This window comes from Gigantopelta aegis, chromosome 6, assembly GCF_016097555.1.
Source record: "Gigantopelta aegis isolate Gae_Host chromosome 6, Gae_host_genome, whole genome shotgun sequence".
In the NCBI taxonomy this organism is placed as follows: Eukaryota; Metazoa; Mollusca; class Gastropoda; order Neomphalida; family Peltospiridae; genus Gigantopelta; species Gigantopelta aegis.
In genome coordinates this window covers 2614347-2734468 of record NC_054704.1, presented here as the reverse complement: position 1 = coordinate 2734468, position 120122 = coordinate 2614347, and the positions used below count along the sequence as shown (strand labels likewise).

Sequence of the window (120122 nt, the reverse complement as noted above, 5' to 3'; positions counted from 1 at the left end):
TCTGATGATGTATTGGCCGGCCGAGTGTTTATAACTGGTGATGTATTGGCCGGCCGAGTGTTTATAACTGGTGATGTATTGGCCGGCCGAGTGTTTATAACTGGTGATGTATTGGTCGAACGAGTGTTTATAAATGGTGATATATTGGTCGGCCGAGTGTTTATAACTGGTGATGTATTGGCCGGCCGAGTGTTTATAACTGGTGGTGTATTGGCCGGCCGAGTGTTTATAACTGGTGGTGTATTGGTCGGCCGAGTGTTTATAACTGGTGATGTACTGGCCGGACGAGTGTTTATAACTGATGATGTACTGGTCGGACGAGTGTTTATAACTGGTGATGTACTGGTGATGTACTGGTCGGACGAGTGTTTATAACTGGTGATGTATTGGTCGGACGAGTGTTTATAACTGGTGATGTATATATACTAGTTTTAGTGTGTATTAGACACCAACAATTTTATTTATTGTTCCATATTTACAAAAAACCACAAATAAACGTCACTGTATACAAGAAAGTCACATGTCATGCTGTCAAAGTTGAAGGTTGTCAAATATGGATTTTACACATTAGAACATTCGTTTAATAGTGTGTGAATCCACCCGTGGCGCGAATACACTCGACACATCGTTGCGTCATGCTGTTAATCAGACGTCTGAAGAACTCTTGGGGAATGGCCTGCCACTCTGCCATAAGAAGTTGACCCAGATCATGAAGGTTGGCCGGAGGGGCATGGTTATCCCGAACTCTTCTGCCTAATTCGTCCCAGGCGTCTCTGTTGGGTCCAAGTCAGGCGAATATGCTGGCCAATCCATCCTGGCGATACCTTGTTGTCTGAGAAAGTCCGTTACCAACCTGGCGCGGTGGGGTCTGGCATTGTCATCCTGCAGAACTGCCCCGCCGCCAATCTGCTGAAGGCCTGGGAGAACCAACGGCCGGATAATCTCATTCAGATATCGGATTCCATTCAGATTGCCATCCACCACATAGAGGGGGGTCCTGTGGTGGATAGAGATGCCGCCCCACACCATGACGCTGCCACCACCGAAACGGTGACTTTGTCTAACGTTAACGTCAGGGAAGCGCTCCCCAGGATGTCTGTAGACACGTACCCGACCGTCGTTGAACTGGAGACTAAACCTGGACTCATCAGTGAACATCACTCGACCCCACTGAACACGTTGCCACCGTAGATGAAGCGTGCACCAGTGATGTCTGGCCGTTCTGTGACGTGGTAGGAGTGGTGGTCGAAAAGCCTGGCGGCGGCAGCGTAAATTATTAGCTCTCAGACGATTGCGTATGGTTTGATCAGACACTCGAGTTCCAGTCGCAGTCCGCAGATTGTCACGTAATCGGCGTGCAGTGGTTGTGCGTTGACGTAGAGCCATATTGGTGATGTAGCGGTCCTCTCTATTTGTAGTGCTTCGGGGTCTTCCCGAACGTGGACGATTTCGAAGAGAATTCGTTGCTTGGTACCGTTGCCACAGTCGGCCAACGACACTCTGACTGACACCAAGTCTCAGAGCAACATTTCTTTGCGTATTGCCATCCTGAAGCCAAGCAATAGCCCTTCCTCGATCTTCGATAGTCAGTTGAAGTCGTACCATTGTCGAATTTGGAGTGTGCACCATACACGAACGCAAGCTCCAATTATACGGAAATTCAGCATTGGGAACATGGAATACACATGCAAAGCGTGCAAATGAAGCGCTTTCTGAAAAAGCAAGTTATGGGCACTTAGCAGACCTTTCGCTTTCGCCCTAATTTACGTGCAAATGTAAGCATGTTTTCGCCATTAGAGCTAGTCGACAGTGTCAATGACAGTGGATTTTAATTCATTTATGGGTTGCTTAGACCCACTTTCGTCAAAATGGAACAATACCATGCGTGACATTATGGTCTAGCTAATATAATTGACATTCAGAAAATAATGTCGAAAATATCGTCTGACCCTTAAATTCGTTTGAGTAGTATATATATACTGTGTTACAGTTAACATTCTATGGTAAAAAGTTCAGGTTTTTTAAAAACGTTTTGTAAATGCCGTGTTTCAGAGAAACGTGGGAAGAGTGCGCTATACGTGAGACACAGGAAGAGACCGGATTGTTGCTGAAGAACGTGCATGTTGTGCACATCTTCCACGAGCACGGAAAGAACGAAGTCTCCATGCAGGGAGAAGTCGATGTTAACTACCGCGAAGAGCCACAAACTCTCGAGCCCCACAAATGTGAAGGTTATTACATATATGACGGTTACCTCTACAGTTTTCTCTCTCTCTCTCTCTCTCTCTGTCTGTCTGTCTGTCTGTCTGTCTGTCTGTGTGTGTGTGTGTGTGTGTGTGTGTGTGATTGTTTATTGTTGTTGGCTTTTGTGTTTGCTTGTTGTTTATTCGCACAGGAATTGTTTATAATTATACATCAACAAAGGGTGCCAGCTGGTGCCTAACACTGAACCTGGTGTATTCTGTCTCGCGGATTCACCAGTGAAGAGGGTCTGGGGTCACCGGTGAAGAGGGTCGTGGGGTCACCGGCGAAGAGGGTCGTGGGTTCACCGGTGAAGAGGGTAGTGGGTTCACCTGTGAAGAAGGTCACGCCGCGTGTTCACCAATGAAGAGTCGTGGGGTCACCAATGAAGAGGGTCGTGGGGTCACCGGTGAAGAGGGTAGTGGGTTTACCTGTGAAGAGGGTCGTGGGTTCACCAGTGAAGAGGGTCGTGGGTTCACCAGTGAAGAGGGTATTGGGTTCACCTGTGAAGAAGGTCACGCCGCGTGTTCACCAATGAAGAGGGTCGTGGTGTCACCGGTGAAGAGGGTCGTGGGTTCACCAGTGAAGAGGGTCTTGGGGTCACCAATGAAGAGGGTCGTGGGGTCACCGGTGAAGAGGGTCGTGGGTTCACCGGTGAAGGGTCGCGTGTTCACCAATATATATAAATAGAACGTGTTTTGTTTATATGTTATTTTAAAGAACATTCTAATATATGTTACATGCAATTATAAAATTTACTTCGTTTTTAGGATGGGTATGGCGGGATTGGAATGATTTTCCTCCGCACGAACAACTATTTTACCCTCTTAGGCTGTTACGAGAAGAAAACTTTGATCCATTTGAAGAAAACAACACCAAATTGGAGGCTTGAGTGTCTGTATAAAACAGATCAGTGTGAAGTCTGGTGCCACGCCCTTCAGTACTGGAATACTGATTGAGTGTTCACGTTCTGTATGTGAGACAATGAAATATGTAGCAACAACAATAGATGGACACATTTCGTTGGACTGACGTCTAGAAACACAGTACAGTTAGCAGTGGATACCCATTTTGTATGTAGAGAGCAGGTAGAAATCCAGCGATGTGTGTGGATATTAAGAATATTTCAGATCATAAACTCAACAACAGTGAATGTATTAATAAAACTGGTTTCCAAGCAATGTGATATTTTTGTTTTTTCTTTACAAAATATACGCAATTCATTGCATGACCTCTGTATGTGTTTGACTGGGCTTGTGATCTAATTTAGATACTGGCATGTGCTGAGGAGCTTTCGACCTAACGTGATTGCACCTTCATAGGATATACTACTAACACGAACGTCTATAACTGACTGAAAGAAATGTTTTATTTAACGACGCACTCAGCACATTTTATTTACGGTTATATGGCGTCAGACATAGTTAAGGACCACACAGATTTTGAGAGGAAACCCGCTGTCGCCACTACATGGGCTACTCTTTCCGATTAGCAGCAAGGGATCTTTTATTTGCGCTTCCCACAGGATAGCACAAACCATGGCCTTTGTTGAACCAGCTATGGATCACTGGTCGGTGTAAGTGGTTTACACCTACCCATTGAGCCTTGTGGAACACTCGCTCAGGGTTTGGAGTCTGTATCTGGATTAAAAATCCCATGCCTCGACTGGGATCCGAACCCAGTACCTACCAGCCTGTAGACCGATGGCCTAACCACCGAGGCCGGTATTTAACTGACTGATAGCTTCATGAAGAGAAATAAAAGTTTTTGTTTAACGACGCCACTAGAGCACATTGGTTAATCATCGGCTATTGGATGCCAAACCTAATTTTGATACACAGCCACCAGAGAATACCCGTTGCATTTTTCTAATACAGCAAGGGATCTTTTATGCACTTTCCCCATAGACAGGGAAACACATACCACGGCCATTGACCATTGGTTGTGACGAGAAAAAACAAGAATCGGTTTAATGGATCCACCGATGTGTTTCGATCCTGCGACGCAAACACTTCAAGCGAGCACTCAACCGATTGAGCTACATCCCAGGCCCGTACGCAGAAATCTATATGGGGGGGGGGGGGGGGGGGGGATCTAGAATGCAGGAGATGCATTTTCCTGCACTCTGGGAAGTAAATTTGTCACATCGTCGGAATATTGTTTTTTTACACATCCACGGACGGACCTCGGCAGACTATGGGGGTACGTACGCACCCCCCCCCCCCCCCCCCCCCCCCCTGCGTACGGGCCTGCATACAGAAATAAGCGCAAACAATTAAATTAAATATAACGGTATTTAACCGTTGTAAGGTGTTTAACTATAACTGGTTATCGTGATTTGTAGTCTGCGTGAGTGCGAATAATATTTACATGCTCATATACCGCTAGAGTTTCGAGTATGTCCGTTCCGGGGCCTGTCTCTGGGTAGCCAGGGGCTTGTCCCAGGACAGAAAAAAAAGAGTTGAAAATGGGCAGAATTTTGAAAATAGCAATTAGTAAAAAAGTTAATAGAATTTTAAAAAAAAGAAAAAAAGTTACAAGCCAAAAATAAAAAGAAGACTGCTCGGTCGAATATTTATATAATTTGGAGCATTTTAGAAGGACAGTCCAAAAATAAATAAGACAAAGAAGAGAGTATCGGACTATTTAATAAAAAAATAAAATAAAAAAAAAGTAATTTCGACATAAACTTTTGAAAGAAGGTCTAAAAGTTTAAAGTCCGATCTATATGTCCACGTGAGTGGCCTCGTTAAGACCGTTAGGGTGCACAGCTTGTAGGGACGAGATGGGTTGCATCCCGTCAAGAAAACCCCTAGAATGACAGTCGATAGACATTGAAGGTGTAGTGCTGCGCTGAAATGCAGATCTTGAGAAGCCGGATCGGTCTGAACGAGAGAGAGAATCAGACTAGGGTATAGTCCAGTCGTCATGGGTTGGTATAGTGGTGCGGACGGGCCCGACTTCGGAGGATACAAGATGGCATCACAATAAAACAAAGTAAAGTCCAGAAAAGAGTAGTAGGGGCCGACCCCGCTTCCTATTTCTTCTTAGAGTGGGGCGGTCAATCTTCCACTGCTGCTAGGACAGGCTCGGACATGTAGAGACTAAACGCGAACAACCGTGGCGTTCTGCAGAATGGCCGTCATACGAGTCACCAAAAAAGCAAGTCGGCATAGTCAGACGGAGAAATGACGTGGAGGCAAGGAATCTCGCTAAAAAAGAATCCAACCTGGTGGTGCAGACTGTCGAAACGAGAAGCGTTCCATCAGTTCCAATGGCCGCATACATCCCAGTAGAAAACTTCATTTCGCTGACAAAAACAACGAAATGAAGGATCCCCAAGTCGAGCCGCGAAAGCATGTGCAGTGTGCACAAGCGAAACAAACACGTCTTGCCGCATGGAGCTCCAGACTGGGAATGTATTTGATGAGCCAGGCTTTTGAAAATCAGTCATTGTGAAAACAGACCATACCTGTCAGGTTCCTCCAGGTAACAATAAAACAAGGTAGTTGCGGTAAATAGAGAAACACAATTATTGGTTACAAGCTAAGTTTAACCATAACAATTAACGTTCTTAGCGCGTGCCTACTCGTACAGTTTGTAATAATTTATTAGTTGGTGAATACCAAGAACTTTAATTATGTTTACGTATACTAAATCTAACGAATGACAAAAGCTCTCCCCCTAGTTTTATATGTGTAGTGTTCTAAAAAATGTTTTATCGATGTTTAATTTATGAGTCACGTTTGAGTAAGCTCCTAGATATATATTTCAAACACAAAAAGAGGATCTCTTTATTCTTTAACGATCTGTTTGAACAAGCAGCTTGACTAGCACACACGAGACAGATTATCTATCTATCTATCTATCTATATATATATATATTCCATTATTTTTATTTCTAATATATGATATTGATGATACCGAAACATATGATGGTAATAATCTCTTTATCATATAATCTCAAGCTTAATACGTGGTTTTGTAAGCAGTACACGCAACGTTAATTGCAATTTTAATTTAATGTGTGTGTGTGTGAGAGAGAGAGAGAGAGAGAGAGAGAGAGAGAGAGAGAGAGAGAGAGAGACGGAGAGAGAGAGAGAGAGAGAGAATGTGTGTGTGTGTGTCTGTGTATGTATGTCTCTCTGTGTGTATTCGTATGTGTGAGTATGCATCAGTGTATACGTGTATCTGTAGGTGTGTCTGTATGAATGTGTGCGCCTCTCTCTGTGTATGTGTATGCGAGTGTGTGCACGTGTGTCTGGGTGCTGTATGAGTGTGAGTGTGTTGTGTGCATGTATGTCTGTGTTTCTCTCTGTGTTTGTGTGTCTCTGTGCGTGTGTGTTCCTATGTGTGTGTATATCTTTCTGTGAGCTTGTGTCTGTGTGCGTGTCTTAGTAGGTATGTGTGTTTCTTTCTCTCTCCGTGTGTGCATGTGTGTCTCTGTGTGTATGTAAAACGATTTTTTATTTAACGACGCCACTAGATTTTATCTTATCATCGACTATTGGACGTCAAACATATGGTCATTCTGACACTGTTTTTTTTAGAGGAAACCCGCTGTCGCCACATATGCTACTCTTTTACAACAGGCAGCAAGGGATCTTTTATTTACGCTTCCCAGAGGCAAGATAGCACAAACCATGGCCTTTGTTGAACCAGTTATGAATCACTGGTGGGTGCAAGTGGTTTACACCTACCCATTGAGCCTTGCGGAGCACTCACTCAGGGTTTGGAGTAGGTATCTGGATTAAAAGTACCATGCCTCGACTGGGATCCGAACCCAGTACCTACCAGCCTGTAGACTGATGACCTAACCACGACGCCACCGAGGCCGGTCTGTGTTGTGTGCGTGCGCGTACGTGTCTGTATATTAAAGAAAACTGTATTAAAGAAAACTGTTTAAATTTGAGTTTGTTTTCACGCGTATGTAAAGAACACAAGTATTAAAGAAAACTGTTAAAGTTTGAGTTTGTTTTAAAGCGTATGTAAATAACACAATTATTAAAGGAAACTGTTGGAAGTTCGAGTTTGTTTTAAAGCGTATGTAAATAACACAATTATTAAAGGAAATTGTGTTTGAGATTGTTTTAATGCGTATGTAAATAACAATTATTAAAGTAAACTGTAGAAGTTCGAGTTTGTTTTAATGCGTATGTAAATAACACAATTATTAAAGGAAATTGTGTTTGAGTTTGTTTTCAATGCGTATGTAAATAACACAAGTATTAATAGAAGCCCAACTTGGAGTTTACCTCCCAATAATTTCGTAATTACGAAAAATATATAATAATACGAATGAATGAATGAATGCATGTTTAACGACACCCCGGTACAAAAATACACATCGGTTATTGGGTGTCACAAAAGGTAAGTATAGGAAAGTATATTATAAGACACGAACAATAATTGCTATACAAATTAGCACACGACTGCAAAATCATTGGATATACAGACACTGATATTCTAAACAACAAGATATGTGCTATATGCAATTTTAATCTTAAAAAGAACTCTTGTCGTTTGTAAATATCTTACAATGGCTGCAAACTCCTTTAAATAGGAGTTCAATAGGAAGTAAATCTAACATAAGAAAACAAACGCTGGCTGTAGAGAACCGAACAGCTCCTGTGTGTGATTAGCCAGGCTTTTTGTTTGAAAATCAGCCAATACCTGAACAGAACACACCTGACTGGTTCCCCGTCCAACTTTAGAACAGGGAAGTTCACTCCAGGGTCCCCGTAAACGGAATAAAACAATGCCGTGCTTCTAGGCAATGGGAAACGACAATCTGTAACGTATATACTTATAGGATTAACGTCTACGGTTTAGTGACTCCATGTGTGGACTTTACGTGTACAGACACTTGTTGGTGAGTACAGATACATTATAACTGGCTATATCAAAAGTAAACGCTGTGGTCTTGCTAGGTAGATACGGATTCGTGCGACAATAGGCATATGCGTAAAGGAAATGAATGTTTGTTTAACCATACATGGCACATTTTAGACTGTCAAAACTAAAATTGTTGTATTTAGGAAAAGAGGTGGTATAATGAAAAACGAACACTGGGCTATGGTGAAATTATAGAAATTGTCGACTCCTTTAACTATTTAGGACTCATTTTTTTATTACAATGGAAAGTTTGCTAATACACACAGACATATAGCAAGCCAAGGTCGTCCAAAAATGTAAATGTAAATTTCGAAACAATAATTTACTTATTTGATGCATATATACTACCTATACTTAATTACGGCTGTGAGTCACGAGGCTTTGCTAAGTCTCCAGATATTGAAAAAGTTCATCTTTCATTGTGTAAACAAATACTTGGTGTGAATCGTAAAACCACAACACATATGGTGTATGTCACGGGGATCCTATAATACCCGTAAGTGAATAAAACACGATTATCCAAATATCTCTCCTAACTGTATATCTATTAGATTTCTCTGTAACGGGCAGTTATACCCGCGTGGCTCGTCTAGGTATGATCGGAGATAAGATCTTATATAAAGTATATATTATTATAGCACGTTTAGTTCACTAGAAAACACAACAAACACACAATACACTTTGGAATCTGTATTAACCTACGCTGACAAATGTACTGCCGCAGTAGTTAATTAACAACAACAAATAATAACAACCCAGAACTGATCACTCAATTAGTTAATCTCTAGGTGTCTAGTTTACACAATATGCTAATCACTTCACCGTGACACAACACCCACACGTGTGATAATTGAGAAACGCTTCCAGGGGAACTTAATTAATAAAGGAATTACAACTCTATTCCTAACTGGTTAATTTTTAATTAACCCTTACTACTCGTTCAGTAACCTTGTAACACAGAATTAATACTGGTACCTATCACAATAAAGACAATAACCTACAGTTTACCTAGGTCCTCTAGGATGACTGGCTAAGCCTTAATAATTATTTAGAACAGTGAGCCTACAGTTTACTGCGTCAGATGACCGGCAGCACCGTCTAAATAATATTGGTATAATACAGTATTAAAATATTTAAAGTCACATCAATCACATCAAGGTTATACAACAGAGCAGAAATAATATATAATTACCACGTCCGGGCTGAATTTATATATTTCGTTCAGTGGTCGACGTCCGTTTACCCTGCAGCCTTCCTATGTTTTTCCCTGATATCTCTAAAACCCTAGCTATTTATTACAAAACCGAATATCGCCTGGGGGCACAACGCGGCACCTCACGTATCATGAGATATTGCAACAACTCCCAGAGACGTATTTTTCTCTTAGAAGACCAGACTGGTCGTCGCCTAGTTCGTTGGCAATACCCCGATCGTACCGAACTAGCGGAGGTATTACGTAACTACTGGCCACATGGCCTCCACACCTGGACTGGGTGTGTAATAGAGAGCGCTCGACGACCGTCGCGCAGAGGTATTACGTAACAAAGTGCCCACCTGGACTTAAGTGCATATTGGAACTGCACACGGCCCTCTAAAACAATTAATATCGCCACAGGCGAAAACAAAATTAAGAGCATGTTCCGTCACTGTGTACAATGAATTAGGTTGTTATCCCTTTCAGATATGTAGATATATAGCAGTATTAAAATATTGGTTGAAACGTATACAAAATGTTAACTATATTAAAACAATTTTTATTAACATGTTTAAATTTAGTGAATCTCGTATTAATTGGGCTACACGTGTGAAACAACTACTGGACAGTGTTGATATGTCGTATGATTGGTGGCGTCAGAATGTTACTAGTGGAGGTATGTTTATTGCTGATATATCTGCACGCCTTAAAGAGATATATATATATATATATATATATATATATATATATATATATATATATATATATATATATATATATGCATGCAACAGTTTCAGCTTCCTCTAAATGTTTTTAATTGATAACCATTGTCTACAGTATTATTTGTCAAGAAATTTATCTTACAGAATTAGAAGTTTCATATGTAAATATACATGTTAAACACATTTACATTTTATAGAATACAACGTGACCATCCATCCATCCATGCATGCATCGATCCATACATCCATCCATCCATCCATCCTTGCATCCATCCATCCATACATACATCCATCCATCCATCCATGTATCCATGCATCCATATATACATACTTTCTAAGAATGACACCATAGCCGAGCGTTTCGTGGAAATTGGGCAAGATGCGAGCGATTCGTTGCCACAGGTTTGAGTGGCGGTAACGACATGAGACAATTTAAAACAATTTAATTATCCCTACGCCAGTGCGTTAATACCTATGTAATAGTGAAACATATACATACAATATATAGATATCCATACATCAACACAATCACTGGCTTACAAACACACTTACTTACACACGCACGCACACACATACGTAATTTAAATACTAATTTTACTTTATTTTGTTATATAACGTGCAAAAATCAATGAAATCTATGTGTATAAGGTTCATACTAAAGATGGTGAATTTTAATTTCAAAATATACGAATTTAATTGACAAAAGAACTAAACTATAACGCCATTTTGGTGGTGTATTTAATTCCACAACAAAACTCAACATACTAGCTGCCTATTTGTTTTGTATTCCGTAATGAAAGTGAAAATAAATCACGGAATACAGAAAATCGCCTGCAACTATTCCGTGATGAATGTGAAAATAAAGCACGGATACAGAAAATCGCCTGCGACTATTCCGTGATGAAAGTGAAAATAAAGCACAGAATACAGAAATTCGCCTGTGACTATTCCGTAATGAAAGTGAAAATAAAGCACGGATACAGAAAATCGCCTGCGACTATTCCGTGATGAAAGTGAAAATAAAGCACGGAATACAGAAAATCGCCTGCGACTATTCCGTGATGAAAGTGAAAATAAAGCACGGATACAGAAAATCGCCTGCGACTATTCCGTGATGAAAGTGAAAATAAAGCACGGATACAGAAAATCGCCTGCGACTATTCCGTGATGAAAGTGAAAATAAAGCACGGAATACAGAAATTCGCCTGTGACTATTCCGTGATGAAAGTGAAAATAAAGCACGGATACAGAAAATCGCCTGCGACTATTCCGTGATGAAAGTGAAAATAAAGCACGGAATACAGAAAATCGCCTGCGACTATTCCGTGATGAAAGTGAAAATAAAGCACGATACAGAAAATCGCCTGCGACTATTCCGTGATGAAAGTGAAATAAAGCACGGATACCGAAAATCGCCTGCGACTATTCCGTGATGAAAGTGAAAATAAAGCACGGATACAGAAATTTGCCTGCGACTATTCCGTGATGAAAGTGAAAATAAAGCACGGAATACAGAAACTCGCCTGCGACTATTCCGTGATGAAAGTGAAAATAAAGCACGGATACAGAAACTCGCCTGCGACTATTCCGTGATGAAAGTGAAAATAAAGCACGGAATACAGAAACTCGCCTGCGACTATTCCGTGATGAAAGTGAAAATAAAGCACGGAATACAGAAACTCGCCTGCGACTATTCCGTGATGAAAGTGAAAATAAAGCACGGAATACAGAAACTCGCCTGCGACTATTCCGCTTACACTTTTGTTACTAAGACCTTTCTCATGCACTTACCGGTACAAAATAAACGTCTTTTTGATCGAGACTAATGTTTGGAGTGAGTTCGTTTGTAATTCCTGCTAGTACGCAGTAATATATAGACTCGTATATAAACAATTGTTCGTTACGCAATGTTGGCCTCAGATTACAGTTATCTTCCCATTTGGTTGTCCAAAATCCGGAAATTTGACCGCGCAAGTAGTCTGCTGTTTGACTGTGATTATTTCATGGCAGACAGCTATGAAGTGGCAACTATTTGACTGAAGTGACAGGGGAGATCATGTAGTTTGTAAACATGTGTAACTTGTTGACATTAAAGACTTGTTTGTGGTAATTCCGGACCATGCAAAAGTAGTGCTTTTTGTGTAAAATGGGAGTACTCCGGCCTGGTTTAGAGGGTGTGTTTGTTTAAACCAATAAGCTGGGAGAAAGAGCTGGACAACAGGGGTTGTCCTTTTCAGGGTATGTGTCCCCCAGGCAGGCAAAGGTACATACAAAAATCCACGGGCCTGCTGATATTAATAAAAATGTTATAGGCACTAAGGCTATATAGAAACATATAGCGAAATTAATTGTGGTCTGAGGCCTGTTGTACAGGGCGACGTAGCACAGTCTGGAAAGGGTGACCCGAACTCCCCACGTCACGTACGCTTATGACAACGGCACGTAGTTGTGAAATGCAAGATAACGAACGTCGTTATCACAGCTTAACAGTAAACACTATTAAGTCCCGTGTGGCAATATACTTGCCTTACGACCTGCAGGCCAGTGGTGGCCTTCCCAGTTAAAGGTGCAACGTCGTGATTTAGTATCTCTGAATTTGGTTATTTTGCAAACACAATAAATAAATATATAATAATAATAAACAATATAGAGGGCTAGGAACTTTGCGTGTTGACGGCGCGTTTCATGATGACAGTCATCGGTTTCAAATCTCAGCAGCGGCGTAGTATTAAACGTAAAGCCTGGCAGTTAAAGACAATATCATTAGTATACATCTAATCTGCACAAAGTCTAACCATGTTTGTTCGGTCAGATGTAATCAGGGTGACCCGAAAATTCTATTTAGCGTTTCAAATCTGAATTCAATGCGTTATTGGGGTACAACGAACGGGTTTTATTGAAATATTGCTTTTGTTTCTTCCTCGATAGTAAACTTTAAAAAAACCAACATGCTTTTTGACATCTTAAACAATAAACACCCTCCGATAAAATTCACTTTACATATGAGTGACAACTCTGTGCCATTTCTGGATGTTAAAGGCACATCAGCTGATTCCTTGTTTGCGGCAGACCTTCATCATAAAGAAACAGCTTCTAACACACACGTAATCTGAAGGACAAAATCGTATTGCCACATCAAAAGCGTATCTATGCACAAGGCAGAGTTGAAAAGAAGCTAGGCAAAGTCGTGATTGCTTCCATGACCCACTGTTAGGTGCTCGTCCTTAGGATGACCGCCACTCCCTAGTAGATCCATATAGCAGGATGGTTCATCCCTTCTGCGTTCCCAAGATTAGCTTAGATACCCTAGAGTGGAGCTCTCCGGATCCTAAAACTCTGCAGTGGATTTGAGTGGACAGACCAACACCTAGAACAGTTCTGTATCTTGCTCCGCTAATGTGGCTACAACAAAAGTAGGCTTACAAACATGTTTAATATTTATAAGCGATACAACACGCAAGCTTCAACTGGCTGCAGACATTAACATCGTCACCACTAGCAACAGAAAGTCTCAGGTGCTAGACGAGACCAGGAAAACGCAATGCTTCCATTGGAAACATCTTGAGGTGATTGCGGGAAAACGCAATGCTTCCATTGGAAGGAAACATCTTGAGGTGACTGCGGGAAAACGCAATGCTTCCATTGGAAACATATTGATGTCTAATAAAGTCAAACTTTCCACTTCAGATACAAGCATTTGGGGTTGTCGCCCCTGCCACAGACCCAGATATAAAGCCTTTGAACAAATGTACAACCACCCAACATATTACTAGCAAAAACGACATAGTGTAACAAATTAAAGGCAGTCTAGACTAACGCTACTTTTGAAGTATACTTGTTTTGCTTGTCCAAATGGCAAAATGCAATATGTGGAACGAACTACTCAACAATGTAGCATCCGCTTCATTAATCACAGATATAAAATTATGTACAAGCTCCCCGTGTAGCCCCTCATTTGTACAAAGCAGGTCACAAGTAGAACTGCACTGTACTATAAAGAAGTGTAAATATTGCTAGAATTAAACCGAATATTGCAAAATCACTATGAATACATTGCTTAAACACAAAGGGTCGAATTTACAAAGCCTGTTTGTATCTTACAATGCACATAGACATGCGTTTGAGAAAAAAAAACAGGCTTCGTAAATTCGGCGCACTGTGTCCTGAAGGACTTGGTGAGTGTGATCCAAACAGTAATTAACTTTCCTTTCTTAGTTCCCCATTCGACTTAGAATATTTTCGATAATTCCTTTAACTCTTATCTAGAAGTTTATCTGAAATGTTTTTATAACTTTTATTTTGTTATCCCCCTCCCCCAGTTAGCTTATCTTTTGATGTGAATATTCTTTTAACTAGTGAGGTTTTGTATTTAAACTGTTTTTATATCCCTAGGTTTAAATGCTGCTCACCTATTTTTGGTTTAGTTTTCTTCTGAGAATGTCAACGTTATGAATAATTGCATGGAATGTTGTGTCTAGGGATAACATTAATCTTGCTTTCCGTTTCCTGCCATTTAATATCTTTAGACATCAATAATATCCTGCAGTCTTAAATGGGCGTGGTCCTTATAGTCACAAGATGTAGAATTGTGGGATTCTCATCATTGTCCTGTCATAAATCCGGTCCTAAAATTGCGTGCGCATGCGCGTTTGTATATATCTGTGTGTGCATGCAGCTGTTACCTATTTACCTCCAAATGAACAGTCAGCCAAATACACTAGAACCTAAAATCAAATTATATTTAATTTTACAACTGCCTTGCAATTTTGTGTGCAATGGCAAATTTAGGTTCTTATTGACGGACATAATTTTTAGACAACGTTTCTAAATTACATTAATTGTCTGTATTTTATTTTGGGCGAACCATCTAAATTTGTGTCCAAAGTTTAAACTAAAGTAGTGTCGGAAATAGAATAAAACTGATTTTCGTCGATTATTTCTTTCATATTAAACTCACAAGTCAATATTTTGTAAATATATATTTAATGAAACTCTACCTAATTTAGCATTTACTTGTTTGAGCTCTCACTGATGTACAAGGTGATGCTTACTCTTGAAATTAAAAGAAAGATGTCAGTAAACAGGTGATATGTGCATTTTGTTGGAACAGACGATAACACATTTTTATCGATGTGTCAGTTTCATTTACCCTTAAACAAACGTTTAATTTAAAACTGCAAATTAACTGAGTATTTTGAATTGCAGCATAAATTATTAATTATTATCAGCAGTGAATATAAATTAAATATAAGTACATTAGAAATTTACACAATCTGTTTGTGATAAAGATTCTCCAATAAAATGTATTTTTTACTAGTAGATAAACTTATTTTGTTAGAATCATTTATGGGCATATAGGTGAAAGTGTAGTCTTTAAATTTTAAAGAAAAATTTAGTTAAAATTTTTATTTACAATAGCTGTCATTATGCAACTTAAGATATTTCTTTTAATACATAGCACCTGTAATACCGGTATAATAGACCACACACTCAGAGTGGTTTTTTAATTGGGATGGTGATACGAAAGCGTCTTTTTATCTATTGCCAATAAAGATGTTGTATTTTGTTGGGTGCCCAGCCATGTTGGTATCAGAGGTAATGAAAAGGCAGATTCTACTGCCAAGTCTGCTTTGTATTTGCCTCATGCCAGGGTTGGTGTACCTTATACTGATCTTAAATATAGTATCAACCAATTTATCTTTTCGACTTGGCAACATGATTGGAACGGTGCGATTGCGAACAAGCTTCATTCTATCAAGCCAGTCTTGGGAGAGTGGCAGTCTTCCTATATACAGTGCAGGAAGGATGAAATAGTCTTATGTCGTGCTCGCATCGGTCATACTTACTTGACCAATTCATTTATTTTGAAGAAGGATCCTCCACCTCAGTGTGAGCGCTGTCAGTGTACTCTGACGGTACGCCACATTTTGGTGGAGTGTCCTCATCTCAAAGAAACTAGAAAAGATATTTTTCAGTTCCTACGTGATACTGCGTTTTATTGTAAATTTTAAATATTATCTAACTGTGATATTTGTACTTTTGCACAGTTCTTTACACTGTGTTTTAATTTAACTGTTGAATTTTTATATTGATGTTGATCATCACATTGTGTTTACATTTACCATAGTTTGACACGCAATAGCCGATGTATTTTTAGTGTTGGGGTGTCGTTAAACATTCATTCATTCAATCAGAATGGTTTTTGACAGTTTTGCTCAAAGGTTACTTTGAAATGTCTACAAATATTTAGTTTTTGGATACGGATAGGGGTAAACCGTCATCAGAGACGGCCCCTCACATATTGCAACAGAAATGGAATTGACAAATGTCGATCAAAATGTTTTATAGTCTGTTCCAACAAAGTGCACAAATCACCTGTTTATGCTGCATCTTTCTTTTACTTTTCAAGAGTAAACACCACCTTCTACATCAGTGAAAGCCCAAACAAGTCAATGCTAAATTAGGTAAAGTATCATTAAAGAGATATTTACAAAATATTTACCTGTCAGTTTAATATGAAAGACATAACTGACGAAAATCAGGTTTATTCTAGTTCCGATAGTACACATTTGTTTGTCTGAATTCAGCGTTATTATTAGACTAAATATATTGCACAGTTCTGCTCATCGCAGTCCCCCTTCCCCTCCCCATCTAACTATGGGAACAATCCCTGGCTGTGTTTGTGCCCTTGGGGTATAAGCACGTTAATACCTACGAAACAAACAAAACCTTGTGGTTTTAAACAGAGACTTATTTTCATTATATTTCCTTTAGAAGAAGAGAAGACAAGCTTTTTGACAAGTAGACGACAAGTAGATGCTGACAGTGTGTAAACAGAGGTCTGAAAATGTCAGCTAAGACTGAGGTACGTCAGCTGGAGCATGCGCATCAGTCATTATCTCGCCTTCATGTAAAATTCTTTAATCTCATTGGTTGTTTGCCGTTGGACAAATCCCTTATACCCCTGTGGGCGGAGCCAAATTCTCTTATACCCCGACTGTAATTTCCAACAGTTTCCAGCCACCCCAGTTAATGCTAAAGCAATAATTAGATTATAAATAACATTGGTAATCAATCAAGTATACATAATTAATTTTATTTTTACTATAAAATCACTATTTCAATACTTTTAAAAGCTGCAATGTTGAACTCGGCCACCTAATTACGGTCGTAGTGTTATTGTATTAATGCGCGATTAGCAAAAACAAATTTATATATATTTTTTTAATATTTTTATTTTTTGACTACATACATTTCTGATAAAAAAAAGTTTTTATTTTTTTATTTTTTTTTATTAATATCTGTTTCAGACAATTTCGTATTACAAACATTTGAAGTTAAAAACTCGTTTATCGATGGAACTATTTTTCGTCACTGGCAAGTGGTTTCGTTCGCGTCCGCTTGGTACGGCTCCGTTAATAAATTGTTAACAATTATTGTCTGGCGTTATTTTGATGTCGGGAAGATAAATTCGTTGTAGAAGCATCTCTCGGGGTATATGGCTTTTTATGTACCCTCTGTGTGCTCTTTTAAAAGAACACACAGAGGGTACATAAAAAGCCATATACCCCTCGTGATGTTTCTACAACTTATATTAACAGTCATTATAATAATTAGCGGTACTGCAATAGTAAACAACTACTGTAAAAATTACACCAGCAGTCAACAACTGCAGTCAGTCACTACTTTAATATTTAAACCGACAGTCAATAACTACTTTAATATTTACACCGACAGTCAGTAACTACTTTAATATTTACACCGACAGTCAGTAACTACTTTAATATTCGCACCGACCGTCAGTAACTACTTTAATATTCGCACCGACAGTCAGTAACTACTTTAATACTTACACCGACAGTCAGTAATTACTTTAATACTTACACCGACAATCAGTAACTACTTTAATATTTACACCGACAGTCAATAACTACTTTAATATTTACACCGACAGTCAGTAACTACTTTAATATTTACACCGACAGTCAATAACTACTTTAATATTTACACCGACAGTCAGTAACTATACTGACACGCAATGAAAACGCAAAACAGAGTCCACCCTTGAACCATGCCCAAAGCTTGCTCCCTTTGTTCTTCTCCGAGTCGTGGCATTATTAATGTGACGAAGAATATGACACCGTTACGTGACTTTTATGTGTCCACATACTGGCATTTCACGTGCATTGCATGCAGCATGATTGAGCATGTAGTGAACGCATTTCACACCATTGTGTGTGTTTCTGCTATTGTATGTGTAACGAGAACAAAACCAGGATTAAACCCAGACAAAAGTACCAATCAATGGCTTCCTCACATAAATTGTTACTTTAAGTCCAATAAATATATTTTTCATTAATCACAACAAAATACTGAAAAATATCTGTTTTGTGTTTTCATTGTGTGTCAGTATACTTTAATATTCGCACCGACGGTCAGTAACTACTTTAATATTTACACCGACAGTCAGTAACTACTTTAATATTTACACCGACAGTCAATAACTACAGTAATATTCGCACCGACAGTCAATAACTACTTTAATATTTACACCGACAGTCAGTAACTACTTTAATATTCGCACCGACAGTCAGTAACTACTTTAATATTCGCACCGACAGTCAGTAACTACTTTAATATTTACACCGACAGTCAATAATTACTTTAATATTCGCACCGACCGTCAGTAACTACTTTAATATTCGCACCGACCGCCAGTAACTACTTTAATATTTACACCGACAGTCAGTAACTACTTTAATATTCGCACCGACAGTCAGTAACTACTTTAATATTCACACCGACAGTCAATAACTACTTTAATATTTACACCGACAGTCAGAAATTACTTTAATATTCGCACCGACCGTCAGTAACTACTTTAATATTCACACCGACCGTCAGTAACTACTTTAATATTTACACCGACAGTCAATAACTACTTTAATATTTACACCGACAGTCAGTAATTACTTTAATATTTACACCGACAGTCAGTAATTACATTAATATTTACACCGACAGTCAATAAGAATATAATATTATTATAGAATAGAATAGAACAGAATAAAATAGAACAGAATAGATGTTTAACGACACCCCAGGACAAAAAAAATACATCAGCTATTGGGGTGCCAAGCTATAAAAATTCTACAGTTAAATAAAAAATACAATGTAAAGAAGTGTGCAAAGATACAAATATCACAGATAGATAAAATTAAAATTTTGAATAAAAGTCAGTATCACGTAAAAATTGTAATAAAAGTTCTGGATGGAATCGAAAGGATTCCATCATATTTCTTTGACCAGATATATATTTTCTAGTTTCTTTGAGATGGCTATACTCAACCAAAATGTGGCGTACCGTCAAAATACACTGACAGTGCTCACGCTGAGGTGGAGGATCCTTCTTCAAGATAAATTAATGGGTCAAGTAGGTATGACCGATGCGAGTACGGCACAAAACTATTTCATCCTTCTTGTACTACCTATAGGAGGACTGCCACTCTCCCAAGGCTAGCTTGATAGCATGAAGCTTGTTCGCAACCGCACCGTTCCAATCATTTTGCCAAGTCAAAAAGATAAATTGGTTGATACTATGTTTAAAACCAGTATAAGGCACACTAATCCTGGCATGAGGCAAATCCAAAGCAGACTTGGCAGCTGAATCTGCCTGTTCATTACCCTTGATGCCAACATGGCTGGGCACCCAACACAATACAATATCTTTATTGGCAATGGATAAAAACACGCACTTTCGTATCAACATCCCAATTATGGAATGCCGACAGACAATAACTACTTTAATAATTACACAAAGAGTCAATACTTACTTTAATAATTACATCATAAACCAACACTACTTACATCAACAGTCGGTAATATAACAACTTTAATATAAACAGTCAACACTTACTTTAATATTTACACCAACAGTCCATAACTACTTTAATATTTACACCAACTGTCCATAACTACTTTAATATTTACACCAACAGTCCATAACTACTTTAATATTTACACCGTGAGTCAATAATTAATTTCATAATTACATAAACAGTCAACAAATATTTTAATATTTACACAAAACGTCAACGACTATTTTAATAGTAAATCAACTGTCAATAACTACTTTAATAATTACATCAACAGTTAAAACTCAGTTACTGCGTTCAGTAGCATAACACAATTATGCATTAATATTGATATAATTCTTCGTCTTTTTTTTTCAAATATACTAAGAATGAATATTTAAATATCTTGCTAATCGAAGCATTTCTACATCCACGCGCTCTCTTTTTGCTGGTGTTAAATAATTCAATAAATAATGCTATATATTAATTTCATTTTCAGAAATATATTGATGTGAAACCATTTCTACCCAGCTACCCGAAACCCGAGCCGCCAAAAAGAGAAAGAAAAGAAATCTTCGGAGAAGATAATGACACACAAGCAGTCGCATGTGATGCCATGAAAGTACGCAAATTTGTTAGTGAAGTAATTACTTAGTAAAAGTTTAACATTAGTTCACTTTCAGTTATTACATTTAGAGATTCTTCTTCTTTCTTCGTCGTACGCTCAGACGCCCAGTGGTTCGAACAAAAGCTGCTGTATTTCGTAGGTTCTCTAAGGGTCTAAAGAGTTTCTCCTTCAGGGGTTCATCTGAAGGCCAGACTGCTTTTCTCTGGTTCTAGTAGGTGGGACAATGTTGCAGGAAATGTTCCAGTCATGGATGCTGTACCACACTAGAGTTTCCACTGTTTCCCACTCGGAATTTGGTATACTTGTGGTAGTTGAGTCTAAAGTGGCCTGTTCTCAGTCGCATCACTATCTCCTGGTCTTCTCTTGAAAGTTGGTAGTAACTGTCTCTGCTGTTATGATCTGGATGTTAAGGAGCCACCGTCGCTTTACAATGGCCTTCATCTCCTCATTGGTTATTTGTAGCTCTTCTTGGACCATTTTCCCTCCTTCTTTTGCCAACCTGTCTGCTTCTTCATTTCCGGGAATGTTGCAGTGTGATGGTATCCATTGTATTGTTGGTTGTTCAATGGTGCAGCTCAGCGCAGAAAGAGTAGAAGCAAGTTCATTCAGATCTTTGCTTTGGGGGTCTTTGAGAGCTTGGAGTACAGAGAGAGCATCTGTGAAGATGACAACTTTCCTGTGTGTGAGCTCCATTTTGTTGATCAGCTCTGTTGCAGCAATCCTCGGGGCTTCTGATTCTGCCTTATAAATGGAGGAGTATTTTCCTGTTGTAATGGATATCTGAATTTTTTCCCCATCTTTAAGTTCAATTTGAATTCCCCCACCGCCATTTCTGGTTGCTTCCTCTGCTGATCCATCAGTATATGCATGTGGCCACTGGTCTTGGAGGTAGGCCTGGTACATAAACTCTAGGGCAAGGCTTCTTCTTTCTATTTCTGTCTGGGTTTCTTTCTTGAGAATCCCTGGTACTGTCTATATGATGTCAGGAAACTTGTATCTTTTCCATGCTGGGAGCAAACAGTGTGTTGGGATTTTCGTTATCTTATGGTTCATGAGCTCTGTACCTGTTTTCTTTATCATCCGTACCTGGTGGATGAAACTTTTCCACTTGATTCGGCTCTTTCTTGGCTTTACCATTCTCTCGTGTATTGGATGTTCCTCCAAACTTCTGAATATGGAAGCCTGTATGAGAGTTTTGATGTCTCGCCTGTCTTCAACGGGCTAGAGTCCAGTTATTGTGTTTAGAGCTTGTATGGGTGTTGAATTTATATTTCTAGTGATAATGCGTGGTACTTGGATTTTGGACTTTTGTTTTGCAGTTTTGTTGAAGTTTGTTTTTGCCGCTGTTCCCCAGGATGTGACTCCATACTGGTCTGATATAGCTTACATAGAGTTTCTTTGGATGCTATAGTCTGCACCCCAGGATGTTCCTGAAAATGTCTTCATTAGTGGCATGCGTATCTTTGCTCTGCTTGTGCATGTGTCAATCTGTTCTTTCCAAGTCATCCTGCGGTCAAACGGAACCCCTAAGTATGTTGGTTCTTCCTCAACAGGCACTTTATTCTCGTCTATCTGGAGGTTGACTTTCAGTTCTTTGTTGGCCAGACTGAAGATTGTGTAAGTAATTTTCTTCGGGTTTAATTTGACCAGCCATTTATTTGTCTCAATTTTCGTCAAAGCTTCTTGCATTCTCACATTTGCTGTAGTGATGTAGTCATCTGAATACGAAATCACCTGGCCATCTGCATATATTGCACCATGAATCCATCTTGGGATCTCCTTTAATATATCATTTATGTAAATGATAAATAGAGTTGGTGAGAGGACTCCTCCTTGTGGTACACCTTGCTTCAGTGTTTTCTTTCTACTTTTGTGTCTTTGGTTCTGGACTCTTGCCTTCTGGTTGTGAGTTATTGGCAGATCCACCTATACATGTGTCCCGGTATTCCACACTCGTGTCCCTGTAGCTTCAGTCCCTATATCCAGACTTTGCCAAAGGCTTTCTCTAGGTCAATCCATACAGCGTGTGTGTTACTTCTCTTGGAATGCATCCATAATGTCTTGTGATATGTAGGTGACCTGGCTCTATTCTGTCTGAATCCAGCTTATGTTGGAGAGATTAGCTGCTTCTTTTCCAGGTACCATGTTAACCTGGTGCTGATAATCCTTTACATCAACTTTACAACACAGCTGGTTAAACTTGTTTGCATTTGTCTTTTCCCTTTTTGTGAATTGAGATCATTGTGACTTCTCTCCAGGATTGTGGTACAGAGCTGTTGACCCAAATTGCAGTGAAGATCTTTAAAAGCATGTGTTTTTGTCGATTTTCCCCAAGTGCTGTAGCATTTCATTGGTGATTCCATCTGGGCCTGGCGATTTTCTTTCTTAAGGTATTTGATTGCTTTTTCAAGTTCTTTTTCTGTGAGGCTTTCAGTCATAACATCATCATCTGGGATTATGTTTCTGTGTGGTTTCTGTGCTTTAGGGACTTCTCTCTTTCTTTCTGTGGGGATGTTTAGGTCACTGACTCTTTCAAAGCTGTCTATGAATTGATTTGCTGCCTTGGTGCCTGTAAGTAGTTCTATTCAAGGACAATTGGTGCAGACGTACAGCTTTCCTTACTCATTGCTCGGGCAAGTTTCCAAATCTTCATTCCTTCCCTGATTTGATTGATCAGTCTTTCTCTTCCAGTTTGTTCGCGCTGTTTGAGCAAATGACCTTTCGTGTTCTGCAGTTACAGCGTTCAGCCTTATGTTGTTTTCAACATTTGAATCTTGTTCCACCATTTCTCTAGATTCGTTCACTTGATCTTCTAGAAGTTGTAACTCTTCTGTCCAGTGTGGTGTATAGTTTTTCTTGCTCCTCTTGGGATGGTTTTATTTGCAGCCTTGAGGGTGGTAGTGTTGAATTCTTTGACCATTTTGTTTATATCTTTCTTTTCCGTGTTAATATTATCTGTCAAGTTGGAGTAAAGGTCCCAATTTGCCTTTTTGTTGTTCTATCTTGGCAACATCTTACAGTCCTCTGGTTTTAGGGCGAGATCAAGGTCACGTTTAGTAGGCTTATGGTCACTGCCATCTAGCTGGTTGAGTACCGTTCTACATGTTTTGGCCATCAGATTACTTGTAACAAACGCTAGATCTGGAGTGGTTGTTGTGATCTATCGTCGGGAAAAGAATGTAGGAGGGTCTTCAGGGTCATTTACTAGTTGGGAGTTGGTGTTCTATATGCCAGTCAGAAGATTATCGATTACAAATATAGTATTAACTGTTAGCAAAAGCAGAAGTGTGTCTTAAAATGCCATATTACTACTACTACTTCTACTACTATTATTATTATTACTACTACTACGATTACTACTACTATTAATATTACTACTTCTACTACAACAACTACTACTATTACTACTACCACCACCACCACATTATTTATTATTAGTAGTATTATATATTATCATAATTTTTTTTTTTTTTATTGTGATAACAATACCATACTATTATTGTGATTATAACAATACAATATTATTATTGTGTAATTTTTACGGTGACGATACCATATTATTATTGTGATTTATTATAATTACCATACTATTTTTGTGATGTATTGCAATTATAACAATACCATATTATTATTGTGATTTATTATAATTACCATACTATTTTTGTGATGTATTGCAATTATAACAATACCATATTATTATTGTGATTTATTATAATTACCATACTATTTTTGTGATGTATTGCAATTATAACAATACAATATTATTATTGTGCATTTATTATGGTGACGGTACCATATTATTATTGTTATTTATTATAACAATACCTTTAATTATTGTCATGTTTTATGATGACAATACCAAATCATTATTGTGATCTATTATAACTACCATATTGTTATTGTGATCACAGTATTATATTATTATTGTGACTTATTTGTATTGTGATATTAATACTACATTAATACTATATTATTCTTGTGACTTACTAGTATTGTGATCACAATACATTAATACTATATTATTCTTGTGATTTACTAGTATTGTGATCTCAATACTACATTATTATAGTGATATATTGTGATGAAAATTTCAATAACAGTACTGATGTTATTTTCTATTGTTAGTCCTCCCATTTAGCTTATCATGTGATATGATTATCCTGGTAACTACGTTTTAGGTCAGGTCAGGTCACAAGGTTTTACGTGCAAATTCAGAGCAGGCTGTTGTAGCACACGCCTGTCACGGCACAGGTGCCGGCCTTGGCTCCTCTGTCCAGGATAGGAAAAGGGTTGGGTGGGTTGGAGAGGCGACCGGCAGGTGCAAGGGAGGACCGGGGTTGGTAGCGGGTGGGGACTCTAGTTTTTGTATTTTAACTGTTGTTTACCCCCTAGATATCATATTATATAATAGGTAGTATAAAACAACCAAATAGTAGTTCAAATCCGGCCTGTAGAAAAGATGTTTGAAGGGAGGCAGGTAAGATCTTTCTGGTGCACGGGGGTATGATTCTGAAGTGTGGTAGGCGTGTCCCCATCCCTACATAGTCCAGAAAAAATCGGGGTAAATTAGTAAAGAGGTGAAACTTGTGTGGATGCATTCCTCTAACCATCCCTAATCGTCCTTGAGCTGGTATCAACACTGCTTTTAAAGTGATTCGTCAGTGCATGCCATCGCAGTTGTATATATTCCATTGACCTCTATCCTGTGCAAATTGGGGTTTTCTAAGCGTGTCTTGGGCGTAGCAGTCCTCCTGCGCCGCAAGTATGGATCTCCTAGGGGAATGGCGGTTTTTCTAAGAACGAGCATCTGATAGTGGAGCTTGGAAGCAATCACGTCTTTGCCTAACTTCCTTTCGACTCTACACTGTGCAGAGATACGATGTTGGTGTGAGAATACGGTTTTGTTCTTCATAGTTAATATATTATTAAAGGTGGTTAGAGGAATGCATCGACCAAGTTTTATCTCTTTACTATTTGTTCCGAACTTTGAGGGAAAATGTTCTAGTTTTACTGGACTAACAGTCCCGCATTTCAAATAAATCATTACGCTTACTATTACAGGTGTTGGCTGACAGCGATACGACCTTCACCGTGTTAATAAAACGTTTGACTGGTCATCTTAGACGGGAAGCCATGAAAGCATGGGCGCTGTTCTGTTGGGTTGGAGCTCAGGTGAAAAGGGAGAGAAGTAACACAAATACGTCAGCTGTAGAAGGGACACCACTGTGGTACTCTACGAGATTAAAGCGTGCTGACGCCAGGTCATTTGCAAAATTAATGGCAATAATGCTGAGGTGTGTGTCATATATCAGTAGTTGTTTTATCAAAATTCAGGTTTTAAGTTTTACACGAAAGTAGATACTGTTGTTAAATGGACCACCACAGGCCCGTAGCTAGCATGTTTAGCGACGGGGGGTGAGGATCGAAATTTCATGTAGACGGAACTCATCAAACACGAGCGCCGAAGGCGTAAAGCCGTATATATACAGTGGACTCTGTCTAAACCGGATTCTGTGTTATCCGGATCTCTGCGTAAACCGGTCCATTCCTAAAGCCCCGTCCAGCTACCGTTTATGTCTTAGGTATAAATCTCTGCCTAATCCGTATTCTGTCTAATCCGGACTCCGGGTCAAAAATCAAGAACGAAAGAACCGTGCATTAAAGGGACATTCCTGAGTTTGCTGCAAATTTTAAGATGTTATCGACTAACAAAGACTTTTTGATGATTGTTATTACATATCAAATACATTTTTCTGCATAAAATATTAGTGGCTGTATATTAAACGTGTTTCTTATCGTTATAATATTTGTACAAGGCTAAATTTCATTTTTTTCCTAAAATATATTTTGGACTGCTTACAACTATTAAGACAACCAGAAACACATTGAATATACAGACACTGATATTCTAAACCAGAAAATATATTTAATATGTAAGTTTAATAATAGAAATATTTTATTAGTGGGAAACATCTTACAATGCAGCAAACTCGGGAATGTCCCTTTAATTACCTCTGTCTTCACGGGATTGAGATTTGACTGAACGACGGGCTGCTTAATTAGTTGAACAATGATCGTCAATTGTCAAGTAATCAGGACGCCGGCGCAAGATCAAATACAAAATGTGTTCGCATTCGTGTGAAGTTTACTCTTATTGCGGTGGGCCGTTAGATCAATCGGATTAATATTAGTTTGTGTGTGTGTGTGTGTGTGTGTGTGTGTGTGTTGACACCTAACTGATTTCACTCTTATGAATTCGGCGAATTATACTTGTCAACTTGTTTCCCAACCATCCATGGGTTCAAATGTCATTGTTGATCGCGAGTTGTCGATCATTCAAGAACCATAACTCTACATGAACTCTGTCTGAACCGGTCCTCAAAGTAAACCGGACTATTTCGTCGGTACGAAGGGAGTCCGGTTTAGACAGAGTCCACTGTGTATATATATATATATATATATATATATATATATATATATATATATATATATAACCCCTTGCCAAATAATGTGATGACGCCGGTTACACTCGAGAATAATACTAACTTTTGTTGCGAAATATACGTTAGCAAGTTGCATCAAGTTATGCTATGCATGTACAATAGCCTCAGACAGACGTTCTTGCTATGTCCCGCCCCCTAACTTGCATAACATGATATCATTTCATTGTATTAATATAGAATCGAGTTTCCTCGGGTGCTGTTGAGTGAATAATGTTGCAACCTCGTTCATATCTATATGTTGGTCATAATGAATCGTTAGGCGCTCCTGTCCCATAGAAGCACGCATGTATGTATGTAGTCGCCGGATGGTGTTGAAGCTTCGCTCACACTCGCACGAAGTAATCGGTAATGTGTACGAGATCTTTAGCAGAACGAAGATATTAGGAAACATCGTTGTATCACAAGCTTTTAGGGCCTGTGCGAGGGAGCTCAGTTAGGCTGTCCTAAATGTATGCCACCATCGATCTACTTCCGTTGTCACAAGATAAGGCGTTGGCAAATCATCAACATACATCTCTACAGCTTCGGGGATGTCGATATGTTCATCCAGTAGAGTTGGAACCAGACCCAGTAATATACTGGCTGTCGTCTGCATTCCGGGAAACTAGGAATCAATCCTTAACCTCTTGTGAACTTTGAAAATGTCCAATACTGACTTTTTATAATTTGTCTGTGGTGTCTTCCAGATGAGCGAGGGGGTAATATACAACGTAAAATGTTATAATAAATCCAAATGACGTCATAGCTGTGAGGACTGAAACAGCGTCTTGTTTGGACTTAACACTCCAGGTTGTTCTAAATTCCTCATCCAATAAATGTTCATGTAACCCATGTGCAATGACTTCAAATGCCGTCACCAAGTGCAGATACAGATAGTTTATATGCACCATGACGCTCTGCCCATCAGGTCTCGCATAAGTTCAGTAATGGTTTACGTTTACGTTTACCGCCCGGCGCATTGTTGGTGATGATATGTTCCAACAATCCATGTCGCTTTGGGTTATACTGGAACTATAGACACACAGCGTTAAGTTTGTCAAGCATGTTGCGTACTTCCGTATTGGAAGAGGCATGGCCGATAACTAAATTCAGACAATGCCCATTGCAATGCATATAGACTGCTGTTGGGTGCTTCGTCACGAATAATGTTTTGCACACCAATGCGTTCACTGGACATCGCAGCTGCACCGTCATATTCCTGGCCGCGCATGTTGGTTATGTCAATTCCTAGCTCAACAAGGACAGATTCGATTTCCTGCGCTATATGGTTACCTTCAACCCCGAGAATTTAACAAACTCTTCCCTAATATCTTTTGTTTCATCCACGTACCGGATGCACAGCGACAATTGTTCTTTATTGTGAGAGGTCGTCTCATGCGCTAATACACTATAAAAAGAAACAGCCGAATTTATCTCACTAACGATCCGAGCAAGAATAATTTCCTCACCCATTATATTTATCACTTCATTTTGAATTGTTAGTGACAAATACCTTGCTGTCTTTAAAATCGGTGAATCCATGTGTGCTTTCAATACTGGGTCATGATTTGCCATAAGTTTGATCAGGGAGAGGAAATTGCCGGGATTACCGTCGTTGCATATATTTTCTTTGTCACCACGTAAACTGATACACTGTCTACTGCACCACAGCACAGCTTCGATAATACATTTTACAATGTGACGATTTCGCACGATATTTTCTGCAACGCGCCTATCGTTGAGTGCCGGAATGGTGGATTCTGGATTTTCGATGCTGTGAATGAAATCGTCAGCAGCTTGCATGGCATTAATAGGGTAGCCACATTCTGAATGTGGATTGATCATGTCTTTTTATTATTATTCCATTTGCGGAATGGCTTCCATACAAGAAGACCAAGTTGTTCCCTTTTATCGCTCACAAACAAGACAGATGGAAGACAGAAGTCACCGCTGTTTCTGTTTTTGTTTTGTGCAGTAAACAATCCACTGGAAGTCATTAATCCATGTATTGCTGAATCGTCTGTTACAACCGCCGTGGTACCGCGATGGAAATTGGTAATCAACAGCCATACGCGTGTGGTATTTTTGTTCTCAACTGAGATTACGGACATTTTTAAGAAATGTATGTACATTTTCACTTGGAATGCTATCCCAGTTTTCGCATGCGGGGTATATTTGGCCAATGCTAGTTATCAATGCTCCTGTCGGTTTCAGGGAGGTGGGAAGTGTTGGGTCGGAATCACTCATGTTTATATTAGGACTTTTGGTGCTTTGGTCCGCATTATCGGCATGGTCGAACTGTATCGTCTAACCTACATCTTTATTTAGATTCATTTTTGTTTGATGAATCCATCAAGAGTCGAACGATTATTTTCCGCTTCACGTTTGCGATCGCGTCTCCTCTGCACCGGGCACTGCATTCTGAAATGTAATGCAGATTAATTTGGGCACAGGTAAAACGCCATGTGCTAAAATGATTTTACTTTATATTGAAAGTTTTGTGGAAAAATTCTGAGAAGGAACCTAATACAGATTCTTTGCTTTCCGTCTCGATATTAGAATATTTGAACAAAGAAATAGCATTTTGTTTAACTAAGCTTCTCAAAAAGAGAGAGAGAGAGAAACTATCGTAAATATATTACAAATTAAATATGGGGTGGGTGGGGCAGATCAGACCATTAATCTGCTTTTGATTATAACTTTGTATTGTGTATCAAAGTATCGTATTGTGTATGTATATATTTACGTATGTATTTATGTTATCAAGGGCCATGGTCCTAATGCAAATAAAGTATTTATCTATCTATTAAAAATATTTCTCAAAATCCAGACCAGTGTATCATTGATTTTCATAAATCAATAACGAGGCATGTGAACGGCAATGCTCTTACATGAATAAAATCCCAAACCAGTTGTTCCCCTTGGATTGTAAAATCAATAAACCCTATATTATGATACATATTTAGACAGCGACTCTATTCAGGCTACTTAGTGTGTTATTTGTTTTATTTAATTAAAGGGACATTCCTGAGTTTGCTGCATTTTTTAAGATGTTATCGACTAACAGACATTTTAACGATTGTAATTACATATCAAATATATTTTTCTGCATAATACATTAGTGGCTGTATATTAAACCTGTTTCTGATCGTTCTAATATTTACTTACTTACTAACTTAATCCCCTTCGTGCTAAGAAGCACATAAGGTTGTAACCAGAGATCGCCATTGCTGCCTGTCTTTTGCCAGCTTATCCAGCAGCCCCAGCTCAGACTGCCCTCTCGGATTTCCTTTTCTACTGTCCTCCATGTTTCTTTCGGTCTCCCTCGTTTCCTTTTTCCAGGAGGGGTCCATCGGAGTGCCACTCTTGGTAGGGCTGTTTGGGGCATTCTGATAACATGGCCAATCCAGCGCCATCTTCGGCGCTTGATCTCCGATACCAAGGACTGTGTGGAGGTTTGTTTATGGAGTTCTTCGTTGGGCCAGAAGATATTCAGATTCCTGCGAAGGCACCGATTTTGAAAGACCTCCAACTTCTGACCGATGGTCTTGGTAATTTTCCAGCATTCTGCTCCATACAGTAGAGTGCTTAAGACAGTGCTTTCAAAAAGGCGTATCTTTGTCTTCAAACTAATCTTGCTTGCTTTCCAGATGTTTCGGAGTGATGCAAAGGTCTGGCTTGCCTTCTAATATTTGTACTAGGTTAAACTTCATTTTATTTCCTAAAATATATTTTTTTCGTACTTACGAAATTATTTGAAGACAAAATCCAGTTTGCGCTTCTTACAAATATTAAGACGACAAGAAACACATTGAATATACAGACACTTATATTCTAAACCAGAAAATATATGTAATATGTAAGTTTAATCGTAGACATTTTTTATTAGTCGGAAACATCTTACAATGTAGCAAACTCAGGAATGTCCCTTTAACTCCACGAAATAATAAGAAATATAAAATAACATATCGATATTAAAAGAACAAAAGATAACTCTTACCTTATAATTCAGTTTCCGTGAAAGCCCCTGCGCGTGCTGTAACCTCCCCTTGTTTTCTTCGAGATATAATTGAAATTTTGAGTAAAAGTCAGTATCTATCTGTGATATTTGTATTTTTGCACAGTTCTTTACACTGTTTTTATTTAACTCTTGAATTTTTGTGTTGATGTTGATCATCACTTTATTTGTTTGCATTACCATAGTTTGACACCCAATAGCCGATGTATTTTTCGTGTTGGGGTGTCGTTAAACATTCATTCATTCATTCATTCATTCATTCTTCCAGTGCCTACAGCTAGACTGAATCGTTTCGCGCTCTACAAAATTTAAATCAAGTGCGCGCAAAACTGTCTTCGTCACGTCATGTGACATTCGCTGAATTAAATTGTTTATATACGCACAGTTTGAATCTTTAAACGATATTTACATGTATGTGTCCGCCCAAAAAACAAGAACAAATAACTGCAGTTAATCTATGCTTCCACTCTAATCTGTAAACTCACTAATATTGCTTTGTGATATGTTGTCAGTTTAGACGTTTATGTATCTATTATCTTGTAATAAAATGCACTTTTAATCTAACGATGCGTTTCTTTTGAACCGTATATAATACATTGTTATTATTAAACATACCGCTATAATCAATTTGGTGATTGAGGAGTCGGGTAACAAACCCGGCTACTTTGGTCTTATTAGTGGGTTACTATCATTTTAAGGTGATTCCAAATTATATACAAGCATAACATAAAAAATAGATTGCAAACATCATTTATTGGAATTATTTACATAACACAATGGAATCCATTGAATATGTATGATCAGTGAGCTCTGAAATAGAATTAAGAACTAATGTCAATATGAATTTATGAATACTGAATATTAGTCGAATTATATGAAAACGTGTCTTTTGTTGACTGTTTGGAAAAGTATTTGACATTTATAATAACGATGTTGCGTATAAAATTATATCGAAATAGTGATAATACGATTACGACATTCATGTTTGGTTTGGATTGGATTGGATTGGATAACATATTAACGTACCTATATCCAATTAAGGTTCAAGCACGTCTCTTCCTGGCTTAATATCTGACTTCGCGAAGTGGGACGGGGGGGGGGGGGGGGGGGGGGGTAGAATTGAAAATGAGCAAAATGTTGAAAATTGCAATTAGTAAAAAAGGTAATAGAATTTAGAAGAATAAAATGAAAAGTTACAAGCCAAAAATAAAAAGAATTGACTGCTCGGCCGAATATTTATATAATTTGGAGCATTTTAGGACAGTCCAAAAATAAATAAGACAACGAAGAGAGGATCGGACTATTTAATAGTATTAAAAAAAGAAAGTAATTTCGACATAAAATTTTGAACGAAGATCTAAAAGTTTAAAGTCCGATATATATGTATGAGTAGCCTCGTTAAAGGGACATACCCGAGTTTTTAAACACTAAGGCATATTTTTTTACTATTGGAGCCGTTTTTGACAACTAAAATCATACTTTACTTGAATTTTATTGTTTATATTATCCATTTCCGTACATTTGAAGTGTTTTTTGTCATCCTGGTGTTTTTAATATCATAAAATGCATTTCTTATATTTTTTAAAACGCACGTGCGTCTCAGAAGAAACAGTTGTGGAGTCGAGTTTTAGTCTATTTTTAGAGGGTAAATACCCTCTGAAAAGTCACAAACTCATGTTTCACTCAATTGTAACTTTATCCAAATGTGTTACAGGTTTGTAGATTAACTAAACTTAGTGTGGATTTCCATGAGCTGAAACTAGGGTGTGTCCCTTTAAGGCCGTTAGGGTGCACAGCTTGTAGGGACGAGATGGATTGCATCCCGTCAAGAAAACCCCTAGATTGACAGTTATTAGACGTTGAAGGGTGTAGTGCTATGCTGAAATACAGATCTTGAGCAGCCAGATCCGTCTGAACGAGAGAGTATAAGACTAGGGTATAGTTCAGTCGTCATGTGTTGGTATAGGGGTGCGGACGGGTCCGACTGTGGAGGATACGATATGATATTAATATAAAACAAAGAAAAGTCTAGAAAAGAGTAGTAGGGGCCGGCCCCGCTTCCTATTTCTTCTTAGAGTGGGACGGTCAATCTTCCAGTGCTGCTAGGACATGCTCAGACATGTAGAGACTAAGGTCTCACTACACAGATCACTTCCGGGTGAGAGTTCATTCATCACGGTCCACTATAGTTCCTAAGTGTGGCACATGTTATGGTTCACATATTCACTTCTAGGAAATGGTGAAGAATTAAAACAATATGTATGTTTAATGGTAAGCCTTCTGGCTGTATTTTGCCCAGATTATTTTGTAATATTGTGCATCGACCTTTTGGGACATGGGTATATAGTGCAAGTGACAGCCGGAGTGAATCGGTTAATGAACCACCTGTTCGGACCGGTACTACAGCCAGATGCGGTCATATAGCAAAAAACTGAGACGGAAATGTTCACAATTTTGGAATGAATATAAATGCTTATATAATGTATGTTCGCAATGGTGTATGTTGTTAGTGCCAACGAGAACCCGTGCTATGGGCAATCTTCGCTTGAAGTTGGGCAGTTTAACATGGGTTTCAATGGCGGATGACATCTGTGTAGTGAGACCTAAACGCGAACAACCGTGGCGTTCTGCAGAATGGCCGTCATACGAGTCACGGAAAAACAGGTCGACATAAGCCGTAGAAATGACGTTAAGGCAAGGAATCTCGCTAAAAAAGACTCCATCCTGGTGGTGCAGACTGTCAAAACGAGAAGCGTTCCAACGTTCAATCAGTTCAAATGGCCGCATACATCCCAGTAGAAAACTCCATTTCGCAGACAAAAACAAAACAAAATGGAGGATTCCTAAGTCGAACACACGAAAGCACGTGCAGTATGCACAAACAGAACAGAATACATCTTTATTTACACTCAGATCACATAACAAGTGATATATGAGCACATAGCTACAGTATGTGCAATATAATGAATATAATAATACAAGATTAACGTGGGGGCATAAATGTTCTCATAATGGGTTCTAAAAATTTACAAGTATTATTTAATAAAGTAATATTCATGCTACAGAATAGATCATGATATTTAATAGCATTTGGTCTTGTATAGTAATATTTTGGTATGTACTTTTCGGGGAAAATAGCATTCAAATAGAAAGTGATATTCATCACCAACAACACCATCGGGACATAAACACCATTTTCGTTCACACCTGGGATTATTTCCCAAACTACCAACTTCTACTGGGAGCGAAACAAACGCGTCTTACCGCGTTGAGCTCCAGACTGGGAATGGTCACTTTGATGGAGCGGTTGGGATGACTGTGAATGGGTATCTTTAACTAAACAATAATATACCCGTGTCGAGTAAAAAGAGTAATCAACGTTCTGGGATGGGCATTAAAAGTAAATGCGGTAATGCTTCGCTTAATAAGTTACATAATTTGTATAGTTAGTGTGTTTCTTTACAAATGTGTTTAAATTAATACAGCTATTATCCACTAATAATGTACATGGATTATGTAATCTAGGAAAATACCTATACAAAATGTTTAAAAGACGAGATTCAATAGTTACATAGTTTTTAGACAGAGTTTTATTAACATTTTATATTCTCCGTATTTGTATTTTAAAGTGATACCTTATGTTATGCCATTAGCATGCAGTTACATGTATACTTTCTGTCTGAAACAGATGAGCTGTAAAAGCTTAATTTCAATAAAGAATTGAAATTACCACGTCACTGTAATCGGAACCAAAATTACCATACGTTAACCAGTTAATGAAACTGAAGGTAAACATGTATATAATTACACTCAAAATCCTTTAAATCGTAATACATTATTTTACGTCTTTAGTGTTAATTTATGAATGTTTAAATTTTTTTTTACATCTGATTATACACGTTTATAAAAACTGAAATGCACTAAATATTTATATTTATATATTGCAATATAAAAAATTGTAAACTACACAGTTGTAACTGAAATATTATATTTTACAATATATCTCTAATCTGTTACATCATGGAATTTATCTATATTGTCAATACAGATATTTTTATAATGTAACATTACGTATCTATATTGCTAATACACATATCTGTACAATGTAATGTTTTGTATTTGCATATATATATATGCACCAAGCAATGTAATCCTATTATTTGTATCCTCCTGTAAACAATCTTGTCAAAATCAGAATAGGTATGTTCCTCTTACGCCGTTGCATAACGGCCTGAGTGTAATAAACGTTCTGTCTGCAGGATTGTGGGTCACCTGACTGACTACAGTACCGCTATCCTTTTTTATTTAGACATGTTTCAAAGATTAAACTAACGTGAGTACTCTTTGTTCAACTTATTTGCTAACAATCATAAAGAAACCATTAGATGCGTGACTTTTTAACACTTGTGTAAAATGACAAATGCATTAATACCGGATTAGTTTTGCCTATAAAATAATAAGGAAATATTCCAGCCTTTAAAAAAGTGGTCTTATATCTATCTATGTATCTATCTATCTATATCTATCTATCTATCTATCTATCTATCTATCTATCTATCTATCTATCTATCTATCTATCTATCTATCTATCTATATATATATATATATATATATATATATATATATATATATATATATATCTATCTATATCTATATCTAAAAATATGTGTGCATCTCTCTCTCTCTCTCATTTCAATATTGCATACAAACTTATGCTTCCAAACAATCAAAAACAACGTTTAGACAACAATGACATAAAGGTGTTGGGAGTGGCGTCGTGGCAGGCCATCGGTCTACAGGCTGGTAGGTACTGGGTTCGGATCCCAGTCGAGGCATGGGATTTTTAATCCAGATACCGACTCCAAACCCTGAGTGAGTGCTCCGCAAGGCTCAATGGGTAGGTGTAAACCACTTGCACCGACCAGTGATCCATAACTGGTTCAACAAAGGCCATGGTTTGTGCTATCCTGCCTGTGGGAAGCGCAAATAAAAGATCCCTTGCTGCCTGTCGTAAAAAGAGTAGCCTATGTGGCGACAGCGGGTTTCCTCTAAAAATAGTGTCAGAAGGACCATATGTTTGACGTCCAATAGCCGATGATAAGATACAAAATCAATGTGCTCTAGTGGCGTCGTTAAATAAAACAAACTTTACTTTTTTTAAAGGTGTTGGGATGCTTGAAAATAGAGCAACTCAAGGTCCTGTGGTAGCTCAACGTAACGTATCCCAAAGCATGATATCCAGGTTATGGAATCGGTACCTAACGACTGGCAGAGTAAACCGACGTCATGGTGGAGGTTGATCAAGGGTGACAACGCCCCTTGATGATCGCCATGTTGTTGTAGAGGCGCGTCGTCGACCCACTTTGAAGGAAGGAAATGTTTTATTTAACGACGCACTCAACACAATTTATTTACGGTTATATGGCGTCTGACATATGGTTAAGGGCCACACAAATATGGAGATAGGAAACCCCCTGTCGCTACTTCATGGGCTGTTCTTTCCCATAGACAGGATAGTACATATCACGGCCTTTGTTACACCAGTTGTGGAGCACTGGCTGGAACGAGAAATAGCCCAATGGGCCCACAGACGGGAAACGATCCTAGATTGACCGCGCATCAGGCAAACGCTGTACCACTGAACTACGTCCCGCCCATTCGACCCACTTTGAATTCAAGTCGTTTGCAAAACGACATCCAACATGTAAGTGGACTTTGTGCTTCCACACAAACTATCAGTGGACGGCTTCATGAAGCAGGTCTGTATTCTAGACAACCAGCTATTAGAGTCCCACTCACACGGCATCATGTTGAGAAGCGTTTGAACTGGGCAAGAGTTCATGTTAGATAAACTCGTCAAGATTGGGCCCTGGTGGTCTTTACCGATGAATCGCGTTTTTGTTTGGATTACACTGATAGATGGTTTAGAGTATGGAGACGGCCTGGTGTGAGGTTTTCACCACATCTTGTAGCGAAACATGACATATGGAGGTGGATCTATAATAGTATGGGGAGGCATTAACAGGATAGGACGTACTGACCTCTACATAATCCAAAATGGAACTGTCAATGCTCGGAGATATAGAGATGACATCCTCCGCCCGATTGTTCGTCCATTTGGTGGTGCAGTTGGTCCTGGCGTTCTTTGTATGGGCGATAATGCACGTCCACATCGTGCTCGTATCGTTAATGAATACCTGGATATGGAATCAATTGATCGTATCGATTGGCCTGCACGTTCCCCAGACTTCAATCGGATACAGTATGTTTGGGACATGCTTCAGCGTGACATTTCCGAATGACCAATGCAACCTCAGACTCTGGATGAGCTGCAGCAGGTGCTCCAGGAAGAATGGGGTCGTATTCCACATCAACGCATTACCCACCTGATCGGTAGTATGCGCAGAAAGTGTCTCAACGTGTTGTCTCGTGGACATCATACACGATACTGATATGTCCAGATTAACCCATTGGATATACGCAGTATGTTTGTTTTGGCAATGGACATGTCTGTTTCATATTGTTACATTATTTGTTTTTATACTTTCTGCATTGTTTTCCATGATACCCTTCTCTATTGCTCATTTTACATATCTTTAATATTAAAATATGTCATATGGATATCAAAGATTCCTTTTTTTTTGCAATATGTTTTTTCCCCAGGAATATCCTTAGCAAAAGTTAAGTAGTATATATATTTAGTTATACATGTTTGCATTGGTCCAATAATATTAATAAACTTACAAGACGACGTTGATAACTGCATGAATGTGTAAATTATTGTGCATTACTTTAGGCAATACTTGGAAAACAGATTGGTTTTATTAGTAACCGAATAACTGCTTATACGTTAGTTGTGTTAATGTTATATATGTCTACTACCCAACATTGTATGTTTAGATTTGTCTAACCAGGCTAGTGTTAGTGTCCCTTCAGACACAGGTAAGATGCATATCCCTGCTTCAAACTGCCTTCTGCTGACATACGATTTGGAAAGAGGTAACTGTTTTCTCATTCTTTACAGAGAAGCTGAGATCCCGTGTGTGATAATTTCTGGAATAGCCAAGGGCTCTAACTACAGTGTGGGTGACCAGGAGCTAAAAGGAGAAACCTTCTGGAATGCTGTGTATGTGGAAGGCGGTTGGCATCTGTGTCATCCGCACTGGGCATGCCAATCAATCGCGGGCTACCAAGCTAAACAATGGATCAAAGTGGAGGAAGACGGGCGACAGGTGGACCAACAAGCGCAGCCATCACTCGGAAAGTTGATATCTTATCAAGATTCATTTTACTTTCTAACAGAACCCAATCACTTCAAATATTTCTGCAGACCGCACGAGGACCAGACAGCGTGGCAGCTGTTACCAGAACCTGCCTCTCTGGAAAAATTTATTAACTTTCCACTAATTACATCAGCTTTTCTGACGTCCTCAGCTAGGTTCATGTTTCGATGTGGACAGATTAATACCATCAAGGCAGACTGTGGTGAAAGTGAAGTGGTGATCATTGCTGAGAACAGTAAATGGGAAGGACAGTTGGCGTACATGCTGTACTACAGGGCAGATTCAGAAAACCAGTTTTCGTCAGAAGCATCTTCTGAACAACATGTCGTTTTATGTAACTTGAATTCTGAAAATGAAATCAAGTTCCTCATACGATTCCCCACTGCAGGAATCTATCGACTTACGGTTATAGACAAGATGAAATCGAAGTGGCTCTGCGACTTCAAGCTTGTCTGTGATGAGCCGCTACCTCACTGCAACCCCTTGCCTCTGAATCCAGATATAGGCTGGGGTCCTGGTGAAGCCTCAAAACGAAATGGAATCAGCAATTTGTCTCACACAGACGGAATAATTAAAGCTAATAAAGATGAAAAACTGGAGGTCGCCTTTAACACGAAAGAGAACACGGACATAGAAGCTCGACTGAAGCATTTCAAGAAGTCTGACGAAGAACTTGAGAAGTTCGTCAATAAGATACAGAATCAGTCAGCCGTGTCGATCAAGCTGAATCTCCCCGACAATGACGAGTACGCTCTCACTATAGACACCAGGTTACCCACGGGGATGTTTGAGAACGTCCTCAACTACCTCATTAGGTCAACGAATAAGAAGCACCATGATGCGGTAAGTCTTTTTAATAAATGGATATATAGTATACCCTATTCGAGAATTAAAAAAAAGAGAAAATTTAATTGTAAGCTTCGTAGAGCAGACGACATTCCTCACTATGGGTAAGTAAGTAAGTAAGTAAGTAAGTAAGTAAGTAAGTAAGTAAGTATGTAAATAAGTAAATAAGTATGTAAATAAGTAAGTACGTAAAATACCTCAATATAGAAGAAAACATTTTTCCTTTATTATTATTTTTTCGTTAAACCAAACTGAAATTACTGACTGAAAGTGGATAAGTATCTGTCTATTTGTGTACTCAGAAATAAAAAGAAAGAAGAGAATCATGGATAATTTGGAGTACTAAAGGACACGCATCTCTCTCTTCCTCTCTCTCTCTCTCTCTCTCTCTCTCTCTCTCTCTCTCTCTCTCTCTCTCTCTCTCTCTCTCTCTCTCTCTCTCTCTCTATATATATATATATATATACTAACACAATGAAAACGCAAAACAGATATTTTTCAATATTTTGTTGTGATAAATGAAAAATATATTTATTGGACTTAAAATAACAATTTATGAGAGGAAGCCATTGATTGGTACTTTTGTCTGGGTTTTAATCCTGGTTTTGTTCTCGTTACACATACAATAGCAGAAACACACAAAATGGTGTGAAATGCGTTCACTACATGCTGCATGCAATGCACGTGAAATGCCAGTATGTGGACACATAAATGTCACGTAACGGTGTCATATTCCTCGTGACATTAAGAATGCCACGACTCGGAGAAGAACAAAGGGATCGAGCGTTGGGCATGGTTCAAGTGGGGACTTCGCAAAGCCAAGTTGCTACGACCTTCAGAGTCCATCCATCAACTATTGGACGACTTATTGAACGTCATCAACAGACCTCGACTTGGTCAACATCCCGTTACGACCCCACGCCAAGATCGGCAGATTCGACGACACCACTTCCGTGACCGGTTCAGAACTGCGACCATGACAGCAAGCAACACAATAGGACGTCATGGGAGGCATATCCATCCGATGACGGTCATCCGTCGACTTAGAACGGCTGGACTCAGATGCAGATGCCCGTACAACGGTAACATCATGACACCGCGACATCATGCTGCGAGACTACAGTTTGCTCTCCAGAATGGTAAGCATCCACCAGCCTTTTACCGGAGCATTGTTTTCTCAGATGAGTCCCGTTTCTCTGTCTCCTTTGCCGATGGAAGAGCACGTGTGTACAGGAGACTCCATGAACGGTACTCTGACGGATGTGTGAGGGAACGTGATCGGTTTGGCGGCGGTTGTCTGATGGTATGGGGGGGGGGGGGGGGGGCAATCAACTGTGATTTCAGGAGTGATCCCATCATTGTCCGCAATGTCCTTACAGCCCAGCGTTATGTTGACGTTATTCTAAGACCAGTTCTCCAGCCACTTTTGCGCCGTCACCGAAGACCAGGAGGTCCCCTTCTGTTTCAACAATACAATGCCCGTCCACATACTGCAAGAATTACCCAGGCATTCCTGCAACAAGCCGGTATCACCGTTATGAACTGGCCCGCCGTTTCACCGGATTTGAACTCATCCCGCATGTGTTCAAATCCGGTGAAACGGCGGGCCAGTTCATAACGGTGATACCGGCTTGTTGCAGGAATGCCTGGGTAATTCTTGCAGTATGTGGACGGGCATTGTATTGTTGAAACAGAAGTTAGGACGTGTACATCATCGCCAGCCACCACCGCGTAACGTCGCTGAGCTTGCACAGGTGTTGCCGGAGGAGTTGAAGAACATTCCTGTGGCTTATTTGAGATGTTTGTGCCAATCCTTTCCCCGTTGTCTTCACGTATGCTCACGGGTCAATGGTGGACACACCAGATACTGACCTTGATATGGGGGTGTGTGTGTGTGTGTGTGTGTGTGTGTGTGTGTGTGTGTGTGTGTGTTGAACTTTTCGATTACGAATGCAACTCGATGAGTGATGATAACTGGCCATGTTTCCATGTGAATGTATACCAGTCATTAATGTCATGGTACATTATCCACCAATTCATTAATAGTTTGTCGTTATTTGCAATGAAAAGTTGTTTTTGCGTTTTCATTGTTTGTCAGTATATATATATATATATATGCCTATTTATTTATGTACTCAGAAATCAAAAGAAAAGCGAATCACGGAGAACCTGGAGTTTGCGATACAGGACCAAAATCGAGGCCGGTTGGTAACAGCAATAGAGAAGTTCAAGCAGCTCGGACTAGAAGACTCCGGTATTCTGACGAGAGCCAACGATCGACTGGACGCTCTCCGGATCAAAGACGGTAAGAGATGAAATAACTAGCTTTACTCTCCGGTGAGAGATGAAATAACTAGCTTTACTCTCCGGATGAAAGACGGTGGGAGATGAAATAACTAGCTTTACTCTCCGGATCAAAGACGGTGAGAGATGAAATAACTAGATTTACTCTCAAAATATATTTTGCTGGTAGAGTGATTATTGCAAACATTGATTATAGGTAAAATATTATTGGAGCCGTTGATTTTAGGTTAAATGATTATTGCAAACATTGATTATTGATAAAATAAGTAAAATGATTATTGAAAAATTAATTAAAAGTAAAATTATGATTGAAAGCATTGATTATATATTAATAAAAATAGTATTGCAAACATTGATTATTGGATAGATGGATTATTTGTAAAATAAAAATAATAATAAAAAAAAAAAAAAAATCATTTTGGACATTACTTACTGGTGGCATGGTTTGTCGCGTTCGTTCAGTGTCTGGCTTCCCATAGATTATGTCATTCCAATGCTTTCTGTTTCTTTACTTTTTAAGTTTTCAGTTAAATGTGACATATGAAATGTATTATTATTAAAGAACATATGTAAAGCAGAATATGATCTCCTTTTAAAAAAACTATTTATTCTTATGTAATCTGAACGACAAAGCCGTATTTCCTGATCAAAAGCGTATCTCTACGCAAAGCAGTTTGACAAAGTTGTAATTGCTTACCTGATCCCCTATCAGGTAGTTGTCCTTAGGAGGACCGCCACTCCCCTAGCAGACCAGTAACATGATTTTCACCACTTCTGCACGACCTATAGAACGAATGAATAAATGTTTAACGACACCCCAGCAAAAAAAATACACGTCGACTAGTTAGTGTCACAAGTGGTAAGTATATGAAAATATTAGTTATATAATTATGCAAAACCACAGTGTAAGGAGCGGTGGGAGAAAGTATAATACAATACATAAATCAAGGTAAGTATATGCTAAAACCTTATACTTACTAAAAAGTGTTTTAAAACCTTTTAAATTAATTCTGGGTGGAATTTTAAAATGTGGCGCACAGTATTCACATTGCCGCTCCCAAGAGGTAGAAAACAAACTAGCACAGAATAGAGCTTAATGAAATTACGCGTGTGCAGAGATACAATTTTAAATATAATCTGATTGACGTTAAGAATTTCGATCATAAATGCATATAGTGTGGAAAAAGTATTCCGTAGCTTCACTTATTTGTTTTCCAGATCTTCACCACGCCATTCTCGCAGGTCGAATCGACAAGCTGGACAAAGCGATCAAGAATGCCAATAGATCGAAACATGTCAACGAGCTAGGTGGAATTATTGAGAAGGCCAAGAAAACATTGTATGACGTCAAACAGAGTGGACGATATGGCCAGTCATAGAAGTACTGTGTCCATTTATTTCATCCCGCGATGACCACCACCAGTAGTGTAGGATGTCAACTGAGTAGTGAATACACGACAGTAGTAACATATGTCACTATAGCGGACCACCAGTAGTGTAGGATGTCAAGTGAGTGGTGAATACACGACAGCAGTAACATATGTCACTATAGCGGACAACCAGTAGTGTAGGATGTCAAGTGAGTGGTGATTACACGAAAGCAGTAACATATGTCACTATAGCTGACCACCAGTAGTGTAGGATGTCAAATGAGAGGTGAACACACGACAGTAGTAACATATGTCACTATAGCTTACTACCAGTAGTGTAGGCTGTCAAATGAGTGGTGAATACACGACAGTAGTAGCATATGTCACTATAGCGGACCACCACCAGTAGTGTAGGATGTCAAATGAGAGGTGAACACACGACAGTAGTAACATATGTCACTATAGCTTACTACCAGTAGTGTAGGCTGTCAAATGAGGGGTGTATACACGACAGTAGTAACATGTCACTATAGCTTACTACCAGTAGTGTAGGCTGTCAAGTGAGTCGTGAATACACGACAGTAGTAACATGTCACTATAGCTTACTACCAGTAGTGTAGGCTGTCAAGTGAGTGGTGAATACACGACAGTAGTAACATGCCACTATAGCTGACCACCAGTAGTGTAGGATGTCAAATGAGAGGTGAATACACGACAGTAGTAACATGTCACTATAGCTTACTACCACCAGTAGTGTAGGATGTCACATTAGTGGTGAATACACGGCAGTAGTAACATATGCCACTATAGCGGACCACCACCAGTAGTGTAGGATGTCAAATGAGTGGTGAATACACGACAGTAGTAACATATGTCACTATAGCGGACCACCACCAGTCGTGTAGGATGTCAAGTGAGTGGTGAATACACGACAGTAGTAACATATGCCACTATAGCGGACCACCACCAGTAGTGTAGGATGTCAAATGAGTGGTGAATACACGACAGTAGTAGCATACGTCACTATAGCGGACCACCACCAGTAGTGTAGGATGTCAAATGAGTGGTGAATACACGACAGTAGTAACATATGTCACTATAGCGGACCACCACCAGTCGTGTAGGATGTCAAGTGAGTGGTGAATACACGACAGTAGTAACATATGCCACTATAGCGGACCACCACCAGTAGTGTAGGCTGTCAAGTGAGTGGTGAATACACGACAGTAGTAACATGTCACTATAGCTTACTACCAGTAGTGTAGGCTGTCAAGTGAGTGGTGAATACACGACAGTAGTAACATGTCACTATAGCTTACTACCAGTAGTGTAGGCTGTCAAGTGAGTGGTGAATACACGACAGTAGTAACATGTCACTATAGCTGACCACCAGTAGTGTAGAATGTCAAATGAGTGGTGAATACACGACAGTAGTAACATGTCACTATAACTTACTACCACCAGTAGTGTAGGATGTCACATTAGTGGTGAATACACGGCAGTAGTAACATATGCCACTATAGCGTACCACCACCAGTAGTGTAGGATGTCAAATGAGTGGTGAATACACGACAGTAGTAACATATGTCACTATAGCGGACCACCACCAGTCGTGTAGGATGTCAAGTGAGTGGTGAATACACGACAGTAGTAACATACATCACTATAGCGGACCACCACCAGTAGTGTAGGATGTCAAATGAGTGGTGAATACACGACAGTAGTAGCATACGTCACTATAGCGGACCACCACCAGTCGTGTAGGATGTCAAATGAGTGGTGAATACACGACAGTAGTAACATGTGTCACTATAGCGGACCACCACCAGTAGTGTAGGCTGTCAAGTGAGTGGTGAATACACGACAGTAGTAACATGTCACTATAGCTTACTACCAGTAGTGTAGGCTGTCAAGTGAGTGGTGAATACACGACAGTAGTAACATGTCACTATAGCTGACCACCAGTAGTGTAGAATGTCAAATGAGAGGTGAATACACGACAGTAGTAACATGTCACTATAGCTTACTACCACCAGTAGTGTAGGGTGTCACATTAGTGGTGAATACACGGCAGTAGTAACATATGCCACTATAGCGGACCACCACCAGTAGTGTAGGATGTCAAATGAGTGGTGAATACACGACAGTAGTAACATATGTCACTATAGCGGACCACCACCAGTCGTGTAGGATGTCAAGTGAGTGGTGAATACACGACAGTAGTAACATATGCCACTATAGCGGACCACCACCAGTAGTGTAGGATGTCAAATGAGTGGTGAATACACGACAGTAGTAGCATAAGTCACTATAGCGGACCACCACCAGTAGTGTAGGATGTCAAATGAGTGGTGAATACACGACAGTAGTAGCATATGTCACTATAGCGGACCACCACCAGTAGTGTAGGATGTCAAATGAGAGGTGAATACACGACAGTAGTAAACATATGTCACTATAGCTTACTACCAGTAGTGTAGGCTGTCAAATGAGGGGTGTATACACGACAGTAGTAACATGTCACTATAGCTTACTACCAGTAGTGTAGGCTGTCAAGTGAGTGGTGAATACACGACAGTAGTAACATGTCACTATAGCTTACTACCAGTAGTGTAGGCTGTCAAGTGAGTGGTGAATACACGACAGTAGTAACATGCCACTATAGCTGACCACCAGTAGTGTAGGATGTCAAATGAGTGGTGAATACACGACAGTAGTAACATGTCACTATAGCTGACCACCAGTAGTGTAGGATGTCAAATGAGAGGTGAATACACGACAGTAGTAACATGTCACTATAGCTTACTACCACCAGTAGTGTAGGATGTCACATTAGTGGTGAATACACGGCAGTAGTAACATATGCCACTATAGCGGACCACCACCAGTAGTGTAGGATGTCAAATGAGTGGTGAATACACGACAGTAGTAACATATGTCACTATAGCGGACCACCACCAGTCGTGTAGGATGTCAAGTGAGTGGTGAATACACGACAGTAGTAACATATGTCACTATAGCGGACCACCACCAGTCGTGTAGGATGTCAAGTGAGTGGTGAATACACGACAGTAGTAACATATGCCACTATATCGGACCACCACCAGTAGTGTAGGATGTCAAATGAGTGGTGAATACACGACAGTAGTAGCATACGTCACTATAGCGGACCACCACCAGTAGTGTAGGATGTCAAATGAGTGGTGAATACACGACAGTAGTAGCATATGCCACTATAGCGGACCACCACGAGTAGTGTAGGATGTCAAATGAGTGGTGAATACACGACAGTAGTAACATGTCACTATAGCGGACCACCAGTAGTGTAGGATGTCAAATGAGGGATGAATACACGACAGTAGTAACATATGCCACTATAGCGGACCACCAGTAGTCTAGGATGTCAAATGAGGGATGAATACACGACAGTAGTAACATATGCCACTATAGCGGACCACCACCAGTCGTGTAGGATGTCAAATGAGTGGTGAATACACGACAGTAGTAACATATGTCACTATAGCGGACCAGCACCAGTAGTGTAGGATGTCAAATGAGGGGTGAATACACGGCAGTAGTAACATGTGTCACTATAGCGGACCACCACCAGTAGTGTAGGATGTCAAGTGAGTGGTGAATACACGACAGTAGTAACATATGCCACTATAGCGGACCACCACCAGTAGTGTAGGATGTCAAGTGAGTGGTGAATACACGACAGTAGTAACATATGTCACTATAACTAACCTGCAACAGTGTAGGATGTCAGGTGAAAGGTGGATACACGACAGTAGTAACATATGTCACTATAGCTGACTATCATCAGTAGTGCAGGATATCAGGTGAGAGGCGAATACACGACAGTAGTAACATGTCACTATAGCTGACCACCAGTAGTGTAGGATGTCAAATGTGAGGTGAATACACGACAGTAGTAACATATGTCACTATAACTAACCTCGAATAGTGTAGGATGTCAGGTGAGAGGTGAATACACGACAGTAGTATCACTGTCACTATAGCTGACTATCAACAGTAGTGCAGGATGTCAGGTGAGAGGTGAATACACGACAGTAGTAACATATCTCACTTTAGTTAACCACCAATAGTGTAGGATGTCAGGTGAGTGGTGAATACACGACGGTAGTAACATATGTCACTATAGCTGACTACCAACAGTAGTGCTGGATGTGAGGTGAGAGGTGAATACACGACAGTAGTAACATATGTCACTATAGCTGACAACCAACAGTAGTGCTGGATGTCAGGTGAATGGTGAATACACGACAGTAGTAACATATGTCACTATAGCTGACAACCAACAGTAGTGCTGGATGTCAGGTGAGTGGTGAATACACGACAGTAGTAACATATGTCACTATAGCTGACAACCAACAGTAGTGCTGGATGTGAGGTGAGAGGTGAATACACGACAGTAGTAACATATCTCACTATAGTTAACCACCAATAGTGTAGGATGGCAGGTGAGTGGTGAATACACGACAGTAGTAACGTATGTCACTATAGCTGACTACCAACAGTAGTGCTGGATGTGAGGTGAGAGTTGAATACACGACAGTAAAAACGTATGTCACTATAGCTGAAAACCAACAGTAGTGCAGGATGTCAGGTGAGTGGTGAATACACGACAATAATAACATCTGTCACTATAGCTGACTGCCAACAGTAGTGCAGGATGTCAGGTGATAGGTGAAAACACGACAGTAGTAACATGTGTCACTATAGCTGACTACCAACAGTAGTGCTGGATGTGAGGTGAGAGGTGAATACACGACAGTAGTAACATATCTCACAATAGTTAACCACCAATAGTGTAGGATGGCAGGTGAGTGATGAATACACGACAGTAGTAACATATGTCACTATAGCTGACTACCAACAGTAGTGCAGGATATCAAATGAGAGGTGAATACACGACAGTAATAACATATGTCACTATAGCTGACAATCAACAGTAGTGCTGGATGTCAGGTGAGTGGTGAATACACGACAGTCGTAATATATATGACTATAACAGCTAGATGCAACTTTTCAATCAGTATAGATATAAGTACTACAACGATTCGCTCTTACATCTATTGAAAGGCGATGGATAGTACTAGTTTCCTAGATAACAGAAAATGTTCTGGACTGTCCCAGTTTTACACAAAATTCTCATGCTAATGTTATTAACATCCCGCACATGTTTCAAGGTCAACTGATAAAATAATAAATAACTGTATAGTGTGTCCTGACACATATCACAAAGAAGCAGGCTTTACAGTATTTAATACTCTACCAAACGGGGGGGGGGGGGGGGGGGGGGGGGGGGCCTTCGATGTTCATATGCTGCAGTGATATTACTTTTGGAATAGTATTAACTATACAATAAAGTGTTAAGTAATGTGATTTATAGCAATACGCTGTACAAATATATATATCTAAATGCTTCAAAAGCTGTTTTAATATATTATATTGTTTTTAATAGTAATGTACAGTATGTATATACAAAGTGTAATATAAATGGAAGTTATGTCGCACGTGCATTTGAATACTTCCAAATCATTTTGTGTTTTGTGTAAAACATTTTCATATCCAATATGATGTTCGAGATACACCTAGCCATATAAGTAATACGTTTGTCTTTTGCAAATAAATTATAAAACATTTTAAAGGGACATTCCTGAGTTTGCTGCAGTTTTTAACATGTTATCGACTAACAGATACTTTTTAATGATTGTAATTACATATCAAATATATTTTTTTGCATAAAATATTAGTGGCTGTATACTAAACGTGTTTCTGATCGTTCTAATATTTGTACTAGGGTAAATATCATCTTATTGCGTAAAATATAGTTTGTTTCGTACGTACGAAATTATTTGAAGACAAAATCCAGTTTGGGGTACTTACAGATATTAAGACGACCAGAAACACATTGAATGTACAGACACTGATACTCTAAACAAGAAAATATATTTAATATGTAAGTTTAATCGTAGAAATATTTTATTAGTCGGAAACATCTTACAATGCAGCAAACTCAGGAATGTTCCTTTAAAACCTTTTTTGGTGTGTATAATTTGTCATGGTGAATTTAATAACGTATTCTTATTTGACTCGGTCACTGAACTAGAACGCAACGGAACAGGATACAGACTAGTTGTTGACTTCCTATATATTATCTAAGACAATCAAAGTCGTAATAACAATAGATGAATTTGTTTGATTTTAATTGAGCGAGTAAAGTTCATACGAGATTACTCGTGTAAATTGTTGCAATGAACGTGCGATACATCCGACTCGTATGGTTGATATGCAAGTTACTCGTTTGATGCATTTCACCTGGCTTTAGTTCTGGGTACACAATATGATGGACTGCTGTCTTCCAGGAAACTGAGACTGAGGCTGAACATTATACATGTCAGACATGGAAAACACGTGAGATAAAGCAATAGAATAGAATAGAATAGAATAGAACATAATAGATGTTTAACGACACCGCAGCACCAAACATACATCGGCTATTGGGTGTCAAACAATGGTAAATGCACAAATAATGTGATAATCAACATCAGTATAAACATTCAAGAGTTAAACAAAAACACCGTGTAAATAAGTGTGCAAAAAATACAAATATCACAGAGAGGTAATATTAAAAATTATAATAAAATTCGGTATCACGAAGAAATTTCAATACCAGTTCTGGATGGAATCGAAATGATGTGACGTACACCAGACTGAAGCGCTCGTGTCATGGATGTGACGTACACCAGAATGAAGCGGCTCGTATACAGATGTATGGGGGGCAGGGTCCCCTCAGTTACTCAGTTTTCTGATAGCACCTTATATATATATATATATATATATATATATATATATATATATATATATATATATAGCATATATATATATCTGTCGTTCCAAAATACTACACATGCCATGTGTATTTATGTCAGTGTGTGGCATATGGATGCAGATATGTGTATTACACCTTTGTTGTTATCGTTGTTATAAATAGTTCATATGTTTGTTTGTAATGGGAAAATGCCCTATTCACCGGTTTATACATAAAAATGTTGCAGTAAAGATTGTGGTGATTAGAGCTCGACATAATATAACGTGCCTCCACATTTGTAGGATATAAGCACACAAATACGAATTATATATTGGAATGTTGCACTGACTGCATTGATATCATTATGAAGAGAAATACAAAAAAGTGCAAATTAAATACAACGGTATTTATCCATGGTAACATAAGCGTACGAGACAGGGAGCAAGGGGTGTTGGTGTGTGGGGTGTGTGTGTGTGGTGGGGGGGGGGGTGGATGTGGCGCAACTGCCTCTCTAGTGCTGGAGAAAAAAAACTGAAATTCGGACTAAATTTGCTAACCTGAGACCCTTTTACTAAATATTTCCATCATTCTACCTCAAAATCCATGTGGAAATGTGTAGTGGTCTGTTTGCAACCCTATATACCTTTGGAAGTAATGCTAATATGAATAAATGTTGTTATGCAGATTCTGGCATTTTCCTTTAATTCAGGCAAAAGCCAGCCTGCAACCGCCCCCCCCCCCCCCCCCCCCCCACACACACACACACAGAAATGGGAGCCCGTACGCCTATGATTGGTACGGGGTAACTATAACTGTGGTAATCGTGACTGTTGGTCTGTATTATGTGTGTTTAGTGAGCCAGGCTTTTGAAAATCAATCATTGTGAAAACAGACCATACCTGTCAGGTTCCTCCTGTAAGTTTAGAACAGGGACGTTCCGGTAAATAGAGAATAACAATTACAGGTTGCAAGCCAAGTTCAAATATAACAATTAATGTTCTTAGCGCATGTTCAGGCGTAGGCCTATTGCTTCTAATATCTATCATTTAGTTGCTGGTAAGTAGCAAGAGAAATACGTTAAGTTTAGTTATAGTAAATCTAGTATAGTAAATAACAAATACCCCTACCCCCTTTATTTTTATATGTGTAAGTTTCTTTTGTTTTCTCTCGATCTTTAGTTTATGAATTTTGAGTCACGCTTCAATAATCTCTATATTAATTTCAAACACAAAACAGGATGTCTTTATTCTTTAACGATCTACTTGGATACACATAAAATAAGCTATCTCTGTATCGGGGGGTGGGGTGGGGGTAGAGAGGCTTAGCTCAATCGGTACAGCCTGAGGTATCTGGGACGTAGGATCGAACCACCTCGACGGATTTATTGGGCGTTTTTCCGTCACAACCTGTGCTTCACGACTGGCATATTAAAGGTCGTGGTATGCGCTGTCCTGTCTATGGGAAAATGCGTATAAAAGATCCATTTAGTGGGGTAGATAAGTGCAAATTTCAGAAGAATCGTTAACTTGTTGACACAAGCAACAAAATTGAAAAGTTATTTCGGACTACCGTTAGCCACTTAAAAATTCAAGATTTTTCAATATGGTCGCCATTGCCAACACAGATAATAGTGTTTTCACAATGCAATTTGTCAGAGTAATCCATTTTGATTATCCTACCATCAAACCATATATTTTTGAACATGGCTGGCTACCTTCTATCACTTTTACACATTTTCCTAAACATAAGGCTGCTTATTAATACATTTTACATGCCGCATGGGTGGATGCTATCAGAAGTCAGACACATTCTCTTGATGGACTCCTGTCACTGGTCATAACTTCTTACCCAAGTCTGACCTATGGCTCCAAGTAGTTGCTAGTGCACAGTAACGTCCACACCACGATTAACTGAAAGAAAGAAATGTTTTATTTAACGACGCATATGGCGTCAGACATATGGTTGAGGTCCACACAGATTTTGAGAGGAAACCCGCTGTCGCCACTACATGGGCTACTCTTTCCGATTAGCAGCAAAGGATCTTTTATTTGCGCTTCCCACAGGCAGGATAGCACAAACCATGGCCTTTGTTGAACCAGTTATGGATCACTGGTCGGTGCAAGTGGTTTACACCTACCCACTGAGCCTTGCGGAGCACTCACTCAAGGTTTGGAGTCGGTATCTGGATAAAAAATCCCATACCTCGACTGGGATCCGAACCCTGTACCTACCAGCCTGTAGACCGATGGCCTAACCACGACGCCACCGAGGCCGGTCCACGGTTAACCGCGTTGCTTCGCAGATAAAACTAGGTGAGGGTAGAACGCAGTGTGACAAAGACACATTGCCAGTAAACTGGCGACGGTTCCTGCTACACAGTGACAATAAGACAGAGCTGTTCCTAGCAGATACGATTGAAGAGATCCACACACCCAACGTAATAAATATGTCGTAACCAATGGTGATCGGGCTCTTGGCAACCAAACAATCAGCCCGGTTGTGGGGACCCGTGTGTTCATTAGGAAGCAGGCACGCGGATATTTTTGCATGTCAAGAATGCAGCAGAAGAAGGTAGCCGAGTTTTCATGATCAAAGCCAGAAATACAGATGTTCTGGTCATAGCAGCCAGTGGTCTGCCATCCCTACATGAGATAGACATAGCAGCCAGTGGTCTGCCATCGCTACAGGAGACAGATATAGCAGCCAGTGGTCTGCCATCCCTACAGGAGACAGATATAGCAGCCAGTGGTCTGCCATCGCTACAGGAGACAGATATAGCAGCCAGTGGTCTGCCATCCCTACAGGAGACAGATATAGCAGCCAGTGGTCTGCCATCCCTACAGGAGACAGATATAGCAGCCAGTGGTCTGCCATCCCTACAGGAGACAGATATAGCAGCCAGTGGTCTGCCATCGCTACAGGAGACAGATATAGCAGCCAGTGGTCTGCCATCCCTACAGGAGACAGATATAGCAGCCAGTGGTCTGCCATCCCTACAGGAGACAGATATAGCAGCCAGTGGTCTGCCATCCCTACAGGAGACAGATATAGCAGCCAGTGGTCTGCCATCCCTACAGGAGACAGATATAGCAGCCAGTGGTCTGCCATCCCTACAGGAGACAGATATAGCAGCCAGTGGTCTGCCATCGCTACAGGAGACAGATATAGCAGCCAGTGGTCTGCCATCGCTACAGGAGACAGATATAGCAGCCAGTGGTCTGCCATCCCTACAGGAGACAGATATAGCAGCCAGTGGTCTGCCATCCCTACAGGAGACAGATATAGCAGCCAGTGGTCTGCCATCCCTACAGGAGACAGATATAGCAGCCAGTGGTCTGCCATCCCTACAGGAGACAGATATAGCAGCCAGTGGTCTGCCATCCCTACAGGAGACAGATATAGCAGCCAGTGGTCTGCCATCCCTACAGGAGACAGATATAGCAGCCAGTGGTCTGCCATCCCTACAGGAGACAGATATAGCAGCCAGTGGTCTGCCATCCCTACAGGAGACAGATATAGCAGCCAGTGGTCTGCCATCCCTACAGGAGACAGATATAGCAGCCAGTGGTCTGCCATCCCTACAGGAGACAGATACAGCCAGTGGTCTGCCATCCCTACAGAGACAGATATAGCAGCCAGTGGTCTGCCATCCCTACAGGAGACAGATATAGCAGCCAGTGGTCTGCCATCCCTACAGGAGACAGATATAGCAGCCAGTGGTCTGCCATCCCTACAGGAGACAGATATAGCAGCCAGTGGTCTGCCATCCCTACAGGAGACAGATATAGCAGCCAGTGGTCTGCCATCCCTACAGGAGACAGATATAGCAGCCAGTGGTCTGCCATCCCTACAGGAGACAGATATAGCAGCCAGTGGTCTGCCATCCCTACAGGAGACAGATATAGCAGCCAGTGGTCTGCCATCCCTACAGGAGACAGATATAGCAGCCAGTGGTCTGCCATCCCTACAGGAGACAGATATAGCAGCCAGTGGTCTGCCATCCCTACAGGAGACAGATATAGCAGCCAGTGGTCTGCCATCCCTACAGGAGACAGATATAGCAGCCAGTGGTCTGCCATCCCTACAGGAGACAGATATAGCAGCCAGTGGTCTGCCATCCCTACAGGAGACAGATATAGCAGCCAGTGGTCTGCCATCCCTACAGGAGACAGATATAGCAGCCAGTGGTCTGCCATCCCTACAGATATAGCAGCCAGTGGTCTGCCATCCCTACAGGAGACAGATATAGCAGCCAGTGGTCTGCCATATAGCAGCCAGTGGTCTGCCATCCCTACAGGAGACAGATATAGCAGCCAGTGGTCTGCCATCCCTACAGGAGACAGATATAGCAGCCAGTGGTCTGCCATCCCTACAGGAGACAGATATAGCAGCCAGTGGTCTGCCATCCCTACAGGAGACAGATATAGCAGCCAGTGGTCTGCCATCCCTACAGGAGACAGATATAGCAGCCAGTGGTCTGCCATCCCTACAGGAGACAGATATAGCAGCCAGTGGTCTGCCATCCCTACAGGAGACAGATATAGCAGCCAGTGGTCTGCCATCCCTACAGGAGACAGATATAGCAGCCAGTGGTCTGCCATCCCTACAGGAGACAGATATAGCAGCCAGTGGTCTGCCATCCCTACAGGAGACAGATATAGCAGCCAGTGGTCTGCCATCCCTACAGGAGACAGATATAGCAGCCAGTGGTCTGCCATCCCTACAGGAGACAGATATAGCAGCCAGTGGTCTGCCATCCCTACAGGAGACAGATATAGCAGCCAGTGGTCTGCCATCCCTACAGGAGACAGATATAGCAGCCAGTGGTCTGCCATCCCTACAGGAGACAGATATAGCAGCCAGTGGTCTGCCATCCCTACAGGAGACAGATATAGCAGCCAGTGGTCTGCCATCCCTACAGGAGACAGATATAGCAGCCAGTGGTCTGCCATCCCTACAGGAGACAGATATAGCAGCCAGTGGTCTGCCATCCCTACAGGAGACAGATATAGCAGCCAGTGGTCTGCCATCCCTACAGGAGACAGATATAGCAGCCAGTGGTCTGCCATCCCTACAGGAGACAGATATAGCAGCCAGTGGTCTGCCATCCCTACAGGAGACAGATATAGCAGCCAGTGGTCTGCCATCCCTACAGGAGACAGATATAGCAGCCAGTGGTCTGCCATCCCTACAGGAGACAGATATAGCAGCCAGTGGTCTGCCATCCCTACAGGAGACAGATATAGCAGCCAGTGGTCTGCCATCCCTACAGGAGACAGATATAGCAGCCAGTGGTCTGCCATCCCTACAGGAGACAGATATAGCAGCCAGTGGTCTGCCATCCCTACAGGAGACAGATATAGCAGCCAGTGGTCTGCCATCCCTACAGGAGACAGATATAGCAGCCAGTGGTCTGCCATCCCTACAGGAGACAGATATAGCAGCCAGTGGTCTGCCATCCCTACAGGAGACAGATATAGCAGCCAGTGGTCTGCCATCCCTACAGGAGACAGATATAGCAGCCAGTGGTCTGCCATCCCTACAGGAGACAGATATAGCAGCCAGTGGTCTGCCATCCCTACAGGAGACAGATATAGCAGCCAGTGGTCTGCCATCCCTACAGGAGACAGATATAGCAGCCAGTGGTCTGCCATCCCTACAGGAGACAGATATAGCAGCCAGTGGTCTGCCATCCCTACAGGAGACAGATATAGCAGCCAGTGGTCTGCCATCCCTACAGGAGACAGATATAGCAGCCAGTGGTCTGCCATCCCTACAGGAGACAGATATAGCAGCCAGTGGTCTGCCATCCCTACAGGAGACAGATATAGCAGCCAGTGGTCTGCCATCCCTACAGGAGACAGATATAGCAGCCAGTGGTCTGCCATCCCTACAGGAGACAGATATAGCAGCCAGTGGTCTGCCATCCCTACAGGAGACAGATATAGCAGCCAGTGGTCTGCCATCCCTACAGGAGACAGATATAGCAGCCAGTGGTCTGCCATCCCTACAGGAGACAGATATAGCAGCCAGTGGTCTGCCATCCCTACAGGAGACAGATATAGCAGCCAGTGGTCTGCCATCCCTACAGGAGACAGATATAGCAGCCAGTGGTCTGCCATCCCTACAGGAGACAGATATAGCAGCCAGTGGTCTGCCATCCCTACAGGAGACAGATATAGCAGCCAGTGGTCTGCCATCCCTACAGGAGACAGATATAGCAGCCAGTGGTCTGCCATCCCTACAGGAGACAGATATAGCAGCCAGTGGTCTGCCATCCCTACAGGAGACAGATATAGCAGCCAGTGGTCTGCCATCCCTACAGGAGACAGATATAGCAGCCAGTGGTCTGCCATCCCTACAGGAGACAGATATAGCAGCCAGTGGTCTGCCATCCCTACAGGAGACAGATATAGCAGCCAGTGGTCTGCCATCCCTACAGGAGACAGATATAGCAGCCAGTGGTCTGCCATCCCTACAGGAGACAGATATAGCAGCCAGTGGTCTGCCATCCCTACAGGAGACAGATATAGCAGCCAGTGGTCTGCCATCCCTACAGAGAGGAGACAGATATAGCAGCCAGTGGTCTGCCATCCCTACAGGAGACAGATATAGCAGCCAGTGGTCTGCCATCCCTACAGGAGACAGATATAGCAGCCAGTGGTCTGCCATCCCTACAGGAGACAGATATAGCAGCCAGTGGTCTGCCATCCCTACAGGAGACAGATATAGCAGCCAGTGGTCTGCCATCCCTACAGGAGACAGATATAGCAGCCAGTGGTCTGCCATCCCTACAGGAGACAGATATAGCAGCCAGTGGTCTGCCATCCCTACAGGAGACAGATATAGCAGCCAGTGGTCTGCCATCCCTACAGGAGACAGATATAGCAGCCAGTGGTCTGCCATCCCTACAGGAGACAGATATAGCAGCCAGTGGTCTGCCATCCCTACAGGAGACAGATATAGCAGCCAGTGGTCTGCCATCCCTACAGGAGACAGATATAGCAGCCAGTGGTCTGCCATCCCTACAGGAGACAGATATAGCAGCCAGTGGTCTGCCATCCCTACAGGAGACAGATATAGCAGCCAGTGGTCTGCCATCCCTACAGGAGACAGATATAGCAGCCAGTGGTCTGCCATCCCTACAGGAGACAGATATAGCAGCCAGTGGTCTGCCATCCCTACAGGAGACAGATATAGCAGCCAGTGGTCTGCCATCCCTACAGGAGACAGATATAGCAGCCAGTGGTCTGCCATCCCTACAGGAGACAGATATAGCAGCCAGTGGTCTGCCATCCCTACAGGAGACAGATATAGCAGCCAGTGGTCTGCCATCCCTACAGGAGACAGATATAGCAGCCAGTGGTCTGCCATCCCTACAGGAGACAGATATAGCAGCCAGTGGTCTGCCATCCCTACAGGAGACAGATATAGCAGCCAGTGGTCTGCCATCCCTACAGGAGACAGATATAGCAGCCAGTGGTCTGCCATCCCTACAGGAGACAGATATAGCAGCCAGTGGTCTGCCATCCCTACAGGAGACAGATATAGCAGCCAGTGGTCTGCCATCCCTACAGGAGACAGATATAGCAGCCAGTGGTCTGCCATCCCTACAGGAGACAGATATAGCAGCCAGTGGTCTGCCATCCCTACAGGAGACAGATATAGCAGCCAGTGGTCTGCCATCCCTACAGGAGACAGATATAGCAGCCAGTGGTCTGCCATCCCTACAGGAGACAGATATAGCAGCCAGTGGTCTGCCATCCCTACAGGAGACAGATATAGCAGCCAGTGGTCTGCCATCCCTACAGGAGACAGATATAGCAGCCAGTGGTCTGCCATCCCTACAGGAGACAGATATAGCAGCCAGTGGTCTGCCATCCCTACAGGAGACAGATATAGCAGCCAGTGGTCTGCCATCCCTACAGGAGACAGATATAGCAGCCAGTGGTCTGCCATCCCTACAGGAGACAGATATAGCAGCCAGTGGTCTGCCATCCCTACAGGAGACAGATATAGCAGCCAGTGGTCTGCCATCCCTACAGGAGACAGATATAGCAGCCAGTGGTCTGCCATCCCTACAGGAGACAGATATAGCAGCCAGTGGTCTGCCATCCCTACAGGAGACAGATATAGCAGCCAGTGGTCTGCCATCCCTACAGGAGACAGATATAGCAGCCAGTGGTCTGCCATCCCTACAGGAGACAGATATAGCAGCCAGTGGTCTGCCATCCCTACAGGAGACAGATATAGCAGCCAGTGGTCTGCCATCCCTACAGGAGACAGATATAGCAGCCAGTGGTCTGCCATCCCTACAGGAGACAGATATAGCAGCCAGTGGTCTGCCATCCCTACAGGAGACAGATATAGCAGCCAGTGGTCTGCCATCCCTACAGGAGACAGATATAGCAGCCAGTGGTCTGCCATCCCTACAGGAGACAGATATAGCAGCCAGTGGTCTGCCATCCCTACAGGAGACAGATATAGCAGCCAGTGGTCTGCCATCCCTACAGGAGACAGATATAGCAGCCAGTGGTCTGCCATCCCTACAGGAGACAGATATAGCAGCCAGTGGTCTGCCATCCCTACAGGAGACAGATATAGCAGCCAGTGGTCTGCCATCCCTACAGGAGAGACAGATATAGCAGCCAGTGGTCTGCCATCCCTACAGGAGACAGATATAGCAGCCAGTGGTCTGCCATCCCTACAGGAGACAGATATAGCAGCCAGTGGTCTGCCATCCCTACAGGAGACAGATATAGCAGCCAGTGGTCTGCCATCCCTACAGGAGACAGATATAGCAGCCAGTGGTCTGCCATCCCTACAGGAGACAGATATAGCAGCCAGTGGTCTGCCATCCCTACAGGAGACAGATATAGCAGCCAGTGGTCTGCCATCCCTACAGGAGACAGATATAGCAGCCAGTGGTCTGCCATCCCTACAGGAGACAGATATAGCAGCCAGTGGTCTGCCATCCCTACAGGAGACAGATATAGCAGCCAGTGGTCTGCCATCCCTACAGGAGACAGATATAGCAGCCAGTGGTCTGCCATCCCTACAGGAGACAGATATAGCAGCCAGTGGTCTGCCATCCCTACAGGAGACAGATATAGCAGCCAGTGGTCTGCCATCCCTACAGGAGACAGATATAGCAGCCAGTGGTCTGCCATCCCTACAGGAGACAGATATAGCAGCCAGTGGTCTGCCATCCCTACAGGAGACAGATATAGCAGCCAGTGGTCTGCCATCCCTACAGGAGACAGATATAGCAGCCAGTGGTCTGCCATCCCTACAGGAGACAGATATAGCAGCCAGTGGTCTGCCATCCCTACAGGAGACAGATATAGCAGCCAGTGGTCTGCCATCCCTACAGGAGACAGATATAGCAGCCAGTGGTCTGCCATCCCTACAGGAGACAGATATAGCAGCCAGTGGTCTGCCATCCCTACAGGAGACAGATATAGCAGCCAGTGGTCTGCCATCCCTACAGGAGACAGATATAGCAGCCAGTGGTCTGCCATCCCTACAGGAGACAGATATAGCAGCCAGTGGTCTGCCATCCCTACAGGAGACAGATATAGCAGCCAGTGGTCTGCCATCCCTACAGGAGACAGATATAGCAGCCAGTGGTCTGCCATCCCTACAGGAGACAGATATAGCAGCCAGTGGTCTGCCATCCCTACAGGAGACAGATATAGCAGCCAGTGGTCTGCCATCCCTACAGGAGACAGATATAGCAGCCAGTGGTCTGCCATCCCTACAGGAGACAGATATAGCAGCCAGTGGTCTGCCATCCCTACAGGAGACAGATATAGCAGCCAGTGGTCTGCCATCCCTACAGGAGACAGATATAGCAGCCAGTGGTCTGCCATCCCTACAGGAGACAGATATAGCAGCCAGTGGTCTGCCATCCCTACAGGAGACAGATATAGCAGCCAGTGGTCTGCCATCCCTACAGGAGACAGATATAGCAGCCAGTGGTCTGCCATCCCTACAGGAGACAGATATAGCAGCCAGTGGTCTGCCATCCCTACAGGAGACAGATATAGCAGCCAGTGGTCTGCCATCCCTACAGGAGACAGATATAGCAGCCAGTGGTCTGCCATCCCTACAGGAGACAGATATAGCAGCCAGTGGTCTGCCATCCCTACAGGAGACAGATATAGCAGCCAGTGGTCTGCCATCCCTACAGGAGACAGATATAGCAGCCAGTGGTCTGCCATCCCTACAGGAGACAGATATAGCAGCCAGTGGTCTGCCATCCCTACAGGAGACAGATATAGCAGCCAGTGGTCTGCCATCCCTACAGGAGACAGATATAGCAGCCAGTGGTCTGCCATCCCTACAGGAGACAGATATAGCAGCCAGTGGTCTGCCATCCCTACAGGAGACAGATATAGCAGCCAGTGGTCTGCCATCCCTACAGGAGACAGATATAGCAGCCAGTGGTCTGCCATCCCTACAGGAGACAGATATAGCAGCCAGTGGTCTGCCATCCCTACAGGAGACAGATATAGCAGCCAGTGGTCTGCCATCCCTACAGGAGACAGATATAGCAGCCAGTGGTCTGCCATCCCTACAGGAGACAGATATAGCAGCCAGTGGTCTGCCATCCCTACAGGAGACAGATATAGCAGCCAGTGGTCTGCCATTAGATATAGCAGCCAGTGGTCTACAGGAGACAGATATAGCAGCCAGTGGTCTGCCATCCCTACAGGAGACAGATATAGCAGCCAGTGGTCTGCCATCCCTACAGGAGACAGATATAGCAGCCAGTGGTCTGCCATCCCTACAGGAGACAGATATAGCAGCCAGTGGTCTGCCATCCCTACAGGAGACAGATATAGCAGCCAGTGGTCTGCCATCCCTACAGGAGACAGATATAGCAGCCAGTGGTCTGCCATCCCTACAGGAGACAGATATAGCAGGTGGTCTGCCATCCCTACAGGAGACAGATATAGCAGCCAGTGGTCTGCCATCCCTACAGGAGACAGATATAGCAGCCAGTGGTCTGCCATCCCTACAGGAGACAGATATAGCAGCCAGTGGTCTGCCATCCCTACAGGAGACAGATATAGCAGCCAGTGGTCTGCCATCCCTACAGGAGACAGATATAGCAGCCAGTGGTCTGCCATCCCTACAGGAGACAGATATAGCAGCCAGTGGTCTGCCATCCCTACAGGAGACAGATATAGCAGCCAGTGGTCTGCCATCCCTACAGGAGACAGATATAGCAGCCAGTGGTCTGCCATCCCTACAGGAGACAGATATAGCAGCCAGTGGTCTGCCATCCCTACAGGAGACAGATATAGCAGCCAGTGGTCTGCCATCCCTACAGGAGACAGATATAGCAGCCAGTGGTCTGCCATCCCTACAGGAGACAGATATAGCAGCCAGTGGTCTGCCATCCCTACAGGAGACAGATATAGCAGCCAGTGGTCTGCCATCCCTACAGGAGACAGATATAGCAGCCAGTGGTCTGCCATCCCTACAGGAGACAGATATAGCAGCCAGTGGTCTGCCATCCCTACAGGAGACAGATATAGCAGCCAGTGGTCTGCCATCCCTACAGGAGACAGATATAGCAGCCAGTGGTCTGCCATCCCTACAGGAGACAGATATAGCAGCCAGTGGTCTGCCATCCCTACAGGAGACAGATATAGCAGCCAGTGGTCTGCCATCCCTACAGGAGACAGATATAGCAGCCAGTGGTCTGCCATCCCTACAGGAGACAGATATAGCAGCCAGTGGTCTGCCATCCCTACAGGAGACAGATATAGCAGCCAGTGGTCTGCCATCCCTACAGGAGACAGATATAGCAGCCAGTGGTCTGCCATCCCTACAGGAGACAGATATAGCAGCCAGTGGTCTGCCATCCCTACAGGAGACAGATATAGCAGCCAGTGGTCTGCCATCCCTACAGGAGACAGATATAGCAGCCAGTGGTCTGCCATCCCTACAGGAGACAGATATAGCAGCCAGTGGTCTGCCATCCCTACAGGAGACAGATATAGCAGCCAGTGGTCTGCCATCCCTACAGGAGACAGATATAGCAGCCAGTGGTCTGCCATCCCTACAGGAGACAGATATAGCAGCCAGTGGTCTGCCATCCCTACAGGAGACAGATATAGCAGCCAGTGGTCTGCCATCCCTACAGGAGACAGATATAGCAGCCAGTGGTCTGCCATCCCTACAGGAGACAGATATAGCAGCCAGTGGTCTGCCATCCCTACAGGAGACAGATATAGCAGCCAGTGGTCTGCCATCCCTACAGGAGACAGATATAGCAGCCAGTGGTCTGCCATCCCTACAGGAGACAGATATAGCAGCCAGTGGTCTGCCATCCCTACAGGAGACAGATATAGCAGCCAGTGGTCTGCCATCCCTACAGGAGACAGATATAGCAGCCAGTGGTCTGCCATCCCTACAGGAGACAGATATAGCAGCCAGTGGTCTGCCATCCCTACAGGAGACAGATATAGCAGCCAGTGGTCTGCCATCCCTACAGGAGACAGATATAGCAGCCAGTGGTCTGCCATCCCTACAGGAGACAGATATAGCAGCCAGTGGTCTGCCATCCCTACAGGAGACAGATATAGCAGCCAGTGGTCTGCCATCCCTACAGGAGACAGATATAGCAGCCAGTGGTCTGCCATCCCTACAGGAGACAGATATAGCAGCCAGTGGTCTGCCATCCCTACAGGAGACAGATATAGCAGCCAGTGGTCTGCCATCCCTACAGGAGACAGATATAGCAGCCAGTGGTCTGCCATCCCTACAGGAGACAGATATAGCAGCCAGTGGTCTGCCATCCCTACAGGAGACAGATATAGCAGCCAGTGGTCTGCCATCCCTACAGGAGACAGATATAGCAGCCAGTGGTCTGCCATCCCTACAGGAGACAGATATAGCAGCCAGTGGTCTGCCATCCCTACAGGAGACAGATATAGCAGCCAGTGGTCTGCCATCCCTACAGGAGACAGATATAGCAGCCAGTGGTCTGCCATCCCTACAGGAGACAGATATAGCAGCCAGTGGTCTGCCATCCCTACAGGAGACAGATATAGCAGCCAGTGGTCTGCCATCCCTACAGGAGACAGATATAGCAGCCAGTGGTCTGCCATCCCTACAGGAGACAGATATAGCAGCCAGTGGTCTGCCATCCCTACAGGAGACAGATATAGCAGCCAGTGGTCTGCCATCCCTACAGGAGACAGATATAGCAGCCAGTGGTCTGCCATCCCTACAGGAGACAGATATAGCAGCCAGTGGTCTGCCATCCCTACAGGAGACAGATATAGCAGCCAGTGGTCTGCCATCCCTACAGGAGACAGATATAGCAGCCAGTGGTCTGCCATCCCTACAGGAGACAGATATAGCAGCCAGTGGTCTGCCATCCCTACAGGAGACAGATATAGCAGCCAGTGGTCTGCCATCCCTACAGGAGACAGATATAGCAGCCAGTGGTCTGCCATCCCTACAGGAGACAGATATAGCAGCCAGTGGTCTGCCATCCCTACAGGAGACAGATATAGCAGCCAGTGGTCTGCCATCCCTACAGGAGACAGATATAGCAGCCAGTGGTCTGCCATCCCTACAGGAGACAGATATAGCAGCCAGTGGTCTGCCATCCCTACAGGAGACAGATATAGCAGCCAGTGGTCTGCCATCCCTACAGGAGACAGATATAGCAGCCAGTGGTCTGCCATCCCTACAGGAGACAGATATAGCAGCCAGTGGTCTGCCATCCCTACAGGAGACAGATATAGCAGCCAGTGGTCTGCCATCCCTACAGGAGACAGATATAGCAGCCAGTGGTCTGCCATCCCTACAGGAGACAGATATAGCAGCCAGTGGTCTGCCATCCCTACAGGAGACAGATATAGCAGCCAGTGGTCTGCCATCCCTACAGGAGACAGATATAGCAGCCAGTGGTCTGCCATCCCTACAGGAGACAGATATAGCAGCCAGTGGTCTGCCATCCCTACAGGAGACAGATATAGCAGCCAGTGGTCTGCCATCCCTACAGGAGACAGATATAGCAGCCAGTGGTCTGCCATCCCTACAGGAGACAGATATAGCCAGTGGTCTGCCATCCCTACAGGAGACAGATATAGCAGCCAGTGGTCTGCCATCCCTACAGCAGCCAGTGGTCTGCCATCCCTACAGGAGACAGATATAGCAGCCAGTGGTCTGCCATCCCTACAGGAGACAGATATAGCAGCCAGTGGTCTGCCATCCCTACAGGAGACAGATATAGCAGCCAGTGGTCTGCCATCCCTACAGGAGACAGATATAGCAGCCAGTGGTCTGCCATCCCTACAGGAGACAGATATAGCAGCCAGTGGTCTGCCATCCCTACAGGAGACAGATATAGCAGCCAGTGGTCTGCCATCCCTACAGGAGACAGATATAGCAGCCAGTGGTCTGCCATCCCTACAGGAGACAGATATAGCAGCCAGTGGTCTGCCATCCCTACAGGAGACAGATATAGCAGCCAGTGGTCTGCCATCCCTACAGGAGACAGATATAGCAGCCAGTGGTCTGCCATCCCTACAGGAGACAGATATAGCAGCCAGTGGTCTGCCATCCCTACAGGAGACAGATATAGCAGCCAGTGGTCTGCCATCCCTACAGGAGACAGATATAGCAGCCAGTGGTCTGCCATCCCTACAGGAGACAGATATAGCAGCCAGTGGTCTGCCATCCCTACAGGAGACAGATATAGCAGCCAGTGGTCTGCCATCCCTACAGGAGACAGATATAGCAGCCAGTGGTCTGCCATCCCTACAGGAGACAGATATAGCAGCCAGTGGTCTGCCATCCCTACAGGAGACAGATATAGCAGCCAGTGGTCTGCCATCCCTACAGGAGACAGATATAGCAGCCAGTGGTCTGCCATCCCTACAGGAGACAGATATAGCAGCCAGTGGTCTGCCATCCCTACAGGAGACAGATATAGCAGCCAGTGGTCTGCCATCCCTACAGGAGACAGATATAGCAGCCAGTGGTCTGCCATCCCTACAGGAGACAGATATAGCAGCCAGTGGTCTGCCATCCCTACAGGAGACAGATATAGCAGCCAGTGGTCTGCCATCCCTACAGGAGACAGATATAGCAGCCAGTGGTCTGCCATCCCTACAGGAGACAGATATAGCAGCCAGTGGTCTGCCATCCCTACAGGAGACAGATATAGCACAGCCAGTGGTCTGCCATCCCTACAGGAGACAGATATAGCAGCCAGTGGTCTGCCATCCCTACAGGAGACAGATATAGCAGCCAGTGGTCTGCCATCCCTACAGGAGACAGATATAGCAGCCAGTGGTCTGCCATCCCTACAGGAGACAGATATAGCAGCCAGTGGTCTGCCATCCCTACAGGAGACAGATATAGCAGCCAGTGGTCTGCCATCCCTACAGGAGACAGATATAGCAGCCAGTGGTCTGCCATCCCTACAGGAGACAGATATAGCAGCCAGTGGTCTGCCATCCCTACAGGAGACAGATATAGCAGCCAGTGGTCTGCCATCCCTACAGGAGACAGATATAGCAGCCAGTGGTCTGCCATCCCTACAGGAGACAGATATAGCAGCCAGTGGTCTGCCATCCCTACAGGAGACAGATATAGCAGCCAGTGGTCTGCCATCCCTACAGGAGACAGATATAGCAGCCAGTGGTCTGCCATCCCTACAGGAGACAGATATAGCAGCCAGTGGTCTGCCATCCCTACAGGAGACAGATATAGCAGCCAGTGGTCTGCCATCCCTACAGGAGACAGATATAGCAGCCAGTGGTCTGCCATCCCTACAGGAGACAGATATAGCAGCCAGTGGTCTGCCATCGCTACAGGAGACAGATATAGCAGCCAGTGGTCTGCCATCCCTACAGGAGACAGATATAGCAGCCAGTGGTCTGCCATCCCTACAGGAGACAGATATAGCAGCCAGTGGTCTGCCATCCCTACAGGAGACAGATATAGCAGCCAGTGGTCTGCCATCCCTACAGGAGACAGATATAGCAGCCAGTGGTCTGCCATCCCTACAGGAGACAGATATAGCAGCCAGTGGTCTGCCATCCCTACAGGAGACAGATATAGCAGCCAGTGGTCTGCCATCCCTACAGGAGACAGATATAGCAGCCAGTGGTCTGCCATCCCTACAGGAGACAGATATAGCAGCCAGTGGTCTGCCATCCCTACAGGAGACAGATATAGCAGCCAGTGGTCTGCCATCCCTACAGGAGACAGATATAGCAGCCAGTGGTCTGCCATCCCTACAGGATATAGATATAGCAGCCAGTGGTCTGCCATCCCTACAGGAGACAGATATAGCAGCCAGTGGTCTGCCATCCCTACAGGAGACAGATATAGCAGCCAGTGGTCTGCCATCCCTACAGGAGACAGATATAGCAGCCAGTGGTCTGCCATCCCTACAGGAGACAGATATAGCAGCCAGTGGTCTGCCATCCCTACAGGAGACAGATATAGCAGCCAGTGGTCTGCCATCCCTACAGGAGACAGATATAGCAGCCAGTGGTCTGCCATCCCTACAGGAGACAGATATAGCAGCCAGTGGTCTGCCATCCCCACAGGAGACAGATATAGCAGCCAGTGGTCTGCCATCCCCCTACAGGAGACAGATATAGCAGCCAGTGGTCTGCCATCCCTACAGGAGACAGATATAGCAGCCAGTGGTCTGCCATCCCCACAGGAGATAGATATAGCAGCCAGTGGTCTGCCATCCCTACAGGAGACAGATATAGCAGCCAGTGGTCTGCCATCCCTACAGGATATAGATATAGCAGCCAGTGGTCTGCCATCGCTACAGGAGACAGATATAGCAGCCAGTGGTCTGCCATCGCTACAGGAGACAGATATAGCAGCCAGTGGTCTGCCATCGCTACAGGAGATTGGCCTGCGGTAGCTGTGAACATTATTTGGCCACGGGGGCATCTTGAGGTTGATTTATGTGCATGCCTTTAATTATCCTCGGTAGGTCTAGAAAAAACAAGAAGTCGTTTCTTCCATGCCATCACTGGTTGTGACGTCGTCTCTGTCTTTCTTTTGTAGGAATGAGAAGTACCCATCCGACAGAGGAGGACTGTGACCTAAAGATCATCGAGACATTCGTGTTAACTATGTATCACAAGTCCTACACTATGAATGTTTGCTCGAAAACATTCTGCCAACTCAAGCTACTCTCCTATATGCCAAGCGCGCAACCTATCAGGCTTGTTGCATCTGGAGTCGACAGTGAGTCAGTCAGAAGCCCACATTCCGGCAGACTGGGGATGGACAAAGCATGGTGACCTGTGGCAGATCTTCTGGACAATGCTCCCACCCATTGTCCAGAGCTACCAAGATCTCACAAAGTGTGCTTGGAAGACACAATTTTGTGGCAGGTACAAGTGCTAATGTTGTGGCCTGCAATGCACAGCGCTCTATAAGTGCCGATGTGACGATACGTGGACATGTGTAATTATCTCAGACTCTAGGCTTGCAGGAAAATGATGCCTATACTATATTTATAGACAGGACGATTATGATGCCCTGAGTTTTATTACAGTTCACGGTGTTATCCAACTGTAAGTTAATCTGTGGTTAAAACAATTTTGTTGAAAAGAGGCGATCTCGTTTTTCTTTTCTTTTTAAACTTTTTCTTATAATCCACAAGAAACAAGCAAAAAAGCTTCTGAGATAGTTTAAAGTTACACATTTGATTTCAGCATGTTAAATAAATATGGTTTGGTTTGATGCAAAGATCATCAAAATCGGTCTATAGGATCAACTTTTATGCTGGTTATGGGATTTCTCTGTTGGGAATGGACGCTATATTGAAACATGGCGGCCATTTTGAAGTTTTGAGTGGCCAACGGGGTTTCGTTAATATGTGGTCCAAAACGGTTACTCATGCCAAATGAACGATTTGTTTTCACTTATCTTCCCCACGAACTGATGCCAATGGATAAATGAAGTGAGTATTCTCTGTAGACTACCTGCTAGAATTACCAAATGTCTGACTTGCAAAAGTCGATTATTAATTAATTAATGTGCCCTAGTTGTGTTGGTAAACAAAACAAACTTTACTCTATATCTCTGTTGTGTTCGTATATTACTCAACATTATTTTAAATTTTAAATAATTAAAGTTCGTGGCTGTTTGATGATGAATTATATTTGAAGTTTCTGGTTTGTATGCGTCTCAACAAATGCTGACGACTGGTATATCAAATGCCGAGGTATGTCTATGAAAAATGCATATAAAACATGTCTTGCTGCTTTCTCAATAGGAGTAGCATATGTGGCAGCAGCGAGATTCACGAACGTTAATCTCCTTTCATTGAAACATATCTTAGAAACGTGATTACGCATTTCAATTAACTCGTGTCTTTATCTGACCAGAACGCACGTGACTGATTCCTCCGTGCAACATTAGAACAGGGAAGTTCTTTCCAGGGTCCCGGTAAAAGAACAAAAGAATGCTGTGCTTGCAGGTAATTCACCATGTGGCAGATGTATCGTCATTGGTTTAGTGGCTGAACACGTACATTCGTACCTATACGGATCACTCGCTGGTGAGTACAAACAGATATATACTTCACCACAAACAATTGACAACATAATTATTAGTAATATCTTTTTGCCTGCAGTATACGGTGGTTGTGTATTTATAAAAATGAATGGATGAATGAATGAATGTTTAACGAAAAATACATCGTATGTTGGGTGTCAAACTATGGTAATTATAACAAAGACTACCTGATACGCCCGTCAGGAGTTGGAATGAAGATCATAGATATTAATAAATATGTTACGGGTATGATTAAATTCTAATTATATAAAATGTTTGCAATGGGATGGTTGAACAGTTTGTTTTGGACCAACTACTGATGATACTGTATCCATTGGAGAAGATTCTGTCTGAATAATGAAGTTATTGTTCTTTGTTAGAAAGGGAAATTTTTTTTAGCATTTTCTTCAAATGCTGAGGAAGATTTTTCTATGATGTTCAGAATATAGAAAAATTATATGATTTATTTGTATCACAGTGACCTAGTATTTGTATGCGATTTGTAATAGTGACCTAGAAATAGTACGCGACACACCGCCATCCCAAGTTCTTCCTACATGTCAGGTTTGATGGTCCTGTATGCAAGATATGAGTCCGGACAAGAAAAAGTTAACAAGCGGACGGACCTTCCCTACGGACGGACAGAAGGACGGACAACGCCATACCATAATACGACCCATTATAGACGGGCGTATAAAAATGATTCATATTAAAAACAGTTTCGTGTTCCACTACGTCTTGTGACTACATCTTGTGACTGGTCTTGTGACTACGTCTTGTGACTACGTCTTGTGACTGGTCTTGTGACTACGTCTTGTGACTGGTCTTGCCACTACGTCTTGTGACTGGTCTTGTCACTACGTCTTTTGACTGTTTTTTCGCTACGTCTTGTGACTGGTCTTTTCACAAAGTCTTGCGACTGGTCTTGTGACTACGTCTTGTGACTACGTCTTGTGACTACGTCTTGTGACTGGTCTTTTCACAACGTCTTGTGACTGGTCTTTTCGCTACATGTTTGTGAGATACTGGTTGTGCTGATATAAGTGGGTACGCTTTCATGAAGAAATGCAACATTCGACATACACGCACGCACACACACGCACACACACACACACACACACACACACACACACTGCCCTACATCTATATAGAACTGTGAAATTTGATATCTGAATAAAACAACTCGTTGTCTGACACCCAATAACCGATCCCTATTTTGTGCTGGAGTGTTGTTAACATTCATTCATTCAAAACCACTCTAGCGATATGATTTGATTTAAAAAAGATATATGAACACCTGAAAAGCGTCTTGGATCGCGTCGCCGGCTCGACTGAAACCTGCTGTCAGCAGGAGACCAGGGCTATTGTATCAGATCTACCTACGAGACCAGGTCTATTGTATCAGATCTACCTACGAGACCAGGTCAGCCGCAATTAGATGAGGTCGGCCGCGATTATATTATCGGGGGGGGGGGGGGGGTCCTCCTTTTTTTCTTTCTGACATATAGACTCAAACAGGAAACCCGAGACATTATTCCATTGGTAACAAGGGATTTTTTTATATGCACTGTGACAGACATGATAGCACATACTACAGCCTTTGATATACCAGTGGTGTTGCACTGTCTAGAACGAGAAATGGCCAAATGAGCACACCGATGGGTATCGATTCTAGACCGACCGCGCCCAAGCGAGTGATTTACCACTGCGTTACGTCCCGCTCCCTGGTAGTTGTATTGTATACATTAATTTGTTATATTTTATGAAAAATAATCATGAATGAATTGAAATATGTTATGTAACTACATTCTAAGCCAGATAAATCCTATATTTTGGGCCAAAATGGCGATCGTTTTTAATATCTTTGACATAAACACATAGCATACACAGGAAGTAAGGGGACTTTTAATATTACTGACATAAACACATAGCATACACAGGAAGTAAGGGGACTTTTAATATTACTGACATAAACACATAGCATACACAGGAAGTAAGGGGACTTTTAATATTACTGACATAAACACATAGCATACGCAGAAAGTAAGGGGACTTAATATTATTGACATAAACACATGGCATACACAGAAAGTAAGGGGACTTAATATTATTGACATAAACACATGGCATACACAGGAAGTAAGGGGACTTTTAATATTATTGACATAAACACATGGCATACACAGGAAGTAAGGGGACTTAATATTATTGACATAAACACATAGCATACACAGGAAGTAAGGGGACTTAATATTATTGACATAAACACATGGCATACACAGAAAGTAAGGGGACTTAATATTATTGACATAAACACATGGCATACACAGAAAGTAAGGGGACTTTTAATATTATTAACATAAACACATAGCATACACAGGAAGTATAAAATAGTAGTCACCAACAAGGCTCTGTTATCGCAAACATCTTACAATGACTGCAAACTCAAGACTGTCCCTTTAGGAGCACAGCTACCTTATGCATTTACGGTGATCTCAGCGCGAGGGTCGCTTTGTAAAACGACGCCCTGGGCTATAAAGGATTAGAACAATATATGAAGACCTCGCCATTTTGCGAGACTTCCAAAGCCACCGATCTGTATCTGAAGTATTAAAACTATCATACCAACTTGAACCATTTTACACATTCAGGTCAGCTGATTTTCTTCTTTTCATCTTATACAGCAGTTCTGCAAATGTCTCAAGGTCAAATCATTCCTCCACCAAAACCACACGCCTAGCTGTTTCGAGTTAGAGGATAAAATTACGGGCTTTTTTCTTGAACTGCTTTTGAGACGGCTTGCAATGATGTTTGTTAAAACCAGAAGCAGAGAATATAATATTATAGAGAATACTACGTGGGTGGCCGTTAGATACCATATATCTTACGACGAGTTGGATACGCTTTCAGTCGCATGTGTTTAAACTTTTATCACACATATGTGTTTTAACAATATGTGTTATCAACCCCTTCGCCCACCCCCACCCGAACAAAACAATAAAAACAAACCATAAAACACCAACAAAACAAAACCCTCTAACAAACAACCCCCAACCTTACGGTCAGTACCTTGTGACAGTCTCAACTGTTTGTGCAGGTACTATAATACGATATGTCATCCTACCCCTTTCCAAAGTGTGTTAGTCTACTGGAGACATTCTGCAGAAGGTCGGTATCTCTAATGTGTATCTAGGTTGATCTGTTGTAAGTACAGGTCAGGTACGTACGTCATTTATAAAATCGATTGACACGTAACACGGGGATATCTGTCAGTATGTTTACACGACTTAAAAGAAGGAAGTAACCTACTCACCTCCACTACCACCACCCATACACACCTCTTGGGAATAAGATATTAACCAAACTAACACGTACCACGTTTAATATCAACAGTTGGTAAGTATATTGTAACTTTAGTCTTGTAAAGAATTTAATTTAGAATGACATACTACACACTGTATGCATAAACGCACGTGCTCGCAAAAACACTCACATATACGTACACTCGTCCATACACTAGTTCTACATTGTTTTTCATAATTATTTTACAGTGACAAATGTTCACAAAGCTAGTAACTATCGTGTAAACTACTAACGATTTGAACAGGCTATATCTTGACTTCTAATGGAGAATGAATGAATGAATGAATTTGTAACAACAACTGAGCACAAAAATACACATCGGCTATTGGGTGTCACAAATGGTAAGTAAATGAAACTATTATTTATATAATTATGTAAACCAACAGTGTAAGGAGCTGTGGGGAAAAGTGCAATGCAATACGTCTAGACCTGAACCCACAATGCACGTTAGTAAGCAATTTGTGGGACTCAGTATACCAGACAAGTCTACGGTTGATCATTCTTTCCATGGTTTTACAAATGCAACTTGTCAAAGCAATAGGGCGATAACTGGTAGGATTTGGTGGATCCTTACCAGGCTTAGGAATAGGAATCACAATGGCTTTTCTCCAATCAGAAGGAAAGTCACCACAAATCCTGATATTGTTAAAAGAATGCTCGGGCAAGGCGTTTGGACTGGTATGCATATTCAACAATATATAATTCACATTAATGCACAAGTATAATATTATAGTTAATTATTAAAACGGTTAAGTGTGACGGCTATTATATATAACGGGCGCAGCCATTTTGTACCATCCCAGTGAATACGCCCTTTGGCGAGCCGGTGTTTACGTAATACTTAACGTGTCACGTCAGGAATTAGTCTGAGAACTGAAGAAACAAAACATATCTGATGTTTGCGGATGCATCGCAATGTTCTGTAATAATATCCATCCCAGTAAGCCAGCAATAAGTATATATTATTTTTTCAATACAAAATAAACCACCATTGTCAAGTATCGAAATAACTGTATTGTGTTTTATCCATACATTAACCCACGTACTTAAATGATAATCGGAGTGTTTTGTTAGTTAATTGGTCTATTTTTAGTATATATTTGGACGGTCACTAGTCAAGGTGTTTAGACAACAAAACATATAGGTGTGTTTTATTAAGATCACAGGGTATCGTGGGATAACCGACCACCCCTAATATGGTAACGGACATTATCGGTCGTCCTGCTTTATTACACTAAGTAATTCTGTAAAACCGTTTATTAAGTAGACTTTCCCATCTAAAATTACAAAACTGACCAATTACGTAGTCCCAAAGAAATGAAACTTGGGCATCGTGAGTGGTCGTTTTTGTTCCAACGTACCCTACTAATAGGCCTGATAATATGCATTTTTTCTTCTGATTTTTTTACGAGAGAAAAATACTATAACTCTATTTCGTTCTATTGGTGTAAATCGAAATATATTTAGTTAACTATTTTATTATATTATCAAGTCATTTATGTTGTTTTACAAGTTGATAAAAGCGAAGCGCCTTGTCGTAAATGTCTGCGTTTGTTTACACTGTGCATACAGGAGCTGACGTCACTTAACCCCAAGCTAGAATTCCGGACGCACCGAAAACAAAATAATATGGCTGTCCCCAGTTAGCAGGAATAATCACGGTTTTTATTAACTCTAAAATTATGCGAATATATTTGAATTCCGGTTTAACTGCTATGCAGACTAATGTTTGAATGCTGGTCTGTGTAAAAACAGTAGTGGTGAGATTTGTTGTCAGACATGAACAGTAAACCCCTGCGCGTGCTGTAACCTCACCGTGAGAATGGCCAATACAGCACAAATTGAAATTTTGAATAAAAGTCAGTATCTATTTGTGGTATTTGTATTTTTGCACAGTTCTTTACACTGTTTTTATTTAAATCTTGAATTTTTGTATTGATGTTGATCATCACCTTATTTGTTTGCATTACCATAGTTTGACACCCAATAGCCGATGTATGTTTCGTGCTGGGGTGTCGTGAAACATTCATTCATTTATTCATTCATTCATTGAACAGTAAACGACAATAAGACAAACATATCTTACACAGTAGACTAGGGGCGGGACGTAGCCCAGTGGTAAAGTGCTCACCTTATGCCCTGTCTGTTTGAGATCGCTCCACGTCGGTGAGCTAACTGGGCTATTTCTCGTTCCAGCCAGTGCAACACGACTGGTATACCAAAGGTACTGTCTATGGGATGGCGCATATGAAAACGATCCCTTTTCACAAATGGGGAAAATGTAGCGACTATGAATTACCAAAAGTCTGACACCCAATAGCCGATGCTCAAGTGTTGTTGTTAAACAAACGTTTAACTTTATCTGACACAGCAGGCCATGGAAGATCTGTCAGTCGTGATTTATCCTGTCTCGATTTCGTTATCTTTCAAATACAGACGTTTAAAGGGAAACATGTCACGATTGTGTGTAGCTCAGCGCCGGCGTAGTATAAAACACATATATCCCGGAATATACACACATATCATTTGCATACATCCACATTTCACTCTACCCAGGTCTCTTCGTTTTGATGTATATCAAGAGCTACATGAACATTATATGTTCATTATATTAGCTTCAATGCGTTAGTGTGGTACAGTCAACGAATTTTATTAAAATATTGCTTGTTTTTTCTCCTTCAGGGCTTCATGTCAACTTGATGCTGAGAAAGTGTAAACGAAAATTTTAAAATGTCATCTAACAGAGAGGTACGACAGCTGGAGCATGCGAATCGACAAGTATATTAGCAATTAATCAAGTGAACAACTACTGCAATATTTATATCAACAATCACTAACTACTTCAGTAATTACACACTCAACAACTACTTTAATATTTACACCAACAATCAATAAGTACTTTTATAATTACATAAACAGTCAACAAGTACTTTAATAATTACACAAACAGTCAAGACCTATTTTAATGATTACACAAACAGTCAAGACCTATTTTAATGATTACACAAACAGTCAAGACCTATTTTAATGATTACACGAACAGTCAAGACCTATTTTAATGATTACATGAACAGTCAAGACCTATTTTAATAATTACACAAACAGTCAGTACCTATTTTAATAATTACACAAACAGTCAAAATAAACTTTAATAAATTGTGTCAACATTCAACAACAACTTCAATAATAACATAAATAATCAACATCTACTTTAATAATTACACAATGAGTCAACAACAACTTCAATAATAACATAAATAATCAAAATCTACTTTAATAATTACATGAAAGGTCAACATCTACTTTAATAATTACACGAAGAGTTAACAACAACTTCAATACTAACATAAATAATCAACATCTACTTTAATAATTACACGAAGAGTCAACATCTACTTTAATAATTACACGAAAAGTCAACATCTACTTTAATAATTACACGAAGAGTCAACATCTACTTTAATAATTACACGAAGAGTCAACATCTACTTTAATAATTACACGAAGAGTCAACAACAACTTCAATAATAACATAAATAATCAACATCTACTTTAATAATTACACGAAAAGTCAACATCTACTTTAATAATTACACGAAGAGTCAAGACCTATTTTAATAATTACACAAACAGTCAAAATAAACTTTAATAAATTGTGTCAACATTCAACAACTTCAAAAATAACATAAATAATCAACATCTACTTTAATAATTACACGAAGAGTCAACAATTTCAATAATAACATAAATAATCAACATCTACTTTAATAACTACACGAAGAGTCAACATCTACTTTAATAATTACACGAAGAGTCAACATCTACTTTAATAATTACACGAAGAATCAACAACAACTTCAATACTAACATAAATAATCAACATCTACTTTAATAACTACACGAAGAGTCAACATCTACTTTAATAATTACACAAAGAGTCAACAACTTCAATAATAACATAAATAATCAACATCTACTTTAATAATTACAAGAAGAGTCAACAACTTCAATAATTACATAAATAATCGACATCTACTTTAATAATTACACGAAGAGTCAACATCTACTTTAATAATTACACGAAGAGTCAACATTTACTTTAATAATTACACGAAGAGTCAACAACAACTTCAATAATAACATAAATAATCAACATCTACTTTAATAATTACACGAAGAGTCAACATCTACTTTAATAATTACAAGAAGAGTCAACATCTACTTTAATAATTACACGAAGAGTCAACAACAACTTCAATAATAACATAAATAATCAACATCTACTTTAATAATTACACGAAAAGTCAACATCTAATTTAATAATTACACGAAGAGTCAACAACATCTTCAATAATTACATAAATAATCAACATCTACTTTAATAATTACAAGAAGAGTCAACAACAACTTCAATAATTACATAAATAATCAACATCTACTTTAAAGGGACATTCCTAATTTTGCTGCAATGTTTAAGATGTTATCGACTAAGAGAGACTTTTTAACGGTTGTAATTACAACTTTAATAATTACACGAAGAGTCAACAACAACTTTAATAATTACACGAAGAGTCAACAACTTTAATAATGAATGAACTAATGAATGTTTAACGACACCCCAGCACTAAAACACACTATATTCAAATATTATTTTTATATATTTATGTAAAACCACAGTGCAAGGAGCTGTGGGTGAAAAGTATAATACAATACATAAAATCAAGGTAAGTATATTTTAATAACATAAATAATCTACTTTAATAATTTGTATCAACAGTTTTATACCACTTAAATAATAAAATAAACAGTCAACAACAATTTTAATAAGTATATAAACATTCAACATCTACTTTAATAAAATGTATTAACAGTCAATAGCTACTTTAATAATTACATAAACAGTCAACAGCAAGTTTAATAAATTATGGTCACCAGTCAAGAACTAGGCGTACAGTAATAATTACATAAGAGTCCACACTACTTTAATAATTACATCAACAGTTAACAGTTGTTACATGTACACAAATTATGCAATTAGCATTAATAGAGTTCTTCTTTTTTTGTAATTACACAAAGAATCACTATTTGAAATTCTTGCGAATCGATGTATTTCTACATACACGCCCTCGTTTTGCTGGTGTTAACAAATTCAATAAGTAATGCTATCTTGTTTTCAATTTCAGAAATATGTTGATGTGAAACAATTTCTACCCAGCTACCCGAAACCCGAGCCGCCAAACACAAAAAGAAAAGAAATCTTCAGAGAAGATAATGACACACAAGCGGTCGCATATGATGCCATGAAAGTACGCAAATTTGTCAGTAAAATAATTACAAATTTAGTTAAAGGTGAACTATTATTCACTTTCAGTTATTACATTACAGATTGTTATTTACAAGTATAGAGGTAGCTAAATCAGTCGCGCGTCAACAAATGTCATATTCTTCTTATTATTATGTATTTTGAAAACAATACCATAATTATTATTTATTTATTGTGACAACAATACCATATTATTGTTGTGAAAATAACAATAACATATTATTATTGTGGATTCTGTTACGATAACAACACCATGTTATTATTGTGATCTATTATAAAATACCATATTATTATCATATCAATACCATATTATTATTGAGATATATTGTGAATCGCAACCACAAAACTGTATTCCTTGTTTAAAATCGTATCTCTACGTCACAAGGCAGAGTCGAAAGGATGTTAGGCAAAGTCGTGATTGCTTCCATGATCCACTACCAGACGCTCGTCCTTAGGAGGACCGTCAGTAACCTAGGAGATCCGTAACAGGGTGGTCTTGGCCCTCCTGTACCGCCTGTAGGACAGCCACTCTCAGGACTAGCTTAGAAAACAAACTTGCACAAGATAAGAGCCCAATGAAATATATACAGCTGAGATCATAATATCATCGTATTATTTTTTATTGTGACTGATAACAGGCAGTATAAATCAAACAAATACTAATTCAAATCCAGCTATTAGAAAATATGTTTGAAGGGAGATGAACAAATTATTTCTATTGCAGCAATGTCTTATGGTTTCAAGTGTGTGTGTGTGGGGGGGGGGGGGGGGGGGGGGGGGGGGGGGAGGGGGGGGAGAGACATATCCCCGTTCCTACAGGTTCGCAACTCAATTACATATGTAATCACGAATACTATTGCAGGTGTTGGCCGACAGCCATACGACCTTCATCTTGTTGATAAAACGTTTGACTGGTCATCTTAGACGGGAAGCCATGAAAGCATGGGCGCTGTTTTGTTGGGTTGGAGCTCAGGTAACAAGGGAGGAAAATAACACAAACAAGTCAGCAATAGAAGAAGGGACACCACTGTGGTACTTAATGAGATTAAAGCGCGCAGAATCCAGGTCGTTTGCAAAATTAATGGCTATTTTGTTGAGGTATGTATCATATCAACATTCAGGATTTAAGTTGCATACTCTTATTATGCGTTGTTAATGTTAAATACAAATGAATGAATGAATGAATGAATGAATGAATGTTAAAAGACATCGCAGCACGAAAAATACATCGGCTATTGGGTGTCAAAATATGGTAAGTCAAAACATGAAGTGATGATCAACATCAATATAAAAAAATCATGAGTCAATAAAAACACAGTGCAAAGAACTGTGTAAAAATACAAATATCACAGATATATAAGATTAAAATTTAGAGTAAAAGTCAGTATCACGTAAAAATTGTAAAACAAATTCTGGATGGAATCGAAATGATTCCATCACATTACATTCACCAAATATAACTTTTCGAGTTTCTTTAAGATGCTTACACTCCACCAAAATGTGGCGCACGGTCAGAGTACATTGACAGTGCTCACATTGAGGTGGAGGATCTTTCTTTAAGATAAATGAATGGGTCAAATATGTATGACCGATGCGAGCACGACACAAGACTATTCCATCCTTCCTACACTGTCTATAGGACTGCCACTCTCCCAAGACTGGCTTGATAGCATGAAGCTTGTTCGCAACTGCACCGACCCAGTCATGTTGCCACGTCAAAAAGATAAATTGGTTAATACTATATTTAAAATCAGTATACGGTACACCAACCCTAGCATAAGGCAAATCCAAAGCAGACTTGGAAGCTGAATCTGCCTTTTCATTACCCCTGATGCCAACATGGCTGGGCACTCAACAAAATACAGTGTTTTATTGGCAATGGACAAAAAGACACACTTTCGTATCACCATCCCAATTAAGGGATGGTCCAGCTTCATATTGCGTAAAACGTGTAGACACGAAAGTGAATCTGTGAAAATAATAAATTTGGATACAATTGAATCTTTGATTTCTTCTAAGGCTTTAATGACTGCCCAAACTTCAGCACTAAAGATTGAAGCCGAGTCAGGCAGTCTCATGGAAATGATAGTATCTGATGGCCAAACTGTAGCACAAGCCACAGAATTCCCATCCCGTGATCCGTCTGTATAAACAGGAATGTAATCATGGTACCTGTCTTTCTCCAGATGCGCAAGATCAAACACAATTTTAGGTGTTGTAATGCACCAAGGTGGTAAAACAAAATATGAAGGAGTTTCCAAAGTGTCGGTTAAATCAATGTTGGAAAGCAACAAAAACCGATGAATACGAAGACCAAAAGTCGTCCTGAAGAAGAATCCTTATTGTGTTTTTTAGTGTCTTTTCGTGGCGGAGGCTTACTGGGATCTGGCTCCCCAGAAGATAAGCCTCTTGGTGGATTTTCAGAATCCAAAGACACCTGGGCAGATTTTGAAACTTTGTTAGTAGCAGCTTTTGCACCTTTTCAAGATCAGAAATCTTCTTAAATTTATCCTCACTGTTTGGCCAAGTCAAGTCAGTTTGAATAGCTACACTGGTGCCACGTGTGTGGAAGCATCTACAAATATTCTAGCATCAGTAAAGGACAGGTGTTTTTCTACTTTGACCTGTTGTACCTGTTTTTCCACTTTCCACTTTGGGCACTCTCGCGAGTACGCAAAGTGTTTCCCCTTACAATTAGTACATATCACATAATTTTGACACTCCTTGCTGTCATGGTCAAACTGACCACAACGAGCACATATCAATGTGTTGCGACATGTATTATGTCCGTGTCCAAACTTTTGACATTTAAAACTAGGATCAAAGTATTTGTCGGAACAAGTGCGTTATTCCGGCGAACATTTATCTGCTTGACTGACAATACACCTTGCAATGAGAGATTTTCGCAAATCTCATCCTCACTAACTCCTTCCAAGTCTCTAGATCGAACTACTCCTTTAGATGAATTAAGAGTACCATGAGGACCAACATTAATGGAAATGTTACAAAACATTTTTGATTTAAGAAGATTTCTGGAATGACTCTCTGTTGAACATTCAATCAACAATGAGCCATTCCTCAATTTCTTAACACTTTTGGGCTCTCCAGCGAAGCCTTCAAGCCCTTTTTGTATCGCAAAAGGCGACAGTTTCATCAAGACCCTATCATCGGAAGAACCGATGACAAGAAACCTTGGACAGGATATCAAAGAAATAACCTTCGATTTCTTGACATGCAATGTCGTTGACTCTTCATCTGACGACGAAGAGTCCGCAACTTCGGCGTGGACCCTTTTCAGGGTTCCATCAAAAGTTAGTGTTGTGGTTTGAGCCATGATATAATTCATATAATTCATCAACCATGCCTCCACCCACCACCGAGTCCAACAAGGGGACATGAAGCTGCGGATAACCACCAAAGAAATCATGCCAGGGATACATGGTTGATATACTCAGGCAATCAAAAAGGATAAATCACCTCATTGACCCTAGCCACTTCCCCAAGAGCACCAAATACAAATGATCATTCAAACAATGTTTGTTCGTGGCAAATGTAACAAAGCAAATGGTTGTATGCTGTCGAGCATGACGTCACCAGCCGATTGATCAGGTCGGGCCTTCCTGACCACCCGTCTATATGAACTCCGGGCCAAAGTGATGTATTGTCAGAACTCATACCCGCAGGTATGCCCCAACTCAATCACCAGGATCCCATCATCCATCTTCACGGGTTGCACCTCACGGCAAACAAGGTGTCCCAAAAGGGGAGTTGTACTGTATTAGCCATTCTCAACGAGAATTTTTCACCCCTGCACCACGGTGAGGTTACAGTACACACAGGGGTGTTAAATACAAATAACATTAAATACAGTTTCTTTTTTAATAACATACATACATACATATATATATATATATATATATATATATATATATATATATATATATATATATATATATATATATATATATATATATATATATATATTATCGTGACGACCGGGCTTCTGAATGTTTTGTGAATGGCTGGTAATAAACTCCCAAATAACTATAAAAGGCAAAGATGACACAACAAAATTGTAAAGTTCAATCATTTATTATGTAACAACAAGGGTAAATAGTGTTCCAACAGTCTCAATAAAATGCTTCTTGCGCTGCACTATATATTATTTGTATATCAATCAGTATTTGCTATCAACAAGCACTTTCAGGTAATACACATTGACCAAAATGTTACTAAAAACTAATATTGTCTCAGCTATATGTATTCATTAAGGTAAGTAGTATTTAGGTTACCTATTTTATCATTAAACTACATTATGCAACTACACAACTATTTCCATTATAACTAAATTTCTACTTACTTATACTCTAACTTCAGATGTGCTAGTTAATATATTGCTTGATCTTTAATACTACAGTTCACTACACTATCTCTCACTACTATTTGAGTACTATATTTGTTTTCTCAGAGTGACACTACATCACTATGCCACTTCAATACTCTAATAACTACACAGGGTGGCACTACATCACCCTCAACTACTACTTAAACACCATAAACTCAGTAGAGTGGCACTACATCACCCTCAACTACCACTTAAACACCATAAACTCAGTAGAGTGGCACTACATCACCCTCAGCTACTACTTAAACGCTATAATCACCCTCAACTACTACTTAAACGCTATAATCACCCTCAACTACCACTTAAACGCTATAAACTCAGTAGGGTGGCACTACATCACCCTCAGCTACCACTTAAACGCCATAAACTCAGTAGGGTGGCACTACATCACCCTCAACTACCACTTAAACGCTATAAACTCAGTAGGGTGGCACTACATCACCCACATCTACTTCAACTATATTTTACTTCTCACTCTTCACTACTTCTACACTATCTTCTCTTATACACAGTGTGAACTACCTCACTTTTCACTACTTCAGCAATATATTAAACTACAGAAACTTCTATTTCAATACTTCTCACTCTTCACTACTTCTACACTATCTTCTCTTATACACAGTGTGAACTATCTCATTTTTCACTACTTCAGCAATATATTAAACTACACTTAAATTTCTATTTCAATACTTCTCACTCTTCACTACTTCTACACTATCTTCTCTTATACACCGAGTGAACTATCTCACTTTTCACTACTTCAGCAATATATTAAACTACACTTAAACTTCTATTTCAATACTTCTCACTCTTCACTACTTCTACACTATCTTCTCTTATACACCGAGTAAACTATCTCACTTTTTACTACTTCAGCAATATTAAACTACACTTGAACTTCTATTTCAGTATTTCTAACTCAATAGAGTACATATTCCTATCTCAGAATAATATCACTTATGTCCAAGATTGCGGGCTAACCTGTATCTAAATAATAAATTTCGAATTAATTATTATTGCCAAATATAATTATTATGTTTATTGATGCTACTTATTAGTGAGAATGGCTATCTAATCCCAACTCTTTATTTAAAAACCCACAATTTTTGAAAATAAACAAAATGGGTCCCAACCCACCTAATGTAAGGGTAAAGCCAGACTGACGGCCAGCGTTAAACACTGCCTTTTTATAACTTTTGCTAATCAGCGAAAAGTCAGCGTGTTTTTAAAATCAGCATGCTGGAAGGGTATTCACGTCTAAGACCCGCCCCCTTTTTGACTGGGTAGGGCTAGTCACGTTAAAAGTACACCCGACTTCCCTATCACTAGTGTAAACTAACATCTCAATAAATTATCTAAATAAACATATACAGTAAATTCTAATCTCATTCATGTTCTTATGAAAATAACAATTTAAACTTTAGTTTTCCAAAGTTTAGTTGTATTTACCGCTGAAAAGTTGGACCGCTGTGACCCGGATGTACAATAAATGTAATTCTTGAAGGTCACGGTCAATCTATAGGCCATTACCACCAGTTCCAAGTAACTGGTACAGAGTTTGTTATTCTCTTTATTACCCCAGCTATTTGGGTTTTTTTTTTAAAAAGCCTTTATTTTCGATATAGCCCACATCGGCTACACGTCCATGTGTATAGAAACAACGTAAACTACTGTACTGTTCTGGGTATTGCTTTAACTTTTATTCACGGTTCACAGATAATTTGCAAAACCCAAAGTTCTATATATTCTGTAAAAAAACCCATTTTATTACACTTTTAACACTGAAACCAGAAATACGTAAACGCAACGCTTTAAAGAGACATTCCCGAGTTTGCTGCAATGTTTACGATGTTATCGACTAACAGAGACTTTTTAACGATTGTAATTAAATATCAAATATATCTTTCTGAATAAAATATTAGTGGCTGTATATTAAACATGTTTCTGATCGTTCTAATATTTGTACTGGGTTAAATTTGATTTTATTTCCTAAAATACATTTTTTCGTACGTACAAAATTATTTGAAAACGAAATCCAGTTTGGGCTTCTCACTAATATTAAGATGACCAGAAACACATTAAACACAGACACTGATATTCTAAACAAGAAAATATATTTAATATGTAAGTTTAATCGTAGAAAAAATCTTACAATGCAGCAAACTCAGGAATGTCCCTTTAAACTACGTGAAGTGATTGGCTGTGCTTTGCGAAATCTTGATGACGTCATATTTAGTACCGACAAGGTGACTGGTTTGTTGACGTCAAATCGTGCAATAGTAGTAGTATACGTTAAACCAATGCATAATAATTTCTCAATGAGAAATAAATAAATATATATATATATATATATATGTATGTATGCATGCATGCGTGTGTGTGTGTGTGTGTGTGTGTGTGTGTGTGTGTGTGTGTGTGTGTGTCTGTGTGTGTGTGTGTGTCTGTGTGTGTGTGTGTGTGTGTGTGTGTGTGTGTGTGTGTGTGTGTGTGTGTGTGTGTGTGTGTGTGTGTGTGATTCGATCGTACGACGCAAGCACCTCAGGCGAGCGCTTTACCGACTAAGATATATATCGCCCTTCTTGTGATATAAAATCAGGGTGTGAGGTACAGACAATGGAATGGAATGGAATGGAATGAATGAATGTTTAACGACACCTGTCACGGGGATCCTGTAATACCCCGTAACTGAATGAAACACGATTGTCCAAATATCTCTCCTAACTGTATATCTATTAGATCTCTCTGTAACAGGCAGTTATACCCGCTGTGTGGCTCGTCTAGGTATGATCAGAGATACGATCTTATATAAAGTATATATTATTATAGCATGTTTAGTTCACTAGAAAAAACAACAAAAACACAATACACTTTGGAATCTGTATTAACCTACGCTGACAAATGTACTGCCGCAGTAGTTAATTAACAACAAATAATAACAACCCAGAACTGATCACTCTAGGTGTCTAGTTTACACAATATGCTAATCACTTCACCGTGACACAACACCCACACGTGTGATAATTGAGAAACGCTTCCAGGAGAACTTAATTAATAAAGGAATTACAACTCTATTCCTAACTGGTTAATTTTTAATTAACCCTTATCTACCCATTCAGTAACCTTGTAACACAGAATTAATACTGGTACCTATCACAATAAAGACAATAACCTACAGTTTACCTAGGTCCTCTAGGATGACTGGATAAGCTTTATATATATATATATATATATATATATATATATATATATATATATATATATATATATATATCAGAACGGTGAGCCTACAGTATACTGCGTCAGATGACCGGCAGCACCGTCAAAATAATATTGGTATAATACAGTATTAAAATATTTAAAGTCACATCAATCACATCAAGGTTATACAACAGAGCAGAAATAAAATTATTTACCAGTCCGGACGGACAGCGATCCCCTGGAGCCTTCCTTATGTTTCTCCCCGATATCTCTAAAATCCTAGCTATTTATTATAAAACCCAGACTGGTCCGAATCTTATGATGTGTATATTTCCACAGTAACCAAGCGGTATTTTTTTCTCAGATGGTCAGACTTAATGATGCCTAGTCGCCAAAATCACGGTTGTAAAAACCGCACTCGCGGAGGTATTACGTAACTACTGGCCACCTGGGCTTAAGTGCATATTGGACTGCACACGGCCCTCTAAAACAATTAATATCGCCACAGGCGAAAACAAAATTAAGAGCATGTTCCGTCACAACACCCCAGCACAAAAGTACAGGTGATGCGCCAGTTCCGGATCACTTCAAACAAAATTGTGAATTCTGTCAACATGCGCGCGTATGACTTTAAAAGAAATTCTTGGTAATAAAGATAATCAACCATATAAATAAACAGTGATATAAAATGTAAATTTAGGTAAACATTTGGCACCAAAAACAGTGTTGTTCGAGCTGGCGTACTTACGCCAGTTGCGGATCACTTTGTCCAGTTCCGGATCACTTTCGAAAAATAGAGGCTTACGCCTTCAAAAACACAATTTCCAACATGTTAGCACTTTCAGCACGTTCGTGGATCCTGCCGGACATATTTTATGATCATTTGCAACTCCATAGGGTTCCCATCCCCCTGATTACGCCCCTAATTAGCAATTTCTAAAATCGATTGAAAATCAACGATGGCGTCCCATGACGTCAGCTACACGGGGCGTGTGTCAAAAGTAAAGGTGCGCGATCCTTATTTTCGTTGTGTACTTTCAACAAGCATTTTAGTATATAATAATAATAATAATTAATATTATTATTACTAATAATAAATAATTGTTTTCATTTATTATCGTATATATCAATAATAATAATAATGATAATAATAATAATTATTATTATTATTATTATTATTATATTGATGACTTTTAAAAGTCACATTTTCTTTGTGAAAGGAACAAAGGCTTGAAAATAGAAAGAAATGACATAGCAAAATATCAACTTTGGGACTGTTTAGTATTTATCATAATAAAGGGGTGGATTATGCTTTAGGTGGGGTGGGGTGGGGGGTGGGGTGGGTCCGAAATTATAAATTTTACAGGTTATCTACGTGGTGGGGGTGGGTTTTTTTTTAGCCGGATATAATCCGCCCGTTTAAATATTAAAATTAAGCAAATAATTTTGAAGCAGGACGGTTAGACCCCTTGTTAATAATGATATATATTAATATAGTGACACACACTAAACACTCACAAAAGTGGATTATTAATTATTATTTCTGACGTGTTGTTCCATTTGCCCTTTTCTGGTTAGTCTCCCACCCCCCGCAAAATAATTCCTGGATCTACTCCTGAATACAGAATTATTTTCAAGGACGGTCTAAAGGCTAGGGCTAGCTCAGATTGACCGTGTGAATACACAGATCAGTGACCGACTGACTCTCCTGCATCAGAATGCGATTGTGTAAAACAAAAATTCCACTGAAAAAAATAATCCACCCTATAGTGGTACAGACTGTTTAAATGCGAATTATAATTAAGCCGAATAAGAGATTTTCACTTCGTTGATTTTAGCGATTCTAGACTGGCGATCTAACAGGTCATACGGGCTCTTATTTTTGTAGGGGGCAGGGCAGACTGATTTTTGCCCGAATTAAACGAAAATGGAATTTTAAAAAACTACATTTTATTCATATTAGCCATATTTGTGAATGACTGCGGCTGGTATTCGTACGAATGGCTATTTACATGTAGGCTTACAAATATAACGTGAGAGACAAGTGGACAAACACTTAAAATCGTAGTTTCAGTTTATAAAATACGTGTCTTTACATTATATACATATTGTCATTACCTGTAGAAAACAAAAATAATACAAGAAAAACCCTACAACGATTAAAATAATATTTTGTAGAGGATGACTGGCCATGGGATCACAGTCTAGGGCTACTATGTCATGGGCCCCGAGACATACAGAGTCGAATTATTATGAACTAGTGGTTAAAATGACGAATCAAGAGAGGTTTAAGAAGAAAATAATAATGATAATAATAATAATAATAATAATAATAATAATAATTATTATTATTATTATCATTATCATCATTATTATTGTTATAAAGGAAGGGGGGAGGGGGGGGGGGGGGAGAGTGGGAGAAAATAATTCTACCGTGTTCAACGTTTTTGAGTCTTGAGATAAACCCTGTGTTCATCGCCCCATCTAGCGGCAGTTACAACGTAAATACTTCCGTTTTGTGAGTGATCCGCAACTGGCGTATCAAGTGTGTCCCCTTTGAGGAGTTACAGTAAGTCGTTTGTAGCATCACTTTCCATAAAACTAGTCATGCACAATCTATATATGTTTCCCCTACTCGTACTATAACATTTCAAAGGATATAAAAAGAAAAACATCAAAAACTTCATCTCTCTTTTTAAACGTCTTCTTTTTTTCATGTCGTCTGTTCGTGTAAAGTTTTAATAGTGGTTATGTATCGCCGTCTAAAATAAACCAATACTATATACTGTTACAGTTATTTTACGTACAATTTCAAGAAACATGTATTATTTGTTTGTTTGAATATTTGTTTAATGAAATGTACACAGAAATGACTAAAAATTGAATATACCGACAGACTGATCGGTAACTGCAGGTGATCCGGAAGTGATCCGGAAGTGATCAGGAACTGGCGCATCACCTGTATATGAAAATAATATTTATATATATTTATGTAAAACCACAGTGTAAGGAGCTGTGGGTGAAAAGTATAATACAATGCATAAAATCAAGGTAAGTATATTTTAAAACTTTGTATTTAAGTCAAAGTGTTTTAAAAACGTTATAATTAATTCTGGATGGAATTTAAAAGATTCCAAGACATTTCTGTTGTCAAATATATCATTTCTCGTCGGCTTGAGATGGTCACACTCCACCAAAATGTGACGCACAATCAGTGTACACTGAAAATGTTCACACTGAGGGGGAGGGTCCTTCTTTAAAATAAATGAATGCGTCAAATATGTGTGGCCGATGCGGGCACGGCACAAGACTACTCCATCCTTCTTGCATCGCCTGTAGGATGACTGCCATTCTCCTAGGACTGCCTTGACACAATGGAGTTTTTTCGCAACCGCACCGTCCAAAGTCGAAAAGATATATTGATTAATATGAAATTTAAAATCACTGTAGGGGACACCAACATGGACACGGGGCAAGTTACCCTTAATGCCAACATGGCTGGGTACCCAACAAAATATAACATCTTTATTGGCAATTGATAAAAAGACACTTTCGTATCACCATTCCAACTAACGGGTGCTCCAATTTCATGTACTTTGGAGCTTGGAGACACGAAAGTGAGTCTGTAAAAATAATATATTTTGATGCACATGAATCCTTAATCTGTTCCAGGGCTTTAATGATTGCCCAGGTTTCAGCAGTAAAGTTTGATGCTGAATCTGGCAATCTCATGCAAATTATTGCGTCTGATGGAAAAACTGTAGCACAAGCCACAGAATTCCCATCCCGTGATCCGTCTGTGTAAACAGGAATGTAATCACAGTACCTCTCTTGAATTCCATGAAATGCTGTTTATAAATAACTGCATCTGTGCGATCCTTTTTAGATGCACAAGATCGAATACAATTTTTGGTGGTTTGATAACCAAGGTGGAAACATAAAATATGAAGGCGTTTCCAAAATGTCTGTTAAATCAATGTTGGAAACTGATAAAAACTGCTTAATGCGAAGACCAAATGTTCGAATCGCATCAAATAACTTCACATATTTATTATCAAACACCGCATTGTGTGCAGGATGTTTTGGCATTGATTTAATCTGTGTAGCATACTGCAGAGAAAGCTTTGCACGTCTACCACCCAAACTTGGTTCGTGTGCATCGACGTACAAGCTCTCCACAGGAGATGTTTTGAAAGCACCAAGGCAAAGCCCAAGTCCCTGGTTGTGTATAGGTTCTAGGATTTGCAAGTAAGACTTACGTGTTAACCCATACACAATGCACCTATAATCAAGTTTAGACCGAACTAAACATCTATATTAAAGTCGGAGTATAACCTTTCGATCTGCTCCCCATTCATTCTTGCCAATAACTTTAAAGATATTGAGGGCCTTTATGCCCTTCTTTTTCATACTGTAAATGAAGAACAAAAGATAGCCTCCTGTCAAAAATAACCCCCAGAAATTTGGTCTCCTCCACAACTGGCACCGGAGTTTTGTCCTGAAACAGCTAAGGATCTAAATGGTGACCTCTTTTCTGACAGATATGCATACAGACGGTTTTTGTCTTTGAGAATCGAAATCCATTGTCAGTTGCCCATTGTTGAAGTTTATTCAAACAAAGCTGCAACTGACGTTCAATGATACTCATACTGGACGACCTGTAGCAAATCTGAAAATCGTCGACATATAACGAGCTATCAACGCCAGATTTTAAACACTGGGTGATACTGTTAATGTTCACGGAAAATAAAGTTACTGAAAGGATGTAGTACAGACAGTCGTATTGACCACGATAATTAGGTCATCCTTTTTTTTTAAAGTTAACTTTTTAACAAAATTAATTACTTTTATCATTACACTATAACTTTCTTAACCCTAACCCTAAACTTACCTATTGTCATTCTGGGGGACGTCCCCCATACCCCCTGTAGTGTGGTGTGCGCTACTGAACATATAACATTTCTACTTTGTTTGCTTGTTATTTATAATTATGTTCTTTAATTAATTAATTTAAAAAAACCCCTGAACATCTGGTTGCCCGACAGTCTTATGACATCGACTATAATTACAAGTTCAAGTTCTTTATTTGTTTTGAGTTTTACAACTCATCAGCTGAATGCATAACATAAATAATAGAACATAGTTATACAACATACATAATGGTTACCCGGTTGATGAATCGGATACTGCGGGATTACTGTCACGGCTTACCATAGTTTGACACCCAATTGCCGATGTATTGTTCGTGCTGGAGTGTCGTTAAACATTCATTAAAATGTTCTGTCATGGGATTTTTTCCAAAACTGTGCTATGTACAAACACGCACGCACACACACATCCCGAGTTTTTGGTGACCTTTCGAAATTTTTTGAATCTGTATGCCAAATGACATGTTTACCAAACTGCTCCATAAGACATTTATAGAATCTATTTGTCACCTCCCGCCATGGCTACTGCTCGTCCTTGAGAATAGCAAAGAATTACGTTTAATTATTATTGTTAGCACCAGAACACAGAATGACAATGTCATGATTTAATATTTACAGTAATTTTCATTCCATTCAGTTTGTATGACACACGCTTGTGTAATAATATGTAGCTAATCAAACCCTGACATCGCTAATCCGACGATCACTCTACCACCGATGCTAATCTGAGTTGTCTCTCCAGGACAGTGTGTTAAGGAATGATTGTTAGGGCTTACTAGTATTAAGAGAGAAGTATGTGTACCCAGATGATGTTCCAATGAGTTATATCTTGGCCCCATTTCAAATAACGTTCTATGTCTATTATTGTACAGTGCATGTTTAAATTTGACAAACCAGTCTAGTGGTAGTGTCCATACAGGAATAGATTAGATGTATTTTCTTCCAATGTACTTCCTTCTGCTGGTGTATGAATGCATGAATTAATTAATGATTAACGACACCCCAGCACGCTGCTCATGTATGATTTGGAAAGGTTTTAAAAAAGTATTTTTTGTTAACGACACCACGAGAGCACACCGATCTATTAACCATCGGTTATTGGGTGTCAAACGTTTGGTAATTCTGACACGTAGTCATGAGAGGAAACCCGCTACATTTTTTCTAATACAGCCAGGGATCTTTTATATGCACTTTCTAAGAGACAGGAAAGCACATATTAAGTCCTTGGACCAGTTGTAGTGCACTGATTGGAACCCAGTCATATGAATGGATGTACTGAGGTGGGATTTGGAAAGAGATAACTGTTTTCTCATTGTTTACAGAGAAGCTGAGATCCCGTGTGTGATCATTTGTGGAATAGCCAAAGGCTCTGACTACAGTGTGGGTGACCAGGAGCTGAAAGGAGAAAGCTTCTGGAATGCTGCGTACGTAGAAGGTGGTTGGCATCTGTTACATCCGCACTGGGCATGCCAATCAATCGCGGGCTATCAAGCTAAACAATGGATCAGATTCGAGGAAGACGGGCAACACGTGGACCAACAAGCGCAGCCATCACTCGGAAAGTTGATATCTTATCAAGATGCATTTTACTTTCTAACAGACCCCGATAATTTCAAATATTTCTGCAGACCGCACGAGGACCAGACAGCATGGCAGCTGTTACCAGTCCCTGTATCGCTGGAAACATTTATGAACTTTCCACTAGTTACATCAATCTTCCTGACGTCCTCAGCTAGGTTCACGTTTCGACGTGGACAGATTAATACCATCAAAGCAGACTGTGGTGAAAGTGAAGTGGTGATCATTGCTGAGAACAGTAAATGGGAAGGACAGTTGGCGTACACGCTGTACTACAGGGCAGATTCAGAAAACCAGTTTTCATCAGAAACATCTCCTGAGCAATATGTCATTTTATGTAATAAGAATCACAAAAACGAAATCAAGTTCCTCATACGATTCCCCACTGCAGGAATATATCGACTTACGGTCATAGACAAGATGAAAGCGAAGTGGCTCTGCGACTTCAAGCTCGTCTGTGATGAGCCGCTACATCACTGCAACCCCTTGCCTCTGAATCCAGATATAGGCTGGGGTCCTGGTGAAGCCTCAAAACGAAATGGAATCAGCAATCTGTCTCACACAGATGGAATCATCAAAGCTAAAAAAGATGAAAAACTGGAGATCTCTTTTGACACGAAAGAGAACACGAAGATACAAGCTCGACTGAAGCATGTCAAGAAGTCTGACGAAGAACTTGATAAGTTCATCAGTAAGAAACAGAATCAGTCAGCCGTGTCGATCAAGCTGAATCTCCCCGACAATGACGAGTACGCTCTCACTATAGACACCAGGTTACCCATGGGGATGTTTCAGAACGCCCTCAACTACCTTATCAGGTCAACAAATAAGAACCACCAACAAAGGCCTTATGGGGTAAGTATATTTTATACGTGACTACTATACTAGCATATTCCACAGCAGGATTAAAAAAATAATAATAAAGTAAATAAAAACAAACAAAAAACCACCAACAACAACAAAAACAGAAACAAAATATAATGTTATCCTTTGTGAGGAAGACGAATTCTTCACTACGGCTAAGTATTGCATATCAATTTTATAAATATAAAACGTTTTGTTTCGTCCACAACTCTCTTCAGGTAGTACTAAACCAAAAAATACAAGTCCTGTGTCTGGTGATAAATGTGTGTTCGTTGTAAACAAAATTAGTTTCATCTGTGCAAAAAATGTATGCAATTTTATTTCATCTAGTACCACTGTGTCAAGTAGCCTTATGCTTGAAACATGTATGGGTATCTGTAACAACTTTTGTGCGGAACTAGGGTACTCACAGACTCTATCCGTTATCTCTGAAATGAGCAACTTGACCCCCACTTTTCACTTTAAGGGTGAGGGTTGGTAGCATTTATATTGGTGGTGTATATATGGATTGATACGTTGCAGGTAGGACATTTAGTCCATAAACTCTTCAATCTCTTAATACGTCAAACCAAACTGAAATTATTGACTGAAAACAGATTTAGTGGCGTCTGATACGAAGCATAGTTGTTAAAGTTGGCCCTCGTAACAGATTGTGGTCAAAACCGTTGATATTGCGCTCTGGAAGTTGGTGTCTTCACGAACACTGTTTATATTCGTCTGTCCATTAATTGTCCTTACCTTCGGGTACATGACTGACAAAAGCCGATAAAGCAAACTCACATAATTGGAAATGTGAGGATAGTAGATGACATATTACAATTGTAGACACCTGGTCAATGCTTTATAAAAGTATGTAGTCTTTCTTGCGAATTGTGATGTATTTGTAATTATATTTTATATTAAACATTTCTGTACATATCTCATGAATTACATGTAACTTTGTAATTATACCAAACATTAAATTTTGTATAAAAAGCTCATAAACTCATGATTCAAAGTTTTGTTGTTGCTAACAGTGTTGCTGCCCTTGAGGATCTCCTCTTAATTCCAAATAAAATGTCTCATATAATATACAAATCATGCTTAATTTTCGCCACTTTTTGCTATCCTATGCAATATCAGCGAAGTCAATATCGGTGGCATCTTTACAGTCTCGTATGTGGAATATGTGTACTGTAGTGTTGGTTTTCTTCACAATTTGTGTCTGGACAAAATTTGGGGGAAATCTAACGGTAATTAAAGGGACATTCCCGAGTTTGCTGCATTGTAAGATGTTTCCGACTAATAAAATATTTCTACGATTAAACTTACATATTAAATATATTTTCTTGTTTAGAATATCAGTGTCTGTATATTCAATGTGTTTCAGGTCGTCTTAATATTTGTAAGAAGCCCAAACTGAGTTTTGCCTAAATATTTTTTATGAAATAAAATGAAAATTAACCTAGTACAAATATTAGAACTAGCATAAACACGTTTAATATACAGCCACTAATATTCTAAACAAGAAAATATATTTAATACGTAAGTTTACTCGTAGAACTATTTTATTAGTCGATAATATCTTAAAACATTGCAACAAACTCAGGAATGTCTCTTTAAAGATACGACAGTAATTTATCGTAGTTGTTAACAATTTGTTTCGGACTTTACCTATCTGTTTATTTGTGACTTCAGAACCCGACAGAAAAGAGGATCACTGATGATTTGGAGTCTGCAATAAAAGAGGAAAGTCGCGGTAAACTGGTAACAGCCATTGAGAAGTACGAGAAGTTCGGACTGAAAGACCCTGGTGTCTTGTCGAGAGCCAACGACCGGCTAGACGTTCTTCGGATCAAAGATAGTATGTGATGGCATAACTCATGAATTCCTTTAAAAAAGAAGATCTGTTCCCAGATTTAGTCTTTGTAATAAATTAATCAGAATTGATTAAAATTGTTATTAGAATTGGTAAAACGATTATTGGTTGAAAGTTTCTTTTGAAATATTGGTTATCGGTAGAATGTAACATTGATTATAGATAAAATGATTATGAGAAGCGTTGATTATTAGTGAAAAGAATATTGAAACAAAAAATAGTGGTAGAACAATTATTGAAAAAAAAAGACTATTGGTAAAAGGATTATTGGAAAGATTAATTATTGGTAAAATGATCTTTGAAAACTGATTATTGTTACAAGAATTATAGAAAACATCGTTTACAGGTCAAATATTATTGAAAACATTGATTCCTGTTATAAGATATATATATACTAATACACTAAATTAATGAAACAATTATGTTTATCTCATGTACAACTGTGTGAAGCATATTTAAAAAATATTATTTCAGTGTTTTCTGTTTCACGGGGTTTTACGTTTTCACTTGAATGTTATATGTGAAATGCATTATTAAAGAATAGTATATTGTCTGTGTCAGAAATCAAACATGTACCTCGATCGTTTCAAACAAAAAGCCTAATTCAGTATCGACAGTAATTTACAGGAGTCAAGACCTTGACATTCCTAGGCTAACTTGTCCAGAGATACCATTTTAAATGTGACATGTTTTGACGTTCAAAATTTAGACCATTAATGCGTGTATTAAATGAATGAATGTTTAATGACATCCCAGCACGAAAAATAAATAATAATAATAAATGCATATGACCATGTAGAGAAACTATTCTGTAGTTCTACTCTCTTTTTTTTTAGATCTTGGACACGCCATTCTCGCAGGTCGAATCGACAAGCTGGACAAAGCGATCAAGAATGCCAACGGATCGAAACATGTCAACGAGTTACGTGAAATGATCGACAAGGCCAAGAAAACATTGTATGACATCAGAAGGGGTGGAAAGCATGGCCAGTTGTAAAAATACCGAGTACCATCTATTTGAACCCGTGCTGATCATAGCCAGTAGTGTAAGATATCAAGGGCGGGATGTATATGCCAGTGCTGCCACTGCATTAAAAAAAAAGTATGGGTATGGAATCTTGTCCCCCACCCCCCCAAAAAAAAAGTATCAAAAAGGTCTAAAAAAAAGTATTAAAGGGACATTCCTGAGTTTGCTTTAATTTTTAAGATGTTATCGACTAACAGAGACTTTTTAACGATTGTAATTACATATCAAACATTTTTCTGTATAAAACAGTAGTGGCTGTATATTAAACGTGTTTCTGATCGTTCTAGCATTTGTACTAGCTTAAATTTGATTTTATTTCCTAAAAGTGTTTTGTTTTCGTACGTACAAAATTATTTGATGACAAAATCCAGTTTGGGCTTCAGTGAGTTCTTTCTGCAAGTTTCCTTTTCTTCTGTAGTTCCTTTTCCTTCCGTGTCTCACTGCATCGTTTTGTGTATTTGGAATGAACATCCTTACCTGCCTTCACTAAAGATGGTGATATTATCATATTGTGACTTTGCTCTCCAGTGACAGAGAGGTGACTTTTGATATACATTAGTCCATTGAGTAACTCTGGGCCCAGACAAATCCTGTGCTTAGCAAATATCTTTACCGTCTCTGAAAAGTTTCATTCTGTATCAGCATTACCATGTACAAGGGAAAGACGGCATTTAACAACAACAGCAATACAGGGGTACTTGGGGTCTCCCCCTGGTGGCTTCAGTGCCAGGACTGAGGTCCAGTACTTGGTGGCTTCAGTGCCAGGACTGAGGTCCAGTACTTGGTGGCTTCAGTGCCAGGACTGAGGTCCAGTACTTGGTGGCTTCAGTGCCAGGACTGAGGTCCAGTACTTGGTGGCTTCAGTGCCAGAACTGAGGTCAAGTACTTGGTGGCTCAATACCAGGACTGAGGTCCAGTACTTGGTGGCTCAATACCAGGACTGAGGTCCAGTACTTGGTGGCTTCAGTGCCAGAACTGAGGTCAAGTACTTGGTGGCTCAATACCAGGACTGAGGTCCAGTACTTGGTGGCTTCAGTGCCAGGACTGAGGTCCAGTACTTCGTGGCTTCAGTGCCAGGACTGAGGTCCAGTACTTGGTGGCATCTCCTCCCTCAGCTAGCTCTTTGTACTCGTCAGGTCTTCTAATGCACAGCTTCTCCACTCGGCCTCTACTCTGTCAATATCAACCTCTTGGGCAAGAGGAGCCAGCGCAGATTCTATCAGACTGTTCTTCTGGGTGAAGACATTTCAGGTCTTCCAAAAACTGGTTTTCCAAAGGCAGGTAATCGATCAGTTCTGTTGCTGTTCCTCCTTGCTATGTAAAACAGCTTTTGGTCACAATTCTTGATTGCAGCTCTTTTTAGAGATGTAGCCGTTTTATTGCCAATGACAAGCTCAGTATCTTGTAGTTTATTGTTTCTATTAAAGTCTACTTTCAACAGCTTTCGTGCAGTGGTAGCACCCTCAAGTGCGGCTGCAAACACAAACTGTGCCATGAGGTTTCGCAGCAGCTGTACCATCTCTGCATGAAGGAGGTGGATTCGACTACCCTTTGCTTGAAACACCTCAAATCTCTCAAAATGAGGCAGGATTGCCTTAAGGAAGATCATTTTAACGTATACTATTGGTTCTTTCAGATGCTGCAGAATTCACTTATTTCGATCTTGTTTTGCAACATCCGGGTGCTTTTCCCCCCTAGGCTGTCAAATAACGTCTTTAGGCGCTGCCACTGCTCAGCCAGACGGCTCACAACTGGCTAAATGCTTGTGCCATCGTGTGCTAACGAACTGAGCATTCTTAAATTCTTCAACCAAGCCGGTTCTATGTTAGAAGAAGTTAAAGATATCCACAGCAAATTTTTCTACCTCCTCTCCAAAAGCTGAGGTTGCATAACTAACTGCGTTCTGTATGTGGTGAAGACAACAGCCTCTGATGTTTAGAAGATGAGGTGCATAAATCTTCTTTATCTTAGCAATGACCCCATTTATTCTTCCTCGCATTACATTTGGAGAATCACTCATGAGCTGTAGAACTGATTACAGTAATGATATTTTCTGCCTTTCTTTCATTGACAATGATGCCTCTGTAGAACTGAGTGACTTCTGAATGTTTATTTTCATGAAAGTATTTGACGAGGGTATGTAAATACTTCTCGCCTTGGATCTTGTTGCTTTCAGCAACCTGGGCTCTTGAATATCAGTGCCTTTTCCTGGCAAAGGTGTGCTAGGATATGGAACTTGAACCTTGTTATGGATTCATAGAACCCGAAGACTCCTGGGCCATTTTACTAACTACTTTTTGAGTAGTTTTAGTTGCCCGTCTCTGAGGGTTTTTTTAATGTCAGAAATCTTCTTATATCTATCTTCACCATTGGGCCAAGTTAGATCTGTCTGAACTGAAACATTGTCTGTAGAGACTTTGATAGCAGCGGCATACGATTTACCTGCTACAACAGGTGTCGCAGTCTCCACAACCTGTCTGGCTTCAGTAAAAGACAGATGCTTTTCAACTTTTACCATTTGGATGTTTCTCAAACTTTCACCTTGGGTACTCTCGTGAGTACGCGAAGTGTTTTCCCTTGCAATTGGTGCATACCATATTATTTTGACAGTTTTTCTGTCGTGATGATACTGACCACAACCAGCACATTTGCTACAACATGCATTTTGTGCATCTCTTGGCATTTAAAAAACACCGCTAGGGGTTTGGAATGAACAGAACAACTGGTATGTTTAAATAACCGGCCTTGACTGACTGAGGAAGTAATGGTGTGTTAAATTGAAGGATCTAAGTATTTGTCGAAACTAGTTCATTATTTCGACGAACCTTTATCCCCTTGACAGAAACAAAACCTTGAGAGGATAGATTGTCGCAAATCTCTTGATATAATCACTCCCTTAGATGACGTAAGGGAGGAATGTGGTGTGACATTGATAGCAATGTTGCACAGAAGTTTAGATCGAAGGTTTTTAGAATGGCTCGTGGTGACACATTCTACCAACAGAGATCCATTCCACATTTTCTTTACGCTTTTCGGCTCTCGGGCCAAGCCTTCAGGCCCTTTTTGAATTGCAAAGGGAGACAGCTTTCGTAAGGCCCCCATCATCAGATGACCCGATGACGAGAAACCTTGGCCACGTTTACGAAGAAATCGTTTTAGATTTCTTTATATTAATGAAAGTCATGGAATCCTCGTCTGATGCCGAAACCTCGGTATGGACCCTTTTTAGGGTCCCATCAATGTTGCCAGTTTTGGTTAGATCCATAATTCAAATATGTATCATTCATCAACCATGCCCCCACTCACCACGCAGTCCAACAAAGGTATATGATGTTGCGAATAACCTGCAGACACTCGTACCAGGGATACATGGTTGGTATACTTGGGCAAAATACTATAAATAAATAAATCACCTGATTGACCCTAGCAACCACCCCAAGAGCAACAAATACACATGGTCATTTGTTCTTGGCAAACATAACAAAAGAAAAGTTGTTTGCTCTTGAGCTTGCCGTGGCCAGCCGATTGATCAGATCGGGCCTCCCTGACCACCCAGGCCAAAGTGGTGTTTTGCCTGAAAACATACTCATAGATATGTTCATAACTCAACCACCAGGATCCCATCATCCAGCATTACAGGATGCACCTAACGGCCAACAAGGTTCCCCAAAAGGGGAGATGTGCTGTATTGGCCAATCTCAAGGAGAATGTTACACCCCTGCACCATGGTGAGAAGTTGTAAAAGATGAATCAAATAAAAAGTACCATTTATCAAATATATTATATCACTCAAATAAATTACATCACTAAAGTGTTCACGGATATGTTATACTTATGTACGAAGCTAACGTAAATCTGTCTGTCTGTGTGTTTGTCTATCTTTCTCTATTAATAGAGTTATGTCACTCGTGCCCTGGGATACTTTAAGTCGCTTTGTGTTCTGTGTAAAACGTTTCCATATCCAATATGATGCAACATATATGTATTCCAATTATATGGTTTTTATCTTTAGCAAATAAATTATAAAATATTTTAAAGCATTTTTGTTTTTTGTACGTCATGACCATTTTATTATTTACAAACGCAATGACGTATTATTAAAGTTTTAAATTCCTTGCGTCCTCCAGGCAATTAATTAGGCCATTGAACCACATCAATCCAAATTAATTGGGTCTGGGAACTATATGTATGCAAATTAATTTAGTCAGAAAGGTATCTATGCAAACTGATTGGTTCAAAGACCTACATCAGTGCAGATTGATTAGGCCAGTGAGTTACAGCTATACACATTGGTTAGTTCGAGGACTTACATAAATGTAAATTGATTAGTTCAATGCAGACTGATTAGAGTAGGGAACTACAGCTATGTAAATTGATTAGGTCCCGGAACTACACGTATCCAAATTGATTTGGCCATGGAACTACAGCTATGCAAATTTATTAGACCAGGGAACTACATATATGTAAACTGATTTGGCCATGGAACTACAGCTATGCAAATTGATTAGACCAGGGAACTACATATATGTAAATTGATTTGGCCATGGAACTACAGCTATGCAAATTGATTAGACCAGGGAACTACATATATGTAAATTGATTTGGCCTTGGAACTACATCTATGCAAATTAATTAGACCACGGAACTACATATATGTAAATTGATTTGGCCTTGGAACTACAGCTATGCAAATTAATTAGACCACGGAACTACAGCTTTGCAAATTGATTTGGCCATGGAACTACAGATATGTAAATTGATTAGACCACGGAACTACAGCTAAGCAAATTTATTAAATCAGGAAACAATAGCTATGCAGATTGATTTGATCCAGACTGTATAGCTTCTTTTGTCTACAAATTAGTTCAGATATTTGCTTTTAGAGACAGTGTTCGGGACAGGGCAAAACAGGAGATGATTATCGAACAACCCACTAACGAATGAAATAATCACAATGAACGATTTTTCCTTCATCTGCATTCAGTATATGCTTTATACTTGTAGTCCTGGACCCCGTTCCACGAACGAATTTTAACCACGGTTAATTTTAGTGATTTAAAGTCAGTTTTACAAATGACACATTAAACTTTACAGCCGATCCACTAAGCAACTTTACGGTAGTCGTAAGTGCCCCTTTAGTATATTCTTTGCGAAGAAGAGTGAATTAGTTAAATAATAAATTGTTTACCGAATTTTCGGAACATCTTGGATGTAATATTTGGTATCGGACATCCATGAAGTAACTTTGCCAGTTTATTTGCTAAGCGATATTTCCTAAATGCATAAGACATGAAAATTATCTCCCGTATTTTCGTGTGAAGGTCGTATCGTTTAGAGTGGGTTTTTTTTTTTATGAAACGCCGAGTTTCATAAAAAGGTATTTGGTATATATTAGATCCATTTTTACACAAAAAGTTAGTATCCTTCTTTTAAAATGATCAAATCATAATCTAACTGTCATTTGACATCTACGTTAGTGGCTTACAACTGTCTCGTACCTATTGTAAATTTTCACAGTAATTTACAACGATAGTAAGCTGCCCCGTGTAGTGGGACGGGCTGGTGATCGTAGAACATTAAGGTCGCGATGGTAGGTTTTTAAGGCGATAGTAAGATTTTTGTGCTAACATCGTTACGCAAAACGGGATATCCAGAGGCTAAATCACTGAACTCTCTAACATTACGATCTCACAGGTTAACACATACAAGAGCTCAGTTCAGTCACATAACTCCGAATATATGCCTCGTATTTAATATAATTATTACATTCAGCCTGTGAAAGTATACTAAACATTATATAGTATAATTATACTACGTGGTCGTAGGTTAAAACATATAATATGTTTACAATATTTTCAAACAACTGTGTACTTGACAGATATTAGATGAATAACCATTGAAAATATACGACAGATGTCATTAGCAGGGTATGCCCCTCTGACATTATTAAATAAGCTTTAGCACCTCGAACTGATTCATAATTGCATGCCTTTTCGTCTGTTTGGTGAACATCCTGTACATTCCAACTCTAACTTGATGGCTGTAGACTGTGTTCACGACGGGTGCCACCGGTGGAACAGGATATGCTCAACTTTCGCGAACACCTGATATCATCACTGTTTTTAAAGTGATTCACGAGGGCATGTCATCATAGCTGTGTATATTAGTATATTCCATTGAGCTCTATCGTGTAACGTTTTCCAAGCTAGTCTTAGAAGTGGCAATCCTCCTACAGGTGGTGCAGGAGGGATGAAACATCCTGTTACGGATCTCCTAGGGGAGTGGCGGCACTGCTAAGGACGAACAATTGATAGTGGATCTGTTCTGTACCTTGTGACGGTTTTACTAGTTCACAGCGCTAAGATAGCTTCAAAAATATCTAGCTTGTTTTACAAAGAATTGCAAAACTTACACGTCGTACATCTATTACATTTCAGTGAGCACTCACTCAGGGTTTGGAGTTGGTATCTGCATTAAACATCCCATGCCTCGACTGGGATCCGAACCCAGTACCTACCAGCCTGTAGACCGATGGCCTAACCACGACGCCACCGATGCCGGTAGCATGTAACATCGATGCAAACGAACCTAGTTTGGGTGCTAGACGTGCAAAGCTTTCTCTGCAGTATCCTGCGGTTTTTGATAACAAATATATGAAGTTGTTTGATGCAAGGCCAAATGCTATTCGTACATTTTGTTCAGCGTTTTTTTGTCGCTTTCCAACATTGATTTAACTCACACTTTTTTTTTTTATTGTCCCCAAACATAAGCAAGGTCAAGGTTGGGGCCTTGAATCACTGCTGTACATGGTATTATTGTATATACATAAACGATTCATAATTAAAGTATACACTCGTATATAATGCACTTATTAAACAATATGTGTATACATATGCATGTGCGTGTGTGTATATATGAGAGAGAGAGAGAGAGAGAGAGAGAGAGAGAGAGAGAGAGAGAGAGAGAGAGAGAGAGAGAGAGAGAGAGAGAGACACTGGCGTGTACTCCTAAGTCCTTCATATTTTCTTTTACCACCTTCGTGTATCACATCACCTAAACTTGTGTTTGACCTTGCGCATCTGAAGAAAGATCGTACAGATGCTGTTGTGTCATGGAAATTCAAGACAGGTACCGTGATTACATTCCTGTGTTTACAGACGGATCACGGGATGGACTTCTCTGGCTTGTGCTACAGTTTTTCCATCAGACACAATACTTTCCATGAGACTGCCCGATTTAGCATCAATCTTTAGTGCTGAAATTTGGGCAATCATTAAAGCCCTGGAACAGATTAAAGGGACATGTCTGAGTTTGCTGCATTGTAAGATGTTCCCAAAAAATAAAATATATACAAGTTGTTATTGACTAACATAGACTTTTTAACGATTGTATATTTGTCTGCATAACATATTAGTGGCTGTATATTAAACGTGATAAAACTGTTAGGTTTACTTAAGAGGTTGTTCTGTTTATATTGTATTATTAAAATGACAACTACAGTGTTTCAAGGACAAAATTTTTTATTTGTCAATCATTTGAGTTAGCACATAACTACTGTAACAATAATTTTATATCTTTATGTAGACACTAACGATAAAATCATTACTTTTAGAACATGATCTTTATCACTGCATAGCACTTCAAATCTATGTAGATTATATATATTTTACATGCCTGGTATATTATGCCCCCATCCCCCAACCCCAAATTTTAAAAACCCTTCCGACGGGCCTGGTTATGATGAATGAAATTTACAAACAATTATTCAATAGTTTCATTCTGACTAAAACATATATATAAAACAAAAAACTTGGTTAGAGATAATCCGATTAATAAATTAGTTTCCCTATATACTCATTAACCAATATATCTTTTCGACTTGGCAAGATGATTGGGACGGTGCGGTTGCGAATAAGCTTCATTCTGTCAAGGCAGTCCTGGGAGAGTGGCAGTCATCCTACAGGCGATGCAGGAAGGATGAAGTAGTCTTGTGCCGTGCCCGCATCGGCCATACATATTTGACGCATTCATTTATTTTAAAGGACCCTCCTCCTCAGTGTGAACATTGTCAGTGTACACTGACTGTGCGCCACATTTTGGTGGAGTGTGATCATCTCAAGCCGACAAGAAATGATATATTTGGCAACAGAAATGTTTTGGAATCGTTTAAATTCCATCCAATGTTAATTGTAAAGTTTTTAAAACACTTTGACTTCTATACAAAATTTTAAGATATACTTAACTTGATTTTATATATTGTATTATACTCCCCCCCCCCCCCCCCCCAAAGCTCCTTACACTGTGGTTTTACATGAGTCTATATAAATATGTTCATATACTTACCATTTGTGACACCCAATAGCCGATATGTATTTTTGTGCTGGGGTGTCGTTAAACAAACATTCAATCAATCAATCAATCAGTCATATATATCCATTTACTCCTATTCAATACGTTTTGCTAATGACTTTGGGCTGGCGAATCTGCCTATACGCGATTGTAGTGCTAGATTCAAAGCCCCGTGGGCTCTCATACCCCCAAAGGTAAATCTTTTTATTAAAAACGAATTAGCACAAATAGACCTACCAGTGTTTAAAAATACTCTTTTTAGAATTATTATGGGGGAAAGATATAAAAATTACTTACAAATTTATACAGACGGCTCTAAAAAAACCCCATAACTGGTAGGACGGGTATGGCCTTCGCCGTCAAAGAATTAAATGGATACAGCTATTATAGAGCCAGACTGACTGACAATGTTTCTGTCTACACCACGGAGCTGTTGGCTATACAATATGCCCTGGTGTGGATATTAAACAACTACAATAAAATGGACGACCAAAATAAATGTATTATATTATCTGACAACTTGAGTGCCCTCAACGCTATAGATGGCTCCCACAGTGTTAGGCCTGAAATTATTAAAAATATAAGTTTTTATAATAAAATTATTCAGAGGGGGTGACGGTGGTCTTGGAGTGGGTACCGGCCCATTTAATGAAATGGCTGATCAGAGTGCCAAAAAAGCCGTATTGGATGAGGTTATTAAAATTAATATCAAATATAATTATAGTGAAATTAATTCAATTATAGTGCCATGCATTGACCGGCTATGGCAAACAGATTGGAACCATAGGACGAGAGCATGGCACGCAAATATTAAGCCCATTGTCTCCACACAGGGCCCTACATCATTTAGTATTAAATCTACTAAAATAATAGCTAGACTCCGTATGGGTGTATCAGCTGCCTTAAACCAAATTAAGTTTAAAATGAAAAAAAGTAAGTCCCAACTGCACCCACTGCAATGTTACACAGGATATAAATCATTATTTATTCTTCTGTAACAAATATATTAATAATAGAATTAAATTTAAACAAATTTTAAATAAAAATAATATTGTTTTTAATTAATTTTTTTTATTAAATCCAAATAAACAGCATAAATTAATTATAGATAGGTTACTAATGGCCTATGTGATGGAGACAAGGGTAAATATTTAAATATTTAATTTATTTTGGTGTAGGTGATGGTGGCCGACTTGCTTGGACCCAACGTGCCCCACTCGGAGTATTATCCCGTAGGGGTCGGGTGGGCCCGGGCGAAAAGCCGCGCAGTTGTGTACTATCCTCTTGTGTCGGCTTTTTATAGTCGGCCGTCATTGCTGTTACTAATTTGATTAATAAATGATAATAATTAATAGTTATAGTGTAAGTAACTTATTTTTAAAAAATATATAAATAAATAAAAAAAAATATATATATATTTATTTATTTTTTTCCCCCACCCCCCTATCGCTCTCCCCGGGGGCTGTACGGGCCGATTTTTTTTATTATTATTAATATTATTATATAATTAAATTAGTTTTAGTTGATTTATTTTAGTGTTTATTATATTATTATTTTAATTCTTTTTTAAGTATTGTTATGTTTAATTTAGTTCTGTTTTGGTGTGTACGGCCGTGGCGCATATCGATCGATATCTCGAGTGTGTAGCCGACTCTGCTCTCTGACGTCAGAGGTCGGAGCAAGGTCAGAGGTCGGTGTCAGCGCGCTCCACGTATCGATCGGTGTTGCGGCACTATGTACACGCTGTTGTTTTATTTATAGCATATCGCTGTATTTTTATTTCTTCTTTTTTTCATTTTTTTTTAGTATATTAATTTAGTACATATTTTTTTTATTATTTTTTTTTTTTTTAATATATATATTTATTTTAGCCTTGGGTTAATCCTCTCCTTGTAGTTGTAGTTTCTCTAGGGTTATGGTTGGGTTATGACCTAGTATCGTTACGCCATTCATTTTGACTACTTGTTTAATGTAGTTTTTATTATATAATTGGTTTTAATTCTATATGTGTATATTTAATGTGTGTGCCTGTTGCCTCCCCCCCCCCCCCCACGCACACACAATTTAGTGGGAGGGGTGTGTGGCACATATACATACTTTCTTTTTAATCTTATATTGGGTGGTGTGCCTCCGCCCGGCCCCCCTTTTTTTGGAGGGCCGGGCGGGGATTCATTAAAGGGACATTCCTGAGTTTGCTGCAATTTTTAAGATGTTATCGACTAACAGAGACTTTTTAACGATTGTAATTACATATCAAATATATTTTTCTGTATAAAATATTAGTGGCTGTGTATTAAACGTATTTCTGATCGTTCTAATATTTGTACTAGGTTAAATTTCATTTTATTTCCTAAAATATTATTTTTTCGTACGTACGAAATTATTTGAAGACAAAATCCAGTTTGGGCTTCTTACAAATATTAAGACGACCAGAAACACATTGAATATACAGACACTGATATTCTAAACAAGAAACTATATTTAATATGTAAGTTTAATCGTAGAAATATTTTATTAGTCGGAAACATCTTACAATGCAACAAACTCGGGAATGTCCCTTTAATACCCAATTATTTTTAGATTTATGTTGTATTTGTTTATGTTGTGTATTTGTATATATGTTGTATGATTGGATGTGTGGTTGTTGCTCAGTGGGTTTTTTTTGTTTGTTTTTTATTGGGGGGGGGGGGGGGCTTATCTGGCAGTAATCCCCTCCCCTCTCCGGAAACTGCACCGTATATATAGTTTGCTTTGTTTTTAACCTGTTTATATATATTTTTTTAAATTAATAAAATAAAAGTAGTAGTGTAGGTTACTCAGCATGCTCGCTCATTTAATGTGTTTTACCTATTTTTTATCAGTATTTTATTCATATTTTATATTTTTAATTAAAACAATCATGTAATTCAACAGGGCAGGTAACTGGTCTGTGCTCGTGGCAGTACCCTGGTTAATTATACCTTGTGTTCTGTCACCGGTTTTATAGATTAAAGTGGTGACAGCGTCTGTTGAGCGACTTAATCTTTATGTTCCAAGGGCGGACCGAGGGGATGCCTCGGGTTTCCAGTTCTTCTCTTCCGGATGCGTTTCTCTCTCCACGGCGGGCTGAACATGCAAAACTTTCCAATCAACTAGCGACACATTACTAGATTAAGTCACACCCCCTAGTGACTTTCCTGAAAAATCTTATCTCTCCATAGCCCAATGGTTACCATGACTGGATCGAGCTGCGGTTGGACACGGTGGGGGGGGGGGGGGGGGGGGGTGATGCCGGTGGATAGGTATCTTTGGGGCCATAAGGCGTAGGCGGTTTGGCCGTAGGTTAAGCGAAAGTTCCGGCCTCCATTCCCGCCCCCTCCTCCCTCCTGGTCACACCAAGGCCCGAAATACGATTGGCAATTCATTTTAACCATTATTAATTTTAATATAACTTTTCTGTGGGCCGGGCTTACCCCCCTTTCCCTTTCCCTTGCCTCTGGGGACTAAGTAATTTTATTAGTAAATTATGTATTTTTTTAGACCTCCCCATTCAAAGTAGCGTTAATTAAATTTTCATTAGAAGTAGATTAGGGTTATTTATTTTTGGGGGACGCAGTCAAAATTATTAACTGACATGTAGTAATATTAATTATTTTGGCCTTAAAATTTAAAAAGTTTTAAATTGTTATATTAGTTAGGTCTTATCGGAAGCCGGACTCGGGATAGGCGTGCCCGAAACCATAGAGGTATATGGGCACGTTAAAAACGTATCTAACTCTAAGTCTGATTGTTTGTAGGCCTGTGTATATTCTACTGTTGTCGGTCATTCTTGGGGGTTTTGTGGGGGTTCTTAATTTATATTATATTTTTATTATTCTTTATAGTAATTCTGGGTTTGTTTGGCGGTAATTCTGAGGCTATTGTTATTTCTCGGTTCTTGGCGGCATTCGCCGGTTGTTGTCCGTAATTAGTACGACCCGTCCAGTCCAATCTAATTTTTGACATACCGGAACGCTAATATACGGCTTCAGGGTACCCTCGCGCGTGAAGACGACGTCATCGACAATCATACTATTTCGCAGACACAGTTGGCAAGTGTTACCCAATACAAAAAAAAAATATTGTTTGTTTAACGACACCACTAGATCACATTGATTTATTAATAACCCGCTATTGGATGTCAGACATATTGTCATTTTGACAGTCATAGAGGAAACCCGCTATACTTTTCCATTAGTAGCAAGGGATCTTTTATATGCACCACCCAACAGACAGGATAGCACATACCATGGCCTTTGATATACTAGTCGTGATGCACTGGCTGGAACGAGAAATAGCCCAATGGGCCCACCGACGGGGATCGATCCATGACCGACCGCGCATCAGGTGTGCGCTTTACCCATACAATAACAATTGTAATAACCACAAACAAATATGATTCCCATCACAGTATATGGAAATATTATTTACACAATTCTGTAAAGCCACAGTGTAAAGACCTGTTTGGAAAAGTACAATACAAAATAAATATCAAGTTAAGTATATTTTAAAATCTTGTATAGAAATCAGTGCTTTAAAAATTTAGAATTAATTATGGGTGGAATTTAAAAGATTCCAAAATATGTCTGTTGCCAAATATATTTTTTGTCGGCTTCGGATTACATAAGAGCAAAATGTGGCGAACAGTCAATGTACACTGACAATGTTCTAATTGACGAGGGTCCTTCTTTAAAATAAATAATGTCCAATGCGTATGTCCGATACGGGCACGGCACAAGACTACTTCATTGTTCCTGCACCTTGCAAGAGAGAGATATGTATGTATTAGGGTTGGGAAAATCGAGTTCCTTGCTCATTACAAACATTGGAATAATTAGAGGATGTTTAATTGTTGGTTGTATGGCTGATTGGCCATTTTGATAAAATAATCAAGCTACTGGTATTTGAAAACAAAATTCCATCTCCTATGTTCTGTTGAGACAATCATATACACATTTATTGCTGTCAAATGTATGCATACAGTGTTTTGATTGGTCATATAGGTTTGAAAGGTTATATAATAGTAAGTTTTCTGTTGGTTGGTTTTTTTTTGGTGGGTTTTTGTTGTTGTTGTTGTTTTGTTGGGGGGGGGGGGGGGTTGGGTGGGAGGGTGTTGTTTTACAAATTATGTATAATCTGAAAGTTGACATTTTGACCTGGGTACCACTTTAATAAGTGACATTGTTTTCCACTGACATTTTGATCGTTGACATTTTGTCCTACATCCGTCCCAAGTCGAAAATATATATTTGTTAATATGATATTTAAAATCACTGTAGGGGACACCAACACCGACATAAGGAAAATTCAAAGCTGACTTGGCAGCAAAATCTGCCTCTTCATTGTTTTTAATGTCAGTATGGCTGGGTACCATCAAAATATAACACCTTTATTGGCAATGGATAAAAAGCCACCTTTTTGTACGGATGCTCCAATTTCATGTGCTGTAAAGCTTTGAGACACGAAAGTGAGTCGGTAAGAATAAAATATTTGGTAATGATTATTGATATTTAAACAAATATATCTCTGTAATTAAATTATATTTTTATTTTTAAATCTTAATTAATAAATGTTATTTCATTTTATTAGCTTAAATTTATTTTATATAATTTTATTTTATTTTATTAACTTTTTTTTGTATTTATTATGGAACGAGAAATGACTTCACCGATCCTTTTCCACATATAACACTGTTCCGAGTTTTATTTCTCTCCAATAAGGGCAGATAACAATAACCGAGGTTTAAAAAAAAAAAAGTCGGACTTTTTCCTTTAATTCAAATTGAAGATCGTTTCAAAGTAAGTATTTCCTGGTCTCCATAAGCTCGAAATAGATCACAATACACGATTCGGGTGGAAAACGTGATGGTAGTGGCAAAATTGCTGGGAACTGTTCAAGATCTGCTATAGGAGTAATGCGTTAGGCAGATTAACCTCGACTTGTGCTTGCACTTGAGGTTAATCTTGATGAACTACATCATGAATCTCTGTCTTAAATCTTCAATGGATGTTTGATTGTTTGTTCATCACTTCATCGTTCATCGGTGAATATTAGTTAAAAATAGTAAAGAATTAATTATTTGAAAAAGATACTAAACTGTAAAGTAGTTTCAGATATAGCTATACAATGCTAAACCATTGAATAGTAGTTGCTAATCAATTATTAAATTGTTAGTACTTTTAAAAACAAAATGTTCCCTATAATAATTTAGTTTTTCTGATTTATATTACTGTTGAGAATACTTCCACATCAGCCAAGGACTAACAGATGATCCCACCATGACACGTTCTGACCTAAGAGGTATACTTAATATTAGAATATGACAGTGTGAGTTACCGTATCTAAGATATGCACTTCTAAATTTATGTGCAAAATAGTTGTACACATTCCAATAAAATCCTTAATTAAAGTCTCAGTCTATTTATAAATAAGAAAAAAGATAATGTCTCAAGATTTAATTCTATTAAAGGGACATTCCTGAGTTCGCTGCAGTTTTTAAGATGTTATCGACTAATCAAATATTTCTACGATTAAACTTAAATTGTCTTGTTTAGAATAACAGTGTCTGTATAATCAACGTGTATCTGATCGTTGTAGTATTTGTACTAGGTTAATTTCATTTTATTTCCTAAAATATGTTTTTTCGTACGTACGAAATTATTTGAAAACAAAATCCAGTTTCGACTACTTAGAAATATTAAGACGACCAGAAACACGTTGAATATACAGATACTATTATTCTAAACAAGAAAATGTATTTAATATGTAACTGTAATCGTAGAAATATTGTATTAGTCGGAAACATCTTACAATGCAACAAACTCAGGAATGTCCCTTTAAGGCGGGTAATCATATTTTTTGAATGAAGAACTCTGCTGAACATTACGTTTCTGCTTAAGATGGCATATATGAGGTGGCACTATTGGCAGACTTTGAACAGTGAAAATAACAACATACTGAAAAACATTTGAAGGTGTGTTTCATCTGATGTAATGAATATTTATATTTACAAATATGTCAAACTAATTACAATATCTGAAACAAAATGATAAATAGTCATGGTCGTAATGGGTATTTTTCTTTGTTCCAGGAAATTTGTCGTCTCTGCGCCTCTATGCAGAAACCTGAAATAGAGAAATAGAAACGGAGTTGGAAAGTACACTATGGTTATGAGACAACTTTCAGTAGATTCAGTTATATTTCAAACTTGTTGCTGTTATGTTTTTTGTTTCCAACTGTGACAGAACCTGGAACAGAAATGAAGTGTGTGACAATAATTCATCGACAAATGTAGACTAATACTCTTTCATGGATGCTAAATTTAGATGCTAGATCTAGCCATAGAATTGTATTATAATTCGAAGTGGTATACAGTTATATTTATAATCATTCAGTGTTTGAATTTGTCTTTATACAGCACTTATTGAACAAAAATAATCATAGCTGCATTTAGTAAATTATTTAACGCACATGTGTGACTGCTGTCTCATCCCTTCAGAGTTTCAGCCGCTAAAATTTGTTTTTGGGACATTTGTCCTGGATAGAAATTTGCCTTTCTGATATTTTATGAGTGTTTGGACATTTTTTTCATGACTATTTACATTGCTTTGTTTTTAATAATGGCATTGAAGGTGTAAAGTATGTAAATATTTACATTGCTTTGTTTTTAATAGTGACATTGAAGGTGTAAAGTATGTAAATATTTACATTGCTTTGTTTTTAATAGTGACATTGAAGGTGTAAAGTATGTAAATATTTACGTAAGAAATTGATTAAAAGACGGGTACAGATGATACGTTCTGTTGCATCTTTTAATGACATCTTCAAGTATTCAATATTATTAGGAGTCTAGGTATATACGTCTTTTTTTTAATATTTTGAAACAAGAAGCTTATTTTTTATGTAACATGTGCATCCACTTTCCACTGGGTGTACATCATTGTATAAGCGTGAATAAATCTGAACTGAAATTGTTATTCTGATGTAACATTTGCATAAATTATTCTGTCATTAAATGACGTATTCCAAGATTTCTGTGGTTTTGTGTCATTTTGGAGCGTTTCGAACCTACCCCAAGAATACATGTTATCAGAAATAATAGTAACCCTTTATATTTTCACTTGAAATTTTCAGAGATGCAACATCAATAACTGCTTGTAACATCTATAAGCTTACAACGGAAATTTCTCTGTTTTTTTTGTTCGTTTACAAAAGTGGACGTAAACGACAATTAAGATCTTCATGTCGGCCATGTTTGGTCACAGAAGTACAAGGCTACTACGACCTTATTTTGCTTAATTTGGATAATATATAGTGATGGTTTTTTTCAATAAGAGAAACAGTTTTAATGAAGCAATGACCAAGAAAAAAAAGGTTTTATTTTTCTTTGGTCTGCGGTACTTAATCTTTGATATACCAGTCATGGTGCACTTGGGACGGGAAAAACAACCAATTGTAAAATGTGTCCACAAGGCTGTTAGATCCTAAGATCCAAGCATCCTTACCAAGCACTCTATCAACTTATCTAAAATCTCATCTTTGTAATAAAGTAATAGTTTTAGTTGCAACATGGGCGGGATTCAGCTCACTCAACTGAGTGATCACTCCAGGTACCTCGCCGCAGGATCGAACCACCTCGGTGGATCCATTCTACTGATTGTTTTTTTTTCTCGTTCTAAACAGTGCACCAAAACTGGTCAAAGGCCGTTATATGTACTTTCCTGTCTGTGGTAAAGTACATATTAAAGATCCTTTGCTGCCTTAGAACAAAATATAGCGGGTTTCCTCTGATGACTACGTGTCAGAAATTACCAAATGTTTAACACCCAATAGCCGATAATTAATTAGTCAATGCGCTGTAGTGGTGTTGTTAAACAAAACAAACTTTAACTTGCAAAAAAATAATAATAACACGTTAATTTCATTATTTAAGATTATTTTTCTAATTGTGTGAACAGAGTATGTTTCACAGACACTTTTAGACGAGATAGGTTTTGGTGACGACACAGCCGGGTGTCCAGCAAGTACCTCGTCTATAATGGGAAAGAACTCCCATTTCCTGCCATTCCCAGTTGACGCTAGGTATAGGTCGTGACACAGCTGGGTCTCCAGCAAGTGCTTCATTCATAACTGCAAATAACTCCCATTTCCTTCTGTCATTCCCATGTTATTACCATCACAAAGGAAAATAAATATTTGCTTATATTAAACGATGATAATTTCCTTGTTAGCTTATTAATATTATGTTACTAAATGTGGGTTTTTTTCATATTGGCATAATTATAGGTCCAGTGGCAGTTGTAATAGCTCTATGGCGGCCAGTGTATTTAGCGCACAGCATATACATATATTATGTCATTTGCGAAAATGCCATAAAAGTGCTGCAGTCACCAGCATTTGTCATGACCAATTGTATATGCTGAATGCAGGAAATCGCCGTGTTATGACATGATGCGGACGGTTTTTAACTAATTGCGGTTAGTAGTTTAACCGTATATGATATGGACACATGAAGAGTTGCTGTGGGATGCAGGTATACGAAGGAAGGAAGGAAGGAAATGTTTTATTTAAAGACGCACTCAACACATTTTATTTATGGTTATATGGTTAAGGACCACACAGATATTGAGAGAGGAAACCCGCTGTCGCCACCTCATGGGCTGCTCATTTTGATTAGCAACAAGGGATATTTTATATGCACCATCCCACCAATAGGATAGTATATATTACATACCACATCCTTTGTTACACCAGTCGTGGTGCACTGGCTGGAACGAGAAATAGCCCAGTGGACACACCGACGGGAATTGATCCTAGATCGATAAGGCGAGCGCTGTACCACTGAGCTATGCAAGAAGTAATTACTTCATGACTCGATTGGCAATAGTACAGATTTTCAGTTCAAGGGACATTCCTGAGTTTGCTGCAATTTTTAAGATATTATCGAGTAACATAGACTTTTTAACCATTGTAATTACATATCAAATATATTTTCCTGCATAAAATATTAGTGACTGTATATTAAACGTGTTTCTGATCATTCTAATATTTGTACTAGGTTAAATTTAATTTTATTTCCTAAAATATGATTGTTTTTCGTACGTATGAAATTATTTGAAGACAAAATCCAGTTTGGGCTACTTAAAGCTATTAAGACGACCAGAAACACATTGAATATACAGACACTGTTATTCTAAAGAAGAAAACATATTTAATATGTAAGTTTAATCGTAGAAGTATTGTATTGGTCGGAAACATCTTACAATGCAGCAAACTCAGGAATGTCCCTTTAATGAGGACAAACCGAAAAGGTTTTTAAATATTGATATTGATATAGATTACTGGTCTAATTAATTTTGCGTTTTCTTTGCGGCTAATACAAATGCAATTAGCCAAACCTTTTGGCTACACCTTATTTTTGACGGTCTTTTTTTCTTTCTTTTTTTTTGGGGGGGGGGGGGGTAATACGAGTACAAATGGACATACAGACGAGAGCGAAGTACTGAGAGACGGTTTGGTTTGAGATCGGCCTAGTCTTGTTTTTAATCCCATCGAATCCATTTGCATCATGTCGGCCAAAAGTAGTGGTTGGATTTTCCTGTGTCTTCGCAGTTTTCAGACGGGTTATTTCCTCTGATATGTGTATATTGATAGCACCAAGAGCTTGTTCAGCAAGTTGATCCTGTGGTGTTTTCTTCTTTTTGTCCACCTGCTCCTGCTCGGGATTCAGTTGAGGAGTTGCTTGTCACCGTTGTAGCTTGGCCTATTCCACACTGGTGAGAAATCAAGGTTCCTGATTCAGTTTCCTCAGGCAGTATATCTTGGTAATGTTCAGTGTGCCTAACGTCTACCGAGTCGTCATCAACAGTGTAATACTGGTCTTCGTCCAAGTCCTGATTTAAATCTATATGGACTTCCTGAACAGACATTTGAAGAAAAATATAATTTTACCATTTGCATTTTACTTCATTAATACTTCATTTATCTATCAACAACAAAAGTGAAATCTTTTCGTGGCTTCTGCTACAGTATTTCCATTACAGACAATAATTTCCATGCCATTGCCCGATTCAGCATCTATCTTTACGGACCGTCTACGCTTCGCCCATAACATTTTGTAAACTTTCCCATGACCCGCCTATAGTCAATCCAACAAGGAACGCCTTTTTTCATAATATAGAATTTACTACAAGCTATTTATTTCTGACCCGATTGTTTTCAAAATTACACACAAAAAATAGACTTTTATTATTATTATTCTTTGCAAAACACTTTTACTTTTCTTCTTACGTCAAACCAGACTAATATTATTTACAACAACAACAAAAAACACTAGGAAAATGGGACGGACTATAGAGCGTTACGCAACTGGTTTTTTCTCTCTCTCTCTCTCTCTCTCTCTCTCTCTCTCTCTCTCTCTCTCTCTCTCTCTGTTTAAACAAAAATAATAATAATAAAAATAAAAAAAACACCCACACAAATATTTTAATCTGGATTCACTCTCGGTCTTTACGAATTGTTCAGATCCGTGAAAGATAATTATCGTTAATAGGAACAACATTCCAAGAACACTTCAAATCAGTTTCACCTATGACATTAAATTGTCATAATTATCAGCATAATTACCCAATATGTAACACTGAGCCAGCGAAAGCACAGTTTTGGCTCCAGGTTCATCTTTACAAAAGCGGTTCCAGTAAATAGTGTTATATAGTTCTCACACACAAAATAAATAGTAATAATTAGTACAAAACTGTTTCGATAAATGTTGCCATTTCGAGCACCCGTTTGTAGGTCAGGTTTTGCCTGTGTGAGAGAGGGGGACGGGGGGGGGGGGGGGGGGGGGGGGGCATTAACAAGACTAGTAGTATTCCTGCAAGAACTTGGCCATGAGCACGGTACGCTGATAGTTTGGTAAAGTACTAGAATGCCTACATGTATGTTTGTAATGACTTGTTTGTGAATGAATTATACAGTGCAAATAACCGCACGAAGAAGAAATGTGTACTATAGGCTAGTCCTTCCACGAACATTGCAAGTTTGTAAATAAGTTCAGGTTGATTTGACGTATGAAGAAAAGTAATAGTGTTTTGGAAATAGCAATAAAGCACTATTTCTATCCGCAATTTAAAAAGCAATCGGTTGAGAAATACATATAATTAGTGTACATATAATTAGTGTACATATCATAGTAAGAAAATTACTATAAGAGGATGTAACGTACTAAGTAGATAAAACTTGGGGGATATATATGATCCAGATAATTATCGAGGTATTTCATTAGTCTGTGAGGAGCAAAATATTTACACATATTATAAATAAGCGCCTAGCGCACTAGGCAGAGAACGTGGATAACATTTTGGAAGAACAAGTAGGGTTTAGAGTTAACTATTCCACCACTGACCACATTTTCACTCTTGTGATTAATCCAAAAACGATTATCATCAGGAAATCAGTGGTATGTTGCTTCTAATGACTTTAAAGGGACATTCCTGAGTTTGCTGCAATTTTTAAGATGTTATCGACTAAAAGAGACATTTTAACGATTGTAATTTTATATCAAATTGTGACGGTACATGCTCTTAATTTCTTTTCGCCTGTGGCGATATTAATTGTTTTAGAGGACCGTGTGCAGTTCCAAATGCACTTAGCCCCGATGGGCAACTTGTTACGTGATACCTTTGCGCGACGGTCGTCGAGCTTTTCTAATACACACCTAGCGCAGATGTGGAGGCCATGTGGCCAGTAGTTACGTAATAACTCCGCTAGTGCTTTTTATGACCAGGGGATTGCTCGCGGAATGGCGACAGCCAGTCTGACGATCAGAGAAAAATATGCCGGCGTGGTGGCTGTGGAAAATCCACATGATACGTGAGGTACCGCCTTGTACCCCCAGGCGATATTCGCTGTCTCTGAGAGTTTTGAATAAATAGCTAGGGTTTTAGAGATATCGGGGAGAAACATAGGAAGGCGTCCAGGGGGAACGTTAGTCCGTTAGGACTTGGTAAATATCATTTCTGCTCTGTTGTATAACCTTGATGTGATTGATGTGACTTTAAAATTTTTAATACTGTATTATACCAATATTATTTAGACGGTGCTGCCGGTCATCTGACGCAGTAATCTGTAGGCTCACTGTCCTAAATAATTATAAAAAGCTTAACCAGTCATCCTAGAGGACCTAGGTAAACTGTAGGTTATTGTCTTTATTGGGATAGGTACCAGTATTAATTCTGTATTACAAGGTTATTGAATGAGTAGTTAGGGTTAATTAAAAATTAACCAGTTAGGAATAGAGTTGTAATTCCTTTATTAATTAAGTTCCCCTGGAAGCGTTTCTCAATTATCACACGTTATTGAACGAGTAGTAAGGGTTAATTAAAAATTAACCATTTAGGAATAGAGTTGTAATTCCTTTATTAATTAAGTTCTCCTGGAAGCGTTTCTCAATTATCACACGTTACTGAACGAGTAGTAAGGGTTAATTAAAATATAAACCAGTTAGGAATAGAGTTGTAATTCCTTTATTAATTAAGTTCACCTGGCAGCGTTTCTCAATTATCACACGTTATTGAACGAGTAGTAAGGGTTAATTAAAAATTAAAAATTAACCAGTTAGGAATAGAGTTGTAATTCCTTTATTAATTAAGTTCTCCTGGAAGCATTTCTCAATCATCACACGTGTGGGTGTTGTGTCACGGTGAAGTGATTAGCATATTGTGTAAACTAGACACCTAGAGATTAACTAATTAAGTGATCAGTTCTGGGTTGTTATTATTTGTTGTTAATTAACTACTGCAGCAGTATATTTGTCAGCGTAGGTTAATACAGATTCCAAAGTGTATTGTGTTTTTGTTGTGTTTTCTAGTGAACTAAACGTGCTATAATAATATATACTTTATATAAGATCGTATCTCTGATCATACCTAGACGAGCCACAGCGGGTATAACTGCCTGTTACAGAGAGATCTAATAGATATACAGTTAGGAGAGATGTTTGGACAATCGTGTTTCATTCAGTTACGAGTATTATAGGATCCCCGTGACACAAATATATTTTTTTGCATAACATATTAGTGGCTGCATATTAAACGTGTTTCTTATCGTTCTAATATTTGTACTAGATTAAATTTCATTTTATTTCCTAAAATATGTTGGGGTTTTTTCATACGTACGAAATTATTTGAAGACAAACTTCAGCTTGGGCTGCTTATAAATATTAAGACGACCAGAAACACATTCAATATACCTACGCTTATTATTTAAACAAGTTAATATATTTAATATGTGAGTTTAATCGTTATTAGTCGGAAACATCTCACAATGCAGCAAACTGAGGAATGTCCCCTTAAGAAAGCGTTCCAATTCCGTTAATAGAAACATATTGTGGAATATTCTTAGAAATAATGGCGTTCATGGTAATATGATAAATATGCTACACGCTCTGTTAAGGCTTGTGTTACATACAACACTAATATGTTTACAGATTTCTTTGACTGTCCTCGTGTACCATATAGATGTATAGCAAGACCTCTCCTTTTTTCTTGTTCTCTTTGTTTTATAAATTAATTGACTCGTGGGGTAATGAATGGGGGTTCACATTTTATCAAATGTTAATGAGCTATTTTTACTCTTATAATTATTTGCAGATGAAATAGCTCTAGTGTCACTTACTCCGTGAGGACTACAGACACACGTTAAAGGAAGCTGCTGAAATAGCTCTAGTGTCACTTACTCCGTGAGGACTACAGACACACGTTAAAGGAAGCTGCTGAAATAGCTCTAGTGTCACTTACTCCGTCAGGACTACAGACACACGTTAAAGGAAGCTGCTGAAATAGCTCTAGTGTCACTTACTCCGTCAGGACTACAGACACACGTTAAAGGAAGCTGCTGAAATAGCTCTAGTGTCACTTACTCCGTGAGGTCTACAGACACACGTTAAAGGAAGCTGCTGAAATAGCTCTAGTGTCACTTACTCCGTCAGGATTATAGACACACGTTAAAGGAAGCTGCTGAAATAGCTCTAGTGTCACTTACTCCGTGAGGACTACAGACACACGTTAAAGGAAGCTGCTGAAATAGCTCTAGTGTCACTTACTCCGTCAGGACTACAGACACACGTTAAAGGAAGCTGCTGAAATAGCTCCAGTGTCACTTACTCCGTGAGGACTACAGACACACGTTAAAGGAAGCTGCTGAAATAGCTCCAGTGTCACTTACTCCGTCAGGACTACAGACACACGTTAAAGGAAGCTGCTGAAATAGCTCTAGTGTCACTTACTCCGTCAGGACTACAGACACACGTTAAAGGAAGCTGCTGAAATAGCTCTAGTGTCACTTACTCCGTGAGGTCTACAGACACACGTTAAAGGAAGCTGCTGAAATAGCTCTAGTGTCACTTACTCCGTCAGGATTATAGACACACGTTAAAGGAAGCTGCTGAAATAGCTCTAGTGTCACTTACTCCGTCAGGACTACAGACACACGTTAAAGGAAGCTGCTGAAATAGCTCTAGTGTCACTTACTCCGTCAGGACTACAGACACACGTTAAAGGAAGCTGCTGAAATAGCTATAGTGTCACTTACTCCGTCAGGACTACAGACACACGTTAAAGGAAGCTGCTGAAATAGCTCTAGTGTCACTTACTCCGTCAGGACTACAGACACACGTTAAAGGAAGCTGCTGAAATAGCTCTAGTGTCACTTACTCCGTCAGGACTACAGACACACGTTAAAGGAAGCTGCTGAAATAGCTCTAGTGTCACTTACTCCGTCAGGACTACAGACACACGTTAAAGGAAGCTGCGGAAATAGCTCTAGTGTCACTTACTCCGTCAGGACTACAGACACACGTTAAAGGAAGCTGCTGATAGGCTTTACATGGTCGTTAATTTGGACAAGACAAATATTGTCGTGTTTAGAAATGGTGGGTGCCTGTTAGAGAAAAATAGAACTTCCGAAGGTAAAGTGGTTAATTGTACTATAGTTATATATCTTGTTAGATCTTTATACAAATTGGGTTCGTTCAATAGTCAAATGCTTTTCAAACTTTTGATTGTTTAGTTGTAACTATGTTACAATACTCATCTGAAGAAGAAGTTTGTTTTGTTTAACAACACCATTAGAACACATTGATTTATTAATTATCGGCTATTGGATGTCAAACATAGGATCGTTATGACACAGTCATAGAGAGGAAACCCGCTACATTTTTCCATTAGTAGCAAGGGATCTTTGCACCATCCATTGTGCTGGGGTGTCGTTAAACATTCATTCATTCCATCCAACAAACAGGATAGCACATACCACGACCTTTGATATACCAGTCGCGGTGCACAGGCAGGGACAAATAGCCCAATGGGCCCAACGACAGGGATCGATGCTAGACCTACCGATACTCCTTTCAAGTATGGGGTCGTCCTAAGGTTACTGAAATTGAAAGGGCGCATACATGTCCAAGTAAACGTGTTCTATATGTGCTCTCACATGCACCCAATCTTAAAGTTTAGGCAGAAACAGTCAGATATCCTCATTGTATCACAACGATTATTAAATCTGTTAAATATCGGACACGTCTGTTACAACTGGCTTCTACTAGATTATGTAAGCAAACATATATAATGCTTTATACATTTTTAGTTGTAAAAGGGAAAACAATTGGTTAAATCAGATGAAAAAATGTGTAATGGCTATGCCTATGCCTGGATGTTTCAGGAACTAGTTAAAAGTTTTTTGATAGCTTTAAAATTAAGACTTGCATATGGCCAATAGATATAAATTGTAGTGATGGATATGAAATGTTTCTATTATTTAAGTCAACTATACTTTTTGAAATACATTTGGATTGGAAAGTATACAATCTTAGAAATGCATTCACAAATTTTAGACTTGCTTATATTGATACTAATGTCCATAAAAGTATATATAGACATGACCTTTCCAAACATTGACCTTCCCGTCTTGATA

General features: G+C 39.8%; 4 protein-coding genes across 4 annotated transcripts in view; 3 read left to right on the top strand and 1 right to left on the bottom strand.

Annotated features, from left to right (window-relative positions):
* Window positions 1-3422, top strand: part of LOC121375607 (nucleotide triphosphate diphosphatase NUDT15-like) — a 24496-nt gene extending 21074 nt beyond the window's left edge. Inside the window, exons 2-3 of the mRNA XM_041503149.1 lie at window positions 2053-2231; window positions 3012-3422. Coding sequence (XP_041359083.1) covers window positions 2053-2231; window positions 3012-3133 — 301 coding nt within the window. The 3' untranslated portion in view covers window positions 3134-3422. The remainder of the gene's footprint in view (window positions 1-2052; window positions 2232-3011) is intronic.
* Window positions 3423-20880: 17458 nt separating this feature from the next.
* LOC121376539 lies at window positions 20881-21438 on the bottom strand. The gene has a single exon (XM_041504448.1). The coding sequence runs from the start codon at window positions 21436-21438 to the stop codon at window positions 20881-20883; it is 558 nt and encodes a 185-aa protein (XP_041360382.1).
* Window positions 21439-37982: 16544 nt separating this feature from the next.
* Window positions 37983-42847, top strand: LOC121376529 (hillarin-like). Its single transcript, XM_041504434.1, has 3 exons — window positions 37983-39161; window positions 41304-41469; window positions 42687-42847. The coding sequence occupies exons 1-3, from the start codon at window positions 37983-37985 to the stop codon at window positions 42845-42847; spliced, it is 1506 nt and encodes a 501-aa protein (XP_041360368.1).
* A 23898-nt stretch (window positions 42848-66745) lies between these two features.
* On the top strand, window positions 66746-95870 carry LOC121376527 (hillarin-like). The gene is made up of 9 exons (XM_041504433.1): window positions 66746-66934; window positions 76790-76912; window positions 77792-77902; window positions 79285-79387; window positions 80038-80197; window positions 90783-91893; window positions 93580-93745; window positions 94597-94717; window positions 95726-95870. The coding sequence occupies exons 1-9, from the start codon at window positions 66746-66748 to the stop codon at window positions 95868-95870; spliced, it is 2229 nt and encodes a 742-aa protein (XP_041360367.1).
* Window positions 95871-120122: the final 24252 nt, after the last annotated feature.

Bases quoted from the DNA above. Each gene is read 5' to 3' on its own strand.
- LOC121376539 (XM_041504448.1), bottom strand. From the start codon at position 21,438: ATGTACCAGGCCTACCTCCAAGACCAGTGGCCACATGCATATACTGAT.
- LOC121376529 (XM_041504434.1), top strand. From the start codon at position 37,983: ATGCATATCCCTGCTTCAAACTGCCTTCTGCTGACATACGATTTGGAA. The intron at 39,162-41,303 runs GTAAGTCTTTTT...TTATGTACTCAG, and splicing joins ATAAGAAGCACCATGATGCG to AAATCAAAAGAAAAGCGAAT. The intron at 41,470-42,686 runs GTAAGAGATGAA...TTTGTTTTCCAG, and splicing joins CGCTCTCCGGATCAAAGACG to ATCTTCACCACGCCATTCTC.
- LOC121376527 (XM_041504433.1), top strand. From the start codon at position 66,746: ATGAGAAGTACCCATCCGACAGAGGAGGACTGTGACCTAAAGATCATC. The intron at 91,894-93,579 runs GTAAGTATATTT...TTGTGACTTCAG, and splicing joins ACCAACAAAGGCCTTATGGG to AACCCGACAGAAAAGAGGAT. The intron at 93,746-94,596 runs GTATGTGATGGC...CTTTTTTTTTAG, and splicing joins CGTTCTTCGGATCAAAGATA to ATCTTGGACACGCCATTCTC.